General features: G+C 26.0%; 4 protein-coding genes and 2 long non-coding RNA genes across 9 annotated transcripts; 4 read left to right on the plus strand and 2 right to left on the minus strand.

Annotated features, from left to right (window-relative positions):
* The first annotated feature begins 22,269 nt into the window (after positions 1 to 22,269).
* Positions 22,270 to 75,136, plus strand: LOC135925348 (bifunctional heparan sulfate N-deacetylase/N-sulfotransferase 4-like). Of its 3 annotated transcripts, none has more exons than XM_065460620.1 (16): positions 22,270 to 22,426; positions 46,688 to 47,539; positions 50,160 to 50,514; positions 50,622 to 50,845; positions 51,405 to 51,531; positions 51,593 to 51,705; positions 51,956 to 52,138; positions 52,628 to 52,756; positions 55,573 to 55,758; positions 56,233 to 56,329; positions 56,436 to 56,562; positions 56,968 to 57,163; positions 62,077 to 62,268; positions 73,668 to 73,780; positions 74,124 to 74,252; positions 74,908 to 75,136. In XM_065460620.1, the coding sequence occupies exons 2-16, from the start codon at positions 46,724 to 46,726 to the stop codon at positions 74,978 to 74,980; spliced, it is 3,060 nt and encodes a 1,019-aa protein (XP_065316692.1). In that variant the 5' UTR covers positions 22,270 to 22,426; positions 46,688 to 46,723; the 3' UTR covers positions 74,981 to 75,136. The 3 variants fall into 3 exon arrangements, with proteins under 3 accessions (XP_065316692.1, XP_065316694.1, XP_065316693.1); XM_065460622.1 differs by having other exon boundaries at positions 50,157 to 50,514; positions 74,908 to 75,135; XM_065460621.1 differs by lacking the exons at positions 51,405 to 51,531; positions 51,593 to 51,705 and having other exon boundaries at positions 50,157 to 50,514; positions 74,908 to 75,135.
* LOC135924325 (zinc finger MYM-type protein 1-like) lies at positions 43,421 to 45,211 on the minus strand. Its single transcript, XM_065459380.1, has 2 exons — positions 45,079 to 45,211; positions 43,421 to 45,033 (listed from the first exon to the last, which is right to left on the minus strand). The coding sequence occupies exons 1-2, from the start codon at positions 45,209 to 45,211 to the stop codon at positions 43,421 to 43,423; spliced, it is 1,746 nt and encodes a 581-aa protein (XP_065315452.1).
* A 5,150-nt stretch (positions 75,137 to 80,286) lies between the features above and the next one.
* On the plus strand, positions 80,287 to 81,428 carry LOC135923976 (uncharacterized). Its single transcript, XR_010571312.1, has 4 exons — positions 80,287 to 80,419; positions 80,463 to 80,543; positions 80,590 to 80,852; positions 80,899 to 81,428. It is a non-coding gene; the product is annotated as an uncharacterized LOC135923976 (long non-coding RNA).
* Positions 81,429 to 81,529: 101 nt separating this feature from the next.
* Positions 81,530 to 82,926, plus strand: LOC135923974 (uncharacterized). Its single transcript, XM_065459012.1, has 3 exons — positions 81,530 to 82,231; positions 82,278 to 82,508; positions 82,557 to 82,926. Exons 1-3 carry the CDS (start codon positions 81,658 to 81,660, stop codon positions 82,787 to 82,789), a joined length of 1,038 nt encoding a protein of 345 aa, XP_065315084.1. The 5' UTR covers positions 81,530 to 81,657; the 3' UTR covers positions 82,790 to 82,926.
* On the minus strand, positions 82,839 to 83,713 carry LOC135923975 (uncharacterized). 2 transcript variants are annotated; one of them, XR_010571310.1, is made up of 4 exons: positions 83,639 to 83,713; positions 83,515 to 83,595; positions 83,200 to 83,468; positions 82,839 to 83,153 (listed from the first exon to the last, which is right to left on the minus strand). It is a non-coding gene; the product is annotated as an uncharacterized LOC135923975 (long non-coding RNA). The 2 variants fall into 2 exon arrangements; XR_010571311.1 differs by having other exon boundaries at positions 83,507 to 83,595.
* An 8,520-nt stretch (positions 83,714 to 92,233) lies between these two features.
* LOC135923894 (dynactin subunit 5-like) lies at positions 92,234 to 93,010 on the plus strand. Its single transcript, XM_065458885.1, has 2 exons — positions 92,234 to 92,621; positions 92,663 to 93,010. The coding sequence occupies exons 1-2, from the start codon at positions 92,273 to 92,275 to the stop codon at positions 92,875 to 92,877; spliced, it is 564 nt and encodes a 187-aa protein (XP_065314957.1). The 5' UTR covers positions 92,234 to 92,272; the 3' UTR covers positions 92,878 to 93,010.
* The last annotated feature ends 51,169 nt before the right edge of the window (positions 93,011 to 144,179 follow it).

Here is a 144,179-nt window from a genome sequence, read left to right on the forward strand (position 1 = left end):
CAAGTAATAAAAATATATAATTTAAAGAAGCCATTTAAGGGAAACCGGCCGAAGGCCGGGCAAAAGCGGGCCGAAGGCCCGCAAAATAGGGGTATGGGGGCGAAGCCCCCATAAAAATGAGGCCGCTATAAAAAAATGCCCACGAGGCCGTAACGTCGCCAGTCCGCCCCTGGATGGTTATCTACCTATATGACATGCTAGAGAGATTGAATGAATTAAAAGATATATGTGAGGAATTATCAGTATCATACAGTGAACTTTATTTTACAGCTTTGGAATGGGAAGCAATTACAGGGTTGATAAATATTCTATGGTCAATTAAAATAACGACTAAAAACTTACAACTTGAACAGCTTACTTTAGGGGATTTTTATGGCATATGGCTAAAAGCTAAATTAAAATTTTCTATTTTTTCTTCATCCTTTGCTGGTTCAATAACAGATGCTAAACAACAATACCTTTTTGTCATGCCTATATCTAGATATTTTTTCCCATCTATTCATAATAAATAATAAAAGAAAATTTATTGATATTTTTAATTTTTATTAGAAAATTTATTGATATTTTTAATTTTTATTATATAGATATCAAGTGCTTTTGACTGAAAGAATTAAACTCAGTTATAAGAATGGAAGATTCTAACGAAAGTGAATCAACACCAGTTAATATATCATCATCTAAAAAGGACTTAGTAGAAAGTCTTAAAGAAAAAGATGCTAACAATCAAAATCTATTACAAAAATTAGAGAATATTAGAAATATTTTAATTAATTTTTCCAAATAACCTAGATTAAATAAAAATATGAATATTCTAGATTATTGAAGAAATCAGAGTAATCGTTACCCATAATTATATTTTCTGATATCATACTGGCAATGCCTGCTACCCATGTTAGTGTGAAAAAATGTTTTTCAGCGATTAAATTTATACTATCCCCTTATATATGTAATTTGAGTGAGACGAATCTTGGAAATGTATTAATTTTTCGGCTTAATAAAAATTTTTTAAGTAAATAAAGTTAAATATTGATTATATTAAAATTAATCATTGATATTTATTTGTTATATTTATAAATTAAATATGATTTTATAATGTGAAATATGAAGGATTTGTGTATGTGTTTTTTATTTTAACTTAGTAGAAAGCCCGTCAAAAAAGACGGGGAATGAGATTTTTATTCATTTTTTTACGATAGATGTCATGCCAGAACCAAACTCACAATATTAGGAAGTATATAATTATTAGAAAGTTTATCCAGCCCAGCTCAACCCTTAATAATTTGTTAAAGATATTCCCATGTCAGGTGCAAGCTAATATAAATTTTGAGGTTCCAAGCCCAGTCGTATCAAATATAATTTTGAAAATTTTTTCCCACCTCGGAGATAATTAAATTTTTAATTGATTTATCATCACATGAAGGGGAATTATCTGATTTACCAATTAGTTTAAGATGTAAAAAAAAACATGTGAATACCGTATTAAAGGAAACTGGGAAGGCCTGGGCAAACCACTTATTAGAGAATCATGACAAATAAAATAAAAATAACCGACTCTTATTTGGTAATATGATCAATTATAATTATATATAAAAAATAAATTTTTGTTTATTATATAGGGTAATTGTAGCTTTTCGGATAAATTTAATGTATGTCTTGCATTTCCCAAATTATTTGTCTATATTTTATGTTAAGTAAAAAAAATGATATCTATTTAATAACAAAAATGCCATTAAACACTAATTAAACTTATATGCAAATTATATATATATATTATTTAAGAAAATATTTTTTATTGACATAAATTTAGGCTAATTTTTTTTAAAATAATGAGGAATAATTATTATGTTCTGTATTTGATAAAATTAAGAGCAGATCCTTGTTGACATTTTTATTTTTGATGAAAAAAGCGATAAAATGAATCTGGAAGGTTGTTTGGAAAGGAAATAATTAATGTACAATTTCATATCATTTAGGGTTGTAGATGAAAGTAATGACGGATTACCAAAGCAGTGTACAAAACACAATACGTCCGGATAAAGATGAGTAATATGCCTATGCCTTGAGATACTGGTATAAGAAGAACGCAAAATGATATTTCTGTCAATGTCAGCATTGGTAGACCCCTCTAAAATAGAATCATGAACGACAATGTTAACTCAATAAAAAGGTAGTAAGAATTGTTAGGCCACGACAGAACTACTGCATATTTTTCCATTATAAAGTTGATGAAAATGGCCGTACTGCACATTCAAGTTTGAACATTCCTCTAAATATTCATGAAAATTTCTCAGATAATCGGATAAAGTAATATTTATATTAACTCCTAGTGAAGTGAATGATAGTACGGAATTAAATGCTTATATTTGTTAAAAAGTAGGCAGAGGTAGCATAGGGATTGTGGTAGCGGTGATAAAAATATCATTTGGAGGCAATTGGGTGAAAATAAAATAAACATATAGATATAAAACATTAGATAAAAAATACAAAATAAACCTCCAGACGCAGTTAAATTCAAGCGCAGTTCTTTATTATTTTGGCTACCAGTAACTCTAGAACGGGTAAGGCGTTTGTTGAATCGTCATTATTTTCTATGCTTATCTTTAATAGTAGATTCATCATGTTTTGTAGCAATGTGAGGGATTAAGGTTGGGTTACCCTAGACAAATAAAGAAATTAGGCAAAAATATAAATAAACATTAATATTGAAATAAAACGAACATTAAAATTATGTAAACCAGTAGATAGGTCAATATTAGATGCATATATCTAGTAGTTGGAGGGATATCATCAAAAAAAATTTTTTGGGGGGGAGGGGGACTTATCAAGCCTATTATGATATTCTAAAGGTATATTTTGCATTTGTGCATTATTAATGGCTGATACATCAATATTTGAACAATTATAAAGAGGAAATAAGATGGGGATAGTTTTATAAAGTAAAAATAAAATAATTCTAGTTAAATTTATAAGGTAGGAATAAAATAAAATACCATTCGGAGAGATCAATTGGCAAATTTTTTTTAAAAAGTAGGATCCTTGTGAATAAGTATAGAATAATTTAAATAATATATAAGTACCGTTATATGTATTTTTTTTGGAATAAATATAAAATCATAAAAATAGAAAAATAGAAAACCCCGTTTAGTATTTTTTATTGAAAGAATAAAAATGAGTATTGTTAAAAAAGGTAGAAACCTTAAGAATTAATATATAATTTTAATTGAATAAAAATAAATATTGCAATATATAATTATTTTTATGGGAATATTTTTTACAAATTATTAAGGGTTGAGCTGGGCTCCTTCATGTGATGATAAATCAATTAAAAATTTAACTATCTCCGAGGTGGGAATATTAAATTGGATGGGACTGGGCATGGAACCTCAAAATTAATATTAGCTTGCACCTGACATGGGAATATTTTTTACAAATTATTAAGGGTTGAGCTGGGCTTGATAAACTTTTTTATAATTATATGATTCCTAATATTGTGAGCTTGGACCTGGCATGACACTATCGTAAAAAATGAATAAATTCCCCATCATTTTTGATGGGCTTTCTTAATAATTTGTAATATTTAGTAAATAATGTATTACTAAACATTAGTATAAACTCAAGACTTGATCACATGGGAATATCTTTTACAAATTATTAAGGGTTGGCTTGATAAATTTTTTTATAATTATATGCTTCCTAATATAGTGCCTCCTACAGTTGCATTAATTTTGAAAAAAATTTCCCAAGCCTAGAGATATAAAATATTAATAATTTGTAATATTTAGTAAATAATGTATTACTTTTTGGTTTTAATATGGCCTCCTACAGTTGCATAGAAAATAAAAGTTATAGGATCATCTGTTTGTATAAAATTAATAAATAAAATCAACAACTAAAAAATAAATAAATACGTACCGATGACATGACGTAGCGATGAAATGACGTCACGATGACGTAGTGAGGACATTGGAAAATTATAATATAGATGATGAAATAAAAGAAATAATACATATTTCGAATGTAAGTTTGAATATAAAACTGTTCAAACTGATTTTTAAAGGTTCGAACCGAACCGATATTTTTATTTTTTACCAACCGAACCTGAACATTGAACCGTTATTTTTATACGAACCTGAACCGAACCGATATTCATTTCCGTTTGAATCCCTGGTTCCTATTTAAAACAATTGTTTTTTATTCAAAATAATATTCATTTAAAAAAAATCATTTTTAGATCATTTTTTCGTGGAATCGTATTTGTTATATGTAAGAGTCGGCCATTTTATATAATTTACATTTTATCCAGCAAATCAGATTTTAAAAGTTTTTTTTTGTAAATGATGATAATATTTAATAATATCTATTTTAGGATATTGTAGTTTGTGTATTATTAAATTGATAGTAAGACAAAGAGAAGTACAAAATCACGAATATATTATAATGATAACTTATTTTTATTTTTATACTAATTAAAATACATTCAAATAAACTAATTTTAATAAATCATTATTTTTCTGGTCTTCGAATCCTTAACCCGAACCGGGTTCAGAGATTTTTCACTGAACCAATATCCGAAACCATTTTTAGAAAGAGGGTTCACCTCCCAGATCTATAATATATTTTTCCGATGTCCTCGCTAAGTCATTCTTGACGTCATGTCATCGTTACGTATTTATTTATTCTTATTATTATTATTATTTATTTATTAATTTGAAAAAAAATAATAAAGAAATATATATTTTCTTCAAATCATTCTATTCTGAATTCAATCAACAGTATTCAAGTAAATTCAATTCTAATGGCTCATATGAAATTTTAATTATAGTGTGCAAGTAAATTATATTATATTGAAACAAATTATATATATGTATTTTATATATCAAAAAATAAAAAAAATTTTTTTTATTCAAATCATTCTATTTTAAATCCAACTCAACAATATTCAAGTAAATTCAATTCTAATAATTTTAATTACAATATTGTTTGAAGCGGAATTTGTATCTGATGACTTTCTCGGCACCAGAGTTTTCTTACTAGAATTAGTTTAATTCCAAATGAATCTGACTTACCATTTTCCTTTAAGCGCCGCTAATTTCTCGTGAGACGCTTTTGTCATGACATTAATAAAGCTCAGGGGCCAACATTGAACAAATTTGGCATCTATTTGCCTCATCTTGTTTTTTCAAATGGACAGTAATATGCGACTATAACTCCCGTTTGTTTTCCTCATAAACTAAAGATTATTACCAATGATAAACAAGAACTACAACCAATATAGTGTATCATGAGTATACGAATAATCCCGGTTTATACGAATTAGAAAGAACAATACTTAATATGATATTTTTTTTAAATAAATTTATATATCTTAAGCATCTTACTTATTTTTAAAGCTATCCATTTTGTCGGGCCATACAATATGTTCCTTTATCCCTGTTGATTATTTTGCATAACTCACAAAAAAATATACATAATACAATATTTTTATTATTTAAATAATAATATATAGGATTTTATATCTATTCCAAAAAGACGATTATTACATTATTTTTTTTATTTAATAAAATTATATTCTATTCTTAAGGATCTTACCTTTTTTTTACAATACTCCTTTTTATTCCTGCTAATTTTTTTGTATAACTCAATTAAAAAGATGATACGTGGTTTTCTATTTTTATTATTTAAATAGGATTTTACATTATTTCAAAACACAATACATAGTTACCATATTTATATTATTTAAATTATTCTATATCTTTCACAAAAATCTTATTTATTTTTAAGTTTGCCAATATGTCTCTCAGAATAACATTTTATTTTAATCCTACCTTTTATAAATAACTTGAGAATTGGTTCCCCGAACAATATTAGTTATTCGTAAATATACTTACTATTTTGTATTATATTAGTAAATATTTCTATAATTTTTATTTCATTGTTCCTGATCAATAAATTATCTATTGATAAACACATATTATATTATGGCGAGACATTAATTTTTTTTTATTTTACCTACTCTACCCCATACCTACATATTGTATTTTATTTTTTTATAAAACTTTGATCAGAATTAAATAGAACAGACGATGTTATCCTATGTACAAGTGAGGAGTCATATTAAGAAGATGTTAAAAAATGATAATAATTCAGAGTGTGATAATAGATGTAACAAGTGTTTAATATGTGTGTATTAAATTCTTAAAAAATACAATATGTATACATATGCATACACTAATTTATTTTGGGCATATGTAACATTTTAAGTTTGTCATTTAAGCAGGTTAATTGCGAAAGAAATTTAGGAAATTAAAGATTATAAAAAATAGGCTGAGAACTAATATAAGCCAAGAAAAATTAAAATCGTTTTTAATGATGTCATGACGAGGACTAGTAGCGCAGAATGAACTAGGAGATATATATTCTTGTTTATTTGCGCAAAGGTTCAAAGCTATTTATTAACATAAAATTATATATTATCTTAATTCTTGTATTTAAATCTTATTTATCTATTTACAATATGAACGATGCCTGATTTTTTAAGTCCACCAATTTTATTCTCTGTGTGAAATTGTATAATTACAATAATTTTTTTTTCTTTTAGCTTTCACCTTTTCTGGTGGTAAGCTCCTCAGTGGTGTCGATAAATAGAACGTAGGGGCTCGAGCCCCCTGAAAAATTTGAATAGCCCCCTGAAGCAAAAAATTTTTTTTTAATGGCTCCTTAATATCCCCTTGAAATAAAAATAAATTTTTTTGATTGCCCACTGAATGATTTCTTTTATAATTCCATTAAGTAATATATTGATATAATTTTATTATTTAGAAAATAAGACTATTTAAATTTTTATTAAATGAATATTATTTTAATTATTAGATTAGATTAATACATATAAATTATATTTTCACTATGTCAGCGCAATCAAATTCTATATTAAAAATATAATATCAATAACTCACTAAATATTAATTTAGCTTTAAAAGTTGAAGTTTAATTGACTTTTATTATTTAAATTATTATTTAACCCTAATTAAATATATATAATCATATATTATTTGAAAATTAACAAATTTAATATTGTAATTAGCCGGGTTCAAAATGACTAATCAACTGTATATTTATTAAATTTTATTATCATACCTTAAAAATATTTTCAAGGTCGTAGATATATAGTTTATAATCCTCTACTATATACAGTTGTTTATAAAATATTAGATATATTGCCACTTTTATAGACGTATTTGACAGTTATATAATATATTACAGTTAATATTATAATAAATTTAACTAATAAATGGTTTTGATAATAAATAAAATAACAAATTACATTTAAGTATTTAACGCCATCTATTTAGATATAAATATTAAAAATTAAACATTTTATTATTTATCCTGCAATAGATGTAATAAATTTGATATTTCTTCTCATTTTTTACATGTTTTTAGGAAAGCCATTTTTTTCTTTTTCGAAAAACAGTTTTGAGTTAAATTTTTAATACAAGTATATTTATGTTATTATTACAAACTACTATTATTTTAAGATATAATATATCAAGGTGGTGCGACAATATGTAAGATCTTAATTGTTTCATCATATCATTCTGGTCCTTATTTTATAGTTAGAAAACGTTTCATTTCTAATATGGCATTGCCGTATAAGTAACTTCAGGCTTCAATATATTTGCATAATTATTTCTTCCAAAGATTTTTAGTGTTTTTATTTTATCAATTTATCCAACATAATAAATTCTGATATTAGTTTACATCGTGAGTGTCATGGCTATTACTGCAAATTAACCAGCATCTGTTATTTGTGTTGCAATGTAATTTAAGATTATTACTATACGGCTGAGAGCATATAATTGCATATTTTAGATAAACAATAATGGTCAACTGTGTAGTCGTTTATATATCATTTAAAATGGAAGATAATCTTTTAGAAATTTAATATCTCACAATAATATTCTCGATTGCTTATCTAGCTTCCATCATGTCATCTAAGAGGAAACTCTAACCACCATATAGTTTTATGATTTGGATTGGTCGTTTATACTCTCTCCTTCAAAAATTGTTGATTGGGTTTAGGCCAATAAATTTTTCCTTATTAGTCCATTTTATAAAACACTGTCTAAAATGGTAACAGAGAGCTATACTAGTTTGATAACCTTTTGTCAATGTAAGTTGCTAAGAATTATATTATTGTATATTGTCGTTTTTTATATGCCAGTTTATTTTTTATGCATAATATAATAAATGACAAAATATGAAAATCAGAATAATTGTTCAGAGTTAGCAAATTTAAAAAAAGTATAATATATGGCCGGAAAATTTTTTAGTTGGGCCCCCTGAGATTGTGAAAGCTAGCGACGCCCCTGAAGCTCCTTCACTATCTATCTCCACTTTATTATTATGCTATCTATTTTTATCTAACTTATTTATATTTCTAATCGATTCCATTTGTATCGATCACCGGTATATCGCTATCGAGGCCAAAGTAACTTGATCCCCCACCGGTGTATCAAATCAATATCAACCAGATATCCTACAAGAGTATTCCTCCCACCGACAGATATCCCAATCCTGATATCCCACTGGGGTATCAATCCAGATGGATCTCCCACCAGAGTATCGTTGTATTAGAAGACATTGACCTTGAGCAGCCCCCCGAGGTCACCTTTATCCTATCATCCTAGCGCTGGCCTATAAATCGTTATCATCTTACCCACGAATTCAGCTCGCCTTCTTTTTTGGTTTATTGGACAAGTATCCTAGCACCCGGCTGTCCAAGCCTGTCGGTGACCGGGGTGGCATTTCCAGCTCAGAAATTTATCATATCATATGTCTAAAGTCATCCGTCATCGAAGAAAACCCCGAAAATTCTTAGTTCCTTACTAGGATTGAGCCTAGGATATTCGGATTATAAGCATACATCACACACCTCTGGGCCACTACAACAATTTTATATGTGCAATTAATTGATTTTAAATATTGAGCATGTATTCTCTATATTTTACACGTGATATATGATTCGTTTTATGGTGTACACTCGTTGTAAATCTAATATAAAATATATATGTACAATGTATATTTTTTTAGATGTGCAATGAATAATTTTAGATGTGCAATTTTTTTAAATAAAATATATAATTATCATGTCATACTCAATGACATAGATAATACCTAGACTGACGATTCATTCATTAAAATGCATTTTTAAACGTCGTTTAAAGTAAATCAGCTGGCCGGCCATTTTGGTAACACATATAGTAATTATTCTCATGTTAAAAACTACTATTAAATTGATTCTTATTATTTAGATGATCCGGTAATTCTTTAATAAAGTTTGCATCAGATATAGGAATAAATTAGGCTCTCGTTTTTAATAATGATTAGTGTAACCAAGATGGCGTCTCCACATGATTTGCATTTATGTACACTTTTAATGAATGAATCGTCAGTCTAGGTATATGTCATTGGTCATACTATTCTAATTTTATTAAAAATGTAAATCGCTTGAACTTATTTTCAAAAATAAGAGCTACCAAAAATTATGTAATTCGAAGAAGCTGAAGAGAATCATGATAAACGTGCCAGTGAAAAGAAAGAAGGAAGGGCTTTACCTGTGATTTTATTATTATTAACTTTATTATCTCTATCTTTTCCATTTTACACTTCGTATATATATATATTTTACAAATCAAAATTAGAATACAATATTAAAAAAACGAAAAACAAAAAGTAAAATATTACAAAATATAAAAAGTAAGGTCACGAAATACAAAAAATAAAGTTATAAAAATAAGGTTAAAAATTAGAATACAATAACGTAACATTCTCCCTCTTCTGACAGCCTTCCCATAAATTCATCTGAGAAGTCATAGAGAGTTTGTTGTCCAAGTAGTTTATCGTTTTGGTAATCAAGTTGTTTCACAAATCATCATAACGTTGGCTTGTCCCAATCGTTGGTTTGTTAAAATCGTAAGCTTGATATCCTTATCGTAAGTTGTCTTTATTAATCATAGCTTGCTTGGTAGTACTCAGTTGTTATTATTATCATTTTTCAAAATTGTTATTATCATCAGTAAGTTGCGAATAATAAGAAATAATAATTCATCATATTGGATATAAGAATAATCAAAGAATGATAAATCAATAAGATTGTTATATAATATTTTTAGCGTTTTAATTTTTCACGTTTTAATGATTTTTATTTTTTCCGCGTTTTGTTTAATTATTTTTTGCGTTTTAGTATTTAATTTATTTTTATTTATTTTCAATCATCTCCGAGGTTAAAATATGCAAATAAAATATTATTCACACTTCCCTCATAAAAAATTTAAATTTCACACCCTAGTTTTAATTCAAAAATGTTTTTATTTAATAAAAATTCTTCATAAGATAATTTTTAGAAAATGATCTCATCACATCATTTAAATATTTATCTAAAATGAAGATGTAACATAACCACTTGTCTTCAAAAAGCTTTATTTCAAAATTTTTTTTATCATATTAAGTATTACTTATAAGGGTTATTTAAATCAATCATGTGATTTAAACCTTTTAATTCATATGTTTTAATTACATTTTAATATATTTAAAATTAAAGTTTTATCTTCTTGTTTAGGATTTTTAATGGTTTATTTTTAATTATATCTAAGAATTCATCTTTAGGTTTAGTTAATTTACAACAATTGGTCATCATACAAGATATCAAAAAAATATCAATATTTCACTAAGAAATAATTTTTTAAAGGCTTTTTGTGTGTTCAAATATCTCCATTATGATTTTACATTATAGTGATTTTAAAAATTTATAACATGCCTTTATCCCGGCATAAAATTTTAATTTATAATAACTTTTCTTCTTACGTGGATTAGAATAATAAGTAATCATCATTGGTCTCACAATATAGAATTCATGACCTATTGTTACTTCCATATCAGTTCTTTCTAGGTTGTCACATTAGGTTTGGTGCTGGTTATCATATTCCAGTCCAACATCCAGAGCCAGGACACCATGAAGAAGGAAGCTTTTTGCATGAAAGAACGTGCTAAGGTTTGATTCTTGGTCATCTCCATAGATTAGATAGTCATCTCAGTAGATTAGGCATTGGTCATATCAATAGATTAGGCAGTCACATTAGATAAGGTAGTCATCTCCATAGGTTAGGTAGTCATCTTATTATAGTCCACCACCCAGAGCCAGGGCACCATGAAAAGAAAGAAGGAAGGGCTTTACCTGTGAGTATGTAAAAATATATTTTATTATTATTAACTTTATTATCTCTATCTTTTCCATTTAACACTTCGTATATATATATATTTTACAAATCAAAATTAAAATACAATATTAAAAAAACGAAAAACAACAAGTAAAATATTACAAAATATAAAAAGTAAGGTTACGAAATATAAAAAATAAAGTTATAAAATTAGATTATAAAAAGTAATAATAAGATTAAAAATTAGAATATAATAACGCAACAGAAGACATTTAAGGGAACCCGGTCGAAGACCGGTTAAAAGCTGGCGCCAAATGGGGGGTATGGAGGCGAATCACCCATTAAAATAAGGCCACTATAAAAATATGCCCACGAGGCCGTAGCGTTGCCAGTCCGTCCCTGAGTAAATTATTATTTTTATGACAGTGGAGTCAGTAGGCGGAGGAGCGTAGGGGCTCGAGCTCCCTGAAAAATTTGAATACTTTGTAGCTAAAAAAAAATTTTTTAATGGAATCTTAACCCCTTGAATTCCTGAAAATTTGAATAACCCTTTGTAGCTAAAAAAAATTTTTAATGGAATCTTAACCCCTTGAACTAAAAATAATTTTTTTGATTGCCCCCTGAACGATTTCTTTTATAATTCTAGCAAATAATATGAAGATTTATTTTATTATTCAAAAATAAATAAGACTATATAAATTTTTATTAAATTAATACTATTTTAATCATTAGATTAGATTAATGCCTATAAATTATATCACTATGTCAGCTTGCAATCAAATTTTGTGTTAAAAATAGATTATCAATATCACTCACTAAATATTAATTTAGCATTAACAGTTGAAGCTTAATTGACTTTTATTATTTAAATTATTTTATAACCCCAATTAAATAAATATAATCATTTATTAATTGAAAATTAACAAATTTAATATTGTAATTAGCCAAGTTCAAAATCACTAATCAACTATATTATCCATTTTTAAATTTAATTACATGTCTCTTCCCAAAATATTTTTAAGATCGAAATAAGTATAAGAGATTTTTTTATAAAAAGTTAATAGATTTATAGTTTACAATCCTCTATACACCGTTGTTTCTAAAATATTAAATAAAAAATGGCACTTTTATAGATGTATTTGTCAGTTATATAATATATTACAGTTAATATTATAATGAATTTTACTAATAAATGCTTTTGTTAATAAAATAATAACAATTTACATTTAAATATTTAACGCCATCTATTTTGATATAAATATATTTAAAAATTAAACATTTTATTACTACAATAGATGTAATAATATTGATATTTTATCTTCTCTTTTTTTATGTTTTTAGGAAAGCTATTTTTTTCCTTTTCGAAAAACAGTTTTGAGTTAAATTTTTAATACAAGTATATTTTTGATATTATTACAAACTACCAGGGCCGTAGCCAGGAATTTTCACTTAGGGGGCCAAGTGCTTACTTGGGGGGGGGCACTATTTTTAAAATCAAACAAATAATTACGCATTCATATAAATTTTTTCCTATTTTTATTAAAAATTTAATAACAAAATAATACTATAATATGAATATACAAAACAAAATAATACTATAATATGCATTTACAAAACAAAATATTACTATAATAGAATACGACGATTTTTATTTTTATTTTAATATAAATGAACTATAAGATAAATTCTGCGTTATTCTTTTTTCATACGCCATTAATACTAAATTTTGTTTACGTTTATACTTCATAGACTCTCTACTGCTCGATAAAACTTTAGAGAACGAGGCCTCACAAGAAGCCGTTGATTTCCCAATGATTATCGCTCCTGAGTAGCATTTATATAATTCTTTAAATGCATGATTATATTTTTTTTATACATAATATGTAAGATATTTTCAAAATTATGATTTTCTTTAGCTTCCGAAGCTAGCAATCCTTTTGCTATCTTCATTTCATGATGCAGTGTTTCCATATTTAAGTTTAACAGGGATTTTAATGGGGCCATTTTATCTGATAAAAAATAATAAAAACGATCCACAAAGCTATCTATAATTTTATAATATAGAACTCCAATTGGAGTATTTTTCACAATCGAATTCTAGTTTGCTATCAACTAAAAAATCTTGGAAATTTTTAGGCGTTTTATGTACCCATGATGATTTTTGGGGAGTAAAATTAAATTTTGATAAAAGTTTTTCAGCCTTAATCATAATCAAAGTAAAAGAATTATCACTTCTTTTATTTTTTTAATATATTGATAGTAGAATCAATACAATTTTTAGCATCCACTAGATTAGTACCTACTGATTGTAGATACTTATTTAGTGGATCTATTGTATTTAATATCTCATAAATTATGATGGCTAATATAATGTAATTTATATTAATTCATTGAGATAAAAGACCAGAGGCTTCGACTGAATCATTAATTGAAACCTCTGAATTAAGAGTTCTATTAGAAAAGTAAAATAATACTTCACCAATAGCCTCAAAATTCTCATAAATAATGCGAGAAGTTTCCAAATGACCAGTCCACCTCTGGTCTAAAAGTCTCTTAAGGGTGTGGCCTGTATATTTACAGGATACGTTAAAACGCCTGAAAAAATTATACAAAGCATTTGATAAATTAAAAAAATTAGAAATAATAACAATATTATTATACCAAATTTGAACCACAAGATGCAGTGGTTGTAGCAATGTATAAAAGGAACATTTTTTTTTTGAAGAAGTGTTTGCACTCTTCCATTTCGGCCAGACATAACGTTTGCACCATCATATGCCTGGCTTATTATATTAGCTGAATTAATATTTAGATCATTAAGTTGCTTTAAAATGCAATCTGTAATGCTTTCAGCAGAAACACACTGTAAATTAATGATTCCTATTAAATTTTCTTGGATTTCTCCAGAAAAAAATATAGCGAATTATTATGCTCAGGTTTTCACAACCTGAAGCATCTTTTGTCTCATCAGCCTTAAGACAAAAAAAAGGCATCTCGCTTTTATTATATTTGTCTGAAATATGTTCAAGCACCATATCTGCCATAATGGATATTACTTCGTTTTGAATCTGTGGTGATGTATACTGGGCATTTTGGGGTATAAATTTCATAATTTTATGTAATCCAGGGTCTTTTTGGATGGTGTAGGAAAACATTGCTATAAATAGCCCAGAAGAATAAATTATGTTTTCATCTTTTGCAGCATCTGTAATATTTGTTGAACCAGTCCCACGGAAAGGTAGCTCTTGTATGTTGAAATAGCATCAAATCATAATATTGATTTAATATAATATTGATTGCGATTAATTTGATCACCTCCAAACATTTTAGTTATTTCTGTACCTTTGTTTATATTTTGATTTTTATCATGCCATATTGTAATTGAATTTAAATGAGCTTTTGAGCTCTCGTGTTTTAGCAGCCCCTTCTTGGCAGCTAACGCATTTTTCCAATTTCTGAATCCCGTTTGTCCAAATTCATCACTTGGATTACACAAGTATTTCCTACATAGAAAACAAAAGGCAGCGTCAGCTTCTACACTGTACTCCAACCAGTCTCAGCCTCTATACCATGATTTTTGAAATGATCTTTGCCTTCCATGGATATCTTTTTTCGCGTAATTGTTTAATATGATTTGGTTTATTCTGGCCAAGGTCACCTGGGATTTGAATTGATTAGAGGACTTTTTTGGCTCTAAAAATATTATAATTAATAAATTGTAATGAGGGAAAGGGTCATAAATAATAATGGTCATCAGGATGGGCGAAGGAAGGGCATGCTGAAAATGAACAAACACAAAATTTATCTTGTATTTAAGATACAAGTATTTGCTAAGCTGTATTGCCCAACCCTGATGAAGATTATCAGTAAAATTATAGATATTCAGTATTAAAAACTAGAAAAAGGTCATAAACATTATATCTTTAAAGATTTTCAAAAAAATATAATATTTTTATATTTATAAATCAATTACTAGTTGCCTCTTGATAATGAGAGACTGAGCTGCTAGATGAAGATGATTGAGTCTCTTCTTCGTCTTTATTTGTTTTAAAATCAAAATGTAATAATGAAACACCATAATCTCCTACTCCTATTGATATTGTCAAAAATATATAAATATAAAAATTTAGTTTAAATTTTAAACTATTTACCATCTTCCTCCTCCTGAGTGTAATGAGGATCATTTTCTATATTATTAGCTTCATTTATATCTTGAAATATGAATATATTTTAATAATTAAAATTATTATACAAAAATGATAATATTAATAATAAATGTCTGTCTCTTATCTTATATAAAATAAATATATATGAAATAATAATATATAGGTATTGCCCTATATCAATATCATATAAGTCATGAAATAATAATATAAATTTATACTAAATATGAGAAGAATCAGTTTCTGAAATTTCTGATGTAGTATTACTAGTAGTTTGTAGAGGTGATGTTGCTTGACATTTGTTTAACTTTAACTTAAAATAAGAGTAATAACTGATTGTTTCTTCATAATTTTAAAATAAACGCTGTAAAATAAAATAACTGGTTACATATTATAATATAAATGTGATACCTATAGAGAATATTATACACAACAAAAACAAATGAAAAAAAAATGAATGAATGATAATTTAATATTGGGTAAAAATAAAAATAAAACAGGATAGAAAAAAATTTACAAACTATACATGTTTTTAGAATAAACATTCAAAATTTATTTTAAAAATATAAAAATAATCAATTCTAAAAAAAAAATTCAAATTGGGGGGGGGGGCAGAAAAATTTTTGAAGGCCACTTTTGGGGGCCAAAGATTTTTTCTGGGGCCAAATTTGGGGGACAAAAATTTTTTTGGGGGGAGGCGCCCCCCCCGTTACCACTGCCCTGATTTTAAGATATTATAACAAAACTACTATTATTTTAAGATATTATTACAAACTACTATTATTTTAAGATATAATATACCAACTAGAGGTGGTGCAACAATATATTAAATCTTTATTGTTTCATCATATCATTCTGGTCCTTATTTTATAGTTAGAAAATATTTCACTTCTAATATGGCATCCTCGCCGTGTAAATAACTCCAGGCTTCAATATATTTGCATAATTATTTCTTCTAAAGATTTTTAATGTTTTTATTTTATCAATTTATTCAACTTAATAAATTCTGATATTAGTTTACATCGTGAATGTCATGGCTATTACTGCATATTAATCAGCATCTATTATTTGTGTTGCTATGTAATTTAAGATTATTATAGCATATTTTAGATAAACAATATGGTCAATGTGTAGTCGTTTTTATATCATTTAAAATGGAAGATTTTAGAAATTTAATATCTCACAATATTTTTCTCGATTACTTAACTAGCTTCCATCATGTCATATAAAGGAAGCTCTAACCACCATATAGTTTTACGATTTGGATTAATCGTTTATACTCTCTTCAAGAATTGTTGATTTGGTTTAGGCCTATTAAATTTTCCTTATTAGTCCATTTTATAAAACATTGTCTAAAATGGTAACAGAGAGTTATAATAGTTTGATAACCTTTTGTCAGTGTAAGTTGCTAAGAATTATATTATTGCATTATATTATCAATTGAGGCATATGTATGAATTAATAAATCTTTTCTATCACTTGAAATTCTTTAAACGCAAATTTTTTTTATATCAGCAATCAAAATTATTTTCTAATGTAATAAATAAATTTTGTATTAAAAAATATTATTTTTAGAAATGTCTTGTAATGATGTTTTAAGTTTCCCAGTTGATTTTGTATGCATAATTTATAAATGAGAAAATATGAAAATCAGAATAATTGTTCAGCGTTAACAAATTTTATAAAGTATAATATATTAGTATAAAACCAGGCCAAAGGCCAAATGGGCGATTTGGGGGGCGAAGCCCCCCCCCCCTCATATAATTTTTTTTAGTTGAGCCTCCTGAGATTGTAAAGGCTAGCGACGCCTTTGTTTTATTATGTTTTTTTGAAGTAAATGGGTTAGTATGCTATTAAATTAAAATAAAAATTCAATAAAGATGTACCGATAATTTTCATAATCATTTTAAACATTTTTTAGAAACACATAGGTAAAAATTTATATTATTAATAAAATGTTAAATTATAATTTGAATGAATATATAATGTAAAAGAGAAAAGCGACAATTTTCCTAAACGTTATTTTTTTAAACTTTTTGTTACAAATGGGTAAAAATTTATATTGTTAAAAAAAATGTTAAGTTAAAATTTTAAAGAAGATATAATGTAATACATAAAAGTGATATATTTTATTTTTTTTAGCTTTTTTGAGTTTTTATGCAAATAGGTTAAAATTTATAATAAGATATAAAATTAAAATTTCAATAAAGATGCACAATAGAAAAATTGTCATAATCGCTATTATTTAACTTTTTTTATTTATTTTGACGATAATAAGTTAGAATTTATATTATTAAGAGGTTAAATTAAAATTCCAATAAAGATGTACCATATAAAAGTGACAGTTGTCATATTGAACTTTTTTGACATATTTAAAATTAATTTATATTATTTCGATGCAAAATTAAAATTCCAATAAAGGTACCATAGAAAAATGACAATTGTCATAATCGTTATTATTTAACTTTCTTGATTTATTTTACGATAATAAGTTAAATTAAAATGTTAAATTAAAATTTCAATAAAGATACCATAGAAAAGTGACAGATGCCATATTTAACTTCTTTGACGTTGGTTAAAATTTATATATTGAAATTCCAATAAAGGTGTACCATAGAAAGGTGACAATTGTCATAATCGTTATTATTTAATTTTCTTGAACTATTTTAGATATAACATATAAAACTGCAATTTTAATGTGTAATATTTTTAAACTTTTATAAAATTTAAACAAGGATAAAACATAGAAATTTTGACAATTATTGATTATTTTGAATTACTGGAAATATATATTGTTAATCAAGTTTGTTATCAGAACGGAGCTACCCTATCTAATTTTATAAAGCGTCCCTAATATATTTTTTTAAGGAAAAATATTGGCACAGCATTTTTCTTAATTTTTTATGGCTTTATTATTAGATTACAAAATATTAAAAAACGATGCTTTCTAACTTCTATAATTAAAGCGTTATTTAATATTAAGTAAAAGTCGTCTTTTACTATTTACAACAACCTAAAATGGCAAGATTTTCCGGGCAATAAGGCATAGGTCAAATTTAAATCACAAATACAAATTTTTTAAATATCTTTGTAGGTTGTTAAATTTTGGTTGGGTCAAAATATAATAGTCCTTGGTAGGATTTTTTGTTATACCCAACACCAAATGGGTCGATCTAGCTTTTTTATATTGTATATTTTTTTAATTTTACTCTACCAACTCGAGTCGCGAAATTCGGTTGTAATTATGAATCTTTATTGTAAACGTAGGGAAATAGTTCAACATTAACATAGAAATAATTATCTTATATTCTCTTTAGTATCTCTTCTTTTAAAATCCAACCCATACTTCTTTAAAAATATATCCCTATATATTAAACTTATACGCAAATTTCATACACCTCTTTTGTAGCTCTCCTTTTTATATTCATCTCAATTTGTTAAGCTTCTACTCAAATTTTAAGTTCCTCTTTTGTATCTCTCCTACATAGGAAACAATTAACACTAATATAGCCTGTACTATCAATTTTCTCTATATGAAATCCAAAATACTTTTTAAAGCATGGCTAAGGTATTGTAACTAACTGTATTTTTTTAGGTACAATTTCGATTTCATCATTTTGAGTGATTTGAATACTATCTCACTAAATGACTAGTCAGAGTCAGAATTCATATATAATTCAGTACATGGTCTTAGTCAATGTGGGACAAGTCGAGATCCCCCTTTCAAAAATTTATCTATTCTTTTAAATATCATTTTAAGCTAATAAAATTCCCTCCTACACACCACTACCTTTTCTTTCTATAAAATATATTCAATATATCTCACTAAACAAGAATTTAAGTAAAAATTAATATTTTTTTAATCAACAACTATAATTCAAAATTTTATAAAAAGTGAATAAATAAAATTACTTTTATAAAAATATAATCTAGCCAAAGGGGTACAAATGTAGGCTTACCAATAATATCTATAAGAAAAACACCATAATACTGCTCCCCCTAGCAAAATCCAGACTAAGGCTATTATTCTGTATCTGTCTGATTCATTTATCAATATTAACTACATAAAAAGGTCCGCACACAGAATCAAATATTTAACCAAAATTTTAAATTAATAAGTCTAATATAAAATTAATTTATTATAATATAACATGTTAAAAATTAAATAAATTATTTGAATATATTTATAATAATATATATGAATATAAAAAAAATCATTAGTTATATTTAGCAGTTACATCCAAAAAATGTTCCAGTTATTTTTTTGCTAAAATGTAACCAGTTTCAGTAACTAGTTACTTTAACAACACAAATTACAATATGCTATTTTCCATAATGATAATTGATTACGCATTCTAACTATGTTTTTATAAAAAATATTTTTAATATAGGCAAATTTAGAGCTGATTTAATTCTGAAAAGCTAAAACTGATATGGGCTAGATAAATATAATAAACAGAATATTTTGATTTTTATATATTTTCTTAAATGTGTAATAAAATTTTTTTTATTAGATTTAATCAAATTTGTTTAATTAATATATTTTTTGTACAAATCAAGATTTATTAACTTAGGAATATAAAACATGAAATATTTTGGTTATATCAACCTTAACATAATAAATGATATAATTAATCTTAAATATTTTAGGCAAAATAATTTGATTCACAATTGTAAAAAATACCAAAAATATTATTATTATATAACTATTTATATATTCTCCCAATATTTTATTTGTTTATATGATTTACAATTTCGCAGATTTGAAATGAAAAAATATATGTTTTTGCAGTAGGTAAATATTCTTTATATTAAATGATAATGATCTGGGCTTTTTTGTAATATCAATTTTATGTCTGATGCAGTGTCTACATGACAGGATTTTTATTAGATGCGACCCCCCCCCCCCCCATATAACTTATATCTAAAAGTCCCGTCGTCTTCTGTGGGGAGTTTCTCACATTATTAATTATATCTCTTTAATTATAATGCTCTCTTCATAAATTTTTAAAGAATAACTTAAAATATTAATGCTCAATTACCAAGTAGCAATTTATTGTGTATCCAAAATAGTCACTTTTAAGAACTTATCAATTAATAGCCTTCTTATATAAAATGAATGCATTATTATAGTATATTGTTTGGAATGAATATGAGTTTACTAATAGAATACCTACCAACTTTTAAATTATAGCTTAAAATTATCCAGAAAAGTTTCTTTTGGATTATAATGTTTATGATTGTGAATAATATATAAATATGGTCGATTATTAGCAATATCATTGTAGCAAAATACTTATATAATAAAAGTAATAATTAATACAGAAATGCATTAGAAAAATTTTATATAGAGTTAAAAGAGGAGTAACGTACATTAGATGAAAAATAAATTGCAATTCTTATTGACATTTCGATGAAATAAAATGATTATTAAGCGATTTTTAATATTTAATTTTGAGGTCAACCCGACTCAAGCCCAAGAAAAAGTTTTCCCGAGTCGGGCTTCGAACACCCCGTGCAGGGCACTACTCATAATAAACTCCTGACTGTAGAGAAGAGGGAGGATAGACCGACTATGCACTTCATAAGCGTAGCCAGGGGGGGGGCAAGGGGAAATCTCCCCCATCAGAAATTTATCACTTTTTGTGAATATCATTTTAAGCTAATAAAAAATATCCCCCTTAGTCCTCTCCCACTACCTGACCCCCCAAAATGTATGCATATATCTTGAACAATAAGTTGAAAGAAAGAATGTAAAGGTTGATATTGTTTTAAACTAAAACTATTCATCATAATTATTACATTTTTAGAAAAAGGCATTTATATATAAAAAAAGTGAACCAAAAATTAATTGCAGTATATCTAATTTTATCAATTATCATATGACAATCAAATAATTTATACCAATATAGAGAATTATATATTTTACAGAAATCTATAAAATTTTGATAAGGACATCATAAAATATCTTTTAAAGACCTGTGGGATGCAAAATATATTAAATAAATAGATGGCGTTAAATATTTGAATGCAATTGTTGCTATATTTTTTATCAAGAGCATTGATTAGTAAAATTTGTTAAAATATTAACTGTAATATATTCGCTAACTGTCAAATATGTCCTTAAAAGTGGAATTTTACCTAGTGTTTTATAACTAATTCTATATAATAGAGCAATATCAACTATATGTCTACTTACTTTTTATAAATAAATTTCTTATATTGTTTGGAATAAATTATTAGTATGCTTTTATATTAACGTATATCCAAGTAATTTATAATATTTTATATAAACTAATAAAAATATATTTCATATAAACTAATAAAAATATATTTCATATTTGTTCTAGGCTTATTTTTTTTATTAAAATAAACCTCCTATCTTGTAGAAATATGTTATGACTATATAAACCAAGGTAGCCCGAACGAAGGCCGGGCAAAAATGGGCCATATATAAACCAAGGTAGCCCGAACGAAGGCCGGGCAAAAATGGGCCAAAGGCCCGCCCAAAATAGGGTCTGGGGGTGAAGTCCCAAGAAATTTTTTAATCCCCCCCCCCCCACTAATGAAAATCCTGGCTACGCTTAGGATGCAATTGCTCATTCAATATTATAATGCCTGTCAAAATTAGTTAGTTTTTCAAATATTGGATAACTCATTCTCATATCAGATGTTAAAATAATTTCTGAGCTTTAACTTACTACTATATTGGTTGAGAGTTTAGTTCCACTCATAAAATATTTTCTGGGTAATAGGTTTGTCGGTAGCCTGAGAAAAAAATCGGCTTAATTATATGAAGGATAGGCCTTCATATAATTCACGTTCGCTCATTTTGGGCAGGTCTGTGACCAACGTGCAAGATAAGATAAGATTAATCTTTTTTAAAAATTAATGACCATGAATTAAAAAAGATAAATTATGAAAAGATTAAATATGAAAGTGATTTTTGTTTTATATATTTCAGATCTACAGGCCTGATATAGGTTTGTTGATTACAGGTCTGGCTAATCCTCTCTTGAATATTTCCTTGATGAAGCAAAACAATTAGTAATTTTGTTTAAATATGTTAGATATATATTTGAATTAAAAAAATACATTCGAGCTAATAATATAGCTGTAAAACTATATTAACTAATTTTTAATTTTATTAATTTTTTTATATATTTCTAAAATTATATAATAATATATTAGAATAGATATTATAATTAATATAAAACATTTTCTCTTTATAATTTTTTAAAATATTTAATTATTTTTATTTTTTTTGTTACTCTTCTCCAAATTATCATTTTCTTTTTTAAATTTTGATTTGATGGGTTTATAAATAATTTTCTATTTTTTATTTTTTTTAATACTAACCTCCAAATTATCATTTTCTTTTTTTAAATTTTTATTTGATGGATTTATAAAATAATTTCCTATTATCTATTGAACATGCATTGCTTTCATTTTTTTTACATTCTTAGTTTCCAATCCATATTCAATATCATAATTCATCCTGGATTTATTAGATAATTTATCTTTTTTTTTGTTTGAGTGAAATTGTTATAACTTTCACATTTTCCTGTTTTTACTTGGTTTTATAGACATTTAATCTTACTAAGAAATTTTTGAATTTTTTCTGATCTTTTCTTTTCAAATTGTACTAGAAACTCATCATTTTCTTTATTTTTTTTAATAACCTCATTAAGTTTCATTCCAGACCTTTGATTTTCATACTTTGAATATTTTCTTGTAATTTATTATTTTCTAAATGAAGAAAATGAGATTAAAAAATCTTATGGTTATTCTATTTATGTCATAATGATCAATAGAGTCACATTTTGAATTTATATTTCTGAATGATCGATAGTTCAATTTGAAAGACATTACTATAAAATGGACATCAGAAACCTTCATGAAAGTTGTGGCTAGTGCTGTTAATTTGCTTGGTGGTAAAATTTATGACCCTTTTATGTGCTCAGGCCCACAAGGGGTCTAGACCCAGGGTTCATACTCATGGTAATATGATGGTATGGTTATGATATGGGTCATATCACCAGTGGAATGGGTATCAAATAAAATCTAATTTAAATATCTTTAGAATGAAAGTATTCGTTTTTGTCTTGATGTGATGAGTATGACTTGTTCTGGGGGGTGGGTAAATGGGGGGGGGGTGTAAAAAATAATTTTTTTTGATATGGGTATCTCAAATAAAAGGCAATTAAAATATTTTTTTATTGTAATAATAATAATCACTCATAGAGGGTGGGTCTAGGTCTTGAAGGGGGGGGGTCAGGAATATTTTTATCAACACAATATATCGATATAGGTATCAAATAAAATCTAATTAAAATATCTTTAGATTGAAAGTATTCATTTTTTGCCTTGATGGGTATGACTTGCTCTGGGGGGTGGATGGAGGGGAAGGGTGTAAAAAATAATTTTTTTTGATATGGGTATCAAATAAAAGGTAATTAAAATATATTTTTATTGTAATAATAATAATCACTCATAGGTCCATAGAAAATTGAAGTGCTACATATATCTCTAGGGTAGAAATTAATATTTAAGAAAAAAATCATTTAGTTTTTATTAATGCGAAATTAAAAAAAATGAAAATTTAAGTTTTATGAAAAACACCCGGGGTAACCTATTATCCTTTCACATCATAGAGCTTTTTCATTTTTAAATTAAATTTTTTTTTACAAAAGTGTTGATTCTAAATAAATAAATAAAAATAAATTGTCAAATATGTTAAATTTATTAGGGTTCATCTATATCACATATATCACCTGGAAGTACTTGTTACTTAAATCTGTCATATAATTACAAAAAATAAGTCAATCATCTTCATATTGTCATTAGTTGTCCTAGACAAACTAATGACTTCTAGTGTTTTTATAAATTTAGCTGGATTTTTTTTATTCAAAATAATCCCTGCTTAAAAATGTAATACGTACCTCGTCAAAACCTGCCCTAGGTCTTCACAATTAATTAAAATTTAATTTTAAGATATTAAATTACCATAAATTGTGTCAATATTTTTATATTTGATAAAATTTATATTTCTTTCTCATATAGAATTAATATTAAGTCTAAACAACATTTTAAAAAAAAGTTATTAGTGAAAATGTAAAATTTTAAAAAGTTACTTTTGGTATGTTAAAATTAAAATTTGCATTTAAAATTATTCATGAGCAATTTTGTCTGAAACATTTTTGGACCTAATTAAGTACCTTATTAAAATACATATTTGGCCTAAATTTCAAATCTTAAACTTTATTAATTTTTATATTATTCGAAAAGGAAATACCTACCCCATCTTTCCTACTTGTTTTAAACTATAAAAGCTCAATTCAATTACTAATATAATATTAAGTTAAGATTAGTGTGTGTATATATATATACACACAATATTTCTTTTATGTGGACAAAGCCGCGAAATAATAAAATAATTTTTTTAAATCTTATACCAAGCTTAATAAGTTGTCATTTTATTTATTTGAAATTTTTAAATCAAAATCACTACATCCAGAGTTTTTAAAGGATATTCAAATTTCTTATCCTGATTTCCATTCTTTAGATAACTAATAAAAGTAAAAATTAATATATTGTAATAATATTTTAAATTTAAAAAAATTACAATGTATTTATTTTTTAAAAAAGGTTATTGTATAAATCTTAAATTTTTTTTTTTAAAATTCTCATTTTCCCACTTAAGCTTGTGTCCAAAACATAAGACAAACTATATTCGATTCATAAGCTTGAGGTTAGTCCTCATTAAAGTTTAAAAACTTTTATTAAAAAATTTTTAAAAAAATTATATCAAAATTATTTTTTTAAAAATTTTATCAAAATGTTTTTACAACAATTATGGAAAGTTAACTAATAAGAATGTTTTTTCACAGTATGGAAATGTGTTACAACAAATCATATTATTGCTATATTGAATATTTTTTATAAACAAATCCCCCCCCCCCTCTCCTCATAATTTACGATTACAGTGAAGTGAGTGAAACGCAACAAACGAGTATTTTATTATTTTTAAATATAAAATAAAACGTATCAGGTGAATTCAGCGAAACTTTTATCGCGAAACACTTTTTCGCGAAACTTTTATCGTAAATGTTGTTTATCGCGAAAAGTTTTTATAGCAAAGGTAAAATCGCAAAACCAGTTCTGCGAATCTATCTCCGCGAAACATTTATAGCGAAGACAATTTTGCGAAGCCATTGTCGCGAATTTATTTCGGCCAAACCTTAACCGCGAATTTATTAGAGCGAATACATTTTAGCGAAACATTTTACGCGAACACTTCACAGCGAATTTTTTATCGCGAATATTGTTTGCGCGAAGTCATTATCGCGAGCGCATTACCGCGAAACAATAAATATATTGCGAATGCATTTATTTAAAAGAAAACAACATATTATTTATTATTTGATGTTTTTTAATAAAAAATGATATGCCACTATTGTAATATTATGTTTGTTACAATTTATTAGTGATTTTCACTCCCAAGATTTTAAGTAAAAAATATTTCTTGAAGTTTATAAAGATTTAATAATATGATTTGTAATTTTTTTAAAATTTTTTTAATAATAAGAGTTTTTATTAGTGAAGATTAACGTCAAAGTTATGAATCGATTATAATTTTTTTATGTTTTGGACCCAAGTTTAAGCGGGAATGAGAATAAAAATTTTCTAAGATTTTTAGAATAATTTTTATTTTAAATGCATTGTAAATTTTTTTAAATTTAGAGTATTATTACAATATATTAATGTTACTTTTAGTTATCTAAAGAAGGAAATCAGGATAAGAAATTTGCTAATTTCTCAATAAACATAAGTGAAAGAAAATTCGAATTTGGGGTTTTCAGATATTTCTTATTTTTTTATTTATTTTTTGGTTTTAAAATTAAATAAAATTTAATTGTTGTAGTTGCTTTTATTACCTAAAATGACGCATACCAAAAATCATCGAGATGTGCCACCAACCATTCTACCCATAACGGAAGCCCCCACACTTCAATTTAACTTTCCGTAATTATTGTAAAAACTTGTTGAGAAAAATACATCCTTTTTTATAAAAACTTTTAAAAACTTGAAAGAAAATTTTCAGGAAATCACCATATTTTTAAAAACTTCCGGTAACCTATGCACAATAGGAATAAGTGGATTGAAAAAATTCACAATAGATGGGGCTTTTACTGCGATAAAATTCAAGGCTGACCTGGATAAATTATTCGCACTTTTACCATCAAATTCATTACTTATAATGGATAATGCTCCTTAACATCGAGCGAGAATAATTAGTGAGAATTATCCAAATATCATACTTTTCCACCCTATTCGCCGCAATTAAATCCGATAGAAATTTTTTTCGTAGTAATTAAAAATCAATATAGATCAAATTCTCCATTTAAGGAATGCATCGAATTCCCTCTTCAAAAAACTTTATGGTGTGATAATAAAAATTTGAAAAATTATATGTAAAATAATTGCCTAAAATACTCGTAACAATTGAAATAACTTCATTTCGGTTATGGTTTTTTTTATTTTGGTGTTTCGAATTGATCATAAAAAATTCTAACAAATAAGAATTATCTGAAAACCCTAAATTCGAGTTTTCACTCATGTTTATTTGAGAAATAATTCAAATTTCTTATCCTGACTTCCATTCTTTGGATAACTAAATTAAAATATTGGAAAAATGCTTTAAATTTAAAGATGGTATTGTAAAAATCTTAGAAATTTTTTTTTATATAATATCTTTTAAAATTTTAATTTTTCCACTTAAACTTATGTCCAAAAAATAAAAAAAACTATATTCGATTCATAACTTTGACGTTAGTTTTCTTCATTAAAGTTTAAGAACTTTATTATTAAAATTTTTTTTTTGAATTCTCATTTTTCTACTTAAACTTGTGTCCAAAAAAAACTATTTGATTCATAACTTAGATGTTAGTCTTCATTAAAGTTTAAAAACTTTTAAAAATTAAAAAAAAAATTTTAATTATATCAAAATTTTTTTTACAATAATTATGGAAAGTTATTTAACTATATAAGAATGTTTTCGCATTATGAAAATGTGTTACAACAAATCATATTATGTATTTTGATAAAAATTTTAAATTATCTTTGTAATTATATTTTTTTGAGGAATTCTTTTGTGAAATTTATTATAAATATAAAATTTTAGAGGAATTCTTTTGTGAAATTTATTATAAATATACAATTTTTAAGTGAAATCTTTTATAGATTTTTTTATCATTTTTGTAAAATTATCTATTTCTTAAATATATTAAAAGAGGTGGGTTTTCTAAATAATTTTAAAAATATTTATATTCAACTTATTTATGTTATTTTATATGATCTTTTTAAGGAAAATAATTTAATGTGACAATTGTCATATTCGTTATTTCTTAAGATTTTTGAAATTTATTGACTCAAAAGGGTAAAAATATCATTTATATTGTAAAGATGTTAAATTATAAATTCAATGAAGATGTTTCTTGGAAATATGGCAATTATCATAATCGGTATTTTTAAACATATTAGAATTTTTTATCGCTAATGGGCAAAAATATGTATTTTTAACATTATTTTTAACATGTTAAATTATAATTTCAATTAGGATGTTACCATATAAAAGCGACAATTGTCATATTCATTATTTTAAAGTTTTTTTTACAATTTTTTGACGTAAATGGGCAAAAATATAAGTTGTTACATGTTATAAAATTTCAATGAAGATGTATCATAGATATAAGTTACAATTGTCATAATCGTTGTTAATAAAGTTTTTTGAATTTTTGGTTGCAAATGGGTAAAAATATAGATTGTAAGCATGCTTATTTAAAATTTCATGAAGGTCTACCATTGAAAAGTGACAATTGTTATAATCATTGTTTATAAAGTTTTTTTCATGAAGGTCTACCATTGAAAAGTGACAATTGTTATTATAAAGTTTTTTGAATTTTTTTGTTGCAAATGAATAAAAATATAGATTGTTAACATGGTAAATTAAAATTTCATGAAAATCTACCATTAAAAAGTGAAAATTGTCATAATCGTTATTTTAAAGTTTTTTGTATTTTTTTGATCAAAATATGTATTGCTAGTATGTTTAAATAAAACTTCAGTGAAGATGTACCCTAGATAAGTGACAATTATCATAATCATTATTTTTAAACTTTTTTAAATTTTTTTAACGTAAATGGGTAAAAATATCGATTGTAAACATGTTAAATTAAAATTTTATGAAGATGTACCATAGAAAAGTGACAATTGTCATAATCGTTATTTTATAACTTTTTTGAATTTTTTTGACGTAAATGGGCTAAAGTAAGTATTGATAACATGTTTAAATAAAATTTCAGTGAAGATGTACCATAGATAAGTTACAATTGTCATAATCATTGTTTATTTTAAATTCTTTTGTTGTAAATGGGTAAAAATATAAATTGTAAACATGCTAAATTAAAATTTCATAAAATACACCATTGAAAAGTGACAATTTTTATAATCGTTATTTTTAAAGTTCTTTGATGTAAATGGGTTAAAATATAGATTGTAATCCATTTTAGCCTTAATAAAATCTTAACATTAAATTTATAGGATGTTGATTGTATCATATTACTAAATTATATTCATATGGTTTTTAAGTTCTTTCTATAAAAATCCTACCCTGAATCCAGACTCAGCACTATTTTGCCACGAGTATACAAAAATATTTGCTAACTGTGAATGCAAGGTTATACATTTTTATAATGTAGAATTAAAATTTATTAATTAAAGGAATAAGATTGTGAATCCATATCTTAACAGTTTAGTATTTAACATAGGTTACAACTATCTTTAATAATCACTTTGCATATTTTAATCAAATTTTAAGCAGGATAAAAGGAGCAACGATTATGAGAATGAGAATATCGATTTTTTTTTGTTTCGACTGAAATTTTATTTTAACATGTTAACAATTTATATTTTTGTCCAATTGCGTCAAACAATTCAAAAACTTTAAAAATAACGATGATGACTATTATCACTTATCTAGGGAACATCTTCACTGAAATATTATTTTAACATGTTAGCAATTTATATTTTAGCCCATTTGCTTCAAAAAAATTAAAAAACTTTTAAAAATAACGATTATGACAATTGTCACTTTTATATGGTACATCTTCATGAAATTTCAATTTGACATTTTTACAATCTATATTTTTACCCTTTTGTATCAAAAAATTTCAAAAAACTTTAGAAACAACGATTATGACAATTGTCACTTATCTATGGTACATCTTCATTGATATTTTATTTTAACATGTTAGCAATTTCTATTTTTGCCCATTTGCTTCAAAAAAATTCAAAAAACTTTAAAAATAACGACTATGGCAATTGCCTCTTATCTAGGGTACATTTTCACTGAAGTTTTAAAAACTTTAAAAATGATTATGACAATTGTCAAATATCTTGGGTACATCTTCACTGAAGTTTTATTAAACATGTTATCAATACTTATTTTGGCCCATATACGTCAAAAAAGTTTAAAAATAACGATTAGTACAATTGTCACTTTTTTTGTGGTACATCTTCATGAAATTTTAATTTAACAAGTTTACAATCTATATTTTTACCCATTTGCATCAAAAAAATTCAAAAAACTTTAAAAATAAGGATTATGACTATTGTCACCTATCTAGGGTACATCTTCACTGAAGTTTTATTAATACATGTTAACAATACTTTTTTTAACCGATTTACGTCAAAAAAATTAAAAAAACTTTAAAAATAACGATTATGATAATTGTCACTTTTATATGGTGGATCTTAATTAAAATATAAATATAACATGTTAAAAATACATATTTTACCGTAATAAAATATGCAAGGAATACTCAGTGAATTTATTCTTTGCAAGTAAATAATTGTATATTCTCTAGGGCTGTACTGATCCACATATTTTTCACCAATCCGATCCGATATTGCTTCAAAACCGATCCGATACCGATCCGATATTTATACTAATTTTTAATCACTCCCGTTTGAACCAAATGTAATTAAGAAATCAATATTTTATTATTTCTACAATTAAGACTATATTTAATAATATATCCATTTTATGTTGGTATGAATTATAAAATTGCAATATTTAATATATAAAATTATAATATATTAGTTTTTTTTAATAAATATGAGAGCCCTAAGATTTTCTGGGAATAGGCTTCTACGATATGGACTATCTATATCTCCTGCCGTACTGAAGGCAGACTCAGATGATTCCGCAGATAACGCATTTTGCAAAATTATCTTTGTCTTTTGTAAAATATTTCCATAATTCAGATACCATATTTAAAAATATTTAAAGTATAAATAAAAAAATTGGCGTTATTTAAAAAGATTTAAAATAAATAAAACTTTTGATGTTCCTTTCTATTTTTATAAAAAAATTAAAAATATTAAAAATCTATTTTAAAAAAGAAATAAAATTTAAAAAAATTATTTAGAAAATAATATAATAATGTAAAATAAATATACATAACATAAAATAAAATAACAAAAAAAAGAAAAGTTTAAAAAAATCGGATCGGATCGGGCTTTTACAGGTATCGGCCCGATCCTATATATAAACGCTAAATATCAGTACCGATGCGATCCGATATTTAATATCGGCACAGCCCTAATTTTCTCCTTTTTCTAAAAGCTCATTTAAACTCTAATATAACAAAATATTTTGTATCATTTTTCTAAAATAATTTTCTTAATGAATCACTATTTTTTGGATATATAAAATTAAAATTTTTTACTTTACAAATAATAGGAATTCCAATATAAAATCATTTTTTTTTGAATATCTGGTTTAACAGGTATTTTTCTTGTTTCCAACACAAATTCCAAATTTCAATTAACCATCAATATCAGTATTGATGTTATTGAATGGATTTAAAATAATTTTTGAATAATGACCACATTTAGAATCATGATTTCCATTTTCATCATTAATTGTTAAATTTTCAAATGAATTATTATAAATTATTCTTTTTCTTTGGTATTTTTGATTTTCCTATATTTTTTTATTTTTACTTGACTTTATTATTTTTTTATAATTGCCAATATTAACTAATTTTTATTTTTAAATAATAATACTTTATTATGCTTTTAAAAATATAAAATAATTTAATTCAGATCTAAAAAAATTTGGTGATTAGCATTACATCCTTTCGATATGGAGACAACTTCAACTATTCTTACCAAAAAATTTATGAGATAAAGGATAAATTGGCAAAAATGTGCAAATGCACATCAGATTGTGTTTGTGTTTGGTGTTCGATCTAAGTTTGGTGGAGGTAAATCAACGGGCTTTGCTTGGATATATGACACATTAGATCTTGCCAAAAAAATGGAACCTAAATATAGGCTACAGAGACAAGGGTTATATGAGAAGCCTAAATCTGGTAGAAAACAACGTAAAGAAAGGAAAAATAGGCAGAAAAAAGTCAGAGGAATAGCTAAAGCCAAAGTTGTTTCAGCAGCAGCAAAAAAGACTTAAATTTGATATTAGGCTAATTTTTTATATTTATGTATAAAATAGTGCTGCATGATGAATTAAAAACCATTCATTTATTTGGATTATAGTTTTATAATACTTTTCTACTGATCTTATACTAATGTTTTGACTATGAGCTTGCCTTGTTGCAAATCGAGTGAGACAAATATTAAACACGTATAGCTCTCCTTTTGACTCAACAATAACATAGAGAATTGAAATTCTTCATCAACATTAGCCCTAATTTCCTTGAGTTTTAATAAAATGCTCATCGCTATTCTTCTTATCTTCTTAATCAAGTCAATGCCATGTTTTTGAAAAGTATTACATAAAATAGCTGTATAATATAATACATTCTAATGAGAAGAAAAAAATTGAAATAAGTATTGAATCCAATAATTTTCTTGCTTCTGAGGAAATATTTCTTACAGGCCATTGTGATATTTCAGTAATAGCATTAATAATCCGTTCTTCTAACTCCATAAAAGCTGTTACTGCTTGATGGCGGAGACTCCATCTCGTTGGACAAGCTTGCACTTTCTTTCTCCCTGTTGGACAAGGAGTTTCAGAAAAATTATTATTTGACTAGAAATATGAAAATGGTAGATAAATATTATGCCACTAGAAATATGTAAATAATAGGTAAATATTACGCCAATGAAAACTTGAAATCGAAATTAATTGATAAAATAACTATGTGAATAAATATAATTAAATATATATTTAATATGAGATTGGAATAAACATTAATATTTTTGAAAAATACCGGCATCTGCATTTTTTGGCTTGGGGGGATTTGTCCCGCTGCCCCCCCCCCCGCTGCGTACGCCAATGAACAGGTAGGGTCCTTGTCCGTGATTCAATTCTAACGTTAACTTGGGTCTCGCCCTTAACGTCTAACGGATGATAACCATATGCAGTCAATGGACAAGTTGATCATATTTTTGGCCGTTCAATACTTGTCCATTAATTCCGATCAATGACTCCTGTGCGCCAATGTCAACAAATTCAACATCTAACCCATTTATCTCTGCAGTTAGTTTTGCTCGATTATATCGATTTTGTTGGAATCACTTGATAACACTCTTATATAATCAAAACAAACTGTAAAATGAATAATTCTTTTACATTTGTTACATGCCGCATTCGTAGCTGGACATTTCATTTCTCGGTTATGAAAATCCACATATAACATTTGTTTATTATAATCTTTGTCAAGGGCATTATTATATTTATTATCCCTTTATCAAATGTATTATAAAACTTGCCTTTATTCTAGTCTTTATCAAACGTAGTTTTAGATGTTTATACATGGTTCCCATTCAAAAAAGGAAAAGGTTCAAATCAAAAAAGGAAAAGTGTCAATCAAAAAAGGAAAATTCTCATTCAAAAAAAGAAAAATCGTAATTTTTTAAATTTTTTTTTCTTGTCAATTTTTCTTAAATTTTATTTATTTTTGTTATTCCTTCTTATTTTATTTCTAACTTTTTGCGATTTCTTAACTTAATTTTTCTTATTATATCTTTTCTCAATCATTTTTGATAATTCTTGTCTTTAAAAATCTTTTTTGATTGACACTTTTCCATTTTTGATAGGACCTTTTCCATTTTTGATAGGACCTTTTCCTTTTTTGATTGGACCTTTTCCATTTTTGTTACACACTTTTCCTTTTTTGATTGAATCTTTTACTTTTTTGTTTGACACTTTTCCATTTTTGAATGGTAAACCCTGTGGAAAATTAAATTTCCATAAAATACAATTTATATTTACAACATTATCGATGCTACATAAAATCATCCAGTTATTTCAACTCCTGAAATATTAGAAAATGAAAATATATCATTATCAGATTGTGATATCATTATAGAAGAAGAGTATGAGAAAAACTTGTCATTCTCCATGTTGGGAAGTTATAATTTACTTTTATTATCCTTTATTTTAAAAATCATTTTTCAATTATTATTTAACCAATGAAGAAAAACTAACATCAAAATAAATTTGAACATAAAATTGTTATATTTTTCATAATAGCTTACCTATGTTTTAAAAACAATCTCGATTAATACAAGGTGACACTTTCAATCAATCAATGTAAAAAATATTAATTTATCTCAATTTAATAAATTAAGATGTTGACCATCTCAATCTTTCGATTAATTAATTATATATTTATTCGATCATTATAAAGTATTAAATAAAAGTTTATGTATCAAAAATTAATATATTTCAGTTTATCATTTCTTTACTGGGTTTTATTCTATTTGGTATATCTAATTCGCTAGACTCATTTTAATCATAAAAATTAGTCAAATTTATTTGATTTTTAGTCATATTGAGATGTTTTTATGAAGTTTCTCAAAATTTCTAATATTCCCTAAATTTACACTGGTATCTATGACACTCATTTTATTTTGATAAAAATATAAGCACCGTGATATTTTTTTCACAAAATATAATAAACCAAAATTTTATAAAAGTAATTCAGCAAAAGTTCTTCAGAAAGGGGATTTGATAATATCAGAGACCTGCAGGCCCAGACCTAAGCCCGGCCCCGGTACACAGACCCGACTGTATTTAAATTTTTTAAATATAGGGGAGACCAGGGCTAGTCGGCGCAATTTTTGTCAAAATTATCATAGCTCCAAAAATAATGATCGTATAAGATCTTACAAAATACCAATCGATACCTTAAACCTATAATTATACACTTTTATATTTTTTAAATATTTAATAATTTTTTTCTCTAAAAATATTTTAGTAAAAGTCATTTTTTGAACCTAGTAGCCCCAAACTCGTGGTGATCATCGATGGGGCTGGTCGAATCAAGTGGTTTATTAGGCTTCTTATGAGACAAAAAAATTGTTTTTAGATTTTAATATATAACTATGATGCTTTATTTATATAATATTCTATTTACAATTATAACAAATAAAATAACAATTTTTTTTGGCAGACTCTACATTGAAACCAATCTTCAAAATTATGAAAATTTTTATAATCTTGTTTACATATAATTCACACATCTTTTATTAATTTAATAATGTTTTTTTTCTATTTTTTATTAATAAATTTACTCAAAATTTATCTAATTCCTAAAATAAAATGTATTGTATTAATTTGAATAATATTATGTTGTCAATTAAAATAGATGTATATATAAATATTTGTTTGCTAGATCTAATTCATTTTAAATAATTGTGATTATTATCAGGTTAAAATTTATATGCTAAGATGTTCATATCTAATAAAATTTATTAATTTGATATATTATATTGTCAATTAAAATAGATATACTGTGTTGTGATGATTTAATGAAACATATTGACTATTAAATTAAAACCCATCCACATAAAATTATAATCTTTGCAAAAATAATTAAAGTAACAAAAGGAATATACAGTAATAATATGATTTGTTGTAACACATTTTCACAATTTGAAAAAACATTCTTATATAGTTAAATAACTTTCCATAATTATTGTAAAAACATTTTGATATAATTTTTTTAAAATTTTTTTAAAGAGTTTTTATTAATGAAGGTTAACGTCAAAGTTATGAATCGAATATAATTTTTTTATGTTTTGGACCCAAGTTTAAGTGGGAAAATGAGAATAAAAATTTTCTAAGATTTTTAGAAAAATTTTTTTTTAAAATGCATTGTAAATTTTTTTTAAATTTAAAGTATTATTACAATATATTAATGTTACTTTTAGTTATCTAAAGAATGGAAATCAGGATAAGATATTTGATAATTTCTTAATAAACATAAGTGAAAGAAAATTCGAATTTAGGGTTTTCAGATAATTCCTATTTTTTTAATTTTTTTTTCTGGTTTTAAAATTAAATAAAATTTAAAATTTAATCGTTGTAGTTGCTTTTATTAATCTAAAATGACGCATACCAAAAATCATCGAGATGTGCCACCAACCATTCTACCCATAACGGAAGCCCCTACACTTCAATAACTTTGCGTAATTATTGTAAAAACTTGTTGAGAAAATATATCCTTTTTTAAAAAAGCTTTTAAAAAACTTGAAAGAAAATTTTGAGAAAAACATTATATTTTTAAAAACTTCTGGTAACCTATGCACAATAGGAATAAGTGGATTGAAAAAATTCACAATAATAGATGGGGCTTTTACTGCGATAAAATTCAAGGCATACCTGGATGAATTATTCGCACTTTTACCATCAAATTCATTACTTATAATGGATAATGCTTCTATACATCGAGCGAGGATAATTAGTGAGAATTATCCAAATATCATATTTTTGCCACCTTATTCGCCGCAATTAAATCCGATAGAAAAATTTTTCGGAGTAATTAAAAATCAATATAGATCAAATTCTCCTAAACCCAATAACTGAAATGAAGTTATTTCAATTGTTACGAGTATTTTAGGCAATTATTTTACATATAATTTTTCAAATTTTTATTCTCACATTATAAAGTTCATTGAAGAGGGAATTCGATGCATTCCTTTAAATGATTGAATTTGTAATTGATTTATATTTGTGCAATATTTTATTTACAAAGAATAAATAAATAATAAATGTTTTTTTTTATTTTGGTGTTTCGAATTGATCATAAAAAATTCTAAACAAATAAGAATTATCTTAAAATCCTAAATTCGAGTTTTCACTCATGTTTATTTAAGAAATTATTCAAATTTCTTATCCTGATTACCATTCTTTGGATAGCTAAAAGTAAAATTAAAATATTGGAATAATTCTTTAAATATAAAAAAGGTATTGTAAGAATCTTAGAAAATTTTTTTTATATAATATCTTTTAAAATTCTTATTTTTCCACTTAAACTTATGTCCAAAACATAAAAAAACTATATTCGATTCATAACTTTGACGTTAGTCTTCATTAAAGTTTAAGAACTTTATTATTAAAATTTTTTTTTTGAATTCTCATTTTTCCACTTAAACTTGTGTCCAAAAAAAACTATTTGATTCATAACTTTAATGTTAGTCTTCATTAAAGTTTAAAAACTTTTAATATGGAAAGTTATTTAACTATATAAGAATGTTTTTTCATATTATGAAAATGTGTTACAACAAATCATATTAATATATCAATAATTCATTGTCTATATTTCAATTATTTTTGCAAAGATTATAATTTTTATCGATGGGTTTAATTTAATCGTCAATATGTTTCATTAATGTTTGCTAGGTATAATTAATTTTAAATAATTGATCTTAATATCAGCCTAAAATTTATATATTCATATTTGTGACAATATATATTATATTATCACAATATATATATATGAAGATTAGTTTGCAAGATAATTACTTAGGTCTGAAATTATATTAAAATTGAAATGTATTATGAAAATCACATTAATAAATTTATATAATAATTATTATTACATTTATAAAATATTATTTTTTAACCTGTAATAGAAGGATTTTTCTTAATGAGATATCATTTTCATTATAGCTTCTTCATAATATTTTTTAGTAAAAATTTTCATATTTTGAATTTTGCATATATATTTGGGTACCATAATAATATAATAAAAATTGATTGATATTACTGACTAGCCACGATTCTACTAACCTCAATGGTGTCAATATTACTAATTTGATCTTAACATATATTTAAGCATTATATATCAATTTAATTTTACAAATATTAAAATAGATATTTAACTTTCATATAATATCCATTTTGCCATGTTTAAACTTTTAATTTTTTAATACAACCTAATGATATTAAGTGAAAATATTGTAATTTTTAGGTCTAAAACATGTCATAACAGATAAAAATGTAAATAGCTAAATATTATAAATTATTTTTATCCCCAAATATGAATATTATAGATTTCAACTTCTAATCGTTACTGATTTTAAAATAAAATCCTTTGAACCGACAAGCCCCTTTCGCCAACTAACCCTGGTTTCCCTTACCCGGGTCTGGGCGTAATATATATTTTTTTTAAAACACCCGTGCCGGGCCTAAAAATTTTTTTTTAAAAAAATACCCGGGCCAGGCCATATATTTTAAAACCAAATATTTTAAATCATCATTATTATCTACAAATTAAAAATTAATATAATATTTAAAAAAATCCGGGCCGGGTTTAGGTTTCTGAAAAATATATCATAAAATTTATGACGAAAAAAACCGTTTCTCTTATTTTTACGAAAATCCAGGAGATACCAGTGTATTTTTTTTATGTTCTGTAAAGTATGAAGATGACTTTGAGTACCATAATTCTATATATATATAATTATATAGGAATGTCGTTAGTGGTATATATTTATAGGATCATTTTTTGAAAAAAAACATTTTTTTTCGAATTTCATTCTACAACATTTGGAAACTCATCAATGAACCCTTTGAAGAAAATTTACCGATTCATTATCAAAGAATTGATTTAAAATAAATATATATGAAATTGAATCAATAAGCTAAGTAAAAATTGAGATCCTTTTATTACCTTACATAAATAATGCGCAAAGATTTTTGGCACTATAATGAACACTAATTTATGTGTAGCTTTAAAGTGGGTTTATTTCACCGGGATTTTGCTCGATTACCATAAAATTATCGTACATCCTTTAAAAAAGCTAACCATCTTATAGGCCCGCGAAGTTGGGCCTACCATTTTGAATTTTTAAATGATTATAGGCTGGATTGGGTTGTACTGAGCTTGTGCATTTTTCGGTCTCATATGTGTAATTACTAACTTTACAGTTATCCAACTAATTTATGTAAAATTCTGTTATGCAATACCGTAGAGAATTACTTAATTGCGGATATTTTTTTAAAAAAAATAAAATTCACCTATGAGGTATTTTACCATATTTTTCAGCGAGTATTATCGCTTATTATTTAAAAAATACATGTAAAAAGCTAATATTTTGAGAATATTATATTGAATTTATAAAAATTATAAAACTGTTATTTATAAAAATGGATATTTTGAGCATATACTATATTTTATATTGCATTTATAAAAATAAAACTAATATTCATAAAAATGGTAATAATATTTTGAGCATATACTATATTTTATATTGCATTTAAAAAAAATAAAACTAATATTTAATTTATAAAAATGGAAAATATTTTGAGAATATAATATATTGTATTTAATTTATAAAATAAAAATAAATCGCTATTTAAAAAAATTCATGTATAATAAATAGTATTTTGAAAATATAATCTAATTGCACAATATTAATATAATTTATTTTATAATATAAATTTTTAACAAAAGAATATAATTGTATTATATAATATTGTAAAAAAAATAATGAAAAATGTTGGATTAAAAACTTTCATGACTCAAGGTAAATATAATAAATGCAATAAATATTTGACAGTTTGCAAAGTAAAAAACCAGCATGATTGTCGAAACCCTATACTCAAGAAAGATATTAAAAATTCACAAATTATCATAAAGAAATAGAAGCATATCTACCTTTTCAGGTTGAAGATTACTTCTTCTTTCTTCAAGAATTCTCCCAGTAGTGGAAAAATTCGGCTCACAGCTTGCACTTGAAGCAGGAATTGCCAATACCCGTTTTGCCAATTTTGCTAAAATTGGAAATTCGCTTTGATGAGCCGCCCACCACTCTAACAAATTATCCACCTTAAATGTTTATTCTATTTTTTTATTTATGTAATTATAATATTCATCATCGGGTATTGACATATTACAGAATTACCATCGCCCCATTTGTCATAAAACGATTCAGTTTGTTTAACAACAGTCGTAATTTGACTGGTCGATGGTATTTCATTTACTTCCTGAGCCTCTTGTAATTTAATATAATCTTTTATATAGTTTTCCGTCATCTTGCGATCTGTCCCTGACAACATACGTAATTGCTTTAATTTGGGACAGAGAAAAAGAGAAATAAAATGATACTTGTGTAAAACAAATTTTCAATTAAAAAATGCTTAATATTAAGTAAAATCAATTTTATTTATCCTTTTTCTCTTTGAAAGGTATTACAAACTTCAAGAAGTGATATTCCTTTATTTGATTGTTTTGGTAAAATATATTCTAAAAATTTAGATATTAATTATAAAAAAATATATTAATAATACTTGAATATTGGGGCTTATTTAAGATATTCCTTTATTTGATTGTATTGGTAAATTATGTTGTAAAAATTTAGATATGAATTATAAAAAAATATATTAATACTTTGAATAAATTTGCAGGAAATTAATAGATCGATCTGTGGGTGTTAGGTAGTGTTAACTATCACCCAATATTATATTAATCGAAACTATAATATAATATAATCTTATAACCATTAACTCATAATGTAAAAAATTTTATAAAAAATATTAAGGCCCGGCCCGGCCCGGGTTTAACAATCTTAGGCCCGGCCCGGATATATTTTAAAAAATTTTTTAGGCCCAGCCCGGGTATATTAAAAAAATTTAAAATACGGCCCGGGCCGGGTTTAGGGCCGGGCCTGCAGGTCTCTGATATAAATAAAAAAAATATATTATAAGAAATGTCAATCAAGTTGATATTATTTGTTTGTATATTTTTTTTTATATAAAGCATTCATTCTGTTTTTGATATGATTTTCTTTTATACTGATATTTGGGATGATTCATTCTTTTGTTTATATTTTTTATTTTGGTATTGATATTTGGAATAAAGAAGAATATTGGAAATAGAAGACATGCATTATCTAGAATATTGGAAATAAAATGTCATTTTAGTTACTTATGATAATATTTTATTAGTATCCATATTATTTTGGAATAAATCAAATAAGGATTTAAAAAAATACTTATTAACTCTACCTCACATGGCTCGATTATTATTAGGTTCTAATTTAGCTGTTGCTCATAATGCAACTGCCCTTTTACAAAAACAAGAGGTCTGTTTTTGCGACCATTATTAAAATATTTTTGGCTATATTTTATAAATGGTTTCAAAGGGAAATCGGCAATATAAGAAGTTAATTGAATGTTTAAATATTTCGATCCTCTCCTATATTTTTTTTTTTTTCAAATTTTTATGTTTTATTGTAAATTTTTCGAAATCTTAATTATCACCTACCAATATTTTGTAGGGCCGGGCCTGCAGGTCTCTGATATAAATAAAAAAAATATATTATAAGAAATGTCAATCAAGTTGATATTATTTGTTTGTATATTTTTTTTTATATAAAGCATTCATTCTGTTTTTGATATGATTTTCTTTTATACTGATATTTGGGATGATTCATTCTTTTGTTTATATTTTTTATTTTGGTATTGATATTTGGAATAAAGAAGAATATTGGAAATAGAAGACATGCATTATCTAGAATATTGGCAATAAAATGTCATTTTAGTTACTTATGATAATATTTTATTAGTATCCATATTATTTTGGAATAAATCAAATAAGGATTTAAAAAAATACTTATTAACTCTACCTCACATGGCTCGATTATTATTAGGTTCTAATTTAGCTGTTGCTCATAATGCAACTGCCCTTTTACAAAAACAAGAGGTCTGTTTTTGCGACCATTATTAAAATATTTTTGGCTATATTTTATAAATGGTTTCAAAGGGAAATCGGCAATATAAGAAGTTAATTGAATGTTTAAATATTTCGATCCTCTCCTATATTTTTTTTTTTTTCAAATTTTTATGTTTTATTGTAAATTTTTCGAAATCTTAATTATCACCTACCAATATTTTGTTAAAATTTTTCGCCATCACAATCATTTTATAACTCTCTCATTTTTTTATGTAAACTGAGCTTGTTAAAAAAAATTACTTTAATTTAATTTCTGAGTGTATCAAAATTTCGTTAAACCGATTTTTAAGCAATTTTTTGGGTGCTTTTCCCCTGTTTTTTATATATAAAATTTTATCTTCTTTTTTTAAAGGGTTTATCAGTTTTTTTTATATACTAACTAAATTAAATGTCTTGAGTTGAATTAATTTAGATCTATTCCTTTCAATTTAACTTTAAAAAAGTTTAAATTAATTTTCTTTTATCTTGTTTTTAATATATTATTAAATATTTACTTATAAAATAAAATTTTAAATGTTCGACTCACCATAAATAAAAATATGGCCTATACAATTTATATGCCCAATCCAGGGGCGGACTGGCGACGTTACGGCCTCGTGGGCATTTTTTTATAGCGGCCTCATTTTTATATTTTTATTACTTGTTATTTTTTATAGGTTCAAACAATTTACATTTTAAAAAAAGAAAAGAATAATGACACGATAATCATATATTTTATTTTAAAAATTGCACATATAAAAAAATATTCATTACACATATATATTTTATATTAGATTTACAAGGATATTGCACTATAAAATCAAATCATACATCACATGTTAAATATAATGTAATACATACTCAATATATAAAATCAATTAATTACACATATAAAATTATAACAATTATACAATATTGCACAGACACATATAAAATTATAACAATTATACAATATTGCACAGAGAATAAAACTGTTGCACTTATAAAATTAGAGATCATATTGTAATAGATATAAATAAGATTTAAATAAATGAATTAATAATATATAATTTTTATGTTAATAAATCTCTCATTAACTTTGAACCTTTGCGTAAATAAACAAGATTATCTTCTATTTCAATCTGCGATAATAGTTCTCGTTCAACTGACATCATTAAAAACGCTTCTAATTTTTCTTGGCCTATATTAGCTCTCAGCCTATTTTTTATAATTTTCAATTTGCTAAATGTTCTCTCGCAATTAACCTGCGTAAATGATAAAGTTAAAATGTATTCATACGCCAGAAATAAATTAGTGTATGCACTTGTATGCATATTGTACCTCTTAAGAATTTCATACACGCATATTAAACAATTGTTACATTTATCACACTTCGAGTTATTATAATATTGTAGTATTCCATCTTCTTCATTCGACTCCTCACTTGTACATAAGATATCATCGTCCGTTTCATTTAATTCTGCTATTAAATCTTTGAATACACTAGAAAATGAACACAATTCGTGATGTAATTTATCACTCGATATATTTGCCAATTGCGCCAGTTTTTCCAAGGCCATTTCAGAAATACCTTTACTATTTATGTCATCAAAATGCCTTGGATGCAAATATCGCACATTCAAAATAAGCTTTCTATTCGCAGAAAAGCGTTCCGACAAACTGTTTATAATTTGATCAATTATAGGACGAAATACTTCAACCCTATAAAGGTCAATCGATTCTTGAGGACGTTCATTCTGGCCTTCATCACTATATATTCTCTTTACTCGTCCTATTCGAATTTTTGGCAGAGCAGTCTGTACACAGATACTCTCCGGAAACTTTAAATATGAAAGTGTTTCATTTAAATCAGAAGCCATTTTTATTGCTTTATTTTGAATTGATGTAATAGTTATCGATGACACAGAAGACTTAGCATCTTCTATCATCTTCCATGCCGACAAAATATCTAAATTTTTGGTTTGAAGATACAATGACAATAGCCCCATTATTTCAAAAATTTCTAAATATATTACAGCTGTACTAAGAGTCTTAAATTTACATAAATTTCTATCAACGACTGCGCTTCTGATGAGGTTTTTGCCTCAAATGATTTATTATCTATTATAAATCGAAGTGCACTTATAGTTATTGGAAGTAAGCTCTCTTTGCCATATATCCATTTAAGGGCTTTTTCACGTGCCCACCACCTTGTCTCACCTATTTTTTGCAGCCTTCTCAGTTTATTTTGGCCAGTTGAGTTATTCTGTTTCACCCAAGCGTCCATCCTTTTATATGATTCACCAAAGAAAGTTGCTAGTCTGTTCAATAATCCAAATAAAATTTTGCCTTCATTATTATCGCATGAATCACATATACAGAGATTTAATATGTGACTATAACACCAAATATACAAGCTACCTGGAGCCTCTTGTCTAATAAGAGCTTGCAACCCAACAAATTCCCCCCGCATATTTGCAGCACCATCAAATGATTCTCCAATTATATTTCTCATTTGAATTCCATGTTTTAAAAAGCATTCACTCAAGATATCAAAAAATCCTTTTCCAGAAGAGTTCGTAACTTTTGTAAGTGCAAAAAGCCTTTCTGTTATTTTACCATTATATATGTATCGTAGGCAAATGGTTGCTTGATCATAAACGCAAATGTCTTGAGTACTATCCATTTGCAAACTAAACCGTTTGTTACCAATCTCCTTTTTTATTAAATTCCTGATTTGATCAAGAACAGCATCAATAATTTTGTTGACAGTTGTTTTTGACAACAAGGTTATGAGAGAACCTCTTCCCTTCGATTTTGATTTGTTAGACAGTTTAAGCGTATCTTTTCTACGTTTGCTTTTTAAAATAGCCTTCTCTAAATGATCTCTAGGTATTTGATCATTCTTTGATATAATACGGATCATTTCCAGGAAATTGCCATGATTTAAATTTTCATTATCAAAGAGGCTAAGTGTTTCGGTAGCATTTGATCCTCTGTATGGTAAGTTTTGTTTACCTAAAAACTTTATTATCTCAAATATTTGTTTTATTATGTGGATTTTGTTATGAATTTGTCGATTTTTTTCATTTAATATTTTAACGCTAATTGAATTATTAAATGACTGGTTTTTTGAAGCTCTGAGGTAGGCCTCGACAGCACTAATATGCACTTTTGAATTTTCATGTATTTTAATAACTGAGTGCATGTGACGAAAATTTGTAGAGCCTGTTGTGAAAGTGTTTTCACATACTGAAAATGCCAGGCAGATTGAGCAGTACACAGCTTGGGCTTTATTGCATATAATTTTTATGGTAACCCATTTTCTAGGTATTTTTTCACTCATTACCATTCGATAATATAATTTATCATATTTAATGTTTATTGGTTCTATAGGATGTTGCATTAAAAATCTAAGTTTTTGAGGTATAGTGGCTGTTAATTGCAAATTAAAATTTTCATGTGTATGCATATCCAATTCTGATAATCCACTTTGAGAAATATCTGAAGGCATTATTGATGTAGTTGCTTCTGACAAGTGTGAGGATAGTGGCAATGATTGAACTGATGCCATAATACATGAAGATGTTGCAGATAAGGTAGTTGTTTCAGGTAGTGGTAAATGGGAGGCAGTTGTTGATATCTCTAAAAAAATAGTTTATTTACATGAAGTAATAGCATTTGAAATACTTGGTATTGATTTATCAAAAAAAGATAATTTAAGTTGTTTTGGATCAGCACCAGCTGCTTTGAGACCAGCAGCATTTTTTTTTCTTAATTTTTTAGCTCCACCTTTAAATTTTCTTTTGGCATTACTATGCATATATGAAAATATATCAATTCAACTAAAATAAAATTTATTATAATTTTTTTAAAGAATTGTATTTTAATATAAAGCATAAAGTAATCTATTATGTTACCGGCCAGTAATAATAATAAAAAAACATTACTATCTTTGGGTTATGAAATATAAATAAGTTTTTTAAAAATATATCAATTAAACTAAAATAAAATTTATTATAATTTTTTTTAAAGAATTGTATTTTAATATAAAGCAAAAAGTAAGTTATGTTACCAGCCAGTAATAATAATAAAAAAACATTACTATCTTTGGGTTATGAAATATAAATAAGTTTTTTACTTTTGACTATTTACATACATCTCAATTTACGTGTAAAAATAGTATATAAAGTTGATTCTTTTCTTATATTATGTTTGTTTGCTAATGATCAGTAAATTGTTGTAATACAAATATTAGGCGCACAAAAGTTTCCTCTACAATAAATTAATGTATAAAAATATAATATAATAAATTAATGAAAACTTAGCTTTCACTCTACTCAAGCCCAAGCTCAAAAGGATCAATGAATTAAGAACAAGATAGTTTCCTATTTTACAATAAATTAATGTATAAAAATATAATATAAATTAATGAAAACTTAGCTTTCACTCTACTCAAGCCCAAGCTCAAAAGGATCAATGAATTAAGAACAAGAAATACAATCAATCACAATAGTTTCCTATATACAATAAATTAATGTATAAAAATTAATATAATAAATTAATGAAAACTTAGCTTTCACTCTACTCAAGCCCAAGCTCAAAAGGATCAATGAATTAAGAACAAGAAATATAATCAATCATAGTTTCCTATATACAATAAATTAATGTATAAAAATATAATATAAATTAATGAAAACCTAGCTTTCACTCTACTCAAGCCCAAGCTCAAAAGGATCAATGAATTAAGAAGAAGAAATACAATCAATCACTATAGTTTCCTATATACAATAAATTAATGTATAAAAATTAATATGATAAATTAATCAAAACTTAGCTTTCACTCTACTCAAACTCAAACATAAGTGTTTTCACTTCCTTTAAAAAAAAACGAAAAGCACGTGGTAAATGATATATAGCGTCAAGCGACGTAATTGATATTTTTTGCATTCAAATATAGTAAACGACATGATAATTCTTCTCAGGGAATGTTATATTCAAATAATAGATATCATTAAAAATAAATAAATGATAAGAGAAAATAATGTGAACAAAATAATATTTTTTTTTCCTACCGGCCTCTTTTTTGATATTTTCCTCTCATCGGCCTCAAAATCGACATTTTCTCGCGGCCTCGTGGGCAAAATGCCCACTGGGTCTTATGGCCAGTCCGCCCCTGGCCCAATCAGTGTTTTTCATTAAATTTATTTTTTAAATATGATGTATTTGTTTGTTTTATAATATCAATAATAATTTTTTATAAGTGCCATTTATAATTTTACCTTTTTTTTGAAAAAAGATTTTATCTTGTTTTGATCTTGTGTTCCCTTAAATTATGCGAAAATATCTATCTTCATCCATCTTCGCACACTCATGTTTAAAGCTTTACCAAATTATGATCTCCATCATAAAATTGGTATCCAGAACGTATAACGTGCTCTCCCGGATCTTGATAACCGATCACGAAAATTCACCCATTCATTTCGTGTTTTTCAAATCGAATACTGCTAGATTAATTCTATTAACACCGGTGTACCTTTTGTTGATTTGGTACAACTACTTATACATATTCGAGATCAGAAGGGATTCTCATATATATCTTTCGGATTCTTTTTCTTCTTGGAATTTCATTTCACGCGTACCATTTAACATGTCCTCCACATTTCTCAAGCTCTACACCTTTGACCCATCCAAGGCGTTATACAAAATTTCAGATAAAAAATATTTATACCCAAAAGCTGAAAAGGACATATTTTATCCCAGTGACGAAGTGTCGTCAGATAACAAAGATATTTTGTTGATTTTAGACTCCAAATTAGGAGTTATCGAAACTAGTATGATGGAGAGAGTTTTGCGGAATCCTATTATCGATTCGATGAGATTGAGTAGGTATTCCTATGATGTTCATTATTATTTATATCCTGCCACCTTATATCAAACGTTATACCAAAATTTGTACACAAATATTATGGGAGAAAACGCGACGGATGCAGAAACAATATACAAAGCTCTAATATTCGAGAGTTTTGACCTGTACTTGAACTTTATATCTTTTAATCACTACAAGCATATATTGGACTCATACATTTTGAAATATGGCGCGGGAATAGTTGTTTTTGCCAATTTTGTGACATCTTCATTCAATCTAAAGGTTTTTAAAATTATTTTTTTAGACTTTTTTGAACCCAATTTCTATTTGAGTTAAAACAATGTAGTGTCGCTACTCTCTCTTATTACTTTGGTCTCAGGTACTTCTACATCAAGCTAATGAAGATATCCCCCATCCCCAGGCGCGTACGCAGGAATTTGGTCTGGGGAGGGATAATAAATTTTTTTAAGAAATAATATTGTTAATTAAAAATACTAAGCATAAATTTATTAGGTTAGGATTAAGAACTTTTCTAATACACAATTTTAAACTAATGTGAATTAAAAAAATTATATATATAAACCGGCATTGAAAAACTATAAAATAAATGTGAATTATAAAATATAAAATGAATATAACCCACGATATGAATCACTTAAATGACCCAAAATTGAAATTTGAATTTTTTGAGCTTTTAAAATATATAAAGTATAAAAAATTTAAATGTTGGAAATATAAATTAATATACAAAAAGTTTCTTAGGAATAATTGTATTTTGTATGTTTTGAGCTAATTTTTCAATTATCAATCCTTGTTTGGCGTTAAATGCCTATGAATATTCAAAAGATCCAAATCATTCAATCTACTTTCAGATGTTGTATTTCATGGGTATATTTTTCACAGACTTGCAGGCCCGGCCCCCGAGCCGGATCGTATTTTAATTTTTTTAAATACGGGCCGGGCCCGTAATTTTTTTTTAAAAAATACCCGGGCTGGGCCTGAAAATTATTTAGAAAAAATATCCGAGCCGAGCTGTATATTTTAAAACCAAATATTTGAAATCGCCATTATTAGCTATAAAAATCAAAAACCGGGCCGGGCCTGAAAATTTTTAAAAAAAAACCCGGGCCGGAAAAAATTTAAAAAAAAAATCTGGGCCGTGTCCTGCAAATGGTACCTCTGCAAGGCTCTGTTATTCTTCTTAAAAAAGTGAATGTTCTCTCATTAGTTTACTAAAGAGCTGCTAATATATATATATATATAACCATTTTAATACATTGGGAGTATAATCTAAAATGTGTTTGAAATAAAAGGCATCCATAGCATTTTTGGGACTGTATCAACCATAGTTAATCTTTTAATCATAGTTATTCAGCTAATAAAGCATCATAAGATATTTTAACATCTTCATGATAAAAATCTAACAAATATTTATATTTTTTTTCTATCACCATATGAAAAAGGTTGGGAGAAGGGACATTTGTTTTATAATACTCTTCTACTAATCCTATATGAATGTTTTGACGATGAGCTTGCTTGCTGCAAGTCGAGGGGGACAAATATTAAACACGTATAGCTCTGCTTTTGACTCAACAATAACATATAAAATATGAAATTCTTCAACAACATTAGCTCTAATTTCCTTGAGTTCTAATAAAATGCTCTCCTCTATTCTCTTCTTCTTAATCAAGTCAATGTTATGTTTTTGAAAAGCATTACATAAAATAGTTGTATAATTAAATAATACATTCTAATGAGAAAAAAAATTTGGAATAAGTATTGAATCCAATAATTTTCTTGCTTCTGGGGAAATATTTCTTTCAATCGTGATATTTCAGTAATAGCATTAATAATCGGCTCTTCAAACTCCATAATAGGTGTTACTGTGGCGGAGACTCGATCTCGTTGGACAAGCTTGCAATTTCTTTCTCCCTTAATTATTATTTGACTAGAAATTTAGATAAATATTACGGCACTAAAATTTGAAAATAATAGGTAAATTACGGCAAGGAAAACTTGAAATCGAAATTGATTGATAAAATAACTTAGTAGATGAATGTGATAAATAAATGTAATTAAATATATATATATGAGATAGGAATAAATATTAACAAATATAAATTAATATTAGCTATAATATTTTTGAAAAATATAATCCGGCATCTGCATTTTTTGGCTTTGGGGGGGATTTGTCCCCCACCCCCCGCTGCGTACGCCAATGCCCACCCCACCTAAACAAAAATAAGGAAATCAAAATTAAGAACATCCAAACTAGTACCCCCCATTACATTCATTTACTGCCCTACCCTTTTCCATTTATTACGATGATGAGAGCATCTTCACAACTCCCTATCCCTCTTCAATTTCTACTTGTTTTTACTTCATATCTGTAGAAGTACTCGGCCTGATAAAATTTAAAAATTAAATAGATTTTTTACATATTCAAAAAGAACTTTTACGCAAATAGAAAGTTATTTTGGCTACATTACTAATCAATATACTTTTGACTTTTACTCCTGCTAACACTTAAGAATACTTTAGGATATTTAAACATTTGATACTATCTAATTTATTTTTGCAATTGTATTTCAACATTTATGTTGCCTTCCCTACAGCTTACTTTAGTTAGCTGCAGCCTAAGGTAAGTGGCAAAAACGAGTGGCGATAATTATGATTTAAATAATTAAATTAGTTTATTAAAAACTAGAATGAAACATGCTCTAAATCCAAAGGCGTATTTTTTATCGCGTTTTTCAAAATATCTAAATTCTTGCCTAAGATCGGCAAATATTATAGGGACGGTACTGAACATTGATAATATTTAATATATTTTATTTTAAATCCATCAATCAAATCCGTTATTTTTTTCCCCCGATCTCTCATTGGAAAAAATAAAAAGAAGGGGATATATCCTTTACAACTAATAAACGCCTCTCACTGCAACGATTTATTTGTTGTTAAACGAAACCTTTCCCCTTCCGCTCATAATTATATTACTCGAATTGTTCGGGACAATCATTATCTGATCAAAGGCCCGCTTGAAGCAACTCATCGATCCCCGGTCGATGTATATGGATTCCACTCTGATTCTCCTGAAGCCCACAAAAATTTAACTTTTAAGGTTATAACGTATAGTTGCGAACATCCACACGGAAATGTGGATGAAAAAAAGCCAAATTTAGAGCTATGCAGTAAAATATTACCCACTGTTTTAATTGCTGAAGAGATCGTGGAAAATGGGAATGAAGAAGACCGAGGTTTAATTTTTAAAAAAAAATTTATTAAATAATATTATTTATTATAATGTAAGTAAAATTTTGTCATAAATATAAATTATATTATTATTATATATATTATAATATAGATATAAATAAAGATAGCACGACAAGGACGATTTTTATAGGTGGTTCACTCCATTTTTGGCCATTTAAATTAATTTTGGCCGACGTTTTACATTATTTTATCAAAAACCAAAATCCAAATCTCAAAGCTAACGAATCAAAATCCGGTTCATTGGATCGATATGTTTTAATCGACATAGATGATGTTTTAGTTGGCGAAGTCAACCCATCTATCGATGACATCAAAGTATAACGAGTTATTATTCATTTAAAATAAAATCTAGTTAGAATTCTATTACAATTGTAATTACTATAATATTTATTTTTCTCAGGGGCTTGAGAGAGATAGGGGGATAAATTTTCAACCTAGCCTTGTAAAATTCTGGATATTCTTTTTCTTTGCCAATTTTATTAAATTTTACTCCATTTTTTAGGTTCTTATATACAATAATAAATTAGATAGAAATCACACGCTTAATATATTTATATGAGTTAAATATGACAGTTTAAAAGGGGGGAGGAGATATATTTCACCTTATTCCTTGCATTATTTATTTTTCTCACCTTACCACTTGAAAGAAAAAAATCATTATTTCTAAAGGTTTTTATATAATAACATTAAACCCTGAAATGAACATATAACTGCATTTATTGTAAGGGCGTCATCGTTCTCCATGGCCATGTATTTGCCTGATATGGTGTCTCTAATCGGTATGAGCACCGATATCGCACTATTTTCGCTCTTACTATTCTTATTTATTTATATATCTCACTTATAAGTTATATTTTATATAAATCAATCAAAGTCTTTAATCGATTCTCAAAACGACTTAAGGCTTCTGGTAAAAAATTTCACATACAATTTGGGATTTTCCGGCATGTATAACAATTTATACTCTACGATTCTTCGAAGGGGCTACCACTATCTGATAAGTGATTTTTCAATATTAGAAACATTTTAATTTGTTCTGTTTTTTTTAATAAAAAATTATAGAAAATAATCATAATTTTTGGTGGTTTTTACATTCCTGGGACCATAAAAATACATTCTTGCAAAATCTAACTACAATTAATAGCGAAATTAAGTTGAATTTTGACTTCGCTAAAGTAATTTTTTACATTTATAAATTTAGTTATAAATTCTATTAAATCGAATTACCATTTATTAATAATATAAGCCTATATAAGACGTGTAAAATTGGTTTTAATCCAGTTGCAAATATACATATTAGTAAGTAATAAAATTAACAGGCATTAACTAATTTGAATTATATTATTTATTAATATTATATATGCGATGCTGGCTTAATGCGGGGCAATATATATTCTTTATCAATGTTTTTATTTATTTTGTAAGCGTTACAATTTAGATATATCGGCATGCTACAGCATTAGTCCAGCACATTCAGGCATTTATCCTATAGCCGATATTCTTTATGAAACATGGCAAAATTATGGCATACATGTTAGCAGCACTTACTATTATCCCAACATGTATCCCTCTTCATTGAGGAGAGCGTTTATTTACAAAAATATCACGGTAATTTATTTATATAATATAATTATAGGGTGCTGTATAGAGTCCTGCAAGACATACATTTTTTCGACTCGACCTGTAGTGAGAAAAGTATTAATCTAACCTTAACATAATATCAATTCCATAATCCCAACCTTACTCACCTAAAGAAAATTTTCATCCACAACCCAGCCTGCCTGAAATAATAAAATAATTATCATAACCGGACTGACCTAACCCACTGTTCCGGAAGGTTGGATTGGGTCGAGTTTAATAAACCTCTTGTGTAAAATTTTTTCCAAATTTATTTTGTTTTTGAAATGAGATTGAGTTGACAGAAAAATTGGTATTTAAAGGAGAGATAATTTAAATATATTACGAGTTTGAAAAAATACTGAAAATACCGCTTAAATGTTTCATAACTTTCAATTGATCCTGGAGTAATTTTTAAAATAATTATGATATAATACTAAATTACAAGCATTAAAATCATTTTTAAATTTTATTATTAAGGTATTACCTCGAAAAACTTGCGGCATATACACTCACACCCTCACCTTTGCCAATTACACTGGAGGCATCAAAGGGTTAAATGATATGATAAAGGGTGGGAATGTTTTCGATCAGCTCTTATACGATAAAGTATTATTTTTTTTAAAAAAATGCTGTTTTATTATTCAGTGTAATTTTTTTCTTTCTTCTATTATTCATATTAACATATTTTTTCGAATGTGTTTATCTTTCTTTACATAAATCCTGTTTTCCTTATAAAGGAAAGAATAATATTAATTTTAATTTGATACATTCAATCTTGGCGTTCGCCTTTATTCCTAACTGCTAGTATTTTTAAACCGAACCATTAAACCGCTAGACACCTGTATTTTTATCGAACCTAAACCGCTAAAAAATTCTAGTCCAACCTGAACCGAACCGCTAAAAAATTCTAGTCCAACCTGAACCGAACCGCTAAAATGCCTCTGAACCGGTTCGAGCCTCATAATTTTATGCTTATAAAATAATGTGCAAGTTATTACTCAGTGGCGTAGCCAGGATTTTATCATGGGGGGGGGGGTTTTAAAAATTTTTTTGGGGGGTTTTTTTGAACACTTAATTGCTTATATTTTTGGATTTGTTAAAATTGTTTTATATTTTCATATAACAAAATTTTAAGGTATTTTATTATATATTTTACATTCCTTTATTTAATCATGTATATATTTTTATTAATTAAAATATTTTCAAAATGATGATATTTTATATTATACAGATTTTAATATTAAAAATTATAAGACTCTTATTTAAAAAAAAGTAATTTTTTACAATTATATAAAATATGTGTAATTCTTATTCAAATAATGGTATTTAAAAAAATATGATGATATTATCTTATAAATAATACTTTTTTTACAAAAAAAAATTGATTATATATTAAAACTAATAAAATTTTATTGCTATTTTTTGATTTGAATTTAAAAAGAGATGTCTAATTTTCTCGGAGATATTGCTAATTCATCTAGAATCAAATTTTTATCTAAAATAATCTCCTTATAAATATTCAATAGGGCTAATCCATTTAAACGTTTTTCACCGGTTGTGTTTCTTAAATAGGTTTTTAACCTTTTTAAAGTTGAAAAAGACCTTTCATTATTGCAGGTACTAATTGGCAAGGTAATTAAATAATTAATAATGTTTTGATAATAGGCAGGGAATCTAAAATGCAATTACACATGGAAAGGACCTGCAGGGCATTTTTTGGTCTCAAAGAATACCCTATTCTGTCAAGATTTTTATACCAAAATTCGACATCACAAAGTAACATATCATATGAACCTACTAAATCATCAGCATAAAACTCTGAGATTTTTTAAATATCCTCTCGTGTTTCAAGTGTAATCAACAATTTAGACTCAACCGGAAAAAGAAAATAAAAGCTTTTTAAAATATAATTATGACTAATAAATCTTTCTTTTAATTGAAATAAAAATGTATCAATAAGGGGAATAAAAATGTTTATTTTATAAAAATCCTCAATCGTAGATGCATCAATATTTGATCGATTGGATTGTCTAGAGACTACGCTCGGTATAAAAATTTCAATTCCAAACATATTAGCAATCTTCTTTACTTTTTCATATATTTCATGAAATTTTTCATCCACATTCTCTGATATTTGTTAAAATTTCAACAATATCCTTTGCTCTATTCATAATCTCCCTTAAATCCAAATCAATTTTTTGTAGCATTTTGCTAAAATCATATGTATGATTAAATAAAAAATAAACACATTGAATTGAAATTAAAAACTGTGGCTTAATAATAGCCTGCAAAAAATTTTCGGCGTCTGCTGAATCTTTTTCCTTGCTTGATATATAAAATTCTAGTGCTGCAAAGACAACATCATATAGTTCAATAAAGAGTTTCACCGACTCTTGTCTTTCGATGAATCTGGTCGGACAAAATCTTTTTAGTTTTTTTTTTGATTTTTTGAGTCAATATGATACTTTTGAATAAATAACTCCCTTTTGGGTGGTGTGAAATAGCTGCAAACCAAAAATAAATATAAAAATAATCAAAATGTGTATATCTATTATTATTTACAATAAATTTAAAACATAAAAATCAAGCGTTTATTAAGAATTTATTATTTAAAAAAAAAAATTTTTTTTTTCATTACGCCACTGTTATTACGAGTATATTGCAAAATTTTTAATTATATTCGAATTGTTTATAGATTATTATCAATCACATTTGATAAGTGTCAGTCATAATTTTTATAAACTTTATTATATAGCCATTTTACAATATTTTTTAAATATTTTAAGCTTATAAATTATAATGCCTAGAGAAAAATTAAATCCAATATATAAATTATTTACATATAGTATTATAAATGATACATCAAATCTGATATCATACTGGCAGTGCCGGCTACCCAAGTTAGTGTGAAAAGATGTTTTTCAACAATTAAATTTATATTATCTCCTTATAGATGTAATTTGAGTGAGACGAATTTTGAAAATATACTAAATTGTGTGGTTTAATAAAAAAAATTTAAGTAATTGTTCATATTAAAATTAATCATTGATTTTTATTTGTTTTTTTTTAAATTAAATATTATTTTATAATGTGCAATTAATAAAAATGAAGGTTTTATGTATGTGTTTTTTATTTTAATTATGAAATAAAAAAAATATTCTTCCCTATACATAATTCGAATGTAGGTTTGAAAACAAAAGTGTTCAAACCGGTTTTTAGAGGTTCGAACCGAACCGATATTTTTATTTATTACGAACCGAACATGAACCTTGAACCGTTATTTTTATCCAAACCTGAACGAACCCGATATTTGTTTCGGTTTGGATTCCTGTACAAAAGTATTTTTTTTTTAAAATATCGCTTTAAAAAAACAAGAAATGAAATGATTATTTTTATATTATTACATCTGCTAAACCAAAAAGTTTAACTTGTTCATGACACACATCCCCAACTACTCATACGATCGATTGGCTATATACATTTTTAAAGGCGCTTTCGAATTCATCACTAACCATACTAATTTGCGTTTTTCATCTGTCAAACCGGATGAGTTGGCTAGACTTTATATGTCCTTTCGACCGCAAGAGGATAAAAATATTGTGTATAAGGTCTGTTCTTATTTGGAAATTTGGAAGGAATTGATTTTTTTTTAGTATTTACAAAAAGGGGCTATAGTCATATTAAGGTAAGAAGAAAATAATACATCAGAATTAAAGAAAATTGAAAACAAGTTTGTAGGCTAAAAATTAATTATACTTAGTTAGATTTTGTAATATTTATACTGGAAGAAACGAGAAATAATGCTACCCAAAATAAGAAAGAAATAGAAATTAACTGAAAAAGGCGAATTTAAAATTTTATAATTAAAATTGAAAACTTTAAACAATTTTTTTTCAATCCGAAATAGGCTAAGAATATCAATTTTTTTTAAATTAAAAAAAAATATATATAAAGGAAATAACCAAGTGTTTTAAAAATGAATATAAAATTTATTATGAACTTTAAAATAAAGAGTAAAAATTTTTAATATAAGATTTTCATAAGATAAAAATTTATGATTCAATTATTATAAAACAAAAAAGAATCCTTGTTTTAATCGATTAATGTTTGCTATGTGGAATCGGAACTATGAATGCTATAAATTCCCGAAGTTACTTATTGTGGGACCACAAAAATCGGGTAAATTTTAACACCCTTAAATTAAATATAAAAAATGAAAAAAGAGCAAAATAGCAATATTGAATGAATGTATATTAGAAATACTTTGCCAATCTTCCCATTGTAGGAACCACTGCTCTGCTATCGTTTTTATTACTTCACCCGTTAATTAGAACCAACGTACCTACAAAAAATTTCGAAGAAACGCAATTCTTTAGCAGTAGAAAAATTTACGAAAATTTTGGGATCAATTGGTATTAAAATTTTATAGTCTGAGTAAATCATTTCATGCCAATAAAACTTTCTATATTACATAATCGATTAGATTTTTTTCAGACAATTTTTATTATTGTAATAAATATCCCACTAATTTTCTAACTTTTCTATTAAAAGGTAAATGTATTTTAAAAATCGTAACATCTTTAATTATTTTTTTTCAGACTTGTATCTTATAAATAATATTTTGACTGGATTGGACTTTAACATTTGAAAAAAAGTTGGATCGGCTGACGATGCTAGGCTCTAATATATATAGATTGTTAATTTTTTATTATATATACATTTCCTATAATAATAAACTTTTTCCCCGCTATTGACATAATATAATTCAATTTTTTTAAAGCCAACTTATATGAATGTCACAAATTATTTACATCAAGGTATATGGATTTATTCCGACTTGAGCTTAACTTTCCCTACCAAAAAATTAGGGCGGATTCGATTATCTTTGTTGACAAGTCTGCCAATTATTTTGATTCAAAAAGGGCTCCTCTTAAGGCTTACAATTTACTTCCAACTGCAAAAATCATAGTTATTCTCATCGATCCTATATACAGAGCCTATTCTTGGTACCAGGTAGATTTATATATAAACGTGTTACATTTCAAGGAAATGATTATGCATTATTTAAAAGGTACTCGGAAAAGATATCTTACCTCATATAAAATTTTAAGGAATTAATATTAACTTAATTAATGATCAAATATTTTATGATATCAATACAAGTACATTTATGATAATATTATATATGTTTGTATGGATATTTCTACCATTATACCCAGAGTATCTGCAGAAAGGTTCTGGGTTGGAGAGCGTTTAACCAACGGGAAACCTCTTTTCTTTTTTTCACAATTATGTGGATAGAATTTTAAGATTTACAAGATATATAAAAGGGAATGGATTAATTTAAATAAATCGTTATAGAAAATGTGAAAGACACTTTAGTACCTTTTTGGTACTAGGGTAATTCCATGACAAATCGACCAGTGATTCGGCCGACCATCTCAAAAATGAATGAAACTTGGCATGTTAGTTATTTATGTTGTATATGTTAATAAAATCCAAATTTTAGAGCCCCAGCTCAACCAGATCCAAAGATATACGCCTTCAAAGTAGAGAATCGCGTAATGCATGATTTCTTATATCTTGTTTTTCTTAAAAAATACTTAAGATAGAATTACAAATAATATATCACTTTATAGCCCTTAAAATTTTACATTGGAAAATATTGGAAAAAAGTAAAAAAAATTTAAGTGTTTTTGTATTTCCGGTAAAAATAAAAAATTAACATTCCTGGGAAGGGATTTTTTTTGGTGTTGATACTCTCTAAAAATGTTTATTACCTTTATATTAAACTATTTAATGAAAAATCTCGATAGCCATTTTTGTTTTTTTAATTTTATTAAAATTTTTATTATTTTTGTAAATAAAAAAGGATAATATAGATGGCGTTATACTAAATTTATTAATAATATATTATATTTAATAATAATATATTTTATATCGGTATTAAAATCAAAATAAATCGATTAAGTATAACCAGTATGATGTCCTGGGGCAATAAATGAGGAAGCGGCCCTATAAAGATACTTTAAAATTATATTCAAGCTATTATAAAAATATATCTATTTATCGCAATCCATTTTGCGCTTAAATAGAAATTCTTGAGGCCGTAATTTGTATATATTTCACACTTCTGGATCTACTATCGTTATTATTTGAAATTAAAGATTTTATCATCTTATTTTATTTTTCATTCCTTTCTTTCTATTAAATTTTTATATCGATAAATAGGAAATTTAATTATCAATCATGATTGAAAAGAACATAAGGATTAAAAAAATATTTCTTTTTTTACTTAAAATTTTTTTTTAAATTTAAAAAATTGTAATAATGAAATCACTCTGTAGTAATCCATTCATTGAGAAGGCCATAAGTCTATTTCAAAAAATCTACAAAAGGTAAGTTTATTTATATTATAGATTAAAACCTTTTTAATTTTAGATTCTGGATTTTTTACTAATATAATATCTTTTTTATTATTGGATATAGTGTATTTTTATTATATATAAAATTAGGTTACACCAAAGATGATTAAAAAATCCAAAGGTTTATTAACAATAGGCCAATCATTATGTCACTCATGTCGCTTATATTTGATAAATATGGAATCCATTGAGGATATATCTGAAAATGAAGAGCCCGAACTAGCCCCATCCAGTTCAACTTTGGATATAATAAATGTATCGCTAGAAGAAATAGGCCAATCCTCAATAAAAAAGAAAAGAATAGGAGAAAAGAAATATCCGCAAGAAAAACAAAAAATAACAAAAGCATTAAGTCAAAACATATTAAGAAGCAGCCTTCCTGAGTTTGATATACAAAATAATAAAAATGACGAACTTCTTCAAAATTTAAAACATCATTATCCAATTATTTCTAAGGAAAAAAAATATCAACTTCTTACTATATTGCCCCCTTCTTGGACCTCTAAAAAAATTGAGATGGAGTTCAAAGCCACGAATTACTTGGTAAGAAAATCAAAAAAACTAATAGAATTAAAAGGATTTATGTCATCTCCCAATATAAAACCTGGGCGAACAATTGATCAGGAAACCGTGAATATTATAGAAAAATTTTACTCTTCTGATGAAGTCAGTCGCGCGATGCCTGGGAAAAAAGACTATAAATCCATAATGATCAAGGGGAAAAGAGAGCAGTCTCAAAAAAGATTAATTATAAACAATTTAAAAGAATTATGTGAACGATTTAAAGATAGGTACCCGATAATTAAAGTTGGATTTTCTAAATTTGCAGATTTACGGCCAAAAAATTGTATTCTGGCTGGAGCCAGTGGAACACACAGTGTGTGTGTTTGTGTAATTCATCAAAATTTTAAGCTTATGTTTGTAGATGCTAATTTGGCAAAACTATTAGCTATGCCAGAATATCCATTACATAACTATAAAAATATTTTAGCTCAAACAATATGCAATCCAGCACTCCCTATTTGTTATTTAGGAGATTGTAACTATTGTCCAGGCACATTCTCAATTAAAAAACAATTAGATGTTGTATTTGCCCAAAATGACATAGATCATATATCCTTTAAACAGTGGGTGTCTGTTGATAGAAGTAATCTGGAAACAATAACAAAATCTTCTCAAGAATTTTTAATTTTTTTTTTAGAAAAAATTCCACCTATGTTACGTCATTCCTTTATCGCTACCAATCAGTCATCATATATTTCAAAACTTAAACATTTTTTACAACAAAATGAATTTATGATAATTTGTGATTTCTCTGAAAATTATGCCTTTGTAATCCAAGACGCTGTTCAAGGATTTCACTGGAATAATAATCAGGCCACTATCCATCCTATGATAGCATATTATAATAATAATAACAATATAGAAAACCTTAATTATGTGGTAATATCAGAGTCACTTCAACATGATGTTATTGCAGTACATTTATACCAGACTGAAATGATAAAATTTTTGACTAATCATTTTAACAAAAAGCCATGTAAAATCTATTACTGCTCTGACGGATCGGCTGCTCAATATAAAAACAGAAAAAATTTCATAAATCTGTGTTATCATGAATCAGATTTTGGTGTAGCAGCTGAATGGCATTTTTCAGCTACATCTCATGGAAAAGATCCATGTGACTGCCTTGGCGGAACATTAAAAAGATTAGCAGCACGTTCAAGCCTTCAGCGCACCAGTTCTGGACACATTTTAACACCAGTTGATTTATATCAGTTTGCAAAACAAAATATGCCATCAGTAAATTTTACGTATATAACCAACGAACAATACAATTTAGAAGAGATTAAACTACGAGAAAGATTCAATTTAGCTCGTCCCATTCCAGGAACTCGAGAAATACATGCTGTTTTTCCTTTGAGTTTAAGTAAACTTAAATCAAAAATATATTCATATGCAAAGGACTATCAAATTAATAATATCTCAAATGCCGATTCGTCTTTTGCCGATAATTTATGGTAAAGGATTCGTAACATGTGTTTATGACGATTTTTGGTGGTTAGCCACAGTACTGAAAAAGAATGGAAATACTGAGGAGATATATATTTCCTTTTTACATCCCCATGGACCATCACCATCCTTCTTTTATCCCACAATTGAGGAAAAGATATGGTTGCCCATGAATCAAATAATAACGATAGTAGATCCTATAACAGTGACAGGACGTACCTATAAATTATCGCTTCAGGAAATTCTATTAATAAGTGCAAAATGGGATAAGATTAAAACAAGAGGTATTTTATTTTATAATTGTTTGTATATGAAATTTTATATGTTTATTTTAAAATATAGCGTCCTAATAATCATATCAGTATGGGCCGCTTCCTTATTTATTGCCCCAAGACATCATACTGGTTATATTTAATCGATTTTAATACCGATATAAAACATATTTTTATTAAATTAAATATATTATTATTAAAATTAATATAACGCCATCTATATTATCCTTTTTTATTTATAAAAATAATAAAAATTTTAATAAAATTAAAAAAACAAAAATGGCTATCGAGATTTTTCATTAAATAGTTTAATATAAAGGTATTAAACATATTTAGAGAGTATCACCAAAAAAATATCCCTTCCCAGGAATGTTAATTTTTTATTTTTACCGGAAATACAAAAACACTTAAAATTTTAATTTTTTTTAATATTTTCCAATGTAAAATTTTAAGGGCTATAAAATGATATATTATTTGTAATTTTATCTTAAGTATTTTTTAAGAAAAACAAGATTTAAGAAATCACGCATTATGCGATTCTCTACTTTGAAGGCATATATCTTTGGATTTGGTTGAGCTAGCACTCTAAAATTTAGAATTTACAAAAATATACAAAATAAATAACTATCATGCCAAGTTTCGTTTATTTTAAAGATGGTCGTCCGAAAATCGCGTTTTTTTGGTCGATTTGACGTGGAATGACGCACTAACTATGTTTCAGATAATATCAGAAATAGGAGGAATACGATTCTGTATAAACCGCGATATTCATACGAAACTTTGTGTCTATGAGCCTACCACACCTGTAATGAGGTTCGGACTATTAATTCAAGCAAGTGCTTCATTGATTAAACTATAAGTCTTCGATATGGAGGCTTATTCATTTACCCACTATAAATCATCTTATTTTTTATGATCATAATTAATGTTATATAATACTTATTTATGCTCATTATTATAAAACAAGGCTTTTAATATAAAACAAGGAGAGATCTGAAAAAAATCTAATTAAATAAATCAATTTTTTTTCTATCAGATTAATATAAAACTATTGAATATGTTTTCAGTTTAATTGCTTACTATACTACTTTGCGTTTTTAATCTAGGAACTTAAAATGGTTGGGCTAGATTTATACGAAGAGGAGAATTTAAAGCTATGCCCATAATGTCTCTTACGCCAACAACTCAATTTTTTGTACAATATAATTAAAACAAGCACGCCAAGAGGCATTCTCATGCCATAGCCCTAAATTATACGTTCCACCAAGTAGTAACGTTTGATTCGAAACTTACCCATGTATCACAAGCCTTAGCCAATTCCATTGCTGATCTTAGAGACAGATGTCTTAATCCTGGCAAATATTATTTGCATTTAATAAACTGGCTCAGATATTATTCTTCCAGACAAGTTTCAAATTTAAAAATAAATTTTTAACCAAATTTTAAATATTAAATTTTTGCACACGATGTTAAAAATGAATTGACAAATTCTTATATAAATATGGAAAGGAAGAAAATGACTCTTTGTTATTAATATTTTAATAATTTTTATTATACCTTGGAATACAATTTAATCTTTGAAAAATTATTATATCTAAGAAGGAGCAATAATAACCCCTTTACCCTCCCGAGCTATTGACGCTAAATGCCCTCTAAGGATTGACCCCTCCACTCTTCTGATATGAATTTCATAAAATAGGGGTAAGGATGTGTTTTGATTCAACATATTATTAATAGCCAGCTGAACAGCAAAAAAAACAAAAATACAAAAAAATGAGAAAATAAATACGATATGTGTCATACCGCCAAATACTTAAAAAAACCAAAATATAATATCCTAGTTCAAAAGCTGTTTAATCTAGGCTAAACAGCAATTAAGTATCATAATTAAGTCAAACCAGAACACATCCTTATAGTGCGCACAAATTGAACGTTTCAAGTGTTTCAAAACACTAATAATGCATTCGTTTAAATTGAGCACATTTACATTTTGCAGTTTAAATTATTTATTAAAAGACAAAATAGCTTGCATTTTTTGAAATGTTTTTAAATTTTGAAGTGATAGGATCGATATAATATCTTCTAAAATATAAGAATAAAAATTATTTAATGATACAATAATATTTTTGGCACATGAAATGATGAAATTAATAAAGATTTGCTTGGTTTGATACCATTACCTTATATCTAAAGAAGAGATTGAAAAATTTTAAAGACCAATTGAACAAATCATCTAAAAGATGAAAACATGAATATAAATACAAGAAATATATAAATTTTATGCAAAAGACTGTTATAGATAGAGCAACATCAAGCAATTTAAATGTGTCTCAAACACAAAAACCTAAAGTGCCTAATGATATTAATAGATTATTAAATGTGTTAAAAGATAAGCCATCTGAGATGTAGTAAAAGCTTATTTTTATCTATAATTTATTAATATTTTATATCGACTTTTTATGGAAAGCCTTGTAGAGGATGTATAAACTTAAGTTTAGACAAGACAATTAACTATTGTTTAAAACTGAGGTTTTAAAATTTATACATTATCTAAAGACAAATGATACCTCTCCAAATGCTAATGAATCTGCATTAGATATATTTAATAGCCTTATATAAATTATTTATTTACTATAAAATTATATATCATTGATTTTGTATTTTAAATGTGATATTTTTGTTTTTAAATTTAATTGTGATATTTTTTTATTATATTTACAGGTGATATTATTATTTTTATATTGACATTTTTGTATATATTCTTACAATTAATGAAATTTTTATACATTATAGTGATTTTCACATTTAATATAAGTTAAGTGATATATCAATTCAATTTTTCTTAACATTCAAATAATTTATTTATATCATTTAATAACTAAGTTTTATTAGTGCCAAATTAACATTTAATAGAAATTAAGGGATATATCAATTAAATTTTTATTAAAATTTAAATAATTTATTTATATCATTTAAAAACATAAGTGTGTATAAAAATTAAATATGTAAAACAATTTGATATAAAATATTTTTATAAATAAATTTATTATAATATAAATATAAAAATTTAATAATTTATAAAAATTTTTAAATTTGCCTCTAAAAATTTTATTCCATTGAAGAAGAATTATTTTCTTTGCTAGGCTTTAATGATCGTGTAGTAAGGCTTACCATTTTTGGCTTACCATTTTTGGCTTACCATTTTTGTATCTGTATAATTTTGATGATTACATTATTTAAAAATATAAAGAAATAAGATGTTTAATATTAAATTTGAATATTTGTAGTACCTGTATCATCAATGGAAGTTGATCCTTATTTGTAGATGATTATGTTGTGTAAGAATTGTTTTTATCACTATTCCTATGTTAGCTAGGCCAATTTTTATTGGCATACTCAGAAGCTCAAATTTTTTAACAATTCCCCCAAAACTTCTTTTAATTGTGCAAAGGATAGATCAGTAATTAAATACATTTTATATAAATAATTACTAATGAATTAAATTTATTTTACCTCAAAGTAACAAACAATCTGTCTTCAGCATCAATTTGCTTGTTACAATTAGTAATTTTTGGATTAATATCAGCATATATTAGCCAGAAAATATATGAAAAGGTTGATCTGCTTATTCTTGTATAATTATAAAATTGGAAATTTATCAAATTCTCTTTTATATTAATAAATTCAGAAAAAAGATTTCTTTTAACATAATTTGAGATCTTGCACCTCTTCGTTTCTTTATTTCCTCAAAGTAAATATAAGGCCGCATTTTTTTTTGTTTTAAATTTAGACGTTTCATATTGAAAAAATAAAACCTAACGCTTCAACACAGCTGCATTTACTTTTTTATATGCGTTTTGAAACGCTGCGTTTAAACGTTCAATTTGTGCACACTATTAGTACTTTTTATTACCGAAATTAAAAATAAAATTCATATTTAAAATAAACGATTCTTTATAGATTATTAAAAAAATATTAAAAATGGTATATATATTTTTTTTTAAATCCCCCATAACTCCGTAAATATTGCAATGCAATAGCATTAAAAATTCAGAAAATTATACCCCTCCCCCCACTTCCGAAATTTTACTTATGCTGTCATGTCCTCTTCCTTCGCGTCAGGGGTCACTTCAAACGGTAACCTATATCTAAATAGATTACAGTTCTGGGGGCAAAAAATTATTAAAGTTATAAATCGGTTCAGCTGCTTATAAATTTGGCTCGGTTACGGTTTTAGAAAAGTTATAAGGGGTTTTTCAGGGTAGGTCTATAAGTCGAAAGGCTGCATGATACGAAAGGCTAAAAAATAATATTGAAAATAAAAAAACGAACGCGTTCGAATTTTACGTTCGTTCAATTTTTATTTGAAAAATTTAATATTAAACCGAATTTTTTAAGAAAAAAGTTATATTTTTATAATCAGCCGTTTTTCTTTTTTTTTAACAAGCCATTATTATAGCTTATTAATTTGAATATTATGGTTTATATATTAATTTAATAAATTAGCATAAGCATGGATATTATTATTTAATCATCTGATGAAAATTCAAAATCAGATGAATTAACATTACCATGGCCCAAATATGATAAATATTTTACAGTAACATCCTTGAAGGAACCAATTCAATAATTACCAAATGTAAAATGTGCCTAAAAAGTATTATATCAGTTTCAAATCTTCAAGTTCCAATTTTAAATGACATTTAAATGTAATATTAATTATTTTATTTTAAGTAAAAATTATTAAATTTTATATATTATGTACATAGCAGTGACGAAGCGTCCATAGAAGCAAGGGAAGCATTGCTTCCCTTGAAATTTTTCTTACAAAATTTTTAAATAAACTTAATATAATCTTTGTAATATGCTAAATAAACTAAACTGACTTCGTTAAAAAAATTAATATAATTTTTATAACTTTAAAAATATTAATATAATTTTTATAACGAAAAAGATTAATATAATTTTTATAACGTTAAAAAGATTAATATAATTTTTATAACGTTAAAAAGATTAATATAATTTTTATAACGTTAAAAAATTAATATTATTTTTACTATATTAAGAAATACTATTATTTTTATACGTTAAAAAAGTTACTATTATTTTTATACGTTAAAAAATTTACTATCATTTTTATTATGTTAAAAAAAAATATACATGACATGAGGGAAGCAAATTTAATAATGCTTATTTTTTTAATAAATAAAGAGAAAATCATGACATGGTATTGTGTAATTTTACCATTAAAAAATAAGCATTGGGGAAGCAAATAAAAAAATGCTTATTTTTTTAATAAATAAAAGAGAAAGAAATTTTTTTATATAATATTTTTTCCCTTAATTTTATTTTTTATAAATAATTAATGTTTAATAATTGTAATTGTATTATTGAAAATTTATTAACATTATCATTTTGCTCAAGAAATTTTGATTCGAAAAAATTGATTATTGAAAAAGGAAAACCAAAACCAATTTTACAAAACTTAAAAAAAGAAATCGAAACTTGCATCCGTAATTTTTCTATCGATAAATATGAAAAATATGAATGGCTCACTGGATGTGAATTTTCTAATTCTCTATATGGTCATGCCTATTATTCCCAAAGGAAAAATATGTTTGGAATGATAAAGGATTTTCGGATATGAATAATTTTTCAAAGGCAGTTAAACGGCAAAAAATCAACCGCTCATTTGCTCGATGATTCAATTAAAAACATTTGGCCAAAATCGTATTGAAAATATGGTAGATTCGATGCGCAAAATATTAATCGAACAGCATAATTCTAAAGTCAAATCAAATAGAGAAATATTGAAAATATTGATCAACTCTATATGTTTTCTTGGAATTCAGGAGCTCGTATTCCGTGGTGATGATGAATCTTCTAATTCAGTAAATAGAGGAAATTATATTGTATTAATTTATTTGCTCGCGGAAGAAAATTATCTTATGAAACATTATTAAGAAATAGTGCAGTTTTTATTGTACTATCAACCAATATTTAAAATGATTTGATTAATTCTATTTCATATGTCTTACACCAAAAAATATTAAATTCGTCGAATTGTTGTTAGATATTAGTAAATTCCAAATAATCAATTTCCCAAAATAGTTATTAGATATTAGTAAATTCCAAATAATCAATTTCCCAAAATAGTTATTAGATAATTTAAACGACACTTATTCTCAATTTTTCGACTTACACAAGCTGGAAACCGAATTAAAGGTAGTGTTTCGGGATGTTGAATTTAGAAAGAAAAAGAATGTTAATGAAATACTTGAATTTTAATATGCACCAATTTGATGAAAAGTTTTAAAGAGTTTTTTAAATTATGCAAATTCATCTTAACTTTGGCTTCAACAACAGCAAGTGCAGAACAGAATTTTTCATCTTTAAAAAGAATCAAATCTTATTGCACTTATTTATAAATCTTAATGTTTTTATGGTTTGAGTTTGACCAAAATAAAAATAAAATTTTTTTTTTGATTGCTTCCCTAGTGGTAAACTTGACACTTCGTCACTGTTACATAGATGGAAAAATGTTGATATTAGAATTTAAATGTCGTTTTTTGAAATTATAATCTAATCACTATTATTTTAATCAAGGATTTTTTATTAATTGTTGAACACAATTTAAAGTATAAATATTACAATATTAAAATGCTATGCTATAAATGACAAATTTAATATTTTTTATAAAGTATTTAATATAAAACGAGGAATTAAAGGATTGGAAGAGGATGACTTATCTCAATTTTTTGTGGCAAAGGACAAAACAATGAATGTTTTTAATAATTTTAAGAAAATTTTTTGTACATCACGGGATTCGAACTATGACTTAACGATTTAAAGGCAAACGTTGTTCCAGCCATCTTCTATATTAAAATTTGTAATATAATCTTTAATATATAATATTTTTATGCAATTTTATTTTTATTGGCTTATTAATCTTTATTTTTACTGGCTTATTAAGCTCTTATTTTATAGGTTTATAGTTAATTATATTATTTAATTTTAAAATCAACCATTTTTTATTTTAATTAAAAAAAATCATAACGAAATGATTACAACAGGACATAAAAGTACATCTGCCAAATGCCCCAAAATATAAGAGACAGTAATTAAACAGATGTTTCAGGTTGGCACAAGATTTAAATCATGTTTGAGCTTACCTTTGGTTACCAGAAAATAATTTTAAAGTCTCAACTGACCCATACTCAATCTGCATTTCACATGTTGATATTAATAACGAAATGATTATAACAGGACATAATAGTTTATCTGCCAAAGGCCCCAAAATATAGGAGTAATTAAACAGATGTTTAATTATTTTCTTTATTAACTAAGCAAACTTTATTTATTTATTTGAGATTCTTAAGATACAGATTATTTTAAAATGTAGGGTAGATATTGATAAATTGTTATTGTATCATTTCCAGAGTTCAAATATTGTTATTGAGGTAAAATTTTTATACTGGCATATTTTTTGGTGGTAATATGAAATAAATGTTTATTTTTCAATTGGCTAAATATAATTTAAATTTATTTGTTAAATTTAATTTATAATAAGTATTTAGGATTAGTGAGGGAGGTTAATTTTCTGGCATGGGAAGATATTGATAAATAGGTATTTTATACTATTTGCAGAGTTCCCATATTGTGGTTGAAATAAAAAAATTTTTTTACTATTTTGCGGTGGTGAACGTATATTTTTCATCAAATCTTTATGTAAGGAATCCTGTGGGTTTGATAAAAGTTTTTGTAAATAAGGTAGGTAAGGTATTTGTATAAGTTTAACTTTCCCTTTATGACAACAATGATTGAATTTAGAATCTGAAGGTTTTTCATCTATAAAATTCAAAGAAAAACAAAATTGGCATACTATATTCATAAGACTGCAAGTATGCTCAGCCTACTCTAAGTTGTCATGGGTTCAAATGCAACGATTTTAATCTTCCAACTCCTGACCCTATCACTCAATCTAATTTATATGACCCAATAATAGAAGCAGATGCAATAGTAATGTTAGCCAATCTAAATGTTTTACAGCGACATGCGTTTGATCAGGTTATCCAGGCTATTAACGATACCTAAATTACTACCAGCTATATATAGATAATGGGAAAAAGAAATACTTCCAATCTCCTTATTTAATGGAATTTACCTCCAAATTTTAGAAAATTCACTGAATTTTCTCCTTTATTTAATAAAAAAAATTTTCCTGGATTTTTTTATTCCCGTCATTCTTGACGGGTAATCAACTAGTTATATAATATTTATTCGAAAAGATTGCTAATAATGTAGAGGGGAAAAATAATAATAATATATTTTTAAAAAAAGAAGAAAAAAGGAATGCCATGTGTGTTTATATTATATTTATAATTATATTATCAAAATAGAACTATATTATTTTTTAACATGGTTAATATATTGTGTTAAAAAATATAAGACATTTATTTATAAATTAAATTTAAAAAAAAATTTATCATAAAATTTTGAACGAACGTGAACGCCTTCCATTTTTTAGAAATGTTTATATTTGTAACGATTTATTTTTTATTGTGTTAAGCGTTAATATAATTGTCCATTTAAATAATGACGATTTAAGGCGATAATGTTAATCTGATATATTAAATAAAACTTTGATATTATTATGTAAATTGAACATATTAAACGTTATTTTATATGGTACATATACCATTTTTCAGAAAAAGCAAAAACCATTAAATATTTTATTTTTGTATACAATCAATAATTACATTAAGTAGGTAAATCAATGTATTTTTATAATATTATTGTTTTATTATTTAAGAAAACAATTAATAAATACATTCAACAGGGGGGGGGAGGGGAATTATTGTTGTAGTTATATAAACTATTCATAAATACATTCAACAGGTGAGAATTGGGAAAAATAGGAAAGAGAATTAATGTATAATTATATTATTGTTATATTTTTATTTTTATATACAATCAATAATTACATTAAGTAAGGGAATCAATGTATTTTTATTTCATTATTTTACAAAAACAATTTACAAATACATTCAACAGGAGGAAATTGATAAGGAATTTAAATTTTGATAAAATAATTAATAACTTTGAAAAGGTAGGGAGTATATAATCATGTTCGATCAAAAAAAAACGAAAAATAATTATTATGTCATTGTATTCAGAATCAAATTTCCTATCTAAAAATGCTTAGATGTATATTTTTACGTTTCTGGTTCGAATAATATTTTTTTGTCGCGAAAATATTCAGAAAAATACTATTTTTAGATAGGAAATTTAGTTTTGAGTACAATGACATAATATCTGAAATTACGTTTAAGATGCTAGCCTTTTCCCTCAGAATGCTTTCGCGGCAAAAAATATTTTTCGAACCAAAACCGTAAAAAAATATCTAAGCATTTTTAGATAGGAAATTTACTGATTACAATATAAAAATATTCGAAATTCGCTTAAGATGTTAGCCTTTTCCCCCTGAATGTTTTTGTGTCAAAATAAAAAAAAAATGTCATTCACTAATCTTAAATCTTTTTATACATTTTCATTATAAATTAAAGCTTTGTTTATTATTTTATTCTACATTAATCTCATTTTCTAACTATTTAAATATTTGTTTAAATTGGGGTGCCTAAGATTGGAGTCAATTTGTCCTAGCCATTTTTTCTCTTCCAGACTGTTAAATTCATATGAGACTGGGGTTAGTCGAACCAATTTTTACAAAATTGGCTATAGCTCTTGTTGTTTTATAGATAATATAAAAAATAATATATGATTGGATACCTAAAACTATACTCTATAAAGGTGCCTTATAAAAAATCTTAAGATTATGATCATTTTTTTTAAATTTTATTTTTTGTAAAAGTGAAAATTTTGTTCAACAAGCCTCAATAGCGGGGTGAGGCAAACCACTTCAAGGGGCTTAAACCATTGGTTTTTTTAGGCCATAATAAATTGAAATGGATTTTTATTTATTAATAATGATATGTATAGAATAATTTTATTGTTTTATTGTTCAAAATATCATAATACTTATAAATTGAAGCTAATTATATATAAAAATTGAAACTTAATTTTGGCTAATTTAATAAACATTTTTGAACATAAAAAAATATGAATTTTAAGGAGAGATTAAGATTTCTTAGCATAAATCCTAAATACCAATCATAAACAGCCATGAAATTGCCTTTTCAAGATTTTGAAATATTTTTCATTATTAACTGCCATAATTGACGTGTATGGTTTAGCAAACCTCGCTAGCTCTAAATTGACAAATCATGATTGAATATATATCTAGATTTGATAAATACTCATAAAACTTACCCAAATTATAGAAGAATATTTAAACTTTGTAATAAATTTTAATTTACATATAATATAAATGATTATATATTTTAATATAAATTAAAATTCTGTCATGTATAAATGTTTTGAAAATGTAATCAAAAAATATTTTTTTTAAAAAAAATTTCTATATAAATAAACATGTAATTTTATATAAGTAATAATTGACGTAAAAAAAAAATAATTAACAACATCAAAAATATTAAAAAAACACAAGTTGATTGTTAAGAATAATTATGTGGCAAAGTTTAAAAAATAATGTGTTCAAGAGATAATTATCTTGTCGATATTATAACTAAGAAATTTTGTAAAGTTGCTTTTAGTAGATATCCTATAAATCCCACAAAAGTTTTGAAGGGGAGACTGGGGTTAGGCAAACCACTTAAACTCATTTTAAAATTAAATATACCAGAAGGTTAAAATTTTATCCCAATATATTTTTCATTAGTATACATCTATGGACAAAATATATTTTGAAATAATTAATTAATTTTAAATATGAATTATTAAAAAAAATATTCTTTTAGATATTTTTGAAGTTAAGTTTATTTACTATTTATTTTTTACGTCAATTATTAATTACATAAAAAAAATAAAAATTATGTTAAATTTTTTTTATATTAAATTTAACTTTCACTATAATTTTAAAAATGATATTAAAAATAAAATTTCCGTTTTTTTATTTTTGAAATTAAGTTTATTAATTATTATTTATCAGTGTTGTGATAATTTAATGAAACATGTTGTGTTGACGATTAAATTAAAAATAAAATCCATTTAGATAAAAATATTTTATTTAGAAAAATAATAAAAATAACACATTTACTTTTAAAAGCTTGAAAGAAAATGTTGAGAAAAACTTTATTATTTTTTAAAAAAATTTAACTAAAATTAAAACTTCTTATAATTATTTTTTAATTTTACGAAATTTTAATTTTAAATCATCTTTAAACAAATATATTTTTAGCCAGCTAAAAAATCTAAGCCGGCTTAAAAATTGGCTCAAGTTTTTTAGCCGAAAACTATCACTTTGGCTTTTCGGAGTTATTCTTAAAAAGATAGATTTCTCTAATTTGGAAGAAATTAATATAAATGAAAACGCTTTATTGTTAACTGATTTCGAGTTAGCCTATATTTAGCCATTGCCCAATTATGGCCATTGCATAACTATTTAATAAGTGTAAATTGATATAAATTTTGACTTCAGAATAGGTAGGACAAACAGTCGCTTGTTTATACCCCCCCCCCCTCCCCCCTAAAAAAACAACAAATAAATATAAATAAAAACGATTCAAAAGTATTCTAAATATCTCATTCAAGTTCAATCTTGCCGAATTTGGGAACTAATTTATCAAATATTTGTCTAATATACATTTCTAAAATTGGGTAAAAAATCTACATCTTTAAAAAATAGCAATGAAATTAAACAAATCAGACCAAAATGTTCGTATCTTATTCTGAACTAGGATGGTATAGCTAGAAATAATCGCTCGGCTAACCAACATAAAAACTATTTTAATCCATTAATTGGTATTTCTAAGCCCTGGGTGGTCCTGTTTAGAAAATATTTTATAAGCTGAGTTGCTTGCGGCTTTACTATCTAACCCCTGAAAATACTATTGCATCTTGCTATTTCTATACTATAATTTTTATTTGAATTATTTGGAATAACATTATTTATCTAACGATAACTAAACCATTAATACAACCAAATTGTCTCGCAGAATTTACGACCTAGCAAATTAACAACACTAAATCAATCAAATTTCTCATTATCATTTTCTTTGTTTCTTTTATATTTTTAATATATTTTTTAGCCTTTCATATAATGCTGCCTTTCAACTTATAGACCTACCCGGTTTTTCGTTTTTTGAAATTATAATATTTTTATTAAATTTTTCATAAGTTAAAATATACACAGAAAAACATGAATTAATTTTATTGAGAAAATATAAGTACACACTATAACAAAGTATATCAGAAAATAGAATATATAAATTTATATTGTTTAAGTCCACAATATTTAATTTTAAAAGATAACTATGTATGAAATTATTTAATAATAAAAGTTTTACTTTTAATTATTATCTATATTTAATCAAGCAACAAAAAATCAAATTATTTAAAAAGTTTAGAAAAAATTTAAAAAACTACTGTCATAAAAATAATATAAACTCAGCTGGAAAGTGTTATTTATCAAATATATGGTGATAAATTACAATTTTTATATATACAAAACAGTTTAAATCAGTTCAGGTAAATTAAATCTTCTTTTAGCGATTTTGTTTAAAGGTTCGGCGGTTATAGTTAAGGTTTAGAAAATTATAAAAATTTATTTCTGTATAACGGTTCAGTTCCTCTGATTCTTGAAATAAAATAAATGTACAAATTTATATTATAATAATTTTGTCTTTATATATTTCATGCTTCATCTTTTCAATAAATTTTTATGATTAGATATTTATTGTGGATGGAGTATCTTTCAAAATTAATCCTATTCCATCATTAAATGGCATTCAAGAATTTTTGAATCTATCAATGGATGAATTCAGATTTCACTATCACGTCCGGTATAAACTTTTACTTGAAATGCTAATACATGAAGACGTTATTTTTTAAATTAAAAATAAAATACTTGTGCAAGAAGTATAAAGTGTTTATGTTAAAAATTATATTTTTAAATGCTATATTGAAATATAATAGACCTGCAGGCTTGGATCAAGACCCTGTCTGGGTATATGCACTTAGCTGTATAAATTTAAAAAAATACTGTCAGGCCTAAAAAAATTATTTTTTCAATAATTCAGGCCGTGTATTTAGTACCTCTGCAGGTCTCTGAAATATTGTCTCCTAAAAAAGTGATATAAATTATTATAATAGTTATCAAAATAAAATATTTTATTATAATAACAGATTTAAACCTTCGAAGAAAATGTTTTGCCCAGTCGTTGATGGGATAGATAGATGTTTGGGCAAAAATAAAGGTGCACATTATCCAGAGATGGATCATCAATCTAAGCAATATTTGCAAATTTTTTACAAGTTTATGTTCTGATAAAAAAATCATTACCACTTGATAAATAAACAACGTCCATAATTTGAATCTTTTTTTATAAAAAAAATTCCGGTACTACATTTATTTTTTCAAAAAAATATTGAAGAATTTTTTTGCCTGCCCGGGATTCAACCCATATCACCCAGAAAGGGGCATCTTAACTACTCTACCATTAAGCCTTCTCAAAATCTCTTTAAAATTGTATATTTAAAATTATAATCAACTAAACTCTGTCTTTGTTCATCAAGTTTTTTTTTTCAATATCGCTATTTTCAGACTGTTATCTAATAAGTGGTTTTGACTAATTATTACTATAGCCAATAGCGTCACTATGGGGGGGGGTGACGGAGGCTCAACCCACTGAAGTATTTGAAGGGGCCTCAGAAAATTTTGATTTATTTATAAAAACACCTAAAAGAAAAAGGTCACTTTTAAAAATTGTTAGCTAAAAAAAGGGTCATTTTGAAATTTCATTTTGTTTTTCAAAATGTTAGCTAAAAAAATCTTTCAAAAATATTAACAAAAATAATTTTTTTGAGCCTCTTGAGATTATAAAGGCAAGTGACGTCGTTGACTAAAGGTATTAATTTTTAATACAATTCCTATAAAATGATTGATTATAATTGTGTTTTTAATATTTAGTCAAAGCAATGGTATGTTATACAAGTTGCTCAAAAGTAGTAATCTATCGATTCCAGTTTGGCTTGATGGTTAAGAACTTTGATAAAATAAATTTACAGATCAGTAATAATATCTATATCTTATTTGATCAAATTCGAATTTTTTAAATATTTCGTGTATCAAATTTTGTTTAAATATAACAAATTGAATTGTGACTTTTTATAACCTAGTAGTAACTTCATAATATATATTTAAAATTATGAAGAATATTTTTATAACAATTAATATGAATATTTATTCAACCTGAAGATATTGTACAATATTAAAAGCAAGAAGAATATTTTCTTTTTATATTGTAAGAACATTTAAAAAGTTTCTAATTTTTATATTAGCGATTAAAATGGTTATATTTTATGTATTTTCCGAATTTTTATAAATAGTCTAATCGTCTATTTTTAACCGACGACGTGATAATTATCATAAAAATAGATTTTTTGTAGAGTCTCTAAATCCAGCATCTACATTAGTGGGAGAAGGGCGGGGGTAGGAACAGTTTGCATCCAATTTTTTCTGGGGGGGGGGGGGGGTTGGTTGTAGGCGCCTTTAAGGAGGGTAGGATATATTTATTATGGGGTTATCTATAAATTTTTAGATAAAATAAGACAAAATATATTGCTGTAAAAATTAATATTTTATTATAGACCTATTAATACAATGATATTTCTGATCATCGACCAAATTTATATCTTGCAAACAATCATAGGCATTATTTTCCAAATGACATTCTCAGCAAACTCATATGAGGGGGTTTTCAATTGAATTCATGATCTAAAAAATAATTCTTTTATATTCCCAATATTTTGATAGTTGGTACTAGAGCTAAAATAATTTGATAGCTCACTGAAACTCGGGGAAATTTTTAATATTATTTCTTTCTATAAAAATAACAAATATGCGATCATATTGATATGGAATTTTTTGATGTAATAATAATTCAAAGTGTCATTACTCAAAAGTTTTAAGAATTTCATAATTTTTTCTTGTGAAGATTTTCATAATTCTTTAATTTTACTTAAAAATGGGAAAGGTGTGTGCTATATTAAATGCTATTATAGGACTATAATTTTTTTTGTGAAAATTTTCACAATACTTTAATTTTACATTAAAAATAGAGTATATTATTTAAAATTTTTAAAAAGGCATGTGCTAATTGGATGCCATTAAGTTAGGACTATTAAATCAAATACTAGATAATTAAGCAATTTATTGAATAAACATAATATATAAACTGATAATATAGATATATATAGACCCGTGCGCCGACGAAATATTGACGGCCTGCGCAATTTTTAAAAAATCTAATCGACGGCCGGCGGCGCGCCGATTTTTAGCCGCCGCTAGTAAATCGGCACATATATAAATTTTTATAATTTTTTAAAAAAACATATAAATATACACTATTCTACAGATATTACGGCATATTTTTTAATATTCATTTAATAGAAAACTTATTATATCCAAAATCGATTTCGTAATTTAATTATCATGTATAAAAATTATTTTATTAAAATTTTTGGGACATAATGATGATATCCTTGAATTTAACGTCAATCCAGTGATAGAGAAAACTCTTTCACTAGGTGTGCTAGTCGTCGGAATGCAAAGAATTTTTTTGGCGAGCCTGTAAAGATTGGGAAGTTCACTCTTCTTTTCTCTCCAAAAATTTAGAACGTCCATGTCTTGTGAATGTCGTTTTCCAAGAAAACTGGCATTCTTGTTGTAAGTCACCTAACTTGGAATCATAATTTATATTTGTTGAATGTTTAATTGCCAATTTTGTCAAATAACTTGAATTTAATAATTCATCTTCATCCTCATTAGCTATATTTATTACCTGATTATCATCATTCTCTATAAGTTTAAGATGTTTTATTATAAATTCTGAAGCTGAGCAATTTTGCTCTATTAAATACTTTGACACAATTGTCATTTTTTAAAATCTTGGATCTAAAAGAGAAGCCAATACCTAGATAATTTTAAATAAAAAATAAAAGGATATACTTATATAACATTACTTGATGATTACAAACCGGAAATCGTAACGCAAGTTTTTTTTAGCATATTTTCCTTAATTGAAATAATTTCAGAACTATCACTATCATTTACTATTAAATGTGTTTCAATTTCACTTCTAAAAAGTAACGCCAAGTTTAAAGTAGGCTCTTTAAGTACTGAAAGAAATTCGACATTTTTTTTAAACTTTGAAAGAAATGCTAATAGTTCTTTTACCAGATCAGATTCATAATTTGAGAAAGTGCTTCCCAATTCTTTTCAAAACATTATTAATTAAATTCTTATTTAATCCAGATATGCTTTCTAGCATAATTAATATACTATGCCAACGGGTTGGGATATTTAATTTTAAGGTTTTTATATGCGTGGAAATATTGTTATTATTATCATTGGAATTGCCAATTTGAAACCGGGTATCCGCTTATAGATCAATGCTGTCAAGATCTAACATGTCTGATGTTAAATCTATTGTACTTAGGCATTTTCTTTGATATTCCTCGAATTCAACCTCTGCAGTTTTGTATCTTAGAGCAGTAATAATTTCTCTAATTCTTTTGCAAAAAATTTTCAGACTATGGATTTTTTATTATCCAGAGTTAGGATACTGAAATTATTTAAATTATTAAAGTAGATGCATCCATTTTAAAAATATGTAAAATTATGGTAACTTTTGGAATTTTATAGATTTTTGATTGATTGAATTCTATAATGACGTCAATATAATTAAGATTTTAAAATAGTAGAAAATAAAAATTCATCAAAATCCTGATTGACATTAAAAAATTACAAGAGTGATGTTGACCAATTATTTGAATAAAAAAGGTAGAAAAAAATTTCTGCGCCGGCCGTGCGCCGCCGATATGAAAATCGGCGGGGCGCTGGCGTAATTTTCTTAATGGCGGCGTTTTCGGCGTAACCAAAAAAGGTCGGCGGCTGGCCAACGGCCGGCCGGCGCACAGGTCTAGATATATATAATTTTAAGGAAAAACATAGATAGTTCTATATAAATTTATATCATCTAAAAATTAATTTATTTAAATTTGACATATTTTTAGTATTACGAAAATAAGAATATTCACATATATAAATGAGAAGAAGATTTCTTTTCCAGTTCTGGGGATTCTCTTCTTAAGATCCTTCCATAAACGTTCAATACGTTGAGTTTGGGTAGACCTGTGCACATATGTCTTAAACGACGGCGTCGGTATTTTTTAATTTATTCATCTGCGTTTGGCGGTGACGCCACCTACTAAAGAGTCGGCGGAACGTGATATTTATTTAAAAAAATTTTTTTAATGAATTTAATTTATAAATCAATGTATTAAACTTTTTTATAATTTATTTGGGGGCTCTTTTCTAACACATTGTTAATATAGTATAATTCATTTCTTAAATTATTTCCTGTCTCACTTCAATTTAAATTTATGTATCTTCTCATTCTCAGAAGTCAACTAAGGAATTGCATTTTTACTAAGATCAGCACATATTCAACACATATTAGTAATATTCTATTGATTTTTATCATAACAAATTAAAATACAAATTTGGAATGCAAGCAAAAGATAAAGTATGAACTATAATAAATCAGAATTCAGATTTAGCAAAATTATAATTATGAATAAATAGTATTTTATCAAGATTCGTGGGACATAAAGAAGTCCATTTTGCATTGAGTATTAATCCAGCAATGGAAAAAATACTTTCGCTGGGTGTACTCGTTGCAGATATATAAAGAACCTTCCTAGATAAATTTGACTAGGAAGTTACAGTCATTTTAAAAGGTTAATGCATCCTCTTCTGGGATATTATGTTGGCTGAGAAAAATATGACATTCTTGTTCTAGATAAGGGAATATTTACGAGCTATTTTAGCTATATAAGAACTGGATGTTTATCCATTATCTTCAACTTGAATTTCACTCTGTGTTTTTCTATCAAGCTCTAAAAGTTTTAAATGTTTAATTAAAAATTGCAATGATATCGTAGAATTCGAATTTAAAGTAACAATTTTAAGATTTTGAAATCTGACCTTTTGAAATAAAGTTTAATAAATTTAGTTTAACAAACCAGTTAAAAATTTAATATTAACGTAAGAATCTTTTTTATCTTTTATAGTGTTGCTACATCTTGGTGTTGGCTTTAAAAACATTTTTAAACTTTGAACGGATTTATTATAATAATTTTTTCTGATATTTTATTAACATTAACTAAGTCCGAGAAAGGTTACTTGTACTTATATTTTTACTAAAACATTTCATTTCATAACTAAAATATAAATTATATATATTTATAAGTCTAAAATTAAAATAAATTACTGTGAAAATGGATTATAAATTATAAAATATATTACTAACACATTCTTTAAAATATACAATAAATATATGTATAATAATTAACTTTATTTCCCATGAATTAATCTTACAATCATAATCATATCATAAAACATTCCATCAGCTGGAAGACAAAGCTTCCAAAAAAACCGTTATCTTGTTACAATCCTAATAATCCACTAAAAACTTCAAAATATCACTTTTGATTGGCATTTCATATATAACATTGTATCTAAATATATAACAAAAATACAAAACTACAACAGTTTTTCAGAATCTTTCTCATCTTTTTTCCCCAATTTTATGCAAGGTTCACAATAATTATAATCAGGCATTATTGTGCTTTTCTTATTTTCATTCTTCAAAATAAGATTTCTAAAGTACCTCCAGACATAACTTGTTTTATGATTAGTAGAGAGTCGTTATTTCATAATTGTATATAGGGTGATTTAAAACATGCAAGTCCATAAAAATATATGTATTATTTGGAAATGAAATATGATGTAGAATGAATGTAAATGATATACACTATTCTATTATATATAGCTATAGAATACAATTCATATTTTAATTTTATTAATGTTAATATTCAAATTTAAATAATAATTTAATATATAAATATAATTTAACAGCATTCTAAAATTTACACACGCCACGCCGCCATAAAAAATTGGCGGCGAGCCTGCTTGCCATTTCCGGCGTAAATAAAAAACCGGCTGCGCATAGATCTAAGTATGGGTCGATATATCATTTGGGTTTAATAAGTTTCTGCTGTAATTGACCGAGTAATGATCATATCCATTTTGATTAAGAAAAAATATTAAATTTTAAGATTTGTGCTATCGCATATTTATTATTTTTAATTAAAGAAAAATATTAAAAATTTTTCCGAGTTTCAATGAGCTACAAATTAAGTTACTTCAAGAAAGAAGAATGAACGTCCTTGGAGAAAAAGTATAAATATTATTTTATCTCATTTTATTTCTCTTTTTCATAAGGCATATATAACGGGAGGGCCTCCTTTGATCGTATTATTTTGATGGTCCATTTTAGGTCAAAATGGACGGTTTTTTCATTCATATGAATTTATATGCACGTAATTTTTCTAATTCTTTATATCAGATTAATGTAGTAATGTATACCTATTAATAAACATATATCAATTATTTATTAGATAATGAAGAAAGAAGAGCTACTGATTTTGAACTCCTTTAAATAATGGAAATATTTTTCTAATTCTTTATATCAGATTAGTGTAATAATGTATACCTATTAATAAACATATATCAATTATTTATTAGATAATGAAGAAAGAAGAGCTACTGATTTTGAACTCCTTTAAATAATGGAAATAGAAGCAACTGATGATTAAAATTTATTATTTATTAGATAATGAAGAAAGAAGAGCTACTGATTTTGAACTCCTTTAAATAATGGAAATGGAAGCAACTGATAAATATAATTAAAATTTATTATTTATTAGATAATGAAGAAAGAAGAGCTACTGATTTTGAACTCCTTTAAATAATGGAAATATTTTTCTAATTCTTTATATCAGATTAGTGTAATAATGTATACCTATTAATAAACATATATCAATTATTTATTAGATAATGAAGAAAGAAGAGCTACTGATTTTGAACTCCTTTAAATAATGGAAATAGAAGCAACTGATGATTAAAATTTATTATTTATTAGATAATGAAGAAAGAAGAGCTACTGATTTTGAACTCCTTTAAATAATGGAAATAGAAGCAACTGATAAATATGATTACAATTTATTATTCATTAGATAATTATAACTTATAAATAAAATTAATTGATAATTTGGTCAGAATATTATATTTTATTATACATCTATATTATAATTATACATAAGTTTTATATAACAAGATGCTTTATCAGCAAATAAATATTTATTTATAATTTTTAAATTATATTGAGTAATTAGATTTTGAATATTCTTTTCTTTTGTTATATATTTATTATTAGTTTTTTTGTTGTCATCCCCAGGTCAAGTTGGACCTTTTTTAATTTATTATTTATGTGGTCTTTTTGAATTAAATTTATAAATGTATAAATGTTTGGATGCGAAGATCTTGTTGATTTATTTAATGCTGAGTGCCAGCCCTCTAGATGATTATTGGTCCTAGGTCCAGATGTACTATATCTGGACCACATCTCTCTAGGAAACATTGAATTATTTCCTATAAAATCATAAATTATTATTAATTTATTTTATATATTTAGTATACCAAGCCAGGTTTTATCCATGTATAAAAAAAAATTATCCATTGGTAGATTATTGGTTGTTGCTAATATTTGGCAACTGAGTGCCACATCATTCACGGAATTCTCTCAAAGAAGCTATGGCATTAAATCCACTGGAATCTAAGAAAAATATATACAACAAGGTCCTTGGTGATAGATTACAAAAAGTACCTAATATCAATAGATATCCTGATGCACTTCCAACTTATCAAACAGTCCAAAAATCAATGGATAGAATGGTTAAACAAGCTAGGCCTAACCTACCTAAAACCTCCATGGATCTTATATTACCTATTGAGTTCACATTATGTGAAGGGCAACCATTCCTTTTAGGGAACCATAATAATGAAATCTTAATTTTTTCAACATATGAATTTATCAAGATCCTGACAGAATCAGATACAGTGTACATGGATGGCACATTTTTTATAGCACCAAATATTTACCAGCAACTTTATTCAGTTCATGTTTATTATAAGGAATATATGTTGGTTGTCATATATGGCCTTTTGTCAAACAAAAGAAAATCAACATATATTAAACTTTTTATCATGATCAAAGAGATATGTGAGAAGTATAATTGTATTTGGGCACCTAAATTTGTTCAGTTAGATTTTGAGCAAGCTGCTATAGAAGCTTTGCACAAAGTGTTTTTAAAGATCCAAATCAAAGGTAAAATAATAATATTATTTTATGTTATATTTAAATATATATTTAGGTTGCTTTTTCCATTATACCCAGTGTATATGGAGAAAAATTAATACATTACTCTTGAAATCCCTCTATAATGAGGATCCTATGATGAGAACGATTATAAAAAGAATGTGTGTATTACCACTTCTAAATCCGCAAGATATAAATGATGTGGCACTCAGTTGCCAAATATTAGCAACAACCAATAATCTACCAATAGATAATTTTTTTTTATACATGGATAAAACCTGGCTTGGTATACTAAATATATAAAATAAATTAATAATAATTTATTATTTTATAGGAAATAATTCAATGTTTCCTAGAGAGATGTGGTCCAGATATGGTACATCTGGACCTAGGACCAATAATCATCTAGAGGGCTGGCACTCAGCATTAAATAAATCAACAAGATCTTCGCATCCAAACATTTATACATTTATAAATTTAATTCAAAAAGACCACATATATAATAAATTAAAAAAGGTCCAACTTGACCTGGGGATGACAACAAAAAAACTAATAATAAATATATAACAAAAGAAAAGAATATTCAAAATCTAATTACTCAATATAATTTAAAAATTATAAATAAATATTTATTTGCTGATAAAGCATCTTGTTATATAAAACTTATGTATAATTATAATATAGATGTATAATAAAATATAATATTCTGACCAAATTATCAATTAATTTTATTTATAAGTTATAATTATCTAATGAATAATAAATTGTAATCATATTTATCAGTTGCTTCTATTTCCATTATTTAAAGGAGTTCAAAATCAGTAGCTCTTCTTTCTTCATTATCTAATAAATAATAAATTTTAATCATCAGTTGCTTCTATTTCCATTATTTAAAGGAGTTCAAAATCAGTAGCTCTTCTTTCTTCATTATCTAATAAATAATTGATATATGTTTATTAATAGGTATACATTATTACACTAATCTGATATAAAGAATTAGAAAAATATTTCCATTATTTAAAGGAGTTCAAAATCAGTAGCTCTTCTTTCTTCATTATCTAATAAATAATAAATTTTAATTATATTTATCAGTTGCTTCTATTTCCATTATTTAAAGGAGTTCAAAATCAGTAGCTCTTCTTTCTTCATTATCTAATAAATAATAAGTTTTAATCATATTTATCAGTTGCTTCTATTTCCATTATTTAAAGGAGTTCAAAATCAGTAGCTCTTCTTTCTTCATTATCTAATAAATAATTGATATATGTTTATTAATAGGTATACATTATTACACTAATCTGATATAAAGAATTAGAAAAATATTTCTATTATTTAAAGGAGTTCAAAATCAGTAGCTCTTCTTTCTTCATTATCTAATAAATAATTGATATATGTTTATTAATAGGTATACATTACTACATTAATCTGATATAAAGAATTAGAAAAATTATGTGCATATAAATTCATATGAATGAAAAAATCGTCCATTTTGACCTAAAATGTACCAAATGGACCATTTTACGATCAAAATAATACGATCAAAGGAGGCCCTCCCAAAATAGAACGCCTTTATTTAACAGCAATAAATGGTGTCATATAAAGTTATTTTTTTATTCAACACGCTTGTTTTTTTTTCTTTAACAAACAAATATTAAAAAAAAGTTGTTTATTATTTTTTTAATAAATTTTTTATACGTATTAATAAATTTTTTTACGTATTTTTTTTTTTTAAAATAGATGCTTATTTAATATTTAATAGAAATTAAGATATAATTTAGAACTAAACGATTTTTCTACTTTAAAACAGTTTGTGAGTAATTATGAGAAGAATACCTTTTCAAATTATTATATTAAAAACCTTTATATTCCAATTGTTAAAATTTTTTATAGATGTTGAGGAATTTAACAATATTTTCAAACAATAGGGTCAATTAATGGGATTAATTGAATGTCTTATTTAATCATGAATTAGGTTTTTATTATAATCTTTTGATGCTATTAAAAATATAATATTTCATTATATAAATTAACCTTCATGCAATTTTGTCATATAATATTAATAAAGTATAACAACATATATATCCTGGTACACCAGAATTGTTATGCTTATATTTATATAGATGAATGGCCTATGCTTAATGTTCTAAGATTTATAAATTTTATTTTAATCATGTAAGGTGAATGTAATATCAAAATTTACTAAATAATATTTATACAGTTTGATATTTTATATATAAAAGTAAAATATTTTTGTTAGCTTATTAAGACATGATGACAGATTTCTTAATCAATCTGTTTTATACTTTGTTTAAATCATTCAAACCTAAAAATTTACTTTATTTTAATATTTATTATATTGTGTAATTCTTATAATATTTTGCAAAAAACTATTCTATGAATCCTCCTATGAATATATCTTAAACAATATAATTTAACAAAGAACTATTTTTATTGTTTTTTTTGTCGAAAATATTGAATGTTTGTTATTTATAACACAAGAATCATATTTTTAATTCTATATTTTAGAAATATATTGAAAATATATATATAGAAATAAAATTTGTAAGAATACAATAATATATTATAATTCTATATATATATAATTAAAATTATGTATTATAAAATACAATAATATAATATAATTGTAAATATATATACAGAAATAAAATTTGATATATTAGAATACAATATAAATTATAAATTGCTTTTTATTAGGTTTTTGAAATCTTGATTGTATTGTTTTCTGGAAGCTCCATTAGATTGTATTTGGTTCCTATAATATTTTTAAATTTAATATAAACTTTCTAAATATATAATTATTTGTTTTATTTATGGTTTCCTAAAAAAAATTTGAGATTTTGAAGAGAATATCCAGTGTAGTCTAAAGTTTTGATTGCTATAATTTTTGTTATATAAAATAAATGTATTTTAATAAACAATAAACATTTAATTTTTAGTGATACCAAATAGTTGAGTGTTTTCTGTATTGGAATGTGGTAGGTCGTTTCAGTCATATTTTGATTAGCTTGGGAAAAATCTTTTTTTAAAATACATGTATATTATAATATCATTTTCAAAAATTGTTAACTGTGAAATATTTTATAATTTTTAAATAATACTCTTTTTTTGCATTTTTTTAGGCCTTTTATGTATTAATCCTCGTTTGTATTTTATGGGCATTTTAATATTTTTCATTATATTCTTATCCCATTCTTGTAAAACTAATAAATTTTTATCTAAAATTAATCTTTTTTGAGAAGATTAATGAGCTGATGATTATTCTTCTCATAATTACTCACAAACTGTTTTAAAGTAGAAAAATCTTTTAGTTCTAAATTATATCTTAATTCCTATTAAATAAAAATATATTAAATAAGCATCAATTTTAAAATTACCATTTTTTCCATTAGATAAAAAAAAATACGTAAAAAAATTTATTAAAAAAAATACGTAAAAAAAAATTTATTAAAAAAAATAATAAACAACTTTTTTTTAATATTTGTTTGTTAAAGAAAAAAAAACAAACGTGTTGAATAAAAAAATAATATAACTTTATATGACACCATTTATTGCTGTTAAATAAAGGCGTTCCCCAAAATATATAATTTGAATAAGTTAAATGAATGCGCGTTACATAATAAACATATACTATTTAATAACCAAAATATATAATATTAATTTCTATAATATAACATTCGCCCTCTTCTAAAAAGCCTTCCCATAATTTCATCTTAGAAGTCATAGAGAGTTTGTTGTCCAAGTGGTTTATCGTTTTGGTCATCAAGTTGTTTCATAAGTCATTGTAATCGTTGGTTTGTTTAAATCGTAAGCTTGATATCCTTATCATAAGTTGTCTCCATAAATCATGATTTTGTTATATAGCTTGCTTGGTAGTACTCAGTTGTTATTATTATCATTTTTCAAAATTGTTATTATCAGTAAGTTGCGAATAATGAGAAATAATAGTTCATTAAGTTGGATACAAGAATAAATGAAGAATGATAAATCAATAAGATTGTTATATAATATTTTTAGCGTTTTAATTTTTCATGTTTTCGTGTTCAATTTATTTTTTGCGTTTTAGTTATTTTTTTGCGTTTTAGTATTTAAATTTATTTTTATTTATAAATTAATATTTTCAATCCTGAGGTTAAAATATGCAAATAAAATATTATTCACATTTCCCTCTCTTTAAAAAATTTTTTTTAATTTCACATCCTAGTTTTAATTCAATAAGTGTTTTTTTAAAATAATAATTCTTTATAAGATAATTTTTAAAAATTGATCTCCATCACATCATTTAAATATTTTTCTAAAATGATGATGTTTAGTTTTTACATAACTTCTTTTATTTGTCTTCAAGGCTTTAAATTTCAAAAACTTTTTATCACATTTATTACTTTGAGTTATTTTATAATTTTCTAATATGCATTATTATATTTTTTTATTTAATCATATGATTTTTATCTATTAAATCTTTTAATTCATATGTTTCAATTCAATTACATTTTGATAAATCATATTTCTTATTTAGGATTTTTAATGGTTTAACTTTGTAATATTTTTAATTATATCTAAGAATTCATCTTTAGGTAATTCAGTTAATTTAAACAATTGGTCATAATTCAAGAAATCAAAAATATCAATAGGCATTTCACTATGAAATTCATTAAGCAAGGCTTTTTATTATCTTTGGTCATAATTCAAGAAATCAAAAATATCAATAGGCATTTCACTAAGAAATTCAAAATATCAAAAGGCATTTGACTAAGAAATTCAACTGTTAATTCATTATTAAGTAAATATTTTTTAAGGCTTTTTATGTATTCAAATATGTCCATTATGATTGATTTACATTTAAGTTATTTTAATAAGTAAATTTACAACATCCCTTTATCTCGGCATAAAATTTTGATTTATAATAACTTTTCTTACGTGGATTTAGAATTATTAGTAAATCATCATTGGTCTTACTATATAGAATTCATAACCTAACGTCCAACTTCCATATGTTCTTTCTAGGTAGTCACATTAGATTAGGTGTTGGTCATCATATTGCAGTCCACCACCCAGAGCCAGGACACCATGAAGAGGCTTTTGACGTGAAAGAATGTGCTAGGGAATTTTCTTGGTTCTTGGTCATCTCATTAGGTTAGGTAGTCATCTCATTCAAGTCCACCACCCAGAGTCGGGTACCATGAAGAAAGAAGAAGGACGTCCTTGGAGAAGAAGTAAAAATATTATTTTATCTCATTTTATTTCTCTTTTTCATAAGGCATATATAACATTTTTACAAATTAAAATTAGAATATAATATTAAAAAGGTTAAGTTATAAAAATAAAAGTATCACTAAAACGTGATACGTGATAAAAGCGTTTTCGCCCTCTGGTTGTGGATACAACAGAGCTACGCTAGGTTTTCCTCAAAAATCCATCAAACTGGATGGTTAATTAAAGGAAGAAAAAATGAGGAGCCCTTCGCACGTTTGTGGGCAAGCCGCACGTACTTGTACGCACAACAGTCCGAGAACTGTTGCTTAAACGTCTATAGGCTAATAGACAACAAAATAAAAGCCTATACCCAAGAACTGCAAAAATAATTTAATTACTTTAAGGGTGGGTGGTGGCTAAGTTTAAGTTTAACATCTTTTGATAATTACTATCAATAATTGAGAATGTGTTCATATCAATTGAAATGAGAGAAATGTAGAGTAGGTTATGAAAAGAAGAAGTAAGATTGCGAAGAAAAAGAAAAGTAGACAAGGAGAAAAGGAGATAAAAAGATATAGTAAAATAAGTTTTTAGGAGAAGTTTATGGGAGATTTAAATAATTTGATTTGATTTTAAGCAGTTTCTTTATTGATCTCTTATTCTTATTTAGCCTTAGAAACTGTTTAGTGTTTAGGTTCATATCCATGATGTCTTTAATTGCCCTATAGTACCATAATCTTTCAAACTTTCCATAGGATTTGCCGTTTAAGGAGTATAGCCAATTTATGGCATCAAGGACTAGGCTATTATTGGTATGATTCCTCAGAATATGCCCGAAGAAGGTTATACGCTTTTTCTTTAGAGTTTACCGGAGTATGTTTAGACCTTCTCCAAAGGTTGTCGTTCGAAATGATGTTAGGGTAAAAGACGCCATTGATTATTCTTAAGCATTTATTAACAAACGTTTGCAATCTCTTTGTCTCTGTCTTAGTTATCTCCCATGTATCACCCCCGTAAAGGAGGATTGGAATGATAGAAGAGTTGAAAATTTCTTAGCCTAGTGAACACCGATATTTACCTAGTTCTCCATAGCTTAAAATATTTGTAGAAAGCAGCTCTAATACGGAATCTCAGTTCATCTTTACAACTGCCTTTATTGTCGATGTTCACTCCAAGATATTTATAGGAAGACACTACTTTGACAACTTTTCCTCCAACTAACCAATCTCCCAGAGGGGGAGCATAAGACGATGGCATGATTACAGTCTTATCAAAGTTAATATCTAATCCAACCTTAAGACTAAAAGTGTTTAGTATCAAGACCAAATTGTTAGCCTCCTCCAAGTTTTTTGCAATCAAGACCAAGTCATCAGCATAACTAATCGCCCTGTTTTCCAAAAACCACGGCTGATTGGATCCAAGTTCTAGAAGATTGGCTGCCCCTAATGTATCAATAATTACTCTATTCATTACTATATTGAACAGTAGTGGAGAGGCGACACAGCCTTGCTTAACTCCTTTTTTTTTCCTGAAAGGAAGTGAAACTTTATTTAAGATTTAAAATGAAGCCATGAGATTACTATAGCATCCCTAAAATCTTGATAATATTGGCTTCTATACCGCATCTCGCTAGGATAGCTTACAAGGTATCATGAATGATACTGTCAAAAGCGCGTTTGAAATCAATGAATATAAAATAAAAAGGTAATTTATATTTTTCACACTTTTGTACAATTATCTTCAGCGCCAAGATTGGTTCGTTTATATTTCTGTTTGGGCGATATGCACAAATGTATTTCGATAATAGGTTAGGGGAGGATGCTAGGATTCGGTTTTTAAAAAGGATCATAAAGACTTTTGATACTATGGAGGTAAGGGCAATCGCTCTATAATCTTTGAATTTAGTAGGGTTAGGAATTTTAGGGAAATTGTAAAAGATAGTTAAGTTCCAATCTCCAGGCATTTTCTCTGTATGCCAAATCTTATTAAACAACCCCAGCAAAAGCTGGGAGACCTCTGACGGGGCAGCTTTTAGGTGTCCTCCCAATATGTTGTCGTGACCTGGGGATTTATTTTTCCTAAGCCTATTAATGGCTTTAGTTATTTCTGCCACAATAAATTTTGCGTCAAGTGGTTCTATGTTGTGACTAGAGGACGGGAATAAGGATGGCCTCCTGGAATCAAAGATTTTCATATAACGATCCAACCAAAGGGCGATCTGTTCATCTGGGTCTATTGTCTAGTTTGATAGACGAGAGAGGTTTAAACACTTTAGCGCTACAGAACTGTTTAAGCTTTTTATAAACATCAAAGGTCCTGTTGTCCTTTATGTCTTTATCGATCTCAAATGCTGTTTTTGCAATGTAGATCCTTCTATCTTTCCTAATAAGCCTATGAATCGTAGTCCAAAGGTTACCATCCCATCTTTCACTTGACTTTAGTTCCGCTATCATCAGAATGGTGTCTTCGGATAGCATGTCTCTGGAAGGACCTGTTAATGCTTAGGAGATCGTTGCAAGCTCCAAATAAAATATTTTTAAAGGACAACCAACATTCTTCCGTGGATTCTGATTCCGATGAACCATGATTTAACGCCATCATAGCTCTTAAGTTTTGGATTAAAAGGAGCTTAACTTCTGAACACTGTAGATTCCTTGCCCTTATTATCCAGGGGGGAGGACTAGGTTGATTTGAGATGGCTAGTCGTCTAGAGTTGCCCCATAAATTTCTTATGGTGATACATCCTCTGACTAGCTTATGATCAGAAATATTAATGTTTAGCAAGGCCCTAATATCAGTAAACCAGCCATGAATGTTGGAAATAAAGAAATCGATTTGAGAGGTGATATTATTTCTCTTATAGGTTAATGTGTTTCTTTCACTATGGAGGAAAAAGGTATTTTCAATTTTAAGGTTTAGGCTCTTACACGGATCCAAAAACTTCCTGCTATCCTCACCATTTGGCTGTGGGATGGCGGCATTACCAATTACTCAATTAGTTATAAAGGACTCCTCATTCCCAATTTTGATATTTAAATCGCCCAAAATTATCAGATTGCGGCTCCTAGGGAGTGAGCATACAATGTTTTCAAGATCGTCTAGAAAGAAGAGTCTATAACTCCTGTGAGGAGGGGCATAGACATTGATTAGGATCGTTCGTTTAAACCAGGTGTTTAGATACAGCAAACCACATCTTTCGGAAATGGGTACAAATTTATCTACAAATTTGTGTACTCTCTTACTAATCAAAAAGGCGATCCCTGACCAGCTATTTAAAGTAGTGCCCGAAAAACTATATGTCTACTTACTTTTTATAAATAAATTTCTTATACTTGTTTGGAATAAATTATTACCAAGCTTTTATATTAATGTATATACAAGTAATTTATTATATTTTATATAAACTAATAAAAATGTATTTTATATTTGTTCCAGGCTTATTTTTTTTATTATAAATAATCTCCTCTCTTGTAAAAATTTTATGACTATATATAGACCAAGGTAATCCGGCCGAAGGCCCGCCCAAAATAGAGTCTGGGGGCAAAACCCCCAATACTTTTTTAATCCCCCCCCTTAGGAAAATCCTGGCTACGCCTATGCGATGAGCTTACCTTGCTACAAGTCGAGGGAGACAAATATTAAACACGTATAACTCTGCTTTTGACTCAAAAATAACATATAAAATATGAAATTCTTCATCAACTTTAGCCCTAATTTCCTTGAGTTCTAATAAAATGCTCTCCACTATTCTCATCTTCTTAAACAAGTCAATGTTATGTTTTTAAAAAGTAATATAGAAAATAGTTGTATAAATAATACATTCTAATGAGAAAAAAAATTTGGAATAAGCATTGAATCCAATAATTTTTTTGCTTTATTTCTTTTAGGCCATTATGATATTTTAATAATAGCAAATAATTATCTCTTCTAACTCCATAAAAGCTGTTACTGCTTGATGGCGGAGACTCTTTCTCGTTGGACAAGGTTGCAATTTCTTTCTCCCTGTCGGACAAGAAGTTTCAGAAATAATTATCATTTGACTAGAAATTTGAAAATGGTAGTTAAATATTACGCCACTAAAAATTTGAAATTAATAAATATTACGCCGGAAAACTTGAAATCGAAATTAATTGATAAAATAAATTATGAATGTGTTAATAAATGTAATTAAATATATATTTAATATGAGATAGGAATAAATATTAACAAATATAAATTAATATATTCATTAATATTATTGAAAAATATATCCGGCATCTAAATCTTTTGACTGGGGGGAGGGGGGGGAGATTTGTCCCTTTGCCCCCTTCCCGAAGCGTACGCGCCTGATTTAGGCCCCTACTAATTCAACAACCAGTTTTTCTAATCAATAAATATAAGTTATACACGAAAAAACAAGTTATGAAATAAAAATTACGGCAGACCTTAGATTGAGTCTATCGAATTAAAGGTTTTCCCCGCAAAATATTTTTGAATCTTTTAATTCTACTCTCTATAGACATCGCTTGCTGTTTTCAGTTTATTTAATAGATAATTAACAATATTAATTATATACTTAAATTTATAAATATCTAAGTTTTTTTATTAAATTAAACACAAAAAATTAATTTCCGGAAGGGGGAAGGGCTTGTCGACGCCACTGGGTTAATATTTTGGTAGTAAAAAAATAAAAAGTATGAGCTGATGCCATGAATAACGGTGCGTCTGAAATTTTCTCGGCAAGATTTTATAAGACTAAAAATTGTAATCGAAATTTCTATTGTTTTATCTCATCAATCAATGTCACTTTATACCATTTAATTATTAGCTGTCTAAAAAATATTTTTATTTTATTTGATAATGGAAATAGATTTTAGCTTCTACGATCCAGATGAATATATAATTACACAATCAGGAAATAAAGTTAGTAGAAAATCGATTTTATGTGGGAGCAAGCATATAGTTTTATTAGGGAAGGTCATTATTCAAAATGAATCTGTAATAAGAGGTGATTTAGCAGCTGTAAGAATTGGGGAATATAGTATTATATCTCAAAATGTAGTGCTAAGGCCACCTTTCAAAAAGTATCCAAAAGGCGTAGCGTTCTTTCCTTTATACATAGGAAATAATGTATTTATTGGTGAAAATTCAGTTATCAATGCTATTCAAATTGGATCATACGTACATATTGGTAAAAATTGTATAATTGGTATGTAATTACATTTTTATATTTTGAGATTATTTTAATAGGTAGGCGTGCACTATTAAAAGATTGTTGTTTTATTGCAGATGATACAGTAATTCCTCCTGAGACTGTTGTTTCATCATTTAAAAAATTTGGTGGATCACCTGCTCAAATAGATGATGAAGATCTTCCAGAATGTACACAACATATAATGACTGAGAAAACATTATTATTTTATCATAATTTTATCCCAAATACAAAACAATCTCTAAATAATTGAATGATCAAGTTTCATGCTTAATTGATTAACAAATTTTCACATTACAATTACATGTGATAGAATAATTATTGTATCAAATACCTACAAAGTATTTATTATTATAAGTACATTATTTTAGAACATTTTTATATTTATTATTTAAAAAATTTGACAAAAATAAAAAAAAATAATATGTGTACAATTAAAAATAAATATGTAAATAGAAAATTTATTTAAAAAAAAGATAATTATAGGGAAAGGTGTGAGTGTAACAGCCAAACCTCCCTACAATTGGCAGAGTTTATAAGGAGTTGCTCATTAGACTGTTACCTATTTTTGGATTGCATAAAGCAGAGCTAGAACTTTAGGAGCCATATGACCTAAGGTGCTAGCTTTATATGGGATAATTAAATATTTTGGGCAAAAAAAATCGTCAAGTGTTCATTTGAAGATTTTTGTCCTAAATTTGAGCTCATTTCTATGACTTGAGGGCAAAAGTATCCACTTGAACCAAAATCCTTGAAGAAATTGAGATTTATTTTAAAAAAAGATCAGAAATTTTTTTATAAAAATTTATGGTTTCATCATAAAAGACTATGCTTAAAAATAACAAACTATTTACTTGTAAAAGATTTTTTTACCATAAAATTTGGAAATTTATGTAAAAATTCTGTTTGTGCATTCTCAAAAAAAGCCAGAATCTAAATCTTTGATGATTTTTTTATTTTAGCAGATATTTATGGCTTGACCTCAATGTTAAAGATGAAAAAAAATAAGAAAAATAACATTAGAGGTGAATGGTTAATTGACTCAAGTTAGGGAGATACTTTAAAATGTATTTATACATTTTTAATAGTAGAAAAAATACCAACTAAATTTATATAAAGGGTATTTCCTTGATTTTTTATTCAGTCATATTTAATATATTTTTTAATGATATAATTTCTTAGACTGTTTCCTAGTTTGACTTAATTGATATTTAGCTTAAACTAAACAGCCTTTTAACTAGGACACCCTATTTTGATCTGTTTTAAATATTTGGTGGCATTGTTATTATTCATATCTCTTTTCTTGTTTTTTTTAAAAATGTTTCTCTTGTTTTTTAGGCTGCTAAGTTAAAGCTAAAGTCGGCTGTTTAGTAATAAGTAAAACCAGCATACTCTTAAGATATATATTATTATAAAAAAATATTTACAATTTTAAATTCCATTATTATTAATCAATAAATAAATACCATATATTTATTTTAACTTCTTTTTATTTGTAATATTTTAAACCTAAAAAGATTATTTTGACAAAAATAGTTAAATATTTTTAGTCTAATATGTAAAAAAGAATGATGTATTTTAAAAAGGTGCAAATTTTTATATTAACCCATATTTTTCATAACTGTCATTAAATTTTTTTGGCAACAATAATTAAAAATAGATTAAACATGCTTGACAATTCTCAAATCATGATTTTAAATCTTTTGATGATTACAATAATTAAGAATTTTTTGAAATTATCAAGGAAAATATAATAATGGTTGTTAAACTTTGATGAATTGATTCATATTAATAGTTAAATATTAATGAATAAAATATGTTGTTAAAATATATTTAGTTTCCTATGAAAATACGGAACGTTCTAAAGCCCGAAAATGAATGGAGAAACTATTTTTATTCGGAACGGAACAGGAACGCAAAAATGAGGTTGTTTCGGGTCAATGAAAAAATAAATGAATGAAGAGAACTCTACATAAGTATTCAGCAGGTCTTGCTTAGCTTAAATTTTTAGAATTAAACACATAAGACTGAATGGCGGAAACGATAGAGGACATACATAATGGATATCAACAAAACACCCAATTTAACAATAAAATAGAATGATATTGATTTTCAAACACTTTAAGATTTCTGAGATTCGTTATTCGAAATTCAAATACTTTATTATCTATTAACAAAGAAAATATTTCGAAAATATAATATTACGTCTTTCGCGGTAGTAGAAGTACTACTTTCATTCACGGAATTAGTGAATATGGTATATGCATCCAAAATTTAAAAAAAAAATTGGTAATCACCAAAGGGACAAATTATGTTAGTTAATTTTTTTAAAAATATTATTTATATTTATGAATAAAGAGATTATTATTTCAAATATCTTTCTATTTATTCTTATTTTTAATAGAAAACCATTTTATGTAGCTTTAAGCTACCATGTCGCTTTGTATTTTGCAATAAGAATTTTTAAATGCAGCTTAGAGTATGTAATGTAATATATTTTCATGAAAGTGTTTTGTAGAAATACATTTCCAGATTAGTTTGCCCAACTCTGAATATACATCATGTTTTTTAGCACTGGAGGAAAATTATTTATTTTCATTTCTTTGATAAATCGATGTAACCAAAAGTTAAGAGATTATTTAAAAATTGTTACTATAAAAAAATTTGTTTAACATATTTTAGTTAAATTGGCAAAGATCATGGTTCAGTTTTCCCCTTTTAGGTCGAGCCTTAGTGGTTTGATCTTTAGAAATCAGTTTCGCGGTTTTATTAGGTTTTTGGCTCGATTTGGACCGTTGGAAAATATATATTTTATTTTGTTATTATCAAATAAATATAAACAATATCAAGAAGTTTCAGAAATTTAGATTTCATTTATTTTATACAAAACTAGTTCTTACTTTTTTTATTGATATACTATATGTACTCTTGCATAAGTCAGTATCCCATCAGATAGACATGCGCCTGCTGGTTCGTCAGCATTTTTGTGCAATCTAATACGCCACCGTTTATTTTAATTACGCTGATGATGCCCCACCTATTTTTATAATGGTGGACACGGCCATAGCCTAAACATTTTTAAAATATTTTATTATTATGTTTAAATCAGGGTTGTGCATTTGACTGATCAAATACGTATCGGTCAATTGACCGTTGACAGGTCAAATATGGTCAAATTCAAATATATGTTTTTTTGTCAATATTAACTTTATTTTAAATATAATAATAAAATGAATCTATAATATTAATTTTTTAAATTTATTGTCATTCAATAACTAACGTTTAGCTCTCTGTGGCAGAGTCTTGTTCTGACTCATATTCATTATTATCATTTTCTTTAATATTTGATCTTTCGATTTCTATTTTCACAAGAGTTTTAACCCAAATCGACCTATTTCTTTAGAAGAACTAGGAATTGTTAGCCTCTTAATGGGCATGATGGCAAAGTTTAATCTATTAACTTGAAGTCGGAATTGATTGTTTCTTATGGAATCCACATAATTTACTATTAAACATGCTGATTTTGCTTCTGAAATTAATATCACTTAAAATATTTTGGTCATCACAACCTTGTAAAATGGCTAATTCTTGAATTATATCATATACTTCATTAAATTCACTACTAGTGAGATGCTCCTCTTGATATTGGGGGCCCAAAATAAGCAACATTGTGATCACATATATTTATATTGTTTTTTCCTGTTTTAAACATTTTTAATTTTTTTTCTTTAGATTTTTTTAGAGCATTTGACCGTATTTGACCAGGTCAAATACTCCTCCGGTCAATTGACTGAATTTGACCGGTCAATTGACCGACTTGCCAACCCTGGTTTAAATTATAATGAAATTATCAGTTATTAAAGTATTTCAACAGAATTATCATGGCATCTGTATGTTTAGATACGCTTTTATAAAAAGGTTCTGTATTTAGATAATATTTTAGAGCTAGCTGTATCTATATATAATCAATTTAAAAGATATATATATAATTATTTTCAAATTAATATTTCTAGACATTCTCTGAAAAAAAATCAAATAATTTAGTATTTGATTTTTTAGGTTTGTGTACCTCTTAGATATTATAAATATTGATATAAGTTTTGAATAATTTTTTTAAAAAAAGCGTCGGGATTTTAATGTATAGATTAAACTCATATAAAGTTGTTAATAATTAAGTATACAAACCACTACCGTCAAGTTTTCCTGTAGAAATGTTTAGTCTGGCTAAAAATGTCTGCAGGTAAACAGGAGTGCCTTAATAAAAAAAATTTTGTGATATATATTATTAAATGAAAACATTTATGATAATTTAATTATATATTTGTATATAATGTGATATCAACTCAATAAATCTTTTGCTGACTTCAAAATTTCAATTTTAACAATAGAATCCTAAGCATTATTCACATGTTACATAAGTAAAATAAAAATGGTATCTGTATCAAGATACGTTTTTAGACGATGTATCTGTACATAGATTCATTTTTGGACGATTAAATGGACCCATGAATAGCTTTTAACAACTCTGGAAATTATAATAAAATATTAAAAAGCTAATATAAATGTTTTTAATATTTATAACACAATATGCTCATAATCTTGATAAATAAAACAGCAGAAATTGAATTTTAGTTTAAAGCAGATCAGAAAAAAATCCATGATATAACTAATACGGTTATGTTAGATCTTGATAGCACCCATTTTTACCCTCAGCCGTTTTTCAATTGGTGATACTATTGAGGATATCAATAAACATGACGACATTAAAATTCAATGTTCCACCAGATGACACAGTATATTAGTTATGCCGAAAGTGTTTCTTGAACTAATAATATTGTTTTAAAAAGAAATGAGAAACAATATTCTAAACTTTCAAACTACGAATTGAATCTAGTAGGTAATTTAACAATACAATTGAATTTCTTTCATCAAAAAAGGGTCTATTTTGAAATTGACATTTTTTTAGAAGTGAAGTAGAATATTAGTGAATGATAATAATATCTTAAAAGTTATTTCGCATAAGAAAAATATGTTTAAAAAACTAGTTTTCCTGTTAGCAATATACAGGTAAATTATATAGTATGAGATAGGGGTTTATATAGGATTTAGCTTAGAAGGTGCGTCACTATTAGATTGAGATTTTTCAAATTAATTTTATTGGAAATCTTTATGTCAACTTATTGTAGCCCAGAATTTTATAATTTTAGGTTTTCACTTTTTTTTAAAATGCCTTTCTAAAATTTTTTAATTATAGTCCTTATTTAATATTAAATTTATTAATTTTTCTTTCAAATTCTTCCTTATAGTGATATATTGTATATATTTTTTGGGAGAGTTTGTAGGGGAAAATTTTTATTAGCTTAAAATGTTATTTAAAAGAACAGGCAAATTTGTGATGGGGAGGGGCATGCTCCCCTCCCTTTGTTACTCGCCTGATATTACTTTTTTATTTAAATCTCGGTGGTTGCTTTTTTTATTAAACATCCGATTTCAAAAATTAAACCTTATATCAAAATATATGATAAAACAAAATTACGCCAACGGATTTTATTTAGAAAATATCTTAAATTTATAGAGACAATGATATTCAATTAGTAAATGTAGAGAATGAAGGCCAGGGGTAGTGTTGTTAAACGGCTCATTTTGAGCCGATTTTTTAAAACGGCTAACTATATTTTAGCCAGAAAAATATTGCCTAAGCCTCGAGATTCCACGAATAGATGTTCAAACCTTTGTTCCTTCTACAAACAAAATCTTTAGGCTTTGCGCAATATCATTCTGGAAGAAATATTGAGTTAGTCATTTTTAAAAAATGGCTCAAAACGAGCCGTTCAACAACACTAGCCAGGGGGATATATTAAATACAAGTTATCTAGCTATGTTAGCAAAAAAACATTCAATCAATATAATTCAATCATGAATGAATTAAAACAAGATGTCATCCTCTTATCTGGAAATGTCATCCGTAAGGATATAGATGTCCAAAATCTTTGAAAAGGAAAGCAGAAAAAATTTCCGCATCTTTCCATGATTAATTCCTTATGTTCTTGAAACTAACGCTACCTAGTGAAATAGATTTTTCCAACGCTGAGTTTAAATTCAAGGATATTATCCTAATGTCAGAAATTTTAATAAAATTATTATTTTTTACATATAACTAAAAAATTACAAAAATTAACTTTGAACTTATAATTAAATTTTTCAATAATAACAAAATATATATTACTAGTATATTTATTTTTAATTAGTAATTTCATTTCTTAAAAAATATATTAAAGCGTGTGTTTGACCGGTTAGATATTAAGACAATATTAACTTTATTTTGTATATAATAGTAAGTATAATATTTTTTAAGTTCATTTTCATTCAATAACTAATGTTTCGCTCTCCTTGGCAGAGTCTTGTTCTGATTTATTATTTTTTAATCAATTTTCATGTTGCCAAGATCTTCAATTGATTTGTTTTAGTAAGAATACTCCAAATTGACCAATTTATTTCTGGAAGTAAAACTAGGAATTGGCCACTTCTCTTAATGTGCAAAGTCTATTCCACTAACTTGAAACCGGAATCTGATTGTTCATTGTTTAAGTTACTATTTTCCACATAATTTGCTAAAACATGCCGCTTTTACTTCTGAAATTTATGATATTACTTTAAATATCTTGATCATCATTACAAAATGCCTAATTCTTGTATTATATCACATACTTCATTAAATTCACTACTAGTAAGATGCTCTCCTTGATATTGGGGACCAGCATTGTGATCACATGTATTTATATCGAACATATTTTTAATTTTTTTCTTCAGATTTTTCAGAGTATTTGCCAGGAAAAATACTCCTGGGGTCAATTAAATTTGACCTGTCAACTCGGCCGACTTGCCAAACCTAAATTAATTATATTTTTTTATAAATATAATAACTTTAATTAGTTTAAATCAAAACAAGTTATAATAATATAAAAACAATATATATATAATAATTATATATTAAATATGTAAAAAGGATTTTAATAGTTAGGTTATCTCCTTGGGAAGGAGGCTACCCACGAAACTGATGTAATTTAATTTATGAATAAGATATATTAGCCTAAGGTAAAAACATTCCCTTGGATCATTAGTAATTTTACGGATATGTGAACAGAGTTCTTTGAAGAGCGTTAAGGCAAGGCAGCCAGATGTGGTTAATGTAGAGGAGATTATAGGTATAAAAATGTGTTTATTGGATATTCCCGAATATTTATTTATTTTAGACAGCTCTTTAATATCAAAATGTTTATGTTAAGATTGTAGGGGGCTAGGGGATCTATACAGGAATAGTCCCAAATTAAAAATTGGCCCCTTTTCCAAGGAATCTCGGTTATGTTATCTGGAGGTTTTCTATCAGATTTAAAAAGACCGATAAGGATCGTTGGAACACAAAATATAAATTCTTTATAATTGTATATGCATGTTTTGTGTCTTAATAGATAGAGATTACTTGAAAATTGAAAGAACTTCAGTTCCTTGTGAACAATTATTAGCAATTAAAAAGATAAATAGATTATAAAGAACAATGATACAATATATCGCATACATTGGAATATCTAATGGTGACAATTTTCTATTATTTGCAAAAAATTAAATTTTATAAATAATAATAGTTTTATTTAGATACATTCAATTCTCCCAAAAATGATACGGACCATAATCTGATTCGATCTTCATGTGTGGTCCACGGCTTGGTTTCTTTTTAGAAACGGCTTAGCGGTTCGGTCTATAAACCTCGATTCCAACCCAAACTGAACCATAACTTTGACTAAAAGAAATAAATTATACTTATGTATAGCGTTGTTTTAGCTTAAAATGTGTGAGGGTATTATAACTTTCTGGTTTAATTATTTTCAAATTCTGAATTTAAAAAATACAACTAATGTATGATCATCGGCTAATCGATCTACAATCTAAGAATCTAATTTAATATAGGGCTAATTTTCTATATTAAAAGTATTTTCCCAAGAAGTTGCTACACACTTTTTTAGAAGATTGTAGATAATTCTTAGAGTTTTAATTTTCTTCAGAGGAAAATATAATATATTTTATTAAATCATAAATCAAACACTAACGATATCCTTATTTGTATTTACTTAGAAGACTTTTTTTGAATTCTTTGGAATAATTTTTTCAAGATAAACTTTAAAATATAAGAGGATTTATCATCTTCTATATCATTGGCTACGTCTTAACTGGTTCCATCAGTTTTCCTTACGAATATGAATGTATTTATCTTTATATAGTTATTAGATTTTTAGGAATAATATTTCCGAGATTTTTGATAAATTTATTCCCCTCTATCAACACATATAAAAAATTAGAAAAAATCCCTGCCAATTTTGTAAATACTTTCCTTTAATGATTGTATATAACAAAAAATTGATTTAATACAAATAATGGAAATCATGACTTATCTCTAAATCACCATGTTTCTGTAAAAAAAAATTATCATGCAACAAGTTATACAAAATAATATATATATATATACCAGAGACCTGACAGCTATAAGCCCAGCCCGGTGCCAGGGCCGTATTTTAATTTTTTTGAATATACCCGAGCAGGGCCTGAATTTTTTTAAAATATCCAGGTTGGGCTGGGTCTGAAAAGTTATTTTAAAAAAATACCCAGGCTGTTTTAAAACAAATACTTTAAATAGCCATGGTTAGCTATAAAAATCAATAATAAATATAATATATTTTAAGAAAATCGAAGCTGGGCCTGAAAATATAAAACCCCGTCTAGGCCAAAAATTTTTGAAAAATAAATCCGGGCCAAAATTTTTTTGAAAGATAAATCCGGGCCGTGCTATTCAGGTCTCTGATATATACTAATTATTGAGTTTCTATTTTCTAATATATAATTTTAAATTATTCAAATTGCAGTATTATTTTTTTTTTATGAAAAATTATAAATAAATTTTCCCATTTTCAAAAATGTGATTTATATTAATGAATTAAATTTAAATACATATTGATAATTGGAACACCATTAAATGTTCGATAGGAAAAATTCTAGAAATATTTGGTTCTTTTTTAAAAATAATATTATATCGAAAATATTAAAAACTATAATCATAATCAACAAATTAGAATTAGTATTCAATGTTATATATGATCTAATTATAGTATCAATATTATGGTTTTTGGTAGCTTAAAATTATATAAAGGAATATTTAATAATTTAAATGTTTCTAAGAAAAGATTTTCTTAAAATTAAATTTTAATGAATTCAAATATAACCCGATTTGCTGTTATAGAATGTAATCTTCGAGTGTCCTCATTCCGATGTTTTTTAGAATACCCCTGCAAAAAAAAATACATGCAGATGGTCGAATAAAAAAAGGGGAAAAATCTACCAAAATATGTGAAATAAATGCTGAATTGAAAAATGTCATTTGAACACTAATAGGCATCGGACATGCCTCTGGAATCTAAATATATATCTAATAGAATAGGCTGACTAATTTGCCACCTTGCAAACTTAAAACAGCCGCTTCGTACCCCTCCCTTTAATGAGTACGGTGTCTGAGATCTAAATTTATTAAAATATCATTGTTAATATATTTTAAATATAATAAAAGTGGATATAATATCTAAGACTATGAATATGACTAAAGGCCCGGTAAAAGACAATAGAGTAGTGAGGTGGGGGGCAATCCCCCCATAAATTATGATAAAAGGAATAATTCATATTTTTAAGCACAACTTATATATCCTTTAAAATTTTTGTGTCAAAATTGCATCAGCCCGCTAAGTGGACTCTGCCGCATATTAATGATAACAAGTGATCATAAATAGTTTATCAACATTGCTTAATTTGTTTATAGATCGGGGCCGGAATGAGACATTAACAAATACATCTGATTTGTGATATTTATTTTAACTTTTAACCTTTATCAAAAGATAAGAAATTATAAATTAAGGCAAAAATCAGGAAACAATGAGTTGTTGATTTTCTATTTTCTATTATATATAATATTTTGATTGCACAATAATAAAGTATATATAAAGTATATAATGAAGATTAAAATTTTTAAAAATTTGGACTCTTTTATAAATTAAAGATATATATAAAAGGGACATGAAATTATAATAAATGAAATTACTTTTATGTTGGTATAACTTGACTTAATGATATATAAAATAAAGTAAAATTAATTAAAAACTATTGTGCTTTTTTAAAAAAGAAGTCAAATAGGAATTTATTTGTGGCATGGAAAAAAAACTAATTATAGTATAGTATCTATATAGTTAGTTATATTTTAAGTTTTTTTTATAATGTTTAGTCTTATTTTTTATTATATAGTAGATAAGATATTAGAATACAATATATAACTCTAAATTTTAAGGAAAACATAATAGATTATAGGGTGTAATAATGGTAATTCTAAATTTTATTAAAATTATTCTGAATAAATTTATAAATTTCGATATTTTGAATAGAAAATTTATTAACTTTCTAACTAAGATTCAGAGTAAAGACCTGCAAAATAAAAATATTTTGGTTTAAACCAACCCACGGTCTGGTAGCAAATATTTTCCCACAAGCTTAAAATATTTATTTTATTTCCTATTTTAATGTTATGTATTAAATTTGAATATTCAGCAATAACTTTGATACTAATGATGTTTATCACTTTTATTCTATTTATTACAAAATATGATATGAAAATGATATTTCATATCTCCTGATCTTTTTTTAACGTTTTTTTATTTTTAAATTCACACAAAAAAAAGAGAAAGATTAGGAATGAAAATGTTACCGCTTGCTCGAGTTAGGCTGATGGGCCAGGCATGAACTCTATCAGAGTTCTAAAAAGAGGTCAAAAAATATTTAATATTATTAACATGACAGTTAATATAAGGAATACTATTTTTTATCCGCCATTTTTGAAAATCAAAAAGTAATAGAAAACCAATGTTCAGAGTTTGAAATGCTCTTCAAAATAAAAAATCTTCGAAAAGAATTCTTGATTTAATTTTATTTAAAATTCTCAAATTTTTTTTTGTAAAATTTTTTGTGATTTTTATTCATAAAAAATCTTTCATGATGAAATTACAATTTTTTAATGCACTATTTTTTGGGAACGGATTACAAGGTGTATTAAATTTTATTACCACCGGCCCGAGTAAGGTTGATGGGCCAGTCATGCAGGAAAGAGTTACAAAAAGTGAATTAAGGCCTATCAAATATTTATTTTGCTATGATTTTTTTTTAAAGAGTAAGAAGTCAATTTTTTCGGCCTGAGCTCGCCCGAAACCCAGTGGCAATATTTTAAGATCTAGAATAAGCCCATGGTCTGATTTTTCATAAAAAAAATATCCTAAACTCAAAATATTTTATATTAAAGAAAAGATGCTAGGAGACAAAGGAGGAAATGCCGTAATAATAATTTAATGATATATTAATATTATGCATTAAATTTAAATATTCAGCAATATAATAACTATCAATTTGATTATGTTTATTTTATTCTATTTGTTACTAAATAGATATAAAAATGAATATAATTCTCGTTAGAAATCTGCAAGAAGAGTTGGACAGTAGTGGAATTTTATAAATTCATACTTTATTTTCTTTGATTAAACTTAGTATATTTGTGAGTAACAAAAGTGTAACTTTTATTCATTTGTTATAATTTATTATATCAATATTTGAAGCTAAAAAAGAACATCCCATTAACATCTGTACATAGTCTAAAACATTGTGGTTTCAACACATTTTATTCCTAAAAGAGGCGAAATTTCTAATTAAACTCATCAGCCAAGCGCCCTAAGACAACAACTCTGAGGGCCTTTATGATAAAAAAAAGGATTAGCTTTGAAATCTTACGCTACAATTTTAAATTGAACGTCTATTAAAGAAATCTCAAGGCTTTTGTAATATTTTTTGCTAAAATATTGGGTTAGTCGTTTATAAAAATGGAGAGGTTTAACAACACTATTCTATATAATTTCTAAATATGATATAGTTACATTCATAGGCTTAGACGGGAGGGGGGCAAGGGTAATTTGCCTATCATCTTAAATATCGTTTTAAGCAAATTTCCATATACCCCCTTCCCACCGACTCTAATATACCCCTCCCCCTCAAAGGGTATATATATCATTATGAAGTATAAATAATAATAGTGAAACGTATAGTTGCATGAATAAAATCAACCAATTTGGCCCAAACTACAGGCACACGCCACAATAAATCAGCTAAAAATTGAAGCACGAGCAAATAAAATTCTCTAAGGTCAAAATATATTTTTAAAGAAAACCCCAAGGCTGAAGTGATAGTCTTTGACTAAAAACTCGATTTGTAAACTAAAAATGGTTTTATTAATTATTAACTATATATGACACAGGAAATACACAAAACTCCATCAATTGTTTTAATTAATTGAATTGAAAGCGACTTCGTCAACAATTTTAATATTGAAATAAGAGATACGCGAACAGAAAAACAAGAAATTTTTTTTTATGATTTTAAATATTATCAAATTGTAGGTATATTACGTTGTAGGAATTACCCTGATTTTTAAAAAACTTTTAAAACTTAAATCATGTAGTCCATGACCTGATTCTTCTTACCTATATAGCTTTCTCTAAAACGCCTAAAATGAAAAAGTCTATTTAGATTTGTGTAGGTAACGTCAAATCTTCGTGACTTTTTTCAAAGCAAAATATTTATTTAATGTAAACTCCTAAAACAAAATAGGGTGCTCAAAATCTGTTAGAATAGGCGAAACAGATATAAGTTTCAAAAATAAAACGAACTAGGCACCGACCTAGTGTTTTGTAGAATATGATTACAATTCTCATGATAAATATTTGAGAGTTTTTTTAATCTATATGAAAAATTTATATTATAGGAGATTGATATAAAAAATCAAAACTAGTTCAATATTTTACCACAAAATTGTATTAAAATTCTCAGGATAAGTAATAATTGTTGGAATACAATTTCCAAAAAAAAAATTTAAATCTTACGCATAATGATATTAATCCAAAATTTTTTAACCGGTGCTAAATCTATTTGTCATTGGCCAGTATCTCAAAGATCTGCAAACTCGGGCTGTCTAAAAGCTCGTTCATAAAAAAATTTAGATCGGGCCGAACAAGTTATGTATAAAAAATTAGGCAGGGCCTCGCAAATCCCTGATTTTTAGTAAAATTTTAATAAGCCACCCAAGATATTAAAATTTCGATATATTTTTTTGAATTTAGTTGATATTTTGATCACTACTATTTGAAAATAAATTAAAATGTGCTTATTTGAATTTTAAGAAATGTATAAAATTCACAAAAAATTAAACAATATATTCATGATATGATCTAATTACGAATACACCAGTGGCGTATCCAGGATTTTCTGGGAAAAAAATTTTTGGGGGCTTCGCCCCCAAACCCCTTTTACCTGGCCTTCGGCCGGGTCTTATTTAGCTATTCTATTAAATTATTCATAATTTAATTATATTTCTATTTTTAACTATTATTTACTAATTCGTGCTTATGGATAGGATATTACAAGCCTCTTTTTTATTATTTCAAGATAGGTATATATTTAATAAAGTTTTTTTAAATATAAAGTTGAAATAAAGTGTAATGTCATTTTTTTTATTTTGCTTTAAAAACTAGCCTCAGCTTAAATTCTCATACAATATAAGTAGAATATCATTTTTTTATTGAAAATACTAATAGTAGTTTAAAATATTGACTAGAAAATAATTAAATTAACAAGTTTTTTTAACTTCTTATCAAATACAAGATTTTTAATTATTTCGTTTGTCGTTGGAACCAAATCTCTGTGTATATTTAACAGAGCTAACCCATTTAGCCGAGATTCAGTACTTCGTAAATATGTTTTCAACCCTCTCAAGTTGGAAAAAGTCCTTTCATTCGTACATGTTGTAATAGGCAAACATGCAAGAATATAAAACAACTTCGAAATATTAGGAAATTGAGCCAAGGTTTCTTTACACCGATTGAGTGCATCAATAGCATGCTCAGGTAAAATAGCTAAACGTATAAATATTTATACCACAATTCGAATTCACTGATTAAATTTATTTCAGTATCAATCTCATAGGAATAAAATTTTTCTAAATATTTAATTTTACCAATAGTGGCATTAGAAAATGAAGAAGGATCTTTGGGTAATAAAACTTGAAGATTGCTAAAGACTTGTTTTTTATCTAAAACCCGTACTTTTATTTGCGATAAAAAAGTATCTAAGAATGGGATGAAAATGGATATTTTATAATATTCTTCAGTTGAGCCAATATTTATTTTCATCTCAATAATGGCCTAAGTGCTAGACGAGGTTTAATTAGTATTATATCATAAAATTTAGCCTTCGATTCAACGTCTACATTCATTCTTATTGTATCTACCTGTTCATGTATATTTTCCGCCAAATCAATAACCTAAACCAAATCTAAATTTGGTTTTTGTAAATTTCTACAAAGTAGTGAGCTATAGGAGAATAATTTATTGATGCAACTAGCAGCAATGATAAACTCTGATTGATCAATTGAATTCAATAATGATATCGCTGCTAACGACACATTACTTTTTTTTCATGCTCAACCTTATTTATAAATTATCGTTTGATTTCAATCTCTTTGACTAAATATTTTTCCATTTTATTAATATTTTTGAATAATATGTTGGAAAATTGATATTCAAATATTTGTAAAATTTTGATGGTTAGGTGGGGGGGTCTGGGGGTAGGGGTAAAATTTTTATTAGCTTAAAATGATATTTATGAAAATAGTCAAATTTGCGATGGGGGGGGGAAATTTCCCCCTTTCCCCCCTATTGGTTACGCGCCTGGAATACACAATACAGGTATCATACATAATTGATTTATTATAAAACAGTTGTTGTAGAAATAGATAGCCATAGAGAAGAGATATAAGATCCTTAATTGAGATTGAGAAAGAATTAGATATAGGTATTAAAGATGTGATGGCCGAAGAATTCGTACAAATAAATTTAACGGGCCAGGGTTGACTTTGTAAAATTTTAACGGGCTCTGCCGGGGCTTGCAAATCTCTACAATATTATAGAATAGAATTATTAAGACATATTCATAAATGCACTTAATTTAAAAGTAATTAATCATAGTATATGCTATATGCATATATAAATGTTTTATTTTAATGCAGAATTTTAAAATTGCAATATTATAAATGCCAAATGTTTAATAAAATTTTATATAGAAAACTTAAGGCAGCAAATAAGATTATTTATTTGCTAAAATAAAAAATTTAGGCTCATAAAACAATTTGCGCCTTATTTGCAACATTGTTTGAGCAATTAAATATAAAAAGACTTGCTAATTGTTTATGACACATTTTATGTGACAAATGGCACAAATTTCGCTTTAACCTAATTTATTTAATTGTACATCAAAATTTTATTGAGGAAATAAAGGAAATTTATATTTTTATTGCCTTTATGACAAACATATTCAGAATATGCTATGCACAAAATCTTTCCGAACAAAATCATATTTCGTAATGTTTCGAAAGTTTCTCAATGGAAATCAGAGACTGCAGAAGAACCCTTTGCACGGCCCGACCCAGATTTTTTCTTAAAAAAGGAAAGTATATCAGCTAGGCCTGATTTTTTAAAAAAATATATATTTCGGCCCCGGGCCCAGGTTTAGTATTTTCAGGCCCGGCTCGGATATTTTAAAAATATAATACATTCATTTTGATTTTTATAGCTAATAATGGGTAAAAAAATTTTAGGCCCGGCCCCAGTTTATTTAAAAAATTAACCGGGCTGGGCTTAGGTCATTGATGGAAATAGTACAATTTCGAATTATGCAGTCCAAAAAAGGAATTCTTTCTAGTCTTTTTAAAGGAAAAAGTTTATATATTTAACAGAAAAAATGGTATACTGTTGTAACGAACTTTTAAACGTGCTTATGAAGAACGTTCCTTATATTTATGATGAACATTTAACATGAGCGCTAGTGAAAGTCAACAAATGTTATGGACCGGATTTTTCTGCAGTTTTTGATCCGAATTCTTATAATTATCAAATGACTTTATACAAATTATTCTTATTTATATTATAATTTTTATTTGTGTTTCTTATAGGCATTACATATTAAATTAATTTAAAAAAAATATATATTTGAACGCACGCGAATTATTTGATTTGTACACGTTCCTTTTTACTGACAAATTTTGAAAGCCAACATATACGATTTTGGTTAATGTTAAATATCCATCAAAGATCGTGCTTTTTTCGGAAACTAACTATGTGGCCCATTACTATGGGGGATGTAATATAGTAAATCGGACTCGGCCACGTGATTTCATTAATATATATTAAAAAATAAATAAGTCTAATTACATTTTTTTAAACATTGGTAGTTGTTTAGCAATTGTTATATGTTGATATGTAGCCCATTATTAATAAAAAATATAGGCCCGGCCTACCATTCCAAGCCTTGACCTTTGGAAAAATTAAAATTTGACATGACCCGCAGGGTCTAAAAATATATTGCCTGGAAAGAGTTAAGCACACCATATTAATAATGCCAAAAGCAAAAAACGCCATCTTTATTTTACAATGATCGTTATCATCAACACTGACGCATAGCCAGTGAAGTAGAGCAGGAAGTCAAATCCCCCACTTACCCCCACCCCAATGCAGATTTAAAAAGGCTTCGCTATCAAATAATGCTGTAAACTTTACTTCAAAAAATAAACGCGTTACACGTTACGTTTGAAAAAGGGAATGAGTTCGTGTAAAGATGATCTAATAAGCTTTTTTGAAAATAAAAATTATTATATAAATATAAAAAATTCCCTTAAATAAAATATATATTTATTAAATATAATGTAACCCTACCATACTCTGCGCCACGTGTGTTTAGCATAGAGAAAGCTATGTTGAGCCCTAAGCGTTCATGCTTATCTGATCAAAATTTGAAAATCTCGTTAAAAGTATATAAAGAATTATTACAAAGAGAACTTATCTTATAATATATTACTTTTGTATAATTTTATTTTTATTATCTATGTGTGGGGAGAAAAATAAGAGACCTGCAAGCCCGGCATGGGACCCTGGCTGGGCCTAAAAATCTTTTTAAATTCCTGGGTCTGGTCAGGCCGAATTTTTTTTTTAAAAATACTCGGGCCGGGCCATATATTTTAAAACTGAATATTTTAAATCGCCATTATTAGCTATAAAAATTAAAAATAAATGTAATATAAAAATCCGGGCAGGGCATGAAAATATAAAACCCGGGCAAGGCCAAAAAAAATGTTTAACAAAAAATACCGGGTCGGGCCGTGCAAATAGTACCTTTGCAAGTCTCTGGGAATAATAAATAATATGAAAATTTATATAAAATCTAGTATTTTTTTGTAACAAATTACTTTTTTAAAATAGTTGAAACTTTTTATCTCACCGCACTCACCCCAAAGACGTAGAGTGATGAGCATAAATGTAATCTATTGATATTCTTATTAGCTTTCATTTGATCGATAAATTATGCTAGATTATTTTTAATCTCCAACTCAACCATACCCATTCTTAGAGATCAGTATAATCAATTGATCTTTTTATTAGCTCTTATTTAATACCCATGCTAAAATATTACATTTTAAAAGTTTATTACTCCCCCATCCCCTCACTTTTTTGCCTACTTCGAAAACTTAGTGATGTGAATCAATGTAATTAATTAATCTCCTTATTAGCTTACATTAAATGCCCATGTCGACATAATGTTAGAAAGTTTTAATTAACCCCCACCTCCCAACCCATTTTGGGGAAATGAGTATTAATGCAATCATTTAATCTTTTTATATGATACACATGTTATATTTAACTATGCACCTTTTATCCCCCCCTACACCCACTCTGAATACCTAGACTGATGGGCATCAATGTAATCAATTGATCTTTGTACAAGCTTTCATTTGATAGCAGGTCGAAACGTTAAGTAGCGGTTCAGTTTTTAGTTAAAAATTTGGAAAGGTTTTGTTCCATTTTGGTTTATTTTGAAGAAATTTATATAGGTTCAGTTCGGTCTAGAATTTCGGTTCTTTAACGTTTGTTGGTGTCTATAAATTTGATTTTTTAAAAAATTAATCATAAACCATATATCATCTTAAAGAAAAATCTTTTTAATTTATATTTTTATAATTCCTAATTTAATTTAACCATGAAGATTATTTCTTATTTAATTAACTATTAATTTGCCTAATCTCTATTAAATTGAGTATATAAATAAACAATAAACTTGTATTGACTGATATGCAGATAATGGCGATTTAATTATAAAAAATTTTAATTTAGGAAAAAATCACGAATTCAGATTGTCCCCAAATATTAAAATTTCAAATTTAGCGAATAATTTAAAATTAATTATTTTTAAAACCTTTATGAACCGGGTTAACCCGGTTTAAAATATTTATAAGTTCGTTTCGCTCTTTTTATGTATTTTTTATAACAACTCGGTTACTGTTAAGAAAATTATAACAGTTCGTTCCGATTTCGCTGTTCGGTTCGAAGCCTTGTCTGATAGCCATGTTGACATATTATAAAAATTAACCCCCCCCTCCCCCCCTCCCCCCAACAAGTACCCTGGTAACATTGAATGTTAAGTATCAATGTAATCAATTTGTCTTTTTATTAGCTTTTATTTAATACCCAATTATGTAAAAATATTTACCCCCACCTCTCCACTGCCCTGATGACACATATTGTTAAGTATTACTGCAAATTTATCTGTTTATTATCTTTTATTTGATACCCATGTCAATATATTATGTTTAAAAATTTCACACCCCTTCCCTTCCCATCACCTAGACCAAACTTAAAAAGTGATAGATAAATAAAACCATAAAATTGATTTGACTAACTTTAATGTGAAAATAAAATTATTTAAAAGCAAAAATTTCTGAGTGGTTTAATATTTCTTCTGAGAAATTCAATAAAATGATTACTTTGCAAAATTATCTTTGATTATAAGAAAGTATTGTGAAATTCAGTAGAAATCCTTAGGTTTAAATATTTTTGAATTCTGTGAGTTTTAGTTTAAATTCTGTGCGAAATAATATAAGTAAAATAAAATTAAAGCTAATTTACTTAAAAAATCTTTAAATATGTGAGTCCTAAAAGGTTATCGTTTATTAAAATGCATATATAACACCCCCCCCCCCCCACCACCATCGCAAATTTGACAGTTTTCATAAATATAATAGCTAACTACTTTGCAGAAATTTACAAAAATTTAGATTCAGTTCAGGTGATTGATTTGGCGGAAAATGTATATGAATAGGTAAATACAATAAGAATGAATGTATATGAATATTTTCATAAATCGAATGCTAAATCTTATGATATAACACTAATTAAACCTCGTCTAGCACCTAGGCAATCATTGAGATGTAATATAAATGTTGACTCAACTGAAGAATATTATAAAATATCCATTTTCTTCCCATTCTTAGATAATTTTTTATCGCCAATAAAATTACGGGTTTTAGGATAAAAAGCAAGTCTTTAGCAATCTTCAAATTTTATTCCTATGATATTGATACTGAAAACAATTTAATCAGTGAATTCGAATTGTAGTATAAATATTTACTACGTTTGGTTATTTTACCTGAGCATGCTATTGATGCACTCAATCGGTGTAAGGAAACCTTGGTTCCAAATATTTTGAAATTGTTTTATATTTGTTTGACTATTACAACATTACGAATTAAATGACCTTTCCTAATTTGAGAAGGTTGAAAACTTATTTAATACTACTTCCGAATCTTGGCTAAATGGGTTAGCTCTTTAAATGCCCACAGAGACTTGGTTTTAACGCCAAATTCTTGATAAATTGGCAAATTCCCCATGAAAATTAAAAATCAAATTATAATTATAGTATTTAATAAATTGTATAATATTGAATTTGATAAGACGTAATATTGTTTTTAAAATTATTTTTCAGTCAATATTTTATACACACTACATTAGTATTTTCAATAAAAAAAAATTTATTCCTTATATTGTATGAGAATTTAAACTGAGGCTAGTTTTGAAAGCAAATTTTATAAAAAAATGACACTAAACTTTATTTCAATTTTACATTAAATTTTATTTTTATTAAATATAATATACCTAACTTAAAATAATAAAAAATTGGGTTATAACCTTTATTTCTTCTTTATCCATAAGCGGGAATTAGTAAATAAAAGCTAAAAATATTAATACAATTATTATTGAGTTATGAATAATTTAATAGAATAGCTTAAACATATGACCAGGCCGATGGCCAGGAAAATGCTGGCCGAAGTGCCAGCTAATTGGGGATTAGGGGCGAAGCCCCCCCCCCCCAAAAATAAATACCCCCCTTTTCCTTCTTATAGGAAAATCATGGATACGCCACTGATAAGTACATATTAGTTATATATTCTTGGCTAATTATTAGAGATTCTCTGGGGCTCACAAGAATCACAACTCATAAGATCCCCGGTCTCCTGTAAAAATTTATAAATATAAGAATATTGAAAGTAATCGAGCTATTTTAAATTTTAGGGTGGGCTTGCTTGAACCTAGAACATGTGCATAAAACCACAAGTCCCATTTTGGCATGCTGAAACACACTTCCCAAATAAAAATTAAAGTACCAAATGTATTTTAAATCTTTTTAGTTAATCATGTATGACGTAATTATCTATATATTGGGCTTAAATTTACAGTCTTATAAATTAATAGCTTAAATTATAATTGGAGTGGACTAAGGTTCCCATGTATACTCGTCCCCTGTTTTTCCTATGTACTAGTATAGATAATTAAATATTAAAAATCAGGATTTATTTTATTTAACTTTTTAATTTATATAAATTTATATTTAATTTGACTAAAACATATTAAAGATTATAAATAACGATATCACATTATGTATACGACTTAAAAAATATAACTATAACTTTTGCTTTAAATTCACATATATTTTAAGTTTTTTTAAATATAAATATAGGAACATTTTTTTCACAATTTATACCATATTAGGATTGTTTATTAATTCCTAAATTATGATCTATCTTTCGCTTTTATCTTTGACGTTTATTATGGTCAATAATTTCGGAATCTTGGTATCTTTTCAGATCTGGATGGAATTTTGTTTAAAAAGCTGCTGATATCAATGTTTGATTCACCTTTATTGGCAGGAATACTTGAATTGCACCTCACTCATCTATAGTACTGGTCGAGCCCTTAAAAGACAATTTAGCCGCAGCCAGAATATAGTGTAAAATAAAAATAAGGGTTAAGATTATAATTATTTATAATCCTCAAATTATGATCTAGCATTGGCTTTTATCGTTTTTGTGACGTTTATTGTGGTCAATACTTTCAGAACTTTGATATCGTTTGAGATCCCCAGATGGGATTTTATTAAGAAAATTGTTGATATTAATTTTTGATTCACCTTTCATGATAGGAGAACTAGAATAGCGTCTAACATCATCGTTAGTCCTGTGTTGCGGTTTTAAAAGAGAATGTCCTAGCCCAAATTTGGGGTAGTCGAAAAAAGGGTGAAGTTGATTATTATTATATTTATTAAATTCAAAAGGATTTTTGTATGTCATATTATTAATACCGTGAAATGCGCCTCCATAATATTGATTACAATATGGGTAAAACATTTGGTTAGGAAAAGAATAATACTGTTCTTGTCTTATCTGACTAGGTGATAAGCAAAAACCAGATAATGCGTTTCGGTGGCTGATCATTTTTTGCAGACATGATAAATTGTGACTGATATTTGGAATATTATTATCAAGCAAATAGTGTGGGGTAGTTTTATTAGGGATAGTATCATGAACGTTTAGATCAAATTTTGGGTGAATTGTTTGGCTGAACGAGCTGAAATAATGAGGTTTAGATAAATCAAGTGCTTTCCTAGGATAAAAAGGAATGCTATTTTTGAAATTTTCATAGCCTGCCATATTGGACCCGGAAAATGAGGAAAAATCTTTCCACTTTACTGGTGGCTTGGTATTAAAATCGAACACGTTTTTATCCATTATTGACGGGGAAGCATTTGTGATACATATTTTACTAAGCGGGTTTAAGTTATCATTAAAATTAAAAGCGGGAAAATTCGTTAATTTATTTTTGATATTGTATAATTGTGAAATGAGGTTGCCATCATAGACTTTTGAATAAGGTAAGAGGGGTTCATTCATTTTATCAATAAAATCTTTGTTATTTAGGTTGTTGAGATCCTTAGAACTAGATGTTAAATTTGATTTCCATACATTTCTACTCTTCGTGGTATTGAGCATCATGGAAGTGTAATTCAAATAATACATGTAATAATCCATCACCAATCGTTCTGTCATCAAATTACCGCAATTATAATTGGATGTGAAGGGGAAAGGAGTAATCATTCCTGATTCCCTTTCGAAGATTGGATTGAAGTTCTTCGTCGTCGATTCCTTGCATTTATCATCCTTGCTGATAAATTTGTTATTCTTTTGATTGAACAAGTTTGTGTACCCTTTCACATTTGAATCTTTCGAGTCACACGATAATTCATCTCCATGAAAAATATTATCTTCAATACTGTTATTTTGAGTAATAACTTTTGGGGGCGAATCGTTCAGTTTACTCCACAAATCCTTCATTTTTAAAGAGTTTAGCCATTTTTGCCTTCTAACGGACGAAGCGTAAGAAGTAGAAGTTTTCAGTGGCTCAGTCTTATCGGGAGTTACATGCTTAAGATTTACATTATTATTGTGGAGAAAAGATTTGCTAATATATTTATTGTCGGCGTTGATATTGGGAAGAATGATCTCCAATTTTTTAGGTTTCTTCATGTTACTATCGTTGGAAAAAGAGCACGAATTGATTCGATCTTCGTTAATATTAGGGAATATGAAATCGCAATCTTTTACACTTTTATCCAAATATTTCTCTGAAAGATGGACAAAACCCCTAACGTTTTGCGAAAATTTGTTGGAATATTTTGATTTGCGACAATGATGTAAAAAATCTTCTTTGTTACCATCGTATTTTTTAATGTTATTTAAGGGTGAGCCTATGGATTTGGGATTGAAAAGAGATTCGGCATACAATTTAGTCAGATTTTTGTTTTGGTCCATCTCTTGACCTATTTTATTGCAAGTTTCTTCCAACAATGCCAAAGGATTGTCCATTACTTCTTCCTTAAACGAAAAATAAAATTTTGAATAAACTTTTTAATTTTAATAACTGAAAGCATGAAAAATTTCTATTTAATTTATTGTTTAATTAAAGGTTCTAATAGTACTCGAGGTTTAAAATACGATTCGGTTATAAAAATACAAATATGATTTTGAAAGAGATTAATAATAATTCGACCAAAAAAGTAATATTTAGTTTTCAATGTTTAAAATGAATAAAATTGGATATGATTTATGTGAAAAATTTAGTACAAATCAGAGTTTTAAAATTATATCTCAAATAGATACAAAGATCTGGAATTATGGGATCTTTAAATTCCAATGTAGGAGTCACCTTGGTATTTTAATGAATTTGAAATTCGGTAAAAATTTATGCCCTAGTAATAAATAATTTATCCTTTTGTAGGCTTTAGCATTTTCTCTAAGAATACAAGAAAAATATTAAAATTCGTCAGTGTTTTAGTATTTCAGGTGAAACAAAAAAAGTAATTACACATTGTGTGGAGTAATGAAATTCACAAGATTGTAAGGGGAGACTGGGTTAATCAAACCGATTTTTACAAAATTGGCTATAACACCTGGTTTTTTAGATAATATAAAAAAATAATATATATTATATACCTAAAACTATACTCTATAAAGGTGCCTTATAAAAAATTTTAAGAATATAATCATTTTTTTTAAATTTTATTTTTTGTAAAAGTGAAAATTTTGTCCAACAAATCCCAATGGCGGGGTGAGGCAAACCACTTCAAGGGGCTTCCTAAACCATTGGTTTTTTAGGCCTTATTTATTTATTAATAATGATACGAATTGAATAATTTTATTGTTTTATTGTTCAAAATATCATATTACTTATAAATTGAAGCTAATTATATATAAAAATTGAAACTTAATTTTGGTTAATTTAATAAACATTTTGGACATAAAAAAAATAAGAATCTTAAGGACAGATTAGGATTTCTTAGCATAAATCCTAAATACCAATCATAAACAGCCATGAAATTTCCTTTTCAAGATTTTGAAATTTTTTACATTATTAACTGCCATAATTGACGTGTATGGTTTAGCAAGCCCCAGTAGCTCTAAATTGACAATCATGATTGAAATAACAGCTAGATATAATAAATACTCATAAAACTTTCCCAAATTATAGAAGAGGGTTAAAACTCTGCTATAAAATTTAATTTACATATAAATGATTATATAACTTAATAAAAATTAAAATTCTGTCACGAAAAAATCTTTTGAAAATTTTATCAAAATTTTATTTCTTAAATAAAATTTTTAATAATTAATTATTTCAAAAGATTTTTTGTCTATAGATGTAAACTAATAAAAACTATATTAGGATAAAATTATAGCCTTTTTAATTTTAAAATAAGAATAAGTGTTTGTCCAAGCCCTGGGGTTTACCTAATCCCATTTTCCCCTAATATTATTACATAAGTCAGAAAGAAAAAAATAACAAGGTAAAACTGTTAAGTTCACACCGTGATTCAATGAGACTTGCTATGCCCTGTCCGTTAGTTAAATTGGGTATCAAAAATCTAATAGAGCGAGTTTTTTTTCAGCAAAATATATTCTTTTATTTAAATTCTTGAACCCATCCTTCTCTTTTTAACATTTTTCACTCGACCTAATCCCTGTTTTTTTTAAAAAGAGCTTATATAACCTTACAACTCTCCAAGCTTACAACTCTGATTTTTGAAGTAGGAAAATAGTAATTTATAATACAATCGGTTTATTTTAATCTAGAAATAACAATATAATTATTCTTTAAAATATAGCGCCATTTACAATTTAATATTATATAAATATAACAAAAATTGTAGAATTTTAATAAAAAAATAATTATCTAATCTGTTTATTTTTAAATTTAAATAATGAAGATTTTTTATTGTTTTTTGAGGGCTATATAATGTGTCTCTAATGTAAATATTTATCTAGCAATTTGAGATTAGTTAAACGAACAAAGATGGCGCTAGAATTTAATTTGAAAGCTCCATATCTCCAGATCTATTGGGAGCTCAAAAGTAATCCGAACATATCATGTCCAAAACACTTGTCAATTTCATATTGAATCACCCATCGTGTTCTTAATCTTTTGAGAAAACAAGAACCTTTTTCTTTTTTTTTTCCTTCCTCCCTTCCTTCCTTTTAATTATAAAAATTATTAGAAATTTAATATTATATGCTTTCTTAAGACAAAAAAAATTGAAAAAGCAATTATTGCTTGTAAAAGTTTATAAAGCAGAAACCGTAAAGCATGAAATAGTTATATTTCTTACAGTTTTAAGTTACATAGCAAATAAATATATTGTGTTAATAGGCATCATTTGACAAAATGTAATTTGTTTGATTTAGGTAATTCTAAAAAAAAAATGTTTTATTTAAATACAACTTCCTAGAGGTGCCACTTTTTTAAGAGATTTTATGAAATGATCACTTTAATGGATATTTTTGTTATATTTCGGCAAAAATAAAATGATTACAAATATTAGAAATTGTAATCAATTATTATATTTTTTACAAAAGTTTTATTAGATTCCGCGATTCCTTAAACAGACCCTCCCCCTCCATTTTTATCTTACATTCAAGTTTTTAGAATGGTCTCCTTATTTTATATTAGAGTAATAATATCTGATAAACCTTAGAGACTTGCATAATCGAAATTTTTTGTCCAAGCCAGCCAGGTATTTTAGATCTAAATTTTGCCACGGCTCAATGCGGCCTGCCTATAGGGAAAAAATCTCTAACAAAATATTTATTTTATTCTCTATTTTAATATTGAACAATAAATTTTATTGTTCAATAATACCTTTCATAATTTAATGATGTTTATTTTATTCTATCTATTATAAAATATAATATGAAAATGAATATCGCATCTCTTAATTTTTTAAAACTTTTCTTCTTTTTATATATAATTATGATATTCAATTAGTGCAACGGCCTGGCCCACTTCAGCTGGTTAAAGTATAAATTGTCTGACCCGACCCAAAATTTTTTATGTAGAAATTGCCCAACCGGTTAAATTTTTGATCCGCCCGTTATATATATTTTTTTTAAATTACCGGCCTTTCCCACGTGCCGGGTTTTGCAGATCTCTGTATTCAATCATACAAAAAAGGAAAATAAATATTAATATTCATCGAGCCGCAGACTGGGCCTATCCATGGTGATGTTACTGCCGGCTAAGCTAGGGGACACCTATCCACACGAAACAACAAGGGGATTCCGCTATTAATGTTATTATTTTAAAGTGATAAAGTCGTTTTATATATAATATATTAACTTTCAACTTATTAAACCGATGCCATTTTAATTGCTAATGAAAAGATAATTATTAATTTATAGGAGGGGATTGCAGATCATGCATTTATAACTTATCAATGGCAATCTTAAGTTCTCAATTCAGAAAAATATGATTTAAAAAATTGAAGTTGTTTTACCGCACTCTCCTTAGACAAAGGCTTGACATATTGGTCCAATTTGTCTCGAGTCATATGATTCCTTGTAATTAACATAGTTATTATATTATGGTGAATCTTTGGCAGAATATTTTAAGCCGAATAATTATAATCCATTGTTTCTAAAATAATAATTATGATATTTTTAATGTTAATATTTTTTACCAATAAATTTATAACATTTTATTATAAATAAAAAAATAAAGAAAAGAGGTTTAAATTTTATTATAATAAGTATATATTTTTTTTTATCAGTAATTTTATTTTGATGTGATGATGATTTATAGTATACTTAAATTGATAGCATTTATATAATAATTATTTTATTTTTATTTGCGTTTGTTATTTATAATATAAAAAACGATATGAAATGTTATTTTATTCGACATTTTTGAGATCTCTCCGATGTGCTGCATGGGAGATCAGTATTTATAACCCGAATAGTAGGAAATCCTACCATATCTATATTCCTTCTAAATCCTACAAATATCACACTTAAAAATGCTCAATCATTCAGGTTGTTTAGCTCAATCTTAATCTCAAACATATATTATAAACAATATGCATATAAAATCCATATTATTAATATCTAAAATAAATTTAAATTCCATTCTTCCTTTCCTTCTCCCTTTAAAAAAAATAATATTTATATGCAATATTCATTTTTTATTGCCATGCCAATGTATTACTATTATTACTTTACTTCTTTCTTTTTTTAACTATGTAATACATATAATAATATAAATATAAAATACTGATATAAAAAAATATAATATGTATATGTATAATACTTTTTTATATTGATATAATATTTTTTTTGATATATGTCTTTTCCTTTTGTCGGCATTTATATAATATATTTTTTCCTGCTAATTTATCATTATTTAATTACTTTTTTTAAAAATATTAATATATACTCAATTTATTACACAAAAATACAACATAAATATATTATATTTTTGTCCGGGCATTTTTTTGATTATAATTCTTTTATCAACAAAAGATTTATAATATAAAATTATTTACTTGCTTTTCTAGCATTTTAAAACTAATTATTGTGACATGATAACGTTATATTTTATAAGTATAAGCGATTATTAAATTGATTGTGAAAGGAAGTGTCAAAAAGAAAATCCAACTTCTTCTTCCACAAGCAGATCTATCAATAGTCAGGGTCATTTTGAGTAGGAGGTTTGGAAAGTGCATCTTTTATCTAGCCTATGGGTGAGTGGACTAAAATTATAACCTGCAAGCGGGTAAATTTGAAATATTTATGGACAGAATGAACAGAACAGGGCATATATTTATTAAATTATATTTTTATTAAAGAATATTACATTTTTGATAAATTTAAGTAAAAAATTTAACCAATTAAATAATTTTGAAACATTGCCCGGGCAGGTCAATTTTTGGGGGTAACAGGTAAACTTTTTAATAAATATTGGGAGGGGGGGATGACAATATCTTTTAAAAACAATAGATGGATATGTCAAAAACCATCCATTGCAGACTTCTATTCTGGGTCAATAACGCATTTCCGTTTTTTTTCCTTTTTAAGGTTTCATTTTTGGCTGCCAATATTTCTTTAATTTATAAATTGTTTATTGGTTTCAGCGTCTACCCCTATTAACCTTTAAATCTATGAGTCCTCTCCTAAGATAAGTGTTCTCGCTGAGGTAGAAATCATAGCCATGCCAGGATTTTTTTTTAAAATTGACCTGGCTTGGTTTTTTATTTGTGGATTTTTTAATTTTTAATCATTCTAGCACTCAATCCAAATTTTTGATTAATTTTGAAAAATATTTATGGAAATTAAGATGAGTTGTAAATGAATGCTATGTGATCCATTACATTATTTTCCAACTGATTATATAGTATAATTTTAAAAAAAATTTAAATTCGTAAGAGACTGGTTTGGTTAAAGAAATTGTTTTTAGGTCTGCGTTTATAAATTTTTAAACCCGGCCATAATTTTTATTTATAGAAGTCTGCCCCTGGTTGAGCCTAGGCATGCTCTAACATATAGCACTATCAGGGAAAATTAGGGCTATAGTAAGATAAACTCTTCAAACCTTTATTTTTTAAAGTTAAATTCTTATTCAAAAGTTGAATTTTTTTATAAATAATATCCACCATATGTCCATTTATTAGTGGGCCCTCCGCGGTCTATTCTACTAGTGTTGTTAAACAGCTCGTTTTGAGCCAATTTTTAACGGCTAACTCAATACTTCATCCAGAAAAATATTACGCAAGCCTGAAGATTTCGCTCATAGAAGGAACAAAGGTCTATACATATATTATCGAAATCTCAAGGCTTAGGCAATATTTTTCTGGCTAAAATATTGAGTTAGCCGTTTTTAAAAATCGGCTCAAAATACCCGTTATCGATGACAATATTTCCAATAATAATATAGTCCAAATAATTGATCCAACCAGCTGATAACTCATCTGAAATAATCTATGTAGATGATTTATCATGATAACGATATAAAGAGCCTCAAATTATAGTAGAAGAAAAGTCTTAATGCTCATGCTTGAAGACTGGCTGCGACCCTTTAATTTTTTATCTATTGAATCAATTTCTCAGAAAATTGGTCAAAATGTGTTTATTTAAGATATGTATACCTTATCTAAGATTAGGGTTGTTTAACAAAAATATATTATATATGCCAGATTTTGCTCATAGATGACAGAAAGGTTTGGATCTCTATTTACCAAATCTCGAGGCTTAGATTATATTATTTTGGGTAAAATCTTAAACGAATCGTTTTTAAAAATCGACATAAATGGAGCCGTTTAACAACACTACGTTAGTTCATTTAAGGAATAGAGCAATCTAATAAAAACATATTTTAATTAGTATCATTTTCCAGAAAAATCACGTCGAATATTTTTTTTTTGTTCGGTAGATAAATTTCTCATTTTTTATTACTGCCATTCTATAGAAATTTTATCCTTAGGCATTTAGCATTATCACACAAAAAATTAGAGCGGACAAGTTTTATTTAATATATATTAAAGCATTTATTAATAATAGACAGGTAAGTCTGATCATGTATTGACTGACCAATTTGCATACATTTATATTGAAATGAAAAGCTTACGTAAAACAACAGTTGGTGAAAATGCAAATGTTGAACAAATTCAATTGGCAATGTAATTTTTATTCATCACTTAGCGGCATTCTGGCTTTCTACCTTTTCATATATGTGAATAATTCTCTATACTTTTTGTGATATTATAATTAAACTGTTAACAATTTTTTTAGAAATTAAACTTAAATATTTTAACAATATTGCTTTTTCAAATAATAATAATTTGCTAGCCAAAAAATTTAAAAACTAAAATTAAATAGCTATTAAAAATAAACAAAAATGGTTTCTGAATTTATTTATCTTTTATATCTAGGATGCCGTATATCTAGAAAATAAAAAAGGAAAATTTAATTTTCATGGATTTAAAATATTCTAAATTTCACTTTCAATTTTCATACCTTTCAAAATCGGGTTTAGAAGAAGTTATAAATACAATATCCTGAATGTTTAATTTACCCCATTTTTATTTAGCCAATCCCATATATATAAATCAAAATTTCTTCTTTTAAAATAAGCCCTCGTAACCAGTAAGTTGATGTAATATCATAATGGAAATTAGAGGGTGCAGTAGTCCATGGGGACCAGAAGGGGCCAATATTTCTTTTGAAATTTAATTGACTACAAATTCTTACATTTCATATATTTATCTAGGAAATTCATTTTTTCTGAGTCTTTCAGTTTTATACCTGAAAAATTAATATCTATTCAGGGCAATTAAGTTTTTATCTGAGCATTAAAAAATAATTCTGTAACATTATTTCTCTGAGCATTTAAGGATATTTTTTCGGAGCATTTAAGTTTTAATTTTGAGTGATTAAATAGGAACCTAAAAATCACTTGTTAGATAATAGTTATCATAGATTTATTTATATTCATTTTTATGTTAAAAATCGTTTATTTTTAGATAAGATATTTGAAACATGATTTAGAAAAAAATATGAGTTTAAGTTTCTCTTATTTAAAAAAGAATAATGATGAGTGACTGGGCTTTATATGCAAGAAGAAATATTTAAAGAGCAAGAAAGGGGAAGAGTAGATTAAATGCATGCATTGTAAAGAATGGACTCATGCTTAATGTGCCAATAATAATGTTTTATTTGTTTGTTATTTATGTAAATAAATATATAATAATTTTCTCATTTAAAAATTAATAAAATCACTTTTATTGTTGTATATTCATAATATAATTATGTCAAATTAAATTTATTAAACTTTATAAATGGATGAATGGCTAAGTTATTGCTATAATAATTTTAATGTTGTTAAGATAATTATTTATAAAATCATTAAATAGATAATTGGCTAATTTTATATTGAAATAAGCGTTTAAACATATAGATAATTAAGATATATATAAAATATTATCATTAAATAAATGAGTCTGATGATAAATTGAGATGTTAATCATAATTAAATTAGGGTATAATTAGTTTAAAATATTTATAAAAATCAGAACATGTATTTTATATTGTAATATTTTATATCCTTGTTGTTAAAAAGCCCGATTGGATGCTCATAACTGGCAGAAATGCTTGGACATCTATTTGCTAAATTTCGATGCTTACATAATATTATTTTAGCTAAAATCTTAATCGAGCCGTTTTGAAAAATCTACCTAAATCGGGCTTTTTACCAACACTACTTTATGTAATAAAAGCTGTGTCACAGAAAAATTTCAAGTTTTGTGAAAAAGTGCAACAAGCCACGAAGTGAAATCGAACTCGCAAGTAAATACTGATCTAAATATTTGCCACAGCTGCCTAACACTATGCCCTCACGAGTTCTTATGAGTTATGTATTTTTTATCTATTTATTTTTCATTCTATAAATCTATAAATAATTTTAAAAGTTGAATAATAATTCATGATAGTTTATAAAAAATTTCTCATAAAAATATCAATCTGATAATATATATTTTAGTTAATTCTGATTTAAAGAAGAGCAATCAATGTATTAGATCATTTGATTTGGGCAATAAATTCATACTGAGATTGAATGGTGATCTTTAATCCCAAACACTTCTCATAAAATTATCTCTAAATTTAGATAATAGTCTATCAAAAATTGTATTGGGGAAAGAAACAAGAATATAGGAAATATTATAAAAATATTCCCAAAATGGTAATATATATATAGTAGTGAAATATGATTCATAGTTTTCTGTTCATCTAGAAGAATATAGGTAATCATTGTTTGATGAAGAGGAAATGAGATACTTAAATTTGAAAGCAGTGAGAAATATGATACTTCAGATAATTTTAAATTTATTTTAGCTAAATTTGACTTCTTTATAGGGATTAGTTTATATAACAAAAGTTGTAAAATATTTATGCCATCAATTTATAACATATACATTCACTCTTTGAAATTTTTGCGTCTTGATCTATTATACTCAGTGCAAACATAAATGATATGTTATCTGAGAGATCACAATTTTTTATGCGTACAATTAAGAATTTATTTCTGTTTATAACTAGAAGAATAAATCTATTCATTGTTTGGTGAAGAGGAAATAATTTAATAAGGAACAATATAACTCAAGAAATTTGATTATAATAATTGAAATAATGGTACTATCGTCTAAAATTTTTGAAAATTTTAATTGTGATCTCTTAGATAATATATCATTGATGTTTGGACTCTCAAAATACAAAAAAAAGTTTGAATGTAAATGTTATCAGTTGAAGTGATAAATATTTTAGCATGGTGATTAAACTATCCTTATAAAGAGGTCAAATAATTTAGCTAAAATCAGATTAAACCTATCTGAAATATCATATATTTCTCTATGAAGTTTTCAATATCAATAATCTCACTTCTTCTACAACAAACAATGAATGTCTATGTTCTTCTAGATATAAACCAGATAACTTTGAATCGTTCGATTATGTAGCACTTAGTTATTTAATCTTTCAATTTATCATTTTTCAAGAATGATGGGAAATCAGATTTTTATTTCTTCTTTATATGATGATAGATAAATCATAATTTTCCTCTTTCTTTTTCTGATTTAGGCTGATTTAGGCTGATTTATCCATCATCAAAGGAGAAATTCGGATTCACTTATTATCAAATTAAAGATAAAATTTCTATTCATCGTCATTTTTGACGAGACATATGATTAAAAAATTTGCCTTCGCTTTTCTGATTTATCAATCATCAAATCTAATAATGGAGAAATTTCTGATTCATCCATTATCAAATATGATTATTCCATGATCAAGTAAAGAGAAAATTTTGAATTCATCTATTATCAAATATGATTATTCCATGATCAAGTAAAGAGTAAATTTCTAATTCATTTATCATCAAATAAAGGGAAAATTTCTGATTCATTCATTATCAAACTAAGAGGAATATTCGATTCCCTGACATTTTTGACGAACTTTCTGCTCGTTTATAAGAAAATTCCTAAATATTTTTTGAATGGAAAGAAAAATAAAGTTGACATAATCTCACCTGGCTCAATATTATAAATTAGAACTTTGATTCACAGCTACACATTGATATTAAATTTGTTTGATTGAACAAAAATCTTATATTTCTGTTTAAAAAGCAAAATCACGACTAGTCATATCATTTATCACCTAATCATATCTTGTAAAAATGTTTAATCCTAATTTTGTTATTCCTATCCCTTATATTATACCCCCAACCCAAAGGTGTCATTGGCCTTCGAAATCTCATGAGAACTTAAAAAAAAGAAAATTTTTAGGAAATATTTTTAAAATGATCTTTTAAATGTTTTCCAAATTACCTTCATTTTTTGGTACAGGGGGCAACCCCCCCCCCCCCCCCTCCCCCCCCCCAACCACCAGACAAAAAAGGGTTTATATCGGAAATTATAAAATCAGCGGCTTATAAAAAAAAATTATAAAAATGTATAAAGGATTAAATAAAAAGGCAATAAAAAAGGTTTTATACTGTGTTAATTGCATACCTCCAAGGGTAAAAAAATAGCAGAGTTGTTAAGCGCTACTTTTAAAAGTAGCGCGTTACCGTTATCGCTATTTGTCAAAAAAAGTAGCTAGTTTTTTTTTAAAGTAGCTTTAGCTACTTTTTCAAACAAATTTTTTATTTTTTGCTTATAAAGTTATTGTATAGTAAATATATTAAAATCAACATTTATAAATATTAAAATATAGTTAGTTTGATTATAAAAAGTAATAAAAATAAATATTTATGGTAATTTCTAATCTGTACCATTTTAATAAAAATCATTCAATATTATCATCCCCAAGTCTAGAGCGACGATCAGAAAGTATAAGTTTTGCCTTACTAAATAATCTCTCGACACTAGCACTTGAGGGTAAGGGCGTATATCTTATATACATATTTTTAATATAAGATAGATTATGAATAATTTTATTTGCAAGTACATCGTAATTGGCATCCTATTATCATTTTGAGAGCTAATGCCACAGATCTTCTTTTTAAAGTCTTAGGGTTTAGCCAATGGCCTGTGATTCCCAAATAAGCTCAAAAATATTTAATCGGATCTATTTATAAATATAAATAAGTTTTTACCTTCTGTTATGTGTACTGTCTGCCGTGGTACATATATATGATATCTCTGATAACTCTACTATTAGAGCATCTTTCATCATTTTAAAGTTATCTGCTATTTTATTTATTAGTGTCTGGGGTACAATAACTTTATCAGCCAATTTCTGAGAAATATTGTCATTTGCATTATTAATTAATTTGGTTTGAATTGAATTAGTCTTTTTGGATGTAGAGTCGCCTATACCAAAATTATTTAGATATTTCTCCATTTCCTTAAAACTCATGAACAGTCTTATAAAATTAATATTATAAAAATGTAAAAATGACAATTTACATTTAGTTGTTTCTTGAGGTTATAGCTAATGGATTGACTTGAGGAAATATTTTTTTTTACATTTTAAATAAATAAATTTGCCAGTTTTGAATTATATATTTATTTAAAAAAATTTTCAAATCGGGAATGGGAAATTTGTATTATAGCTATTAAGAACATTTTCTTCCATGGTATCTTCCATTTCATCAACATCATTGTCTGAATCACTTTCAAAGATTTGGATATCCATAGGCGATGACATTTTATATAAATTACAAATTAAAAATATATTTCAATTTCAAAATTAAATAATAAATCATAAAAATTATAATTATTTATGATATTATATTTAAATTTTCATGTTTATACTTACCTTCATTATATTTTTTAAAGGTAGCTAAGTAGCGGCTACTTAGCTACTTTCAAAAAATTAGCGCGCTAAAAAATTAAATAATTACAAAAAAAGTAGCCGCTATTAGCTATATCTACCAAGCGCGTTACTTTAACAACTCTGAAAAATAGTAAAAAGAGTAAGATTGAGCATAGTGTTATTCTTACACTGAATGGTAGATTCTGGTTGTGCCAGAAATGACTCATTTTACATGTATAACTATATGTCCTTATTGAAAAGATTAATTTTTTTGGTTAATATTTATGATTTTTACTGATTTCAACGTTAAAAATAATATTTTTAGTGGCTTAAATTTGTAATTTGCAATTTTACTCCGAATTACTTACCACTAACATCTAAACCAGGATCGTTGGTAAATTACGAAAGCTTAACTTCTACTAAATCTAAAGCGCCCACACTATTAAAGGTGAGTTGGGTTTAATTTTATAGCTCAATGATATGGCTATAAAGAGTTAGTTTAGTCTCGTATATATACATATTTAGCGAAAACGCAAAACAATTGCCATTTAACCCCGATTTGGTCTTACTATATTGTATATTGCTTGAAAAATGACTTTGAAATAAAATCCACCTGCAGCATCATAAGACGACCAAATTAATTATTATTCCACGGATGAGGGGGGGGGCTATATACAAGATATATTAGAGTCAAATTGCGTAATATCTTATAAAATTGTGTGAAATTTATAGGATAGGCCTTCTCCATGGTTGGTAAATAACATAATGATTTGTTTAAAGCCTTTTTTTCTTCATTTTAATGAAAAATATTTAATCCGTATAAAGTTATGATATCTTTAAAATACGCTTAAGGACTCTATTTTTTAATTCTTAAAATCGTTTATCAGAGCCTCTATTTGGAATTTTAAAAAGAAAAAAAAGGAAGTCAGGACACAGTTTTAGTGCTTAATTATATACTATTTTAATCGGTTTATAGATAGTATAAAGAAAGATAAAAATATTAGCAAAATGATAAAAAAATTGCTGAAATTGTCATGTCATAAAAAAATGAAGTACAAAATATTTTGCTCTAGTATATTACCTTTTACTTAATCCCCTTAGAATTTTATATTCCTCAATTTTAATCCATTCATTATCAAAATGGCAATAAATTAAGTATTTTATACTATTATTTTCCTATATGGCTTAATTTTATCAATAAAGTGGTTGCAGTAATAAAGATGTCATTTTAATATGTAAAAAATTAAACTCATTCTTCTCCGGGTTTAGCTCATCCTTTCCCAATTTTTTTCCCTTAAAAATTAATATTATAAAAAAGTATATATATTTTTTTTATAATAATGTAATAGTAAGTGAGGGGAACAAATGGAAATATTATTTATAGAATTATCAAGTAGTTTTATACAGTCGTTTTTCTTCTCGCATGATCCACAGTCTGCCCTATATAAAATTCTGACCTATGGAAAAAATATGATGTGCCTCTTTTAGTAGAAGGAGAACACGGGGCTTGGCAAATTTTATCATAATATATTTTTTATTAGTTTACATCTATAGACAAAAAATCTTTTGAAATAATAAATTATTAAAAATTTTAGAAAGATTTTTACACGATAAAATTTTAATTTTTATTATTAAATTTTATAGCAAAGTTTAAACACTCTTCTAAAATTTGGGAAAGCTTCAAGAGTATTTATTAAGTCTAGATATTATTTCAATCACGATTAGTAAATTCAAACGGGGCTTGCATCTATCTGAATGATTTTTTTTTACTAATTATTACATTATTCGATAATGTGCGGAAATACAAATCCAAAAAATTAATAAGGGTCATATTAATAATGATTTAGAAATATATTTAAATTTGATGAATTAATATCATAATGTAATAAGGCTATTGAGGTATATGAAAATTGTAAATCAACAAGGATCACAAGCCAACTTAAGTAAATTTATCTAAATTATCTGTCTTATTTTAAAAAAACACAAAAATTTTATATAATTTTTAAACAATATAATCAATTTTTAGCAATATTTGATAATAAAGATTATGTAAATATTCTTATTAAATGTAAATTGTAAAATGTTCTTATACTTTGAATTGATTAAAATTATGATGAATAGTAGGGGAGACTGGGGTTAGGTTAACCCCGGGGTTTGGCAAAATACTTAATCTCATTTTAAAATTAAATATACCAGAAGGTTAAAATTTTATTCTAATATAGTTTTTATTAGTATACATCTATTGACAAATTATATTTTGAAATAATTAATTACTAAAAATTTTAATGAAATTTTCAAAAGATTTTTACATGACAGAATTTTAATTTTTATTAAAATATATAATCATTTATATGTTAATTAAATTTTATTGCAAGTTTAAACATTCTTCTATAATTTGGGCAAGTTTTATGAGTATTTATCAAATCTAGATATTATTTCGATTATAATTTGTCAATTTAGAGTTAGCGGGGTTTGCTAAACCATACACGTATGGCAGTTAGTAACGAAAAATATTTCAAAATCTTGAAAAGGCAATTTCATGATTGTCTATGATTGGTATTTAGGATTTATGCTAAAAAATCTTAATCTCTCCTTAAAATTCATATTTTTTATGTCAAAAATGTTTATTAAATTAGCCAAAATTAAGTTTCAATTTTTATATATAAATAGCTTCAATTTCTAAGTATTATGATATTTTGAACAATAAAACAATAAAATTATTCTATACATACATATCATTATTAATAAATAAAAATGCATTTCAATTTATAATGGCCTAAAGTCAATGGTTTAGGCAGCCTCTTGAAGTGGTTTGCCTCACCCCGCTATTGGGGCTTGTTGAACAAAATTTTCACTTTTAAATAAAATTTAAAAAAAATGAAAATATTCTTAAGATTTTTTATGAGGCACCTTTATAGAGTATAGTTTTAGGTATCATATATTATTTTTTATATTATCTATAAAACAAAATTTTGTAAAAATTGGTTTGACTAACCACAGTCTCCCCATATTAATTTTTTGTAATTTTTATAATAATTTTGAATGTAATTTGTAAATCATATGTTTTTATATTTTAGATTGATAAAATTATGATGAATTATAGTATTGTATTAATTTTATGTAATTTTTAAACAATAAAATCAAATTTTAGCAATATTTAATAAAATAAAAATCTAAATGGTAATGATAAAGTGATCAAAATATAATTCTTAAATTTTATGTTCATATATTTTAAAGTTATAATTAAATTATCTAATATTTTATGTGACATTTTTATTTTATCCATGATCAAATTTTATGAGATATTACAATAGATATCAAGAAGTGGCACACTTACTAGTGTAAGACAAAAAAGGATATTCACAGAGGAAAAAAGGGAAATATAACTAAATATCTGATCCAAGGCCAAATTTTTTCATCCAAGAAAATTATTTACAATTTATGATATTCCCTCTGTTATTAAGGATATCTTGCCTTTATCTGCATCACCTCTCAATATTGCAAATGGTTTAAAGCATGTGGAATATATCCATTGAATCCAGATATATTCAAGATGGAAGATTATATTGCCTCAGTTCATGGGGATTCTATATGTGAACTTCCTAAAAGCCCAATATTGGAATCAAGCTCGGTCTCTTTAGTATGATATTTTAAATGTTATTAGAACCTTAGACATATATATGTAATGATGCTCCATCATCCACTTATGTTCATTTAGATGATATTCTTGGTGTAATTTATCAATATCCTCGCCTCATTCCAAAAAAGAAATAGTCAAGAGAGTGAAAAGAAGAACCGAGATATTCACATCATCTCCGTATAAAAAGTAATCGAGAAAGAAAAGAAATCGATGGAAGAAGTAAATATTTGTAAGTAAAAAATAGTAAAAGAAATATTCACAAAGATATTTGTATTTGATGCAAGCTATAATATATAAAACATCATAACGGCGAAGAGTGGTACCAATACAGGATGTGCCAAGGATGGGCACATGGTACACGTTCAAACTTCGATAAATTTTTTATATGTCCAAAATGTTTAATAAATTAACCAAAATTAAGTTTCAATTTTTATATAAAATTAGCTTCAATTTATAAGTATTATGATATTTTGAAGAATAAAACAATAAAATTATACTATACTTATCATTATTAATAAATAAAAATACTTTTCAATTCATAATAACCTAAAAAAACCAATGAAAGAAGTCCCTTGAAGTGGTTTGCCTTACCCCAATATTGGGGTTTGATGAACAAAATTTCCACTTTAACAAAAATAAAATTTCAAAAATGATTAAAATCTTAAAATTTTCATAAGGCACCTGTATCGAGTATATAGCTTTAAGTATCTAATCATATAATGATTTCAAGATAATTATTAAATGTAATATTCTTTAGGATTAAGAAAGAAATATCAGATATTTTTAAATGGCAAAAAAAACCACTCCTAAATTAAACAAGTTTGCTATCCCTATTATATAATATTGAAAAGAAATAAAAAAAAAGAAGATATTAAAATGAAAATGATTTATCTTTTTATCCTTTTTCAAATATCTAATATATCAATTAAAAAATCAAGATGAAAATGATTAAAATGCCGAATCTCAAACGTTATTTAAAATTTTTTTTAATATATAAAATTAAATTTGACGAAAATCGATTTTTTGATCCCTACTAAACTATCTTTTTGTATTCACAAAACAGTTTTTACCAAATTTCAATTTATTTAAGAAACATAATATAATATAAATCGAGACTTTGTTGTCTATTAATATCTTTTTATTATATGTATTGCAATATTTAAAATCAAATATGTATTATGTACATGCCTTAGGGGCCAAAATTCTTAAAAAATCATTTGCGCGTTTTATTTCTGAAAGATTATTTTGCCGGAATAATATTCCAACATGCAGAGAATGCTTACCCTGTAAATCTAGGAAAATATTTTAGTTTTGAATGAACGGCTACCTATATTTTTGAATATGGAACATTCTCACTTTATTTATTAAAAATAAAATTAATTTTTTGTTCCAGGTTTATTTTTAAAAGGTATAAAAATAAGTTTCAGAATACTGTTTCAGGATAAGATAAGTTGCTTAGATATCATCCTAATTATTATCTTCAGATAAAAAAAATTATATGATATATATATATATATTAATTTTTACATACCGATTTATTTTCAATGATGCTTTCATCGAAGGAAGGAAAGTAGCTCAGAGAGCTTTAATTACAGAATTCCTTTTCATTTTAATTAGTAAAATTTAAAAAAATTAAAGTAGGATCTGAAATTTTTAGTCAGGGTTTTAAATTTTCAGGCTCGGTCCAGCACGGTTAGGGTATTTTTAAAAATAAAATTTAACGGACCGGGACTTGGATAAAAATTTTTTACGACCCCAAATTTATGGAAAAAATTTTTAAAAACGCTTTTTTAAATAAAAATAATCGGTTTGATTTACGGTTCGTTTTCAGCAAATATGAAATGAATTAATATCTATAACTTTTAAAACTATCTTTTTTATTTTAAAATGATAGTTGAACATTATTTTTCATTTAATACCAAAATACGTAGTACTAGGTATACGTGTAAAATTTATAATTTCCCTTAAAAATAATTATAATTAGTTGAATAATTTGTAAAATATTTTACCTTTATTTTATAAAACTGTTAAGTATTTTCCATAAAATGGTTTTGAAATGGAAATAGGAAATATTAGAAGTATAATGTGATATATTATTCGCAATTTAAAATTTTCTACCAGGCTCGGGTCTTTTTAAAAAATAATTAAGGCGTATACGGGTATTTAAAAAAATATTTTAGGCCCAGCCGGAGTTTATTTTAAAAAGAGGTTAATAATTGCAATCAATTGATGTGTTACAAAATAAAATATCCTTAATACCAAATAAGTGGCATTAACATTCGAAGCAGTTTTTTTACCCTCAACAAATGCTAATGAATAGATTTTTAACTATCTGTATTCTTCAAACAGGTCATTATTAAGGGTGTTCAATTATAATTGTTTAGCAAGGTTTCAAAGCTAAATTTCCACAGGCGCTATTATAGATAGGTTAGGAAGACCGGGGCTTTATAGTAGTAAGGTAAAAAGATAAACGGCTTTAACTTTTTTATCTTTAGGATAATCAAAAGATGTATTTCTATACATACTATCTACCATATGTTCATTTAATAAAGGGAGCCCCTTATTGAAAATTAAACAATTTTTTAGCCCTTTTTCAACAACATTTCTTTTAAGTATATTTTGCTGAGGAAACCTTTATATTTTATAAAGTTTATATGCAATATAGCCCAATGTATAGGCTACAATTTAAACTTGGTCCGAAGTTTTTAGCTTATCTATAAAAATTTAATATCCATTTAAGTTAGCTGATTACCCCTGGGGATAAAAATTGGAGAGAATTGCATAGTTAAAGATTATTAAAATCTAAAAACGATAAAAATAAAAAAAATAAACAAAAAATTGAAATTGTGTAATGTGCGATAAAAGTTATAAAAAAAAATGTGAAGACTGACTAAGTATACCAAATGTGCCGAATAGGCACATTCAAGTTGTGCTAGGAAAAATATATTTTATGTGTTCTACTATTGTGAAGGTTAACTTTTTTTAAAATATTTATCATTTGTAAATAATATGTATTTTATAATAGTAAAAATTAAAATTTAGTGTTTTATATGTTGAATTTTATATTTGCCATCTTACCCCAAGGATCTTGACATCTAGCCCAGGATAGTCAGGAAATATTAAGCACTACTTTTACTTAACTCTAGATAGCGCTCACAGTATCTTTGGTAGAAAGCTCCCGTCTTTCTAATTTCTAGTCTAATTATCTGGCTATCCAATGATATAATTAGATTTATCCTCAAAATTGTAAAAGAGCAAAATACCTGCCGTATAGCCCCGGTTTCCCCTATACAATACCACTTTTTTAAGGTCAATCTGATATTGCAGATATTATATTATGATAATATTGACCGGTTTTGACCCTATATGACAAATCTGATATTATTCGTTATAAATATTTAATATATTTTAATTTCCAATCTACTCACCTACTGTACCTTATTTTAATACATCTCATACTTATTATCTTTAAAAAATAAAGTGAAAAGAAAATCATAGTAATGCGTTTAATTTATGTTTAAAAATTAAGTGTGTGTAGGGGAGAGGGGGGGGGGGTTGGGGGTTATAATAAAATACTATATAATTTTTATTGTCGTAATTTTAAAACAAAATTTTAAAAGATTTAGGTTGTTGTTAAATTTATTAAAAGATACTCATTAAACTTTCATTCACGCTAGGCCAAAATATAACCCACCTTTGGTGGTACCCTTTTCCTTTTTTATATATACAAAAACTAACCCACCATAAAAAAAAAATTTTCATGTAAACTAAAAAGATTTTTGATATAAAATAAGCAATTGGTTATTATATTCCAATTTTAAATTTTTTTTGCAAAATACGGCATAACAAGTAAATATAGAAAGGATTAAGTTCAATAAATTTATTAATGAAATAGTAATACCAACATCAACTTATCAAAATTTAAAAAAGAAAATTAAAAATATTCATATATTCATCCTTATTTTGGTTCCAACAACCGTAAGGGCAAAAATATTTCTATTTTTAAATAATAAAAACTTATTTTAGAATACATGATTTATTTAAAAACGATTATCTATTCTAACATTGATTTTACATTGAAAAATAAATTTCTAAAACATTTATAATCTAACAATAACTATTATAATTTATTATATATTTGTAAAAATATCAATAATTTTGTATTGTTTGACATATATAAAAAAAATTCTTCCATATATTGGTACAAATATCAATAATTTTATATTGTTTGACTAATATAAAAAAAAATTCTTCCCCAATATTGAACTTGATATACGTCACTGAGATTTTTCATATATAGTATTATGTAAATTAAAAACAAAAATTTGGCAAAATTATCTAAAATTTACAAGGTGTATGTAAAAGGTCTATAAAACCTAGAAGCATTGAATAATATAATCGAGTAATACCTCTAGCGGTACTCTAGGGTCTCTTCTATTTGGTAATTTTTTTATGCAATTTAAGTTTTCCTAGTATTTAAATTTTAGTTTCACTAAAAAGTGGTGCATATCAGAACAATCCAAGGTAGGTTTAAACACAAACTAGGTCACTTTTGAACTTTACATTTTTATTTAAATGATTTTACATATATTTTATTGATTTAATAACAAATATATTGAATTTATACATAAGAAAAATAATCTTATGCTAATTTATTAATTTGATAAATATATTGAATAAAATACAATAATTTTACACAAATTTTGATATAACAAATTGACTAATATATTTTAGAAATTGAATAAAGATTTGTTTTAATTAAAATAAACAAATAAATTAATAAAGAAAGAGAGTCCCAACAAATGACTCATTTGAACCGGAGCATGGCTATAAATACTCTGTTTTTCCAAATTCAATCATTTAGACCAAGATGTGTACAAATAAAATGAGCTCTCTTAAAAGTTATGAACGTTATTATCTACAAAGGGGATTACTTATCAGCTGATGTGCCGTTATGAGGTGAAGCTTATTTATTCTGTATGGTATTGTTTCATAACGGATATATAGCGTGATGAGGTGAATACCCATTATTAAATAAATATTAAGTTTTAACATTTTGGCAGCCATATTTATAACTATATATATCCACAAAGAATCAAATTATTATATCATTTTTATTATACAGGGTGCCATTAGATTTATAATTTAAATTTATTGGTAACCATTTTTATCTGAGTTGTATGTCAATCACAATTTTTTTACCACCAAAAATATTGGTGGCCTATCCTAAATTAATATAATTCTTTTTTTATAAAAATATATTCTACCCTAAAATGAACACTGTATTTTAAATTAATAAGCCGGTAATTTTAATGATTCAAATGAAAGACAATAGTAGAAATCATATAAATTCGATATATTGAATTCCCTCCAATTTATTAAAATTTTTATTAAATTTATATTGTCGTTTTAATGAGTTCAATATATTAATTTCTTGCCATTTATTTAAATTTTTATAAATATTATTTTTATACTACTTTAAAAATATTAACGGCAAAACATGTATTAATGTGCTATTATATTCACCTCATAATTAGTATTCATCTACATTACACTGATCTCTTTTTGAAGTTGGAGTCTTTCTAACATTTATAATATGTTAGAGAGTTCTTATATTTAAGATCAAATGATTTTAAATCACTTCTCAACAGTACTCCATATAAAAAAAACTATTTTTGAGCAAAAAAATACATTAATAAATAATTGTTATTTGGTATAAAATTTTAAGAATTGTCGCATAGAGGAAGATTAGACGTAAAGTGAAATAATAATTGAAATGTACGATATGCCTAAAATAGGCACACTCAAAATGTGCTATTTTTATATAATTTTTTATATTGTAATAAATAGATGTGAAAATTGAAATATTATGTTCAATTAAACAATATAGTTATGTTCTATTTTATTTTAACCATTTTACCCTGATGATTAGCCACTTTACCCTCGGTATAGGAGAAAATGTATTGTTGTTAAATGGCTCGATTTGAGCCGATTTTTAAAAACGGCTAATTCAAGATTTTAGCCAGAAATATTGCCAAAGCCTGAGATTTTGCTAATAGATGCTCAAACCTTTGTGCCATCTATGAGCAAAATCTTCAGAGTTACGTTATTTCCTTTTGTATAAAATATTGAGTTAGCCGTCTTAAAAATCGGCTCAAATCGGGCCGTTTAACAACACTAGTAAAATGGCGAAAATGACACTCTTCACATAATTATTCATCACTCATAAAGTATATTAAAGTTAGAGTGCCACACTTTTTTTTATAATATATAATTTGTTCTGTTTTATTGGTAAAAATGCAAAATACCAATCGTTTTACCCCGATCTCCCCTATCTGTATTGTATAATAAAAAAAATATATTAATTATTTTATATTATTTATTATATGAATATTATTTTACCGTGGTTTTACTTTTAATTATCTAAGTTTAAATATTATCAAGCAATAAAAAATCTATTTTAAAAATTATTTAAAAATTTTTAATCTATCAACACTTTTGAATAAAAAATGTTAAAGTATTCATTAGCTGCGAAATTTGATAAATTACCGTTATAAAAATAATAAAAACTCTCCCGGGAATGTGTCACTTATAATAAATATGGTCCTAATTTAAATTATAATATACCTATAGGAGAGATATGCCTAAATGACCATTTTTTTGCTTTTTCCAAATAAAAGCTTTAAGATTAGGGTTTAACCAAACAAATTTTATATCAATGTGTAGCCTAATTCTTAATCTTTAAAATAAAATATGAATCAAAGCTCTATCTATAATAATTTATGAGATAGAAGAGGTTATGTGAAAGTTGTTTTTTTTTAGTCAGTTTAAACATTATGTATTAACTGGTCATATACATGTGTTAACTGGCGATAATATATTAATTAAGAATTTATTATAAATATATACTTGTAAAGGACCTATGTTAATATTTCTTAATTTTTTAGGTAATTAAAAAGTTAATTATACACTAATTTAATTAGTATTAACATTTCAATTTATCATCTATTCAATGATTATATTTTATAAATATCTTAATTATCTTTTTGCTAAACATTCTTTTTTCAATATAAAATTAACCGTTGTTTGCGAGCTTTTGATTTCCATGTAAATACATGGCCAGACAATACTCACATGCCTATTATTATTCAGTGCCTTTATATGTCTCTAGTAAGTTCTGATTTTTTGCATGAATAATGATAAATGCCTAATAATATTTATATAACCAGTAATCTAAATTAGTAATTTTTTCACCAAACAAAAAAATGTATTACATGATTTTTCTAGAAAGATGTACTAAAACAGTTCATTTAAAATATTTTTTTTTATAAGATTGCTCTATTCAATAAATAAACTTAAGGGTAGGGGAGACCAGGATTATTTTCGACATTTTTGATTTAGAGTGCCATAAAATTGTGAAAATAAGATTTTTCGAAAAATGACTCTATATGAGTAGGAACTCCTCATCATTAAGCTATAATTTCATTAGGCTAAATAATTTTGGCCTCTAGTATTTTTTTTCTCATAACGAATCTAACGAGAATTTTTTGTTTGGATTTGCTCCAAGCCTTGGGTATTCCCGGATACAACCCGGCTTATTGACCAATGCATATTAGCCTTATTTAAATAGAAAATGATTTTAAAATCGAGAGATTATAGAAAAACTTTATTAATGAATTTTAATATTATATAAAAATTAAAGTTTACAAACGCTTCCTATAAAAAACATCATAGTTAGCACATAACTCCACCCCTTAATACTCATCATTCTAACGATTCCTGGTAATCATCATCATTTCTATAATTTTTGCAACATATAAGATATAAAATAATAATTTTGAATCCATTATAATTTTTTTATTGCTATAATTTTTTATCCTGATTTTAATTATAAATCTATTAAATAAATTTGTAAAAACCTATATTTAGAAAATCTTCTGTTTAAATTTGTTCACATATAATTTTTCATGAATCTAAATACCAATTTATTAAATAATTTTGAATTTTATATGTGCTAATATAGAATTAAACATAAATTTATTAAGATTTTTGTTTAACAAATTTGGTAAAGTTTTTAATATGAAAGTTTAAGTAAGCTTCTTATTTTTATAATGGGGAATAAAATAGTGATATTTAGCATAGCTAAGATTGTCATTAAAGCATTTTAATTCTATTGATTAGAAAAGTTAATCATTTAAGAGAAAGACAAAAATATAATTTTGCAGCTTCAATAATATAATCTCCCAAAAGTTCCTCCTGAGTGTTTGTAAGAACCTTTGTTTTGTCTGGAGATAAGCAAGCCAACTTTATTGTGCCTTTTAGATTTAGATAAATAGTCTTGAATTGCTGATTTAGGAATTGACATAATATTTCATATGGTTCTAACAGATAATTTGTCATCATGTATTTTTAAGTAATAAAATTATGATTATTTTTCTTTGTGCTTTTAAAAATTATAAAAGTATGAATGAATGATGGGAACATTTATAATGTCCGGCAATTACCTCGTCCGGAATATCCCCGGAGGCAGTATTTACATAAATGCGATCAGTATAAAATAAATCCTTGTTCAAAAACCTTTAAATTTTATTTAATATTTGTTAAGGGTTCAAAGTTGTTCATAGTATCAATTTTATGCGTGAAACTTAAATAAATTAATTTTAAACAAAAAAATCCAACAAACTTTTTTATACTTTTAGTCATTAGAAGAGGTTATTTGCATTAAAATTTTTCCAAAGTTTCCAAAACTGATTTTTTTTCACAAACTAATATATTTTTGTAACCCAATTTTAGTTATAAAGTTTAAGTCTCAAAGTCAAATAATTTTTAAATGCGAAGGCTGTCCGGATTCTTCATCACAGAAATATCCCCGGTCTTCCCTACATATCATAAGTATACACATTTTTACCAATTTTGAGAGAAATTGGTCTAATAGATAAAAAGTTAAATGGAAGTAACCAGTCTTCAAACATGACCATTTATGGCACATCTCTCCTACATAAAGGTTAGGTTACGGTTTCGAATATCACAAAAATTCATTCCCAATAAAAGGCTTATTCACTTAAGGATAGCCACAATCTTCTTCAGATTATTTTTGGAAAAATTAATATTGCGACAAATGTATATATTTTAATTTTTATATATTAGAAATACGTAGCAAAATGAGATATTATTTATTTAGAATTATCAAGTATATTTGATTCTATTGGCATTTGCCTATTAGGATTTAAATGATTCTTGATCTTTTCTAATCTATAAAAAAAAATCCGACTTACACAAGAACTTCAAAATAGTAATATTAAATTGTATATAGTATATATTTCTAAAGAGAAATGATTTTTATACATGTTATGAGGTATGGTTAAGGTTCAGCATCGTATTTTCAACACTGTGGGGTTTTATTTTTATAACGGTGCAATAAAGATTTCATGGGAAGTGAAAATTTATATTTACTATTCGCCATTTTACTCTTTGATGCGTTATACTCTGGGGTTACCAGACAAACTTAAATAATTCTAGTTTGACTTTCACTTGAAATAGAAACACATGTTCACATTCAATCTTTGTCATTATATAATCTATCATAAAAATTCTAAAAAAAATCTGAATACCAATTTCTTTACCTAAAATTCCAATTAAAGCCATTATAGGTCAAATAAAAAGCGAACTTTAAATGAATATTATAAAATTAGGATAATAATACATTTTTCCCAAACGAAGATAGCTCGCCATACCATATGGTTAAAAACTTAGTGGCATAGCCACTATCCCCATCCAATTCTGTCATTTTTTATAAATTTTGTTTTAAATGAATAAATATAATTTTTTATATTAAATATATAATATAATAGTATATATGAGAAAATTTGAAACTTGTCTTATATTTTAGGGTTTTATCAAGTTAAATAACGTCCAATAGAAATACAGATAACTCACGTGATTATAACAGTTTTGTTGAGCTATACGCCACAACAGCACAAACAAGCTAATTATAGAAATATTAAAGACTACTGATATTTTAATATTGTATAATAATAATAATAATAATATGATATAATTATCGAAATCTTTTGAGAAAAAAAAACAAAGAAATTTTAAATAAATAAGCCGACAGAGAAAAATTTTAAATAAGTATATTGGGGAACGTATGGGCTTCATAGTTATATTATTTAAATAAAATGGAAATTTAAAATTCTAACTTGCGGTGCTCACCATTGGTTTTTGTTTAAAGTTGTTAAACAAATGCTACATTTTAATTAAAACATAATGTAAATATAAATAATATTATTGTTTTGGGAACCATAAAATATCTCTAAATAAATATTATTCAATATTCCAAATTAGACAAGCTTTTTAAAACTGTCTACCTAACTTTGAATATATATATATATACTATACTATTTATATTATAATTAACCGTATTTTATTTCTTTTCTCCCGTTTATATTATAATTTTTTTTCCTTTAAATATAGTATATAAAAATTAAAAATAACTATATATTTTTTTATAAATTCTCATTTTTCCCCCTTTGTTCTTTGATAGCCGCATTGATTTATTTATATAAATATTTATATAATAATAAATTATATGTATAATATCTTTTAAAAAAAATTTATTAGTTTTTTTATAATATATCGAATTAATCTGCTATATAAAAGCAAAAGAATAAAAAACCTCTAAAAATGATCATATCTTATATTACATTTTAATTTATATGATTACATAAAGTGAGGACCACTTTTACTGGCCCCCACTCAAGCCATATTAAAATATAAATGATAGAAAATCTATGGTGTTTTTGTCTATTGAACTCCACCTTACATATTTAAAATCATAAAGAAGTGTCATCGGCTGGTCACCTGAAGCTCTTTTAATTATTATAATCTATAACTGGCTATTTTTTTTCTCAAAAGAATTTCTCTTTGCTGTCTTCAAAGAAAAGAAATTTAGAAATATTCAATTATTAACAGAATAAAATTTTAAAATAAATTATTAATAAATCATATTTATGATTTATATATTTTTTTTACGAATAGGGAGAGAAAAAAAGGAAGCGATTTAACGATTAAATTAGTAATTTTATTGACCAATCAAAAGGCAATTTTTGTTTGATTTATATAATGTCATTTTTTGATGGACATTTTAAATTTGTTTATTAATTTTTTATTTATAAAAATGGGATTTTTTATATTAATATTAAAATTTATAAATACAGTTCCAGTGATAATATCCCCTATAAGTTGCAAGAGCTCGCCTCTTTTAGTAATCCTTGAATTAAAATTTGGATTAATCATAGAAGATGTCATTGTAATTTGAAAAAAACTAATTAATTTTATGAAAGTATTTAGGACGTAACCCGGTCCGCCAGCTAAGGATCTTGATCTCCAGATCTTTATTACCTATGTATATACATTGTAATTCAAATAAATTCTTTTATTAAGACAAGAAACCTATTTAACTTCTAATTTTAAGAAATTCAAATTAAAAACCAAAACTTTAATTACACATGCATTTATATACTCTGAATAAAATTTAGCTAAATATTTTTACAATATCAAGGTATAATATATCCTTAGATCAGAGGGAGATATAGATATGGTACTTGTAAATTGGGTAGAGCCATTTGATGAATCACAAATCGTTCATTGATTTGAGTCTGAAATTTATACAAAAGTGGAATAAAAACGGTTATTCTGTAGTAATACTCAATTGTGTCACGTTAATATTTGAACAATTTGTTTGTCTAAGGCAAAAGTAGGGGCTTGCGAATCTCAAAATAATATAATTTCTCTTTCGCTTCCACTAACATAAATCTCTGGAAATTCTTGGTCGCAGGCGCGTACGCAGGAATTTGGTTTGGGGTGGGCGGATAATAAATTTTTTAAGAAATATTATTGTAATTTAAAAATATCAAGCATAAATTTATTAGGACTAATAACTATTTCTAATACACAATTTTAAATTATATGAATTATAAAAAAATTATATATATAAACCGACACATACAAAAACTATAAAATAAATGTGAATTAAAAAATATAAAGTGAATATAACCACCATATGAATCACTTAAATGACCCAAAATAGAAATTTGAATTTTTTGAGCCTTTAAAATTTATATATAAAGTAAAAAATTTTAATGTTGGAAATATAAATATTAATACACAAAAAGTTTCTTATTATATTTACAATGTAAAATCCAATCTTCGTTGGGATTGAGCTAATTTTCAATTACTCATCCTTGCTTGGCGTCAAATGCCTATAAATATTTAAAAGATCCAAACTATTCAATCCACTTTCAGAAGTTGTACTTTAGGTATGTTTTCAGAGAACTGGAGGCCCGGGCCGGGCCGTATTTTAATTTTTTAAATACACCCGGTCGGGGCCGGAAATTTTTAAAAAAAAAACCCGGGCCGGGCCTGATTTTTTATAAAAAAACCCGGGCCGGGCATGATTTTTTTTAAAAAAATTATCCGGGCCCGGCTGTATATTTTAAAACCAAATATTTGAAATTAGCTATAAAAATCAAAAATAAATATTATTTAAAAATATCCGGGCCTGGCCTGAAAAATTTAATTTAAAAAAAGCCGGGGTAAGCCTGAAAATTTCTTTAAAAAAAACCGGGCCGGGCCGAAAAATTGTATCTCTGCAGGGCTCTATTCTTCTTAAAAAAGAGAATGTTCTCTCATTAGTTTACTAATGGGAAGAGTCGCTAATATATATATAATCATTTTAATACATTGGGAATAAAATCTAAAATGTGTTTGAAATTATACAAAGCACCCATAGCATTTTTTTGGGACTATATCTTAGTTAATCCTTTAAACATAGTTATTCAGCTAATAAGGCATCAACAAATATTTTTTTTTCTATCACCATCTGAAAAAGATTGGGAAGGCTTTTGTGGAAGTAATATTTGCAGATTGGTAAGTGCTGCATGATGAA

This window comes from Gordionus sp. m RMFG-2023, chromosome 2, assembly GCF_954871325.1.
Source record: "Gordionus sp. m RMFG-2023 chromosome 2, tfGorSpeb1-WG-v2, whole genome shotgun sequence".
NCBI lineage: Eukaryota > Metazoa > Nematomorpha > Gordioida > Chordodea > Parachordodidae > Gordionus > Gordionus sp. m RMFG-2023.

Coding starts and splice junctions, on each gene's coding strand:
- LOC135923974 (XM_065459012.1), top strand. CDS start 81,658: ATGGCATTAAATCCACTGGAATCTAAGAAAAATATATACAACAAGGTC. Junction 82,232..82,277: donor TTTAAAGATCCAAATCAAAG/GTAAAATAATAA, acceptor ATATATATTTAG/GTTGCTTTTTCCATTATACC. Junction 82,509..82,556: donor CATGGATAAAACCTGGCTTG/GTATACTAAATA, acceptor ATTATTTTATAG/GAAATAATTCAATGTTTCCT.
- LOC135924325 (XM_065459380.1), bottom strand. CDS start 45,211: ATGCATAGTAATGCCAAAAGAAAATTTAAAGGTGGAGCTAAAAAATTA. Junction 45,034..45,078: donor TTTTGATAAATCAATACCAA/GTATTTCAAATG, acceptor CTATTTTTTTAG/AGATATCAACAACTGCCTCC.
- LOC135925348 (XM_065460622.1), top strand. CDS start 46,724: ATGCGAAAATATCTATCTTCATCCATCTTCGCACACTCATGTTTAAAG. Junction 56,330..56,435: donor TGTGGGACCACAAAAATCGG/GTAAATTTTAAC, acceptor TTCCCATTGTAG/GAACCACTGCTCTGCTATCG. Junction 56,563..56,967: donor GAAAATTTTGGGATCAATTG/GTATTAAAATTT, acceptor ATTTACATCAAG/GTATATGGATTTATTCCGAC.
- LOC135923894 (XM_065458885.1), top strand. CDS start 92,273: ATGGAAATAGATTTTAGCTTCTACGATCCAGATGAATATATAATTACA. Junction 92,622..92,662: donor TGGTAAAAATTGTATAATTG/GTATGTAATTAC, acceptor TTATTTTAATAG/GTAGGCGTGCACTATTAAAA.